The 144179-nt window shown below is 32.1% G+C and overlaps 1 protein-coding gene across 1 annotated transcript; it reads left to right on the top strand.

Moving 5' to 3' along the window:
- Nucleotides 1-67428: 67428 nt before the first annotated feature.
- Nucleotides 67429-132615, top strand: LOC128982864 (nephrin-like). The gene is made up of 17 exons (XM_054401911.1): nt 67429-67585; nt 87415-87547; nt 96172-96371; nt 97226-97339; nt 97719-97922; nt 99329-99483; nt 99911-100055; nt 100829-100959; nt 101968-102127; nt 118596-118895; nt 119432-119740; nt 124659-124898; nt 125651-125748; nt 126421-126559; nt 129196-129287; nt 131325-131394; nt 132506-132615. The coding sequence occupies exons 1-14, from the start codon at nt 67495-67497 to the stop codon at nt 126553-126555; spliced, it is 2415 nt and encodes an 804-aa protein (XP_054257886.1). The 5' UTR covers nt 67429-67494; the 3' UTR covers nt 126556-126559; nt 129196-129287; nt 131325-131394; nt 132506-132615.
- The last annotated feature ends 11564 nt before the right edge of the window (nt 132616-144179 follow it).

The raw sequence follows: 144179 nt of genomic DNA, 5'->3' as shown, positions 1-144179 counted from the left end.
GTTGAAGGGGGGGGGGGGAAGTGAGGGATAACAAATCATATAAGATTTTAGATCTATCAAATGATGACTCAGAGAATACAGCCATAACTGAGAATGATGTCATAGCTGAGAATGTATCAAATCTGGAAGAGGAGATGTATACAACAGATGATCATGAAGCAGGACCAGAGGTGAGAAGGTATCCACAAAGAACGCGGAAACCAAAGGACATTGGACCTTTTCAAGTGTATAATGTGGTTCATGATCGTACACCAATTCATTTGGATTTGTCAACTGCTTTTTTGAACAGACAGCGGAAAGAAGCCCTAAATATTCAACAGCCTGAAAACTTTGTTGTGTCAAGAAAACAAGACAAAAGGTGTTCCTGCCCCAATGCATCAAGAGATAGTGCAATTAATCGGACTGGATCAAGTTGATAAACATCAAGGGGTGGTGTTAGAGAAGTAAAATTTCTCATCTTGTCTTTACATCATCACCTGATCAAATATTAATTGTCTTGTTTACCTTTTGTATGTTTAGGTTTGGTTTTGGTGTAATTGTTAAAAAAGATGTATCAATAATTTGTTCAGTATAAAAACGTTTTCCATTATATTTCTGGGCTATTTATTTCATTAACTATTAGTCCCAAGCTTGATGTAGAATGAGCTATTTATTACCATGTAGCATATTAGGCAAACATGATCTATTTAAAATTTTTTTTTTCTTGAGATGTAAAGATTTAAGTAAAAAGCAGGTAAAGATAATATTCTCTTGAAAATGATTAAACAACACATTTATTTTAAATCTTCATTTTTACCATAGTATCATTTAACTTTAATACACCTAAATTCTTAAAAATAAGCTCTGCTTATTTAGATTAATATTTTTCAATCTTTATAAATTGCTTCTTCATAATAGGCCTACTGTACAATATATTTTAAAATACTTCACTTTCTTTTAAGATTATAAATTCCGTTCTCAATCATGAGACCTAAAAAAATAAAAATACATTAGAATACTTTGTGAACAATATATTATAAAAATCTGGAAATGAAGCCCTCTACGGTATTTGTAATGTGCTATTTTGTATAATTCGTTGACTAATCTATGTTGTTACACTTGTTTACATGTTCATTGTTATCTTGTAAATAATGTCATGGCGACCAATTAATCCATAAGGCCTATGTTAAATTTCTAAACTTTTAAATTCCCGTAGGAAAAAGCCCTGTGGTCCGATTTGTACGATTTCAGATTTATACTTTCCCACGGTTGGTTCTATGACTGTGCTATAAAGTTTTTGCATATCGCTTCAGCCGTTCAGGAGGAGTATTTGTAAAACAATAGCGGGAGTGTAGTATAAGAGCTTTGCTTTACTTCACTCAAAAAGCACTTAAAACCGAGGTAAGCTCCAAAAAAATTATAAACTATTTACAATAAATGTAGATTATACGGTACAAAGCTTTTTTTTAAACAAGTGAGAGTAATTCCATTGATTGCATAACTTAAGTAGAATTAACTCATACAAAATTATCATGAGAGTCATTTGTTTGAAGAAAACTCCTGTAAAACTTGGAAAATGCTTGATTTATTATAAACAGTTTCATATTTAATCTTTAATGGTACCAAATTATACTGTGGTCAATTAGCGCAGGATACAAATTCGTAAACTCATTCTTTGAAATACAGTTCCGGTAATATGCAATACAGTCATAAAGATGTTATTTATATTATATTACAGCAGATTTTATGTCAAAAAGTGTTAACTCATCGAAGTTAAGTTTGTATTCTCTGACGAAGTTTAATTTCTTAGACAAGCATTTGTAGAGTCTAACACTGCTAACGTAAGGAATAGTTCAAGCTAGTGATTTAGTTGGTAATGAATTCAAGATAAACATTTATCCATGCCAACACGTTTCGACATTAGTAGTTTTAGATATGATTATTAACTATTTATTCAATGAGCAAGTTTTTTCACTCTTAGACGTTGTAGTTAGTTATTTACTTACGATTTAAAATAGCATTACTGGTTGGGAAGTTTAATTTAAGTATATAATATTTTTTACCCATTTAAGGTTTGCTATATATTACCTGATTTATATAAAAATTGTCTATATGGATTGAGTAGTTATTAGATTTAATTTTTCATTTTGATGTCACTAGAGACTGAAACCTATTTATTAAAATTGGTATATTTATCGTATTGTTTGTGTCATAGCCCATGTTATTCTTAAGGGTAAAAAGTAATATGAATTTGTTTTCTTGTTTAAAGATAGGTCTATATTTTTTATCAAATTGGTAAGAATGTTTTGCAATTGGATACTTTTGAATTTTGTTATGGCAAACTAAATTGGGAATTAATCCGTCAAGGAGTTAATTCAGGATAAACCCAATCAGACAAAATAGAAATTCGCTTAGCTAGCAGGCATTTTAAATTGAATTTGTATTCTCCCAGCCTGATAACTTCACATAGATTAATGATACAATTATCAAACCATTCACATTAATGTAGCCATAAACGTAAAATCTATAATTAATCCATCAACACGAAATGTGTCCTTTGAACTCCTTCGCCGTTTCTTAACCAATTTTGACTGTGTACGTCTCATTGTAAAGAATGTGTCACGTAGATTTGCAAACTGACTTCATTTTTTGAGCCCCTTAGGCTCCACCCCAGTGGCTTTTAAAGTTACCTTGTTCTCCTTTTGAAGAACATATTTATTTACATTATAATAAGCTAGATAGTTTAATTGCTGTTAATAATTATCTTGCAATTCAAGGAAACGCAGTTTTAAACATTTACTAATTTTGGTTGAAATTAAATATTAAATATTTCAATTTGGGTTTGCTTACATATTACAATGAAAAAGTCAAGAAAACCTGAAAAATTTGATATATTTCACATACAAAAAAATTTTTGACATCGTACCGTATTTATTGAGCAATCATTGAAAGAACCGATTTGTAAAATATAGAATCATAGTAAAGTCTTAGAAGGCCACCAAGTAGAAAAAAAGAGCTAATGTTTTTTTTTATAATTTACTATAATCATTAGCCCACAAAATGAAGAACACCTTCAACATGAAGATTCCTACAAATTAATGAGGATGTTAGCCTGAGTCCTGCCATTTTTGTAAGAATCATGGACTTTTAAAACTCGGCAAGGACCATTGCAGAGGAAACCCCTCTCTGGCGAAATAAAACTGGCACGTCAAGAATCTCACTACATCAAAAAAATCCTTACTAAAACATTCCTTGAAGGATATAATTATCACCATTCACAGCAGGAAACAAAACAAACACCTGAACATCATCAGGATTTTTAACTCTGCATTTTCTCAGTTTAATATATAATTGACGGTATCACAACAACTAACCAAAAGAATTCCAATTGAAGAAAATGAAATTGTTACAGACAGGTTATGCGGAAAAATCAGGTAGTTCGTAAGTAAAGTGAACAAATTTTATTTCTATCAAAAAATGTTAAAATACTGCTGACAATGGTGGTACCATTCTACATTATTAATGACAAAGATAAACATCGATAACCTAATGCGGATATGAAAGGGAAACATTTGTAGAAAACACAAAAACCAAGGTTAGATTTTGAAAATAAAAAAAGTTACCAGAAATGTTGATTATATCGAACTCTTATGTACATCGTGAGTTACATAATCTTTGAGTTGACTTTATTAAACTCAAGATATGACTCTTATTCGTTCTTAAATAACTAACTCCTGTAATACTTTGAAATTGCTCGATTTCGAGCAACATGTGCGCTATTATCAATTCTAATATGCGTGTATGCACGTTATGTAAGCAGAGTTTAAAATAATTAGTATTCTTAAATTTACATAATTCAAAGTTTCATCGTCCTAATTATGTAATATATAAGTAATAGTTTTTTCTCAAAAATAACCCCAAACGAGTTTGATACAAATTTAGTATGGTGTAACCCTATACATTCTGAACAAAATAGTAAAACTCCCATTTCTGTAAACATTACGTTTCAAAAGTTATTGTAAATTATGTTATTTTCCCATAAAAACCTATAAAAAAGAGAAAATCTTTTTTTTACTGGTTTTGGTTCAAATTAGTATGTGATAATCGTTATAATTCTTAACAACATGGTGCAGCCCTCAATTGCTGTAAAAATCATGGTTCAAAAGTTATTGTAGATTATGTTATTTTCCCATAATAACCCATAAATACCCCCGCCGCAGCAAACCTGCAGACTAAGCGAATTTCCATTTGACTGATTGGATTTACACTAAAATGTGTCCTTAAAAATATCACATTTATTCCCCATTTTAATAACATTAGTTTAACGAGTACTAAGGTTTGCTACAACAGGGAGGGTAAAAAGTAGTTTTTTGTAAAATGTTAGTAGTTTAGTATGAGGTGAATGCATTTTCCAAATTTGATCAAAATATGATCATAAACAAACAAACTACAAAAGTTTACTTCTTCTCCATAAGAATAATAGGGGAATTTTAAATTTACAGTTTTTTTTGGGGAATTTTCTCCGTAACCATTAGGCGCATAATTACGCTTAAATATACTAACCCGGGCCCAGGTCTTACCATGAGTACTACGGTAGTAGCTTATTACCTATATGGGAAATTCGCTAAAACGGAAAAAAGGTAAATACAAAATATATATTTAAATTCGTCTGTTATGGTCCTTATAATTCTAAAGAAAATTGTGCAAATCCCCATTCCTGTACAAATTACGGTTAAAAAGCTAATGAATTGAAACTATTGTGATTTTACCCCTTAAATATCATAGTTAGTTACTCCCATTGCTTACCCATGATAACGCTTGTTGACAAGTGGAAAGAAGAAAGTATGTGTCAGATTGCTGATAGCGTTTATTACATTACTTTCAACAACATTAGTGCATTCTATACAAAAAAAAAAAAAAATAACACTCACTGTATAGTCCTTTGTTTCAATGGTAAAATACATGTTTTATCAAATGTTCTAAGCCTTAAACGGTTAACCTGTTGTTTACAACAACAGATCAATCATATTGACCTAATGTTGCTCTTCAATAAAATAAATATTATTTAATTTTGCATTATTTGATGGACTACGTTCTTGCTCCGATGTCGTATAAGTAATTGTTGCATAATCATCGCTCGTAACTAATTATTTCAATCACTTATTTAACAACAACATATACAGAAATATGATTTTATTTTCTCTCAAAAGGGCAACACTGATTGAATGTTACATCGCGATTTGTGAATATGGTAATTTTCAAACCTGTTAGGTTTAAGGTTTAACCTACTTGTGTTATTGGATAGATAAAATGTAATAGAAGCTTTTATCTGATATTAGAAGAAAATCTGCATGCGACAGAGCCGGGGAGACAAAGCCGACGCAGTGCGGCCCTGATAATAGCATAGTGACAATAAACCCAAGTATTATTAAACAACTTGCTACCTACCACGATGGGCTGGTAGTTCAAAGGAATGAAATTATACTTAATTAAATCTGCTAAGATTAAATGGAAATAATTAGCAGAAATGGAAATAATTATATGTATAAAAAGCTATTGGTTTTCAAATGATAATTAAAAATTCGTAATTTTAAAATGTACTGTTATTATTTAAAAACATACTATTAACACATATCACGTGTGTTTATCTTATTACGTATTATTTGTTATGCTCCGCGAGTCATGTGTTTTACATCAAAAGTATTAATGTATTTGTGAGTATGTAATTATTAAAAGGATATATTGAGTTTTTGTATTCAACAAATCGAACCCTGAATATTTATTTTTATAGGCATATTGGGTATCATATTAATGCTCGTATTCTCTAGATGTGCCTTTTGCGGGTTTATCCCGTTATATAATAGGCCCTTCGTCCCATAGAATTTTCAAACTTCAGAGTGTGTACTAAATTCCGTTGTCAATTATCTAAGCTTTTTCAAGTTAAAATTTGGTAACCAATTTTTAAAGAAATCTTCGAGATGTGACACCCTCCTCACCCTCCTCCTTTCACCCCCTGCCATCGCCTTTCGGTCGGTACTCCTCAATGCTTCACCCCCTACGGTAACAGAGTCGATTTATTCTCAATACTCTTTCCCATTATAAGTTATAATGTTACTGTTTTATCATAAACAAAACGGGGCTTTAGAATCACGATTCGATAGTTTTGTATCGCTATTGTATGTTTTTACGGGGGTAAGTGGTGTAAAATATGTATTTTTACCATCAGATTAGTTTTTGTAGATGGTACAATTTATATTCAATCTCAGATAAAGATTACATTAAAGTATCGCTAATTGGCGAAGAAGTGATTCCTGCACATCAGTTTGGTATCAGACGGAAACACAGTACCGTCAGGTTCATAAAGGTTCACCGAGTTGTTGACGTAATACGTCAATGTATGGAAAATAAAAAGTTTTGCTCAGTTGACTTCTTGGATGTTAGCCAGGCATTCTATAAGGTGTGGCATGTTGGCTTGTTATATAAAGTAAAAATGTTTTTACCCCATTCGATTTACACCATTTTACAATCCTACCTTCAAAACAGGACTTTCCAAATTAAATATCAAGATGGAAAACACACATTTGGAAAAACGGCAACAACTAAATTTAAAATCTAATCAGTTAAATTGGCTCATCGGAAGAAAATCAAAACTTAGTCTAGAAAATAAATTATTGCTGTGTAAAACTATATTGAAACCAATATGGACATATGGAGTGCAACTATGGGGCTCGGCGAGTACTTCTGATATAGAAATTATCCAAAGATATCAATCGACAATGCTGAGGAAGATAACAAATGCACCTTGGTATGTCAGCAATAGAACACTACATCAAGACCTTAAGATGCCTACAGTTAAGGAAGAAATCACGGCCTTAAGTGAACGATATATTACGAAATTGGAATATCATCAAAATCATTCTAGCATAAAACTTATTAAACAACACGGATACAATTTACAGACTTAAGAGGCCATCAGTTCTGGACCTGCCCATCAGATTTTTGTAAAGTTTTTTTATTGAATAATTTGTTATTGACAGTGCTTAACAGCTATTTTTAATGCCCAAAAGTTAACTTTGTATTACATAGCATTTACTTATTGTTCAATATATTATAGAACAGATTGCAAAGTAAAAAAAAAAAACAAAAACAAATTTGGTAACATCAACACAGATGATCAATATACAATTTAGTTTACATCCAGATTACCGTTACAATTGCAGATGGTTTAGTGAGTTCAAGTAAAATATTGTAATTTTATTTGTATAAAATGTAAATAAGAAAATGACCAACGATAGATTTTGTGTTTTGATAAGATTTGCAATAGAAAATTGTAAACTCATTAAAATATATCATACATTTTTAAGTCACGTTACAACTTCAGCAGAAGGTATAGCTGGCTGCTAGTTTTATTTTAATTACGTATGGACTGTGCATGTGCGAATTTAAAATTTATAGGGAACAAAAAATTGATTATTTATGCATGATGTAGTTAATAATTGTCAATATTTAACTGACATTTAGTAGACCGGTCGAGAAAGAATGCAAAATAATTCATCCAGATCAAAACACACCTTGTTTTTTATTCGGTAAACTAAACTAATTAAACATCAGCCTCATTATAATTATTAATGTAATTGTTAAAAACCTGATGTTGTAAGATAAAGGGTACAACGTCAACAACATACGAAAGAAAGGGTCAATGACAGTTACAGCCATTATTTTTACTGATCTTAATTATACCGTTTTTACTTTTGATATCTGTAGTTGTTTAGTATTTAAAATTGCCTAATTGTTAATTGTTACCAAATATATAAATCAACATTTGGCCTAACTAAAACTTCATAAACATTTAAACTAGCGTATTGTTTGTCATTGCTCTATGGCGGTTTGAGCAGCCAACTTGCTTAGCGTTACCACGTCGTATTAATCATCATTTATAAATTGATTAATACTTCTAACCATTTAAAAGTTATTAAAATCAACATTTAGAACTTTAGTAAATAATGGCAACAGAAAATTGTGGCAGCTGCGACGAGAAATTGCCAAAAACTGGAGACTTTGCTGCTTGCTCGGTTTGCTCAAAGGGCTTTCACCTCGACTCCTGCAGCATTAAGAAGAGGAGCTGGAATTCTCTCGGAAATGGGCAAGCAACCTGGGTTTGCGCTGGTTGTAGAAAGGCTAAAAGAGCTCATCTAAAGCTGATTCGGAAGATGAAAGAGAAACTGCAAGCAACCCGGACAATGATTTTGAGGTTAGTAACCTAGGTGTACAAAAGGCTATTCTGTCAAAAGTAACATCGCTGTAAATATGAAAGGAAAACTTGATAGCATAGAAACATCTATGAAGTTCCTGGCCGAAAAATATGACAAACTTTTGGAAGAGGTCGTAGGCCTCCGGAATGAAAATAAGAGCCTTAAGTCAGAGCTACAAGTATTGAAGGGCAAAGAGGATGCGTCTAGAGAGACGATTAATTAATTAATTAATGGAAACTAAAAAAAAATTAAATGGAAACTGATTTAGCTGAACTGGATCAGTACGGTAGAAGATTTAACCTTGAGATACACGGCTTGCCACAACGAGGTAATGAAGAAATGGACGAACTGATGAACCATGTGGCCAGGCAGAGCCTCATCATCATGCCAGGCAGGATGGCAAACCCCCGACAGTCTTGGTCCAGTTCTTCTCTAAGACAACTAGGGACTTATGGCTGAAGAGTGGAAGAAAGGCTAAGCTTAACAACATCAATTTCTTCGAGAACATGAGCCCCGCACTACAGAGGACTGCTTAAACAGGCGAAAACGAGAGCTACAACCCATAAGTATGAGTTTGTCTGGTTTAGTGGCGGGCGGGTTCTGGTAAGGAAGAAGGAGAATGATTATATCGTAGTTATTAGGTCTAAGGACGACCTGAGAACGATAAAATAATTTCAGCGCAAACTGTCAGTAAAATCTCAATCGTCAAAGATAAATTGTTTTACAAGCCTTCTCTTATCAGCACTGATAACCCTTGTTCCTTGCCTGAAATACAAGTTAATAAATGTTATCAGTTTATCCAAAGTCTATATATATATATATATTTATATTAATTATTTATTATCGAAAGCCTATTTATTGTTATAAAGTACTAAGTTTTAGCTTGGTGTTCGTTAACTCTCAGGAGACTATTTATCGTCTGTTTGTTGCTTTGTTTATATTGTTGTTTATGCAAATTTTTACGTCTTGTTATTTATTTTTAACGAGAGGTCGTCCAGTGGTCGAAACTCGACCAAAAATATGTAATGTACTCACTTCTCTATTTTCACCCCACACTGTAAATAAAACATGTGATTGGAGTTTCCTCCATTTGTTTTGATTTTCTGTTTATATTTCGTTGTTATTTCGTAACCAGCATAGCAACGCATAAGATCCATGTTAATTTTTTCAAATTTTTAAACTCATTTTTTGTGCTTATCTTTGAGCCTATTTAAATTTATAAAGGGATTCTGCACACCTACAGGAAAATAGCTTTCCAACGGTATGCGTAGATTTTCCCTACGATTCACACGAGCTGAGAAAAAAGGTTTTAAAGAAACATGCTTGCCTATTAATATATAGATAGATGGTCTATTTACTGTTTTCTTTTTAAAGTTTTCTGTCCAGAGTCTTATTACTGTTATTTATTGCCTAGATTATATTTTTTTCGTACAATTTCTTTTTCTTTATCTATATTGTGTTAGGCCTACTTAGTCTAGTATTAATGTTAGAACAGCAAATGAGGTTATGATAGACAATTTACAGTTTTCAGATGAACGCCTGGATTTTAATAACTTGTTTTTGTAAATGCACAAAAACTAATTTTCACACCAATCACAACACACACTATAACCTATGAAAACATAACGGGTGAATTAGGGCTGCTTGGGTCGAAAGATCAAACAGAATGCCTCATTCATGCGGTATACAGACCCCCTTCCTCCTGTAGGGGCTTTCCCCTCCCACAAGCGATCAAAGAGTTTGATACAAATCAGTAACTAGCTGTTCTAACATTGCTTTGCAACGGGGAGAGGACCCAAAATAGAAACATTTTAATCTTTACATCTGTTGCGTATAATAGTTACTCATCCGCCAACGCTTTTAGAAACAAAATTCAACTTTAATGGCCTTAATAGAAACGTTTAAGTTATGACTTTTAAATCTGGTAAGTAGTGGAGACCACCATTCTGGTTTTGATTAATTTTAAATCTTGTGTAGGCTGATATGAGAAAAACTGACCAAATCTTCGAATATAACTTTCACATACGATTTACCTTCATCTCCCTTAGTTACATATCTTTTTATTTGTAATTGACATTTTCAATTTCAATTTTGGAGCTGCAAAAATACTAATTATTAAATTTAAATGGACTTTTTTTAATTTTCACTCTTCTTCATAATAAATCACAAATCCTCCCATCTTCAGTTTCTTTACTCACACTAAATCATTTAAGCAAAACTAAGTCAGCTGTTATAAACTTTAGAAATATTGTTGTGCCTTATCAATACAGTCTTTTGAAATATTAAAGAAACTATGTCTATACAAAAAAAAATTAAACAAATAATTTTGCATTAAAGACAGCAGACAAAACTAATATGATTATCAAAGCATCGAGGACTAAAAAATGTAATAGCAAATACAGTATATGTTTCATTGCATCTCTGATTCTACTCTACAAAAATATCATTAAACAACTTAATATACAAACCAGTTCTTTTAATCAGTTCCATCATTCATAGCCTTTAAATTTTCACACTTACCATTAAGTAAACATAGTAACAGATATTTCATTGATTTTAGAAATAAAAAAAAACACTGTGTACTGCTTCGTTTTATGATATTTTCCTTGGTTTAATTTAATCAGTGGTGTGGCAAAACACAAATAATAAATTTATCAAATAAAGTAAATGTGAACTGAAAGCTATGTTAAGATAAAATAAGAGTATTTTGTATTACCATTATTTGATAATTAAATATAGTTACACATATACAACAGATTTTAGAACACAAAAATCAATGACGTACAATTTAGTTATTGATGATATTCTTTAGTTTAATTTAAGCATAGGTCTAGCAAAACACAATAACTAAATTTACCTAAATATACATATAAAAACAATGTGGTGTCCAAGTTATGCACATCACATTATGGGTTTTCTGGTGTGTGGTTGTTAATCTAACCCATGTTAAGCGGTTCGAATTTATTTAAAGTAGCCTCCAAATTCATACAAAACATCTATACATTGTAATTTTTATACTGTTTCCATGAAAACATATCAATAACATTATTTTCATAACTTAGACGCTTTAAAAAATCCAAAGCAGAGCCGGAGTTGATACAGCAATGGTTATAGAATCTGTTTTGTCTATGATCATTGACAGTTTTAGAATAAATAATCCATGATAAAACGTTAGATTAAAGTAAACCTACCTATAGTTATGGAAAATATTATATCTAACTTCTTTGTATCAGCTGTCTGAAATTGTGAAATATGTGATTTAGCAGTTCTTCTGGTTTACATTGAAATGTCAAAGCAAATGTAAACAAACATTATTAGTGTTCTAATCGCAGCCATGGAGACAAATCAATATTTATTTTTAAAATCCTCACCTCAGAACTTTTAAAGCCAAAGGGGCAAAGCCTACGGTCAGTATCGAAATGTGAATAGTCCTATAATGGTCCTTGGTATGGTAGCTATATTTTTGTAAAATTAAAGCCCAGTTGGTTTAGTAGATTTTGCACCTATTAGTAACACACATACAGACAGACAATATTATATTAGATTTTTATATAATAGTATAGATTATAATAACTAAAAGAATTTTATTTTACTTGGAGACGTTAACATAAATCCAAACGATAAAACCAATGCATATGTACAAGAATAATGCTGGTGTCATGGGGCCTAGATAGATGTATCTGGGAAAATACTAGAGACGAAATAAGGCTGAATGTATTAACACAATCATGCATAGACCATATATATTACAGATTTAAAAATCCCTTTGAGAAAATATACACAGGTGTGATAAAAACCAAAATTTCAGATCACAACCCAATAGTAGCAAAAATTTAATTCGCGGGAGGAGGAAAAAGAGACACGCAGGTAGAACAAACTAGTTTAAATGAGCCGCTTTTGGAAATAAAGATGAAGGAGGAAAATTGGACTATTAAAAACCACGATGATGCAAACAAAGGATTTGAAGAGTTGGTTTTAAAGTTTAAAAAGATTTACCAAGAATGTACAATTATTTTTTTCGCCTCAGGTGGGGGGCATACCGGGCAAAGAAGCGCTCACAAGAGAATCAAGCAAAAGGAATGGATGAACAAAAAGATTTTGGACTTGATTAAGGAGAGAGACTGAATGTTTAGGCTATGGAAAGGGACCCCTCAAACAATAGACACAGACAACTATACAAACCCCTTAGGAATCAGGTAGTCAACAAAATTAGAAATACAAAAAAAAATAACTACTATAAGAGATTGTTCGAAGATAACAGTAAAAGTACATAGAAGATATGGGAACATTTAAACGGGCTACTAAACAGAAAGAAAAAGACCAGTATTGATGACACAGTTAGAAATGCCATGGGAAGTATATTAAGTAAAACAGATGTTGTGAGTGGCTTTGCTCAGTATTTTATTGATGGAGTGGATAACATCAAACATGATTGTATTAATGGTAACAGACTCTTAGCACCACAGCCCGAGTTGGATATAGACTACAACCCCTACAAATCCTATATATACCACCCGCTACTACAGAAAAAGTCAAAGCAATAATTAAATGTATGAACTCAGATAAATCACCAGGTATCGATGGAATAAGAATGAAGGATATAAAGTTAGTAGCTGAAAACATATCAGAACCACTATCAAAACTTATTAACCTATCAATTTCACAAGGAACTTTTCCAGATTGCTTAAAACATCAGTAATTAGGCCTATCTACAAGAGTAAAAGTAAGAAAGAATTCCGGAACTACCGTCCAATAGCAATTTAACCATCCTTTGAAAAAATACTGGAGAAATATATCTTGAATTACCTCTACAGTTACATAGAAAGCAATAACTTTTTGAGCAGAAAACAATTTGGCTTCAGAAAGAACCTCAGTACAGAACATGCCCTAACAGAATTTGCAAATACCGCGAACAATATTTTGAATAATACTTGTCATAGATTAGGTATATTCATAGATTTTTCTAAAGCTTTCGATACAATAGAACACTCAAAAGTAGTCTCAGCTCTTGAAAAACTAGGTTTGAGGGGCCCCTACTTGAGATTATTTGACAGTTATCTCAAAAACAGAAAAATTGTAGTGAAAGTAATGAATGAAATTAGCGATGAAAAGGATATTACATATGGTGTGCCTCAAGGGAGCCAAATTGGACCAATACTATTCATTATATACATAAATGACCTACTAAACAGAATTGCAAATTGTGATATATGGGCATACGCTGATGACATCCTCATTTTCCCCGGTCACAAAAATTACAAAAAATGCAGTTGAAAATTTACAGGAGGATTTTAATATACTCAATAAATGGACACATGATAATGGTCTAATAATTATTAACGAACAAAAAACTTGTATCTTGCATTTTCACCCCAAAAATATCAAACTAGAAGGGAGTTTAATTATAAAGTACCATGATTGCAACTGTTTAAAGGGCTTAAAAGAGTGTAACTGTGCTTACATAAAGGTGACAGATAAAACAAATTATTTGGGCCTTACAGTAGATAATAAATTAACTTGGAAAGATCATGTTTCTACGCTAAATAGAAAACTAGGCGCATGTACTGCATTGATGTACAATTTAGGATATAAAATTACACCAGAGGTTAAGATAGTTGTCTACAAATCTTTGTTTGAGTCTGTAATGAGGTATGGCATTAATGTGTGGGGAACTGCTGCAAATAGCCATTTAAAAATTGTAAATAGCCTGCTGAAAAGATGTTTAAGGGCATTAGGCCTAAGGGGAGAGCATAATAGCCAAGATGATACTAAATATAGTATAAACAAACTGCTAACTCCAAAAGGAATCTTTGTATACAATGTTTTAATCCAGAACCATGGAAACAGTTTGTATAAAACCAACTTACATATGGCAATACATACAAGGAATGTTATAAAATACAGAACGCCAATACCCAACACTACGTATGGTCAGAGACTGGCAGAGTATTTGGTGCCATACCTGTTTAATAGACTACCAACAAGGATAAAAAATATACAGAACCTAAAGGCCTACAAAACAGCAGTCTCCGAATGGCTATCAAGCTGCGACCTAAAACCTTAAATTACCTTAGAAATGACCTTAGAAATTAGATCCCCTGGCCCAAATGATCTGATTCAGGCAAAAATGACTAGGCCTAGGTGGCATCTAACAATACACTGACAGAACATCACACTAACATAGACACTTTTACAAATACTAAATAGTATTCCGTACACAAACACAGAGAAAAACCAGGATTTCAATTAGGCTAAGGCTTTGTTAGGAAACAATCATAATACTATGAAGCACATTAACAAACACATATCAAACCCACTATGTTAAGGACACAACACAATAAAACATTTTATAGGGAAGAAATACAAGTTCTGACGCTTTATAATTGTTATTATTATTATTATTCTCTACTTTGTGAGAATGCATGAATGCATGGGCGTTTCACAGTGAGTGAGAGGTTATGTTCGTTCAAACCAAATGACTGAAGTTTCAGGTTTTTTTCTTTTTTTCTTTTTTTAGTCAGCTCAGCTCGGCCGGCGCTGCCAGTCTGCTGTGCAAACAAACAAACAGTTCAAACATGGTCTACGAACTATGAAAAACAAAGAGGACCAAATATGAGCAATCCAAAAAGAATTCCGTAGATTATAAAGCAATATTTATGTCATTACATTTTAGATTTTTCAGTGTGCTGCCAACTACTTTGTTTTTAAGTTAAAGTGCCTGCCACAAACCGCCGTAGAAATATAGTATATTAAGAAAACTTTGTTCAAAAAAATGAAAAAAAGAAAAAAATAAACTATTTGTTTGTTAGCCTTATATTGTATCAATTGGACCTCACCAACAAGTTTTTTTTTTAACTTGGTGAGACCAAGCTGTTGTAATTTCCATAATAAATATATTTAAATTTGAATTTGATAAAGAAACTAATCTTAAGTGGTGTGGGTATAATGTTGAGCATCGAGACCGTTTTATCAGCTTATAACTCTCCAAACAACATTTAACATGCGCCATTTTTTCAGCTCAGAGGAATGTTTCCAGCTGATAAGGGCAACGCCTCTGGTAGTTTATGTCTACATTAAAATGAACTTGGATCCTTAACTTGTACTGAGATTTGCCTCTTACCGTATGATTTATTTTTTTATACAGCTTGAATGTGTTATGTAAACTTTATGTACATATAAATGTTCTTTGTAATGTTTTAGTATAGTCTAAATAAACATTTTAGTATATCATATGCTTAAAACATATAATATTTTGCTATGCTTACAAGAGTTTCCAAAACAATTTTTGAAGAATGAAATACGTAACAAGACTATTCATTGAACAATAATTTGTATATTATTTGATCTGTACCCAATAAGCTTAAGTCATTATGTTAGAATTTGTTGCGCATATATTTAAGTCACAAAATTCACTCTCTATAACGTTAACCATTTTTGTCCTGACCTTGGACAAATAAATATACAATATTATTTTTTCAGTAAGTATATGTTACCGGACAAACCCGATTTTAGGACAAACTAATTTGAACTAGTATGATATAGGTTTCGCTCTAGTATAAACAAATTTGGCCTTATAGATTACAGAGGGTGGCGTTAGGAGGATAAACCAGATTTGCCTGCCTCAGACCAGCCCAAACTATTGTGTTCGAACTATTATTATGGTAACATAAAAAGTTTAAGTATGAATAATTAACATCTCGATATTCTGAGGAATAAAACTAAACGTATTTATTGTTAGGTTATTTTAAGACGACAAAATCGAATGGCATTTATAATTACACAGTACATTTTTATTAGTTAAGAGAATGATTTAAGCTCAGTCATCGTTATTCTTTAATAATCGCTTAATATAATCTATATACTGTATATAAAATCCAATGTATGTTTGTTTGTTTGTTTGTTTGTCCTTTATTGACTCCAAAACCACTCCACAGATTCTAATTAAACTTTCAGGCACTATTAAGCATTATTCAAGGATGGTTTGTGTGAAGATTGGTACAGATCCGTCAAAAGGGCTCCGCCCCAGTAGCTCTGGAGTCTCCCATGTTAACCTTATGAGTATTCATATTTAGATGGAACTAGCTGGGCCGACAGACGTCGTCCTGTCCGAATGTGGTTTTATGTAAATTCTCGTTCATTTTCAAGATGAGCTCAATAGCATTAAAAAGTTAATATGTTTACCAACAGGGTTGCAGCACTATTATTTTTTTATATTTACGACAACAGCCAATTTGCAGCCAAAAGGTGAGTGAGCGTAGCGAACGAACTTCACCCTGGAGGCGAGTTAGCGTAGCGAACGAGGTAACCTGAAGGCAAGTGAGCGCAGCGAACGAGCTCCAACCTAAAGGTGAGTGAGCGTAGCGAACGAACTTCAAACAGGACGTGATTGAGCCATGCGAACGAGCTCATCTTTAAAAATTAACGAGCATTTGACATAAAACCACATTAGAACAGGACGACGACTGTTGGGCCAGCTAGTATTGTTAATAAATACATGTAGGCCTGCCAGCAATAGAGTGCTTTAAGAATTCCTTGTTTCGTTCCAATTTTTTACAGCCCCTCGTCAGTGAAATAAATGGGTATCACGACGTCATCTTCTATAATGTTTGGTGGATGTGACTTATCACTGTGTGTCTTAGTTTTTATTTATTTGCTTTCTTGGGCATCAGCAACTGTATGGCCTGACCTTCAACCCAGCTAAACTAGTTTATCCTAACGCTATTAGGCCCAACTCGTTCAGCCTGGGAAAAAGAAGGCCAAACTAGTTCATCCTGGGGTGATCAGAAAAAAAAACTAGATCATCCTAGTCCAAACTAGTTTGTCTTAAAATCGCGTTTGTCCGGTAACATATGCATCATGATAAGAAAGAGTTCAGCTAATAACTTTCATTTGTAATAGTAAAGGAAAAATAACACAACCGGAGAGGTCCGATGCACTCATTGCTAATGCATAGATGGCACCACGTGGCTACCACTAGGCATAGTTTTCCACAGCTTGGTTGTATCTTGGCTGGAATAAATATTTAATAAGTATAAGCATGACTAGGCAATCTATACAATTCCTGAAGCTTAGGTAAAGTATGAAATATAATAATAACAATAGGATTTTATACACTTTGTCTAGGCATTGTGGATGATGCCTAGGCATTCTATAGAATGTCCATAGGTGTGTCAGGCATAGTATAACATACAAATATTTGTTTAAAAAACCATTTATTGAACAGGTTTGATTTTGTTTGTGTACGTTTTAGGTTAAGTTGATTAATTTTAGATTATTTTACATTAGAATGACTAATGCCAAAAATTAATACATAGTCTAAAAATCCTTTAGAATAATGAAATATTGTATACATAATTTAGGTTAAGTTTCGTTGATTTTAGAATGTATAAATTAATGTAAAACAAGGGTAAACTTGTAAAAAGGTCATAAAACTGCGTATTTGATACTTTTCCTACAGTGCCAACAGGCATGCTATAGAATGACTAGGCAAAGTATGAGCTCTGTTCCATCCTGAGCCTTTATAATTTTAGGCATTGTAAAGAATGTCTGATTATATAATTTGCCTGTATCATAAAAATACACTTTTTTAGTTCTATTGAATGAATAATTTTCAAAAAGGAAATATTCCAGCTTCACAATAATTATTCATAAATATCATCATAAGTATATTGATATTTGTGTTTAAAATGTTTGTGCTTTGCTGTATTCATACATACATATAAATCGTGTTAATCTATCATTTGAAAACAAGTAATAATTATTATTACCTTATTTTGTATATAGTCATAGTATGCAAAAACTAAAAGTCTATAACAAACTGTAACTCGCAGTATAAGTAAAAGGGACCAAGTTATTTTACAGAACAAAATAATGCCATGCTATGAAGATACACAACTAAGAAAACTTTTGGAAGAATGGGAATTGGTAATGTTTAAAATTGGTAATCTTTGTCTAAAATAATCCTCGGTTAACCAGTCTGGTTCGATCTTCTAAGGGTTTTAAAACTTTTAAGAAATCAGTAGTTTTGTTTGAGTTCCAATTGGCTTGAGGCATTCTTTGTTGAAATATTGTTAGATCTCATTCCTTCTACTCTTTTATTTGGCATGTGCACATTGTTTTATAAGTAGATAAAAAAGTTAGTAACTGCCCATCTACTCAAATCATTTTACAGGTAATCGAGATATTGCTGTATTAAGTTTAAAAACATGGTTATTTTTAAAAACTTAAAATAATTCTTTGGAAAGCTAATTTTTAGACTTGGAACCTCTTATATGCATCACCCTACTTCATTTTATTTGTACTTACACCAACAGATTTTTGATACATTAAGTACCAATCACCCTGTATAATCAAACTAGCCGCCATACCCGTGCTTCGCAACGGGAATAGAACGCTCCAGAGAACAATAATTATTTTGTATAGTTATGCTTTTTAGAAAATTAATAACTCATAAATAAATGTCAACTATTTTTACCTGGTTTACATAAATTTGGCAACCTAATATTGAGTGTATTCATAAGAGTAGCATAAAAACTTTGAAAGCCGTTGGGCAGAGCCTTAGAAAAGTGTTAAAATAAAATAATAATACGATGTCCTTTAGGCTTGTGGTATATTTCCTCTATTAGTTTACATGTGATTGGACATGGTGACCTGCTCTAAACTTTCACATCTATAGTCTTCCATCCAAGTCTTTGACCTGTTCAGTAATGTACTGAGTACACACTAACACTCCACCCTGTTTCCCAGACATCATTCTGAGTGAAAACAAAGATAATACATTTTATAAAAACTTTGAATAAAAAAAGTTAATTAGTTGATGAATTAAGCACACAAAAAATCTAAACATTCTATTTGCACCATATAAAAAATTATTAATGAAATTAAAAACATAAATAACTGCAATCAATCGCACTTTGAAGTTTTCCTTTTCTATTACAGCTTTTCACTGTTTAGTTCAAACATCCCGTCGTCATATGAATTCCAACAAAAATATTAATAGTGCTGCAATCTTTTCTTAAACCTTGTAGCTTTTAAATGCTATTGGGCATCATAAAACTAAAGAGATTTCAATATTCTTTTTCTTTTTCTTATACATTAGTATTACATATCCATAGTATAATGTACACTTACACCATCGTCAAAATTGAAAACAAGTTGGACGTCGTTTTGAGAGGTCATCATTACATGAAAACTATTTTCGTTTTGTTACTTGGTTGGCTTAAATATTTGGGAAATTTAACGAGAGATAGGCTATAGTTCATCAACTGGGCAAAATGTGTCTGTTCAGTCCTCCCTCATGCTTTAACCTATAGTGTATTACGATAAAAACATCGATAGTAAAAAATACATTAATTAGTTCTATTTGCAAAATTAACATTTAATTTAATAACTGATCAATATAACTTGTTTTATGTGGTCCAAACCATGAAAAACCAAAATATTTTACATCCGAAAATCGAAAATTATTTAATTTTCTGTAAAGGTGAATATTGTAAGGGACGCATACGTTAAAATTCCGCTTTTACAGGTTTATTACGATAGGAGGGAACATTCAACAATTTGTTTCCAAAATTTAGATAGCTAATAAGACACAATCAACTAGCTATTAACTGAGCTATTAAGCTCAGTATAAACAATGTGTATTAATGGCAATATTAATGTTCACAAAATGCTTAATCATTGGCGAATTATGCTAATATACGTCACAAGCTAGGCCAAAATTCATTGATATATTGCTATTGCAAAACTTTAATTCCAAAGTTTTCTTGGAAAACTGCCTGCGGCAATCGTCTGTCTTAAACCATCAACAACTAAAAGTATAATTAAAAATTGATATTTTTACTTTTTATGATTTGTATTTGTATTATTATACATATTTATTATTACATACCATTTTCATGTCTTTGTCATCCTAAAACAGTGCGTGCACAGTTTAATAATCTTTGTTAAACAACTATAGGTATACATTTAAATTTTTAAGCTGAAAGTGAATTGTTGAATGATTAATTTTTTATTTATTTATTGTTTTTTTTAGAGATGTCGAGTGATATGTTTCTTGTTATTGTAAATATATATTTTTACGTTTATATGTGACGGTTAACATCAGAGACCATAGGTTAAATATTTAGTATATATATATATATATATAATTTTTTGTTTGTATTAATTAACTTCCATAATTTCAGCATGAGGGGGTCTGTAGTTTCAAAGTCAACCTGAGAGCTTTACGATTAATCTACGTATGACAGTTGTGGGGTATTCTCCAATGACTTGTCAGCGAAACTCGAAAACCGACTATGTTAATTACATGCTGTCCCTGGGGAGTCATATACCTGATCATGCATCAGATACGATCTGCAAGAGTGGTTCCATTCTTCAACTATGAGCAATGAATTACACGAGTTGAGAAAAGATATTATTAATCTATGTATTTAATTTAGTTAGATGATACCTTACGTCAAAGCTGCGCGTTCATGGACAGTAATTGTTGTAGAAAGAGGGAAGGTCTCAAATTTTTTTTACAAATATGAATTATTTAAAAAAATATTAACACAAATTAAGATATAACGTAAAATTGTCTCGTTGTAAGTCACTGATTTGTTTACTTTATATAATTGATCGCACTATTATTTCAAGCCAGTTCTTAATATTAATATGGGTTAGTTATTTGAAAATTAACTCTACAATGTATACTATTGTTCTGTACTCTTGAGTATTACAGCCACACAGTGTTTGTTACGACGACCCGCTTATACAACTGTTATTTCTTAACTTTATCAATTGTGACTGGGCCTATTATGACTCAATAGTAGTTATGAATTTAAAGTTATAATAGCGTTTGTTTGGGGTTTTAAGGATAGAAAGCATTATATACAAAATTCAGCATGCATATAAAAAACTGTTTTTAGACATCTAAAATTTACATCATATCCCAGAGTAGACATACTAAATAATTACCATTATATATTTAGTAGGTTTTCTTTATGTTGCATGTCAAAGATATTATATCACAGTCTGTTATCTATTTACGTCATCGTGTAGCATGATTCACGTTTGCAGAATATGACCACGATGTTTCTGTGACCATGCTTATACAAATGACTTGCATAGTGTCTGAACCATATAATAGAGAAGATAAAATTACTAAATTTAAATCGTTATATAAATGCAATATCTGTCAACACAGCGTTACCGAATTTAATTGATTATGAATATCTTTCTCTCTTTGGGTCGTTATTTTAATTATATTAGATATCAGTATTTACATTTAGCGACAAACTTCAAGTGGTTATATTGTTTATAATGGATAACCATGTTGGCTCAGAGTGTGAGCACAGATTATCTATAGAAAGAAAAGAGGATAGAGACAGTGTCAAGCCCATTAAGTCTTGTTGAGACGGTCGTTAAAGCGAGACTTCGGGCCTTTTAGAGAAGCCACACAACGTTGCTTTGACTTAAACAGCGCTTAACTAAACGACCATGTGACCGTGTATTTTCAAAAAAGTGTTTTATGGACATACTAAATAGTGTTATGCTCGTTCGAATCCAAGCTGACCGTTTTAAAGAGTGAAGTGAACAAAGTTCCTTTAACAAAGCTCCCATTACGATTACAGTAATGCTTACTGAGAATTAATAAGTGTTGGTTTTCTTTTGTAGATTGAGTTTAACTAAAATATCTATATTTGATTTAAAGTTGTTTTTTACTGGGATTTATGGATAGCTATTTTGTAAGTGTAACTATACTATGTAGTCGTTATTGGTTAAGTTTTGTACTCATATACCTAAATAACTTTATTGAATCGTATCAGTAGGAATCCAAAGATCACGTCACAAAACACAACTTTAATTTTTTATTAAAACACTGGACGTATGAATAAGGTCTGCAGGATTACGTGGGGTGAATATTTAGCATCCTCCATCTCTACTTACCGGTAGCTCAAACATGGACAACTAACTCAAATTTGTATGGATTCATTTTCTTAGAAAATAGGTTATTTGGGGATGATACGCAAGGATTGAAAGTCTTTTTGCAATTGTATTAGTTTTTTTTTGTTCAATTAAGACGTAACTTATCACACAGAATACTATCTCAATATCCACGCCTTCTATATTTGTTCTTAATTTAATATGATGCAATGCAAACGTGATTATAAACATTCCTATATAATAGCGAATCAATGAGTTTAAGAAACTAAAAAAATATTTAAGAAATATCAAACGTTCCCGTATGAACTCTAATAACTTTAACATTATACCGATCATTTAATTTTTTATGCAATTTTATTTCTAATTACAAGGGATAGCTGACGTCATGTGATTGGTCTACCAATATTAAATAATTAGTATGGTATATATTTTTTATTTGTGTGCGATTGTCAAATATAAATATGATTTGGCTACCTCGACGATGTTGTAACACCGAATATTAAATAGTTTATACAAACAAGTTGGATTAAATGACGCGGTCATATTAAAATTGTAACTCTCCAAAAATTTCAGACACTTAAATAGTAAAAGAAACTCGTCCTACTCATGTTATTGTTTGTAGAAACAAGGTAAGAACAAATTAAATTAATCATAGGCTTACTTGAGGTAATTAATTATTAAATAGGCTATTAATTTATTTAAAAATATCTTGTATTAAAGTTTAATACCAATATTAAGTGGCCGTTGACCAATTCTTTGACCAAGGCCTACTTATGCAAATAGAACTTGGCCTGCTTTCAATTTTTTTCTAAAGATAATATTTTGGTTTCCAAAGTTTTTCCCCTTATGTTATAATACCAAAGTAATGTAAAATCCCTATGGCACGAAGCAGGTCAACCAACAATTATAATACTTACTTACTTATCGCGAATGGCCTATGCATTCTGATGTAATTCCTTCTTCACACACTTCTTTCATCCTTTCTTCATGACAACAAATAGACAACAATCTAACACATATTCTCTTTATCTTAGCAATAACCCTTATCATGGGTAAGCGGTGGGCGTAACGGTGATATCTTTTGGGGGTAATCACAGTAGTTTCGATCACTTTTGAACCGTAATTTTTACAGCAGTGGGGATGTACCATTTAGTTTGAATTTATAAGGACCATAAAAAATTAATGTTATTGGTTAGAGAGGTTTTTGTAATAATCGTTTAGCGAATTTCCCTATAGGGAAGTAGCTATACCGTAGGTGGCATGGTAGGACCTAGGCCTGGGACCGATTTACTTTTTCATTTTGATGTGTGAGACGGGATAAACTTGAATGAGTTCGCGAACCAGCATGATTGGACCATGGGAACGGGGTTTTACGGGGTAAAAATTGGTATTTCTCATTTTTGACTCTCAAAACACAAAATTTCCCAATTTCTCTCTAGACTTTTTAAAGAGCTTAAAAAAACATATAATTTAGTATATCAAGGTGTTTGTATACGGATATTGGTAACGGAGAAAATTCAAAAAATTTTAAATTTAAAATTCCCATTATATTCTTAAGGAGAATATTGTAAATTGTTGTAGTTTACTTGTTTATGGATACATTTTGATCAAATTTGGCAAATTCATTTATTTTATACTAAGCTATTAATATTTTACCAAAATCACACTTTATTAGTTTCCTTGTTGCAGCGAACCTAGGTACTCGTTAAACCTAATGTTATTTAAATAGATTTAATTTAAAATCAATTCAGACAAATGGAAATTTGCTTAGTTGCGAAGTTTGCTGTGGTGGGTGTATTTCTTGATTTTATGTGGTTCGGGAAAATGCAATGAGTTACAGTGGTTTTGGAACGGTAATTATTATAGCAATGCGAGTTTACAGTTTGTTTGGAGTTAAAACGACTATAACATACTATCGTCTGAACCATTTTTTATGAATAATTTTCTTTCGTCACAGTATATTACGTATTTTTATGAGGGAATCACTATTAAAATCAAAACTGTAAGTCCATTATAAAATGCCTAGATAAACCATGGATTATGACCCACACACAAAATTTCATCAAAATCGGACCAGAGGTGGAGTCTGAATCTTTGTACCCCCCCCCCCCCCAATTCACAAAAATAACTTCGAACACCACTTTTTTGGGTCCAATGGGACTTAAATGAATATTTAAGTATTTATTTGCATACATTAAGGAATATTTATATGAATGATTAACTCAAAACTAAAATTCGAAAATTTTGACGAAAGCAATACTTTTTCCATATAGCCTACAATGTTTAAGGAATGAAAATAAAAAGGAAGATCATGCTAAAAACTTTTGCCTCTTTGTCACTTTAATGAACTATTATTATAATACAATACTAATCAATCTATCAAGTTATATTTGGCTTCACTAAATAACGCCCTTGAGTATATGTGGCTCGTATAAATATCCACAAATCCCTCGGTTCGATTTTATCGCACAATATTGCAGCCCCAAACAAATGTTCAATCTGCAAGATTTAAACGTATGTGCCCTACGACATTTTATTTACGTACAATGATAATAAATATGTAAACTTTTTTCAAGTACTCTTAGTTCACTTGGAGTGTTTATTTAAAATCACAATATGCATAAAACTTTTAGAGAAATGTTAAATGTATTTTTTAAACTTTTACACGATATATTTTTTTACATATTTAATCATTGATTGCCTGATAATATATCAATATATATGTATTTACACAATAAAAGAAACATTTATAAACTTGACTACCTTAAGTATATAATGACAAAACATTTATTTCATTGTTTACTGAGAAAATTGTTGAATGATTATTTAATCATACATGATGGTTCTAACCGTTAGGCATATAGAAATAAAAATTTAGAGTAGGCACTAGGCAGTGAGATAAATGTAGTTTTACACATCTATGTTTTTCCATCCTAACTCAATTACCTAACATAATTTGATTCATGAAAGAACATGATGAATCCCTTAACTGAAACTAAAACTGTGGATTATATCACTAATTTTCTATAAATCCCAGTTCGTTCTTTGGCTAACATCTGAAATCTGAATACAAAATTATACAGAAACGAATTATAAAGCTAAACATGTATACAGGGTGGTAAAAAAGTCCCTGGACAGTAAAATATTTTAAAAAATAATGAAGACAGAGCTACAATACTTGGTACAAAGTTACAGGGCACAAAACTCTATTTTAACACATATTCAGTGATCCAATAACTCTTCAGGGGGACGGCCCACAAGGAGTCGGAAGAAAATCTTAAAAGGAAGCATAGGTCAATATGCACATCACATTAAAGGTCTTTTTTAGTAGAATACAATGCCGCAAACCGCACTTCAAAAGGTTGATCCAGCGCAAAATGGCAGATGTTCAAAGATTTCTTGAATCCGCCATTTTGAATCTTTGAACGACTGCCATTTTTTACTCAGGCATTTTTTTGAGCTTGAATTTACGGCATCGTAATCTACAAGTGAAGACCTTTAAATTGATGTGCATATCGACCTATTTTTACGTTAACAATTTTCTTCCGATTCCTAGGCCTGTGCCCCCTGAGGAGAAAGCGTATAATAGCAATGTTAATTAAATGAATCTTTGAACAACTGTCATTTTGCGCAGGATCAACCTTTTGAAGTGCGGTTTGCGGCATTGTATTCTACTAAGAAAGATCTTTAATTTGATGTGCATATTGACCTATGCTTCCTTTAAGATTTTCTTCCGACTCCTTGTGGGCCGTCCCCCTGAAGAGTTATTGGATCACTGAATATGTGTTAAAATAGAGTTTTATGCCCTGTAACTTTGTACCAAGTATTGTAGCTCTATCTTCATTATTTTTTAAAATATTTTACTGTCCAGGGACTTTTTTACCACCCTGTATATAAAGCTAGGGTGGATTTAAACTTATAATAAAACCTTAAGAAACATAATATTTAATGATATTGTGTGTTTATATTGTGTAGTTTATTCCTACAATTTATAATATTTGGGAAGTTGGCTTGATATTCATTTCTTAACCAAGTACGGCCGGAAAGTTGGGGTTAATTGGAAATTAACTTCCTGATTCGTTTTCACAAAAAATAACTTTTTAATAAATCTAGGTCAATCAAAGGGTCTCCAATAATATTAAGTTTCAATGTTATGTAGTTTCCATTTGAAAATAATAGCCCACAATTGGGAGGAAAACGTCTTTTGTTTGATCATTAATTGGCAAACAACAATGTTAAAAGTTGGTATATCATTTTACTCTTTGTTTTCTACTCCAATAACTTTCTTAAAATTAAATACAATCTTTTATGAACGAGCTATAAAGTGGGATATATCTGTGTAAACACTTTGTTAATAGAATCATAAACGTATAATACCTAATTTTACAGCCTTAAAATTGTAAAAGAAATAATACTGGTAATTAAACCAATATTACATTGTATATAATTTCTGATTAGTGGTTACAGCCAATAATCGGAATAAGGGTTATATACATTTTATCGTTGTGAATTAGGTAAGTTTACTCGTATTTAATTAAAGTTATTATTTAAATGTTTTATCAAATGTTTTTGGTAATGGTTGAACTGAAATCCATTCCCTTAACTTCTTTTTTCGTGGTATCTTGATGTTACAAAACATCAAAATAATTATTTGAATGAATTGCACAAATGACTAGAAGACGGCCTCAACAATGTCCTTCAAATATGTTGTATAATTATATATGGCCTAAAAACGTGATTGACGACCACCACTAACTTATGAAAATTCTTATTTTGCTACACAACTCATTAAAAAATTTAAAGATCTAACTTGAGCCTTATGGGTGGCCAAATAACGATATTGGTTGAACCAAATAACAAAGAAAAAATAAACAAAAAACTTGTAACAAATGTTTATAACAAGCCGTACACAGTATAATAGCAAATTACAATATACAGCACAATGGGAAACACATTAGTTGTTACTAATGAGCAAAGATAATATTGAAAATTAGTTAATATAACGGTATATAGGTCTGATCAAACACTGATTATTTTACTTGGCTAACTCCTACCAAAACCTAATCCCCGAAATACTGAGACAATTTTACAACAAACTTTGGTTTAACAGTGAAATAAATATTTAATAATATTATATTTATTTTTTGTAAAGTGGAATTTAAACAAAAACGTTCAATAAGCTGTTTTAATTTAAACTAACTGTCAAAACAATGTATTATGCAAGTAGATGGCTAGTAAAAACTAGTCATTTTTACTGTACCATCGAATTTAAAGAGATTAATGTGTTGTCAATTTCCAGGTAAAAATTAATTTAATTAAAATCATAATAGATCGAAATTTCACTAAAACTTCAATAATAAATCCAAAATTGTAAGTAAAAAGTGAGTTTAATTTATATTGTTTTTAAAATCGAAATAAACTATACCGAACCATGTGTTGGTCCCCCGGTACTTGCTACTAAAAAGAATATGGTTTTCGATAGCTTTAGGTGATGATTTTGGAAAAATATTATAAATTATCGGCAAATTGTATACGTTTTATGTTTATAAGGAAGGCCCATATGAGGTAAATACTAAATGCCCCAAAAATAACGGGTAAAATATACAGCTTAATACAGTATACGTGTTACCAAGGGTCGTAGAAAAGTCAACTATGGCTAATTTTAAAGCTGGCGTCTTTAAGTTTTTTTAGAACCCTTCAACAGTAATCACCTGTTTTATTGGTTGTTAGCATGTTTCAATTATCAAAACATAAAGCTGCAATATGAAGGTGCAGGTTAAGGAAACTCTGTATTGAATGGTATATAGAGGAGCAATGTGTGGTGTGATTTTTTTCTGGGGGTTTGTGAAAAATCAATTGTATCCATCACTTGCCCATCTCAAACATATATGAACTTAAAGCAATGATAAGGGAAGCCTTAAAACAAAAATGTTTAGTGAAATGCTAAAAAAAATTGTGACCAGAACTGGAACACCGAATGGACTTTCTTCCAGTAAATAACGGAGAACATGTAGAGGTTGGGCGGTGTAACCATGATAGGAAAAGCTTAGGAAGTTAAGGAAAAAATAGTTATATCTAGTTAACTTTTTATCGTTAATAATAAAGTGCTAACGCCAGATAAGTTTTGATTTATTTTTTTGGGACACCCTGTACATAAATACTAAAATATTCGACCTTTTTTATCAGATTGCATTTCTAATTTAACTGCTAAAAGGATCCATACAGTAATTCGCAAACAAACAAAAATGTTGTAGAATTAAAATAATTTGTTCTAAGTAATGGAGAGTGATAGCTATGCGAATTGTGGTACATTAAATCGCCTGAAAACTTTCTGTTTTGTGTAAAAAGTGTCTACGGAATACGTATTTGAATTAATTCACTTTACACATCTTAATAAGTTAATATTTTGGATGTTAACAAATTTAGAACCTATAACAAGGTCGAATTTAGTTATTCAAAGTAATTTCAAGTGTCGGACTAAGTAGAAGCTCTTACAAAGTTAAGTTCTGAGTAGAAAGTTGGAGGAGCCACTATCCTAGTCAAGCACAGTTGACATTAGAGCACAGCTGATTGTGTTCTACCAAGCATGATGTAATTGATTGAGCAAGTTATTGCAAAGCGTTGTGGCTTACTGTGCTTTGACTAACGTGTAGCTGTTAAACTTTGATCAGAGTATCTTCAATATGTCCACAACAAACTTCTTTGTGCGGCATGGTACGAATTATGTACAACATAAGACCGTTTGTTTGCAATACAAATTCATCACATTTTTTGTCTTCGATGTCTAGAAAAAATTATATTGGAAACTATGTTGAAAAGGCTAGGTACACATAAAAGGTTAGACTGCACATTAGTAAAAAATATAGACTTTTTTCGAAATAGGCAATACTTTCATAAGCGTTTTTAGTTGTGTGTTTAATACTTTTAAAATTCTAGAATTTTAATTTTATGACAAAAAAGCCTATCTATTCAAAATTAAGTTTGCAAAATGAGGCAGTAATTAGGTGTATAATTAGGTGTATAGGTGCTCAAAGTTAGATATAAGTTGGCCAAACAGTGGATATTTAATAGGCATGCACTGTGGATGTGGCAATTTCTAGTGTGTATTAAATTCCGCACTAGTGAATACTAAGACGATCCACAGTACTATCCTGGTAAGTAGACCAATTAGTTCATTACAAGGCACAAATGTGGTTCAGATACCACTATAAACTGTAGGTCCCTAATAGTTACCATTGGTTGTGCTATTAATTAACAACTGTGTCTAAGGAACATGTCGGCCTTATACTAACAAGACTACAAGATCGCGCCACTCATCCTGCACTCATCTCCATTCATGCTTCGCTTAAAATACCTACATTCGCATGGTCACAATTTCATAATAAAGTATTGAATTACTGACGTAAGGGTTATTTGTGGGTAGTGAATTAGTGTGTAAGACAACCAGATTCTCCAAGCCAACAAGATGCGCCATCGGTACTCCTAGATAATTGTTTTACCAATGCATAAGCAATCAAACCTTAGCCCACATCATTCTTTAGTAAAGATCTATCATATTAAGAACTTGTCTAAGCTATGTTTGTCACAATAGTGCCATATTGATATAACTCTTTTATTTGTCTCCGTTTACAGTTACAGTTGAGGATGAAGGTCATTTACAGAGACCACCATTTGCATCAAAACCATGTAGGCCTACGTATAATGATAACATTTCCCAAATTAATCTTAGTTAATCATTTCAAACAGCTAAACAGATTTTTAGAGATAAATAGGTTTTAACATATTTTATAAATTGATATTGCCATCAAATTGGACTATCGATTTTAATGTGGATGAACACACTCTATGTAAGCAAGGTTCATAATATTTTGTACACTTGATTTACATAGGAAATTGTTCATTGACTATTTATTCGTCAGAATTAATTACCTAAATGCAGAGAAAGAGACGAAGTTAACTAAGTTTAGAGCGATCGAGAGTCGTGAAGAGTGCGGTACGACGAACAATGGAGACATCACACATCCCTTTCCTTGAATATGTTAATAAAAATGTGATTTCGGTTTCTTATCACATACCGGATTTTCTTAGCCGAATAGGATTCAGCGAAGTATTCACTACTTTTATACTGCAGACAAATAACTTGTCTCTATGTTTCAAAACTTACATTCATCGTACGTTTATCCTATAATGCAGGATATTATGTAACATGTCACGGTTAATATGGCATTATTTATTTTATTTAATCAATGGTGGTAAAGAAAGGTCACTTTAGTGAGTGAGAGCACACTGAAAAGCGTATTGTAACTCTGAATAGATTCTACAATTAATAGAAGGAATGGTATCAATGTATATTGGAATACGTTTACGCAGTATGTTCTCTGTTCACATATTATATACCCTGAACCCTGCAGTAACAGACACCTAATTCACTGTTATACTTATTATATTACTCCGGAAGTCGTATTAAACAACATAATCATCACTGGTGAATGAATAATTATTCCAAACGCTTCAATTATGTATATCAAAGTAATATTATTCATTTAGCTGCCAAGCGGTAGACACTAATAATTAGTCTAAATATTTATGTTGCGACTAGTGTACAACTGCACATGGTGCTTGAATTCGAGCGATTGCAAAATATTACAGAAGTTATTTCGAAACTAATAACAGTCGTATTTACAATGAGTTTAAAAGAGTCAACTCAAAGATTGACGGTGTGTACATTTGGATTGTGTTATATATTTTGCTTCTGTACTTTTTATAAATTATCCATGTGTTAATTATTTACAATTTTCATATCATAATATTTACTATTCAGTTATGAATAAATAATTATACAAGTTACAAGTGCTTGTATTTATTAATTGGCGACGAGGATAAAAAAAAAACAAAAAAACTACACTTTATTACCTTCAATTTTTTACATTTTATTATTTAATTACCTATTTTAATTGTTCATATCTGCACTAGTCAGCTACATAATGGAAATATTACATAACATTGATTCAATAACAGATTTGAAGAAAGTACGGGCTATTGTAAAAGGCCAGATTACAAAGGCAGACAGACTTTTAGATGATGTATCCACCATACCAACAGAAGTCTTACAAAACAGAATGGAGTTATTAGAAGAAAACTGGAAAAGATTTGAGGTGGTTCAACTGAAGATAGAATTGAAGTCAAAGGAAGAAGATGTTGATGAAGAAGTTAGATACAGAGTTGACATGGAAGAACGATATTACAAAGTAAAAGATCAGTTACAAATTAGAAAAACACATGGATAATTTATAAAAAGTACAGAAGCAAAATATATAACAATACTGTTCACATGATTGGAAACAAAAAATCTAACTATATACCTAAGAAATCTCAGCCTTCACCCCTTGACAAACTGAAAGGAAGGTGCTACCGCTGTGGTTCACGGGACCATAGAGCCAACAACTGCAAGTTTGCTTCTGAAACGTGTCACAAATGCAAAAAGCAGGGTCACATTGCCAGTGTCTGTATGCAAGCAAAGCAAACAAAAGTTCACCAGACTGAAGAAGATGGAAACGATAGTTGTCAAGAAGAAACTCATGAAATTTACAAATTGAACAATAGCAGTAGTGATAAAATACTTATTGATATTTTGCTAGAAGGGAATCCAGTCCAGATGGAGCTTGATACAGGTTCAGCCATCAGCGCGTTACCATATAATATGTTCAAGAAACTTAATACAAACAGAAGACTTTTCAATACACAGCTACGACTTAAAACGTATACAGGTGAATTATTCAAGCCCAAAGGCGTTGTGTTTGTTCAATGTTCATACAAAAGCCAGAGTTTTATGGGTAAACTCTATATTGTAGACGGTCACTTGGATCCTATTTTCGGTCGAGACTGGCTACGGGAAGTTGAGTTGGACTGGAAAGAAGTAAAAGCAATCAAACAAGAAACTGGAGGACGTTTAGATGAACTTCTAAACAAATACAAGGATGTTTTCGAGCCAGATATAGGCCAAATACCTGATCAACTTGGCCACTTACAACTGGCACCTGACGCTCGACCAATATTTATGAAAGCAAGGCCAATACCTTCTTCTTTGAAACAAAAAGTAGAAGATGAACTAGAGTGCTTTAGAAACTTCAGGAATAATAACAAAGACGGACAATTCTGAATGGGGAACACCCATAGTACCAGTAATGAAACCCAATGGCGAAATTAGAATATGTGCTGATTATAAGGTTACGGTGAACAGACAAATTCAAGATGAACACTATCCAATACCGAGAATTGAAGATATTTTTGCAAATATGAGCGGTGGCAAGATTTTCTGTACTCTGGACTTAAAAAAAAGCTTACTTACACCTACAAATGGATGAAGCAAGTGCTGACATACAAACCTTAAGTACACATAAGGGACGGTTCAGAGTTAATGTATATGTTCGGCGTTAAAGTAGCTCCTGGAATTTGGCAAAGAATCATGGACAAGGTCTTGATGGGTATAGAAGGCACTCAATGTTTCTTCGATGACATAATCATCCAAGAAAAATCAGAAGAAGAGTTGCTCACTCGGTTGGAAATGGTACTTCAGAGAATAAAAATGAACGGACTAAGAGTAAATAGAGATAAATGCAAGTTTCTACACAAACAAATTGAGTACTTAGGTCACACTATAGATGCCCACGGAATCCACAAATCAGAAGATAAAGTTAAGGCTATCAGGCAAGCAAGAAGACCCCAGAATGTTAGTGAACTAAGAACCTTCTTAGGTCTTGTCAACTATTATAACATTGATCAAATGTTGCGTACGAAAGTTTAAGGGGAGGCCATTGTTAGGGGGAGACCACTGTTATATATTTTGTTTCTGTACTTTTTATAAATTATTCATGTGTTAATTATTTGCAATTTTCATATCATAATATTTACTATTCAGTTATGAATAAATAATTATACAAGTTACAAGTGCTTGTATTTATTAGATTGTTTTAGCTAGAAGCGGCCAAGGTGGAATATCATTGAAGATGAAACTTTTTGGCAGTATCATGTGTTCAGACCTGTCAAATTTTGAGATTAAATCAAAACAAACAAACTGGCATATATTCTTGGAATTGACAATAGTTAAAGATACTGTAAACTTCCTCTTGCCTACTTTTATAAAAGTACTTGGCCATTTAGAGAATATTTACTGTGAAATAGAGACGTGATTCCTAATTCCAAATCAACTAATGAATAAGTTGTTACTTAATTATTGTTTCCAAACTATAGGTGATGGTTGCTTTGAAAATCTATATATTAATTTGAAACTGTTTTTCTTTGTCACAGCTATTTTGAGAGAACGGCTGGGCGTAGAAACTCGGTAGAGGTGTCTAAAGAAAGGTCTTGGTCTGTAGATGAGCCATCAAAAGAGAAACATGGTAAATTCCCTTGGGGCTCTGCCCCCGTGGCCTTTAAATTCCCATACCATGTTATTCTTATGGAGGAAAACGGGGTTTTTGTCACAGCTAATTTGAGAGAACGGCTGGGCGTAGAAACTTGGTCGGGGTCTCTAAAGAAAGGTCTTGGTCTGTAGATAAGCCATCAAAAGAGGAAAGAGGTAAATTCCCTTGGGGCTCTGCCCCAGAAGCCTTTAAAGTTGCCTCTTCAGATTTGTTTACATTACGACTATCTATCTATATATTAATAGGCAAGCATGTTTCTTTAAAACCTTTTTTCTCAGCTTGTGTGCATCGTGGGGTAAATCTGCGCATACCATTAGAAAGCAATTTTCCTGTAGGTGTGCAGAATCCCTTTATAAATTTAAATAGGCTCAAAGATAAGCGCAAAAAATGAGTTTAAAAATTTGAAAAAATTAACATGGATCTTATGCGTTGTCATGCTGGTGACGAAATAACAACGAAATATAAACAGAAAATCAAAACAAATTGAAGAAACTCCAATCACATGTTTTATTTACAGTATGGGGTGAAAATAGAGAAGTCTGTACATTACAAATCTTTGGTCGAGTTTCGACCACTGGACGACCTCTAGTATGCATCATTATACACTACTTTTTAATGCAACAGCTGTTAATATTTAAATTGTGATTTATTGAATTTGTCAAAATGAAGTACAGTATTTGCAATGGATTTTTCTGATTTTAAAATTGATTTTCTTCTGCATCGTGTCATGTTTTGCAATATAATGTTGTATTACCAAATCAGTGGAAAATCCTAATATCACAGTAACTTTTAAAATTATTTCTTATGGAGTTAACTTATATCTATTGTACGGCTTGGTTTCTGCCTTTTTTACCACTTCATGGAGATTGTACGTAGGTGATATTCTTGGTATTTACTCAGGGGAGGTATAGAAGAGGCTACGATGACAGCTGTGGGCTTCTTATTAGCTGAGGGAACGCCATTATCGTAACAAAACGGTCGGTAGCCATCGGCCTCGGTGGTCTAATGGTTAGCGTGCCGGGCTGATATTCTGTAGGTCCCGGGTTCGAATCCTGCAGGTAGCATTTACTTTTTGTCCAAGATTTTTTTATTATCAGCAAGTTTGGTTGGTTTGGTTCGGTTATTACAGTTTAATTTTATTATTAAGTCATTACAAAATTTTAATTGAGCAAATTCTAGTTTTATTTAATAAACAGAATTATTTTTCCGATTACTAAACTTTTGTTACAGTATATTATTTCTTTATCAGCAAGTTTGGTTAGTTCGGTTAGGTTATGATAGTTTAATTTTATAATTAAAAATAATAAAATTGAATTTGAGACATTTATAATTTTATTTTATGAACAGAACTATTTTTGCGATTAGTAAACCTTCATTGCCAAAGTGCTCTCTACTACAGCGCTGTTCACGGAGGAATTTTGAACTAAATGCCTCATTCGTACCTCCCCTAAGTCAGACCCGATATTCTTTGGCTTATTGCATCTGTAGACGAAACTTGGGTTAATGTAATTATTACAATAGAAAATACCGAGAAATCCTGGAAAATTTGATATATAATATAAAATTGATATAAAATTTGATTATATTATTAGAATATATTGGCTGCTGTGACTGGGATACACATAAAAGAACTGTTGGGACAGTAATGATGATTTACGTTTAGTTTTGAAATCTCTTAACATATAAATGTAGACCCGCCTTTTGGGTTTCAAGTTAGGCACCAGAATTAAATACTTTTGAGATGTCGAAATAACCTCTTATAGACTAACGTTTTGACCCATTTAAATTATAATTAACAGCTAATTTTATTGCTGATAATTCTATAATGCAATCACTAATCAGATAAGTTCACCTCGTACTAACAGGCTAACATTATACGATAGGCCAAGGAAGCAAGATTCGAGTTTGGTTTATAAAATCCAGAAGCCTAAATACTGAATAAGAAAAAAATATACAATGAAATATACTAAATCATGTCATTTGATCTTAAAAGGGCATTCTTAAGTAAATAATACAACACGGCCCCTAAATGCCTAATTATTGATTGACAACATGCCAGTTTGTTTGTTTTGATTTAAACTCAAAATTTGACAAATATAAATACATGATCACACTACAGCCAAATAGGTTCATCTTCAAAGATATTCCACCACACCTTAACCCCTTCTAGCAAAAAATACAACTGTAACTCATGGAAATACTCACGTTATACTCGTATATAACAGTTTGATATAATCAACATTTCCTCTAAATATTTTATCATATTTCATAATCTGATACTGTTTTATTAGGGTTTTAAACAAACATTTCCTGACTTATAGCCGCATGAGGTTCTCCATGCTTATCTTCGTTATTGATAATGTAGCATGGTAACACCTTTGTCGCCAGCAGTTAGTATATTTAGCCTTCGAGGGCACTTAGAGGCTTTAGAGTAAGTTTATTTAGCCTCTGCAGTTATCACAAAGTTAAGTCCATGTTTCCTACTAAAAATTGTAGCACTTCGGCTAACATCCTTCTTCATCGTTTGTAGGAATCTTCATCTTGTAGGTGTTCTTCTCTATAGGCTAATAACGATAATATATTCTTATACAAACATAATCTCTATTTCTTCTACTTTTTTGCGTTCTATGAATTTTTATGTTTCCATTGTTTGCAAATCGGTTCTTTCACCGATTGTCTTAAGAAATACAGTACTGTTTCAATTCAATGTACTTATTTGAATAATATATCAAACTGTCCAGGTTTTCTCCCTTTTTTTTATTGTAATACGTATGCAAATCCAAATTCAAAGAGTAACTATATTCAATTTCAACCAGGTCAGTAAAATTTAATTTTTTAGAATCCTTGAATTGTTGCTTAATTATTAACAGCAATTAAATTATCAAGCTGATGATAATGTACTCGCGATTTTTCACCATACTATACACAACACACACACATACTGATACACTGATATTGAACATACTGATAGTCAACACAGCTACAACTTTCAGGTTATGTGAAGAAGTAATTTGAGGAATCAGCCAAAATAATAATAAATAGTTGCTAGGCAGCGGTGACAACAAAATAATTCTATTGCAATGCTATGGATACTTATTTTGTATTTAATATGCATTCATGTTTTAAGTGAGTAAGCGGGCAGCTGATTTTGCGGCCCTAGGGATGTAAAACCTGCTCCGTCCCCAAATGACGATGACAGCTGGGCATGGCCAGCGAAACTTAACTTTCAGCCACCAATTAACGTATGTAAAACATCATAGTGTGGTGAAAACAAAATTATGTTCTTCATAAGGATAACTTGGGACAATTAAAAGCCACTGAGGCAGAGACCAAAAAACGTAAGGTCAGTTTGTAAATCTACGTGTCACGTTCTTTCCAGTGAGACATAATTGGTCAAAATCGGTTAGGAAATGGCAAAGTAGGTCTAAAGACAAATTTCGTGTTGGCGTATTGATTATATGGATATGTAAATATCTATCTTGCGGTGATTTATACCTGATTTATTTAATTTCTAAAACTATGTAATAGGATCAAGTTTACATATTTTAGCTTTCATCAGATATTAGAGTTTATCCTGTATGCGACAGAGCCGGGTACAAAGCCGACGCAGTGCGGTCTTGATAACAGCATAGTGACAATAAACCTAAGCATAATTAAACAATTCACTACCCACCATGAGGGTTGAAAGGCTTAAATGTGTAATGTTACTAGTTTTATGAAATGATCCATATTGTAGTTGCTAATATATTTGAAGCAATTAGTTGTTTTAGTGAATAACAACCTTTAGTAAAAAGAACCACTTTTAAATAGGAGAATACTTGAAATAAAGTCTAGAGGTTTCCACTAAATATCATTGTTTTAATTTAACCTATTTTTAAAAGTAATTAACAATTAATTGTTTAGTGCAAATAAAAATGAACCACTTTTGTTGGAAAAGCCTAAAAGAATGTCTCTTTGTTTATTTTCCTCTTCATAGCAACCAAAATTCAATAAAACTATTTAAAACATCTGTTAGCTGATAAGTCTGTCAGCTCACTACGAAGACTGGAAGTCCATGGAGTTTCGGGAGGGTTCCGAAAAGTCACAAAAAAATAAAATAAAATAGAGAGTGTAATAATTATCGTTTAAATTGATCGACCTACATTGTAAACTCTATTTGATCTTTCGATCTTCAGAAACTAACAACATAGACAGTAACTTGCTGTTTGACAGATTCCAAGCTCTGTGGCTTCTTCGCCCTACTGATGAGTTCCGAAAAAAACGAAAGCAGAAACCCGCTATCTGGGTCAGAAAAGCATCCCAATCGCTTCGACATCCGACGCCTTTGGATAAAGGCATTGATACCAAAGAAGTCCGTTACTCAAATGGTCGGTTACCTAAACATCGAGATCCGTTACTAAAAAGAGTTGGCTGCTCGTAGGTGCCTTTAACAAGTGCTTTTGGGAAAATCTGTGACCGTTAGGTATTGCTATTTTTGCGTTGTTTTTCTTTCGGTCTCAATTCGCCTATTCTACGAAGGAAGTTTGCCAGGCGAGAACAGATTTCAGCTGTCCCAAGATTACGTTAGGACAGGTGTAGGGAGTTTAATAATCACGGTTTAGATGTAGGGAGTGACTCCATAGCCGCGGTATATAGACAATATGTGCATGAAAAAATAAGAAAAACCATGCCTCAAAAATTGGAAAGGCAATTTATTGTAGTATTCTTAAAAGGGAAATCACTCTATTGAGTTTAAGAGAGCCAGTAGATTGTATGGTAGCCATTTAGATTAAAAGTATTTAAACATTAAAAGTATTAAACAGTCTGTGTGGTCACTCCATACAATCACACAGTCCATAAGTTGAAGTCGGGGAACATTCTAGGAACATTGCTGGCAACATGTTTTAGGGCCAATTCATTTTCGGCCAGCCCTACGGATGCTTCATTGAACAATGTGTCTACACAATCTATAGCTGTAATTGGGTCGAGTCAAGGATTTAGCAAACACGGTCATATCACCCGCGTACAGGAACACATATTTAGAAACATTTTGATAAAGGTAATTAATTTTGGCAGACAAAATTCCAAGAATGAAGCCCTGTGCGACTCCATGCTGAGACTGAACTACCAGAGATGTTGTTCTCCCACCCGCCTGACACTACTTAACATTACTTGAGTCCTATTATCAATATAGTACTTGATCATTCAGTCATACGAGCACTAACTTCATACTTTAGAATCTCCTTGAGCAATAAATCGTTTAAAAACCAATCGAAAGCACATGACAAGTCCCAAAAGACAACAATCCCTAACTATTTTACTTAAAATGCCTTCAGAATTACATGACAGAATGGAGCCTACTGCCGAGAACGTTGACTAACCACTCGAAAGCCATCCTGAGCGAGGACCAGGAGCACTTGCACTTAAAAATGATCACACAGTGTTCAACAATCCTCCTCAACACAGGTATCAAGGAAACAGGCTATAGCATGGATAAACATTTTTCGGGCCATTTGTGCACAAAGATACAGTTCTGTCCGTTTTCAACAAATTAGAAAAAATAGCCTCCAAAAGGCAACAGCTATACAAGTGGGCTAACAGAGGAAAGCTTATGTAGGCAACCCTTTTGGGGAACAGTCGCTAGTAGAACGCACAATTCATTAAACCATTAGTTTTACTGGTCTGAAATATCGTCAGAAAAGGATTTTAATACTGTTCAAATTTTGTTGGCCCAATAAATAGGGCTAAAGACTGCATATGTAAGCTAAACAATGAAGTATCGGTTTAGAGTTTAGGTTAATTAGGTCTTTTGGTGGTGTACAAAATGTTTAATTTTATAAATTTTCACATGCGGTCTAGGATTTGATAGTTACTAAACTACATCCTGATAGTTCCATGATTTGTGATGAATGAGTCGAGGGATAAATTGTTTCTAGTTTGTATAAGTACACTGCTATAAAAACCCAAAATCCGAAGCAAGTTGAAGAAATCGAACTAACTTACCTTTTTACTTCAACAGATCAACATTGTGGTCAGTACAAATAATTACTGCCTGGCCTAAAGAAATTTATGATGTAAACCAAAGACCCAATAAGGCAAAAAGCCTTTTGCCATTTAGAGAGCGATGCATGCCAACCATTATTAGATTAAAATTGTACAAAAAGTACAGCGGAAAACTCACTTACAAATTGTTCAAAGACGTCGTTTCTACAATAGTAGGAGGAAAGCTCAAGACCACCGACTTTATTGCAGTACACAGCTTCTTCTGGAACTAGCCAGTGTTTGGACACAAAGACATCACAGTTATTCTTGTCACAAAAATATTGAGCTCAGCCTCTTTGTTAGGCAGGCACTGCACATAAATTGAACTGAGGTTTAAATATGCATTCGGCAATGGTTATAGGCTCAACGGTGAGTCTGAATCTGATTCATCAAAGGTTTAAAAAAAAGGTATAATAATTTATGAAGGTTGATTTGCGGGTCTGTGATAGTCTGGCTTTCTTTAAAAAGATTGTAAAAAGAATGTCTTGTGTACATTATGTCAGCCAAAAACACAGATTTGGTTACTTTAATGTATTGAAAGTACTATTTTGAGCAATAGAAACGTGTTGCAACTCCACTAGCCAACATAGTCTTGCAATTAAATTGGATTTTTGCTGAGTGTAACAAAATATTAGATAGCCTACATTGATTGCTTCATCACGTTCGATGGTTTGGTTGTGGTATGGAATGTGTTGTTAAATTGTTCTGTTTATAAAAGGTGCCATCGTTCCTTGTGACGTGTAGGACCAGGACCTTCAAATTGAGAGACGTGGGAGCCAGCCATAAAAAAATAAATCGTAGTCGGACTAATGGACAACAGAAAAATACGAATAGAGCCTATCAGTCGAGGCACTGACCAATACTCAAAAATATTCGTTAACTACTTACAATTCAAGGTTATTCGTATGAATTTAAAATATATATATATATTTTTTTTTTATCTAGTACACTGATTAAACCTTAGTTTCCCCATTTACTTATTTAGTGACCTGTTAATGACGTAATGCTGCTAAAAAAGAAAGCGTAAAGAAGATTTACCACAGTTTTTGCCTAATGTATTTTTTTATATTTTTATTTGGATATCTGATGTACAGTATGAGATATTTTATAGAAACCAATACCCCTGTCACAGCAAACCTGCATTATAAGCGAACTTCCATTTGCCTGATTAAATTTTCAATTGAATCTATTGAAATAACCTTAGGTTTAACAAGTACCCAGGTTCGCTGCTACAAAGGGGGTATAATGTGTGTTTTTAGTACAATGTAGCTGAGTAGGCCCTATAAAATGAATAAATTTGCCAATTTTCAACAAAATATATCCATTGACATGTCGAGATGTAGCATTGGTACTGTCATAGACTTCGTACCAAACACTGCAAGGCGAATTTCCCGCTGGTGATCGCGCTAAATGTCTACAGAAATTAATTCTCGGACTTTTTTTGCTAAATAATAAAAAATAAGCCATATATTTTAGCAGATAAATATTTTTTTTATTTATGAATGAAGAATTTTACCACATATATGACAGAACTTTTACAAATTATTGAAGATATACAATCTTACATACTCATATAAACTTACCTTTAATACTATTTTTCATTACGAGAGTTGAAAAGACACTTTTTGCCCGGTATATTTTTGCACATTTGCAAACAAAGTAAAAAAACTGAAAACATTACTTTTCACGTAAAGATAACCTCTCAAAACGACTTTAATCTTGTTTTCAATTTTGTTAATTAAAACCAGCAGCTATTTAGTATGTGTATCAACTAACTGACTTTTACTTCCAAGGGACTGAAAGGCTTTTTACTCCCTAGGGAGTAAAATAGCTACTTTTTACCCGCAACGTATGTTTTAAAATGACTGTTTTTGCTCCAGTTTGAAGAATAATAATTACGATTATACTCATATAAAATACGCTGTTGACATCAAACCAGTCAAAGTATTAGTAATAACGGAAATATTAATAGGATGTTTCAATGTGGCGTTTAAAAGTTTTACCATAGTCGTATTAGACAATCTTTCCTTGCAATATATTTGTGCACTTATGATATTTATTATGCATTGTCTACTAATTATTAAAATATCTTTTGTCAAGGATTTTGAGTTGAGTCATTGTAGAAAGCCTCAAACTTATCTGTTCCATAGTAGGTCAACAAAGTTACAGGTACAGCTTACAGCAGACCACGCCAAGTGACCGCGGCCGCTACTGTAGAGGCTCGTCACACACTGCGTCCGGTCCGGTTAATTCGCCGGATCCGGCAAATTTCCACACACTGCATCAGGCGTTCCAGTTACGGTGACCAGTCTATGCGAGGACAGCGGTACTGTGAGTTGAAGAAGTGTAACAAAAATGTGTGTTTTTTTAAGTTTAGCCTTCAATAAACTATTTAACCTAAGCTTATTGCTTACCTGGTTCATTTAATTGATCGCTTCTTACTTCCCAAATATTTTCTTTCATAACTAAGTTGTATTAGTCCTTTTGCGCAGGTCGTATAGCACAGGGCCTGCACTAGCACAATAAGTTTTTCTAATGACATTTTGTAACAAAAGGTAAAGAGTAAACAATCGCCACAAAACCACGTCTGCTGCACTGTCAGTGCCTACTCCTACTGTCACTGTCACGCGGTGAGTAGAAGTCGTCTGCGCATGCGCGAGCTCTCCGGTACCGGAAGCTTGCCTCAAGCCTATCGCTCCTTATCCGAAATAATTTTACCTGACCGCACCTGACGCACTAGACCGGATGTAGTGTGGGGACTTCCATTTGAATTAATGGTTTTCGAATTTATCTGATCCGGCATGCCTGATCCGATTTTACCGGACCGGACGCAATGTGGGACGATCCTTATACAGTATACATTTGCAAAGTGTGTCGAATCTAACCGTTGTGTTTTATGTCCACTCAGTATCTATATAATTAATACGCTACATGAAACTTTGTCGGTTGAACTCCTCCGCCATTTCTTTACCGATTTTATCCATTGACGTCTCATTGGAAAGAGCGTGTTGCGTAAATTTGCAAACTGGCCTTACATTCTTGAAAACGACCCTTGGGCTCTGCCCCAGTGGCTTTGAAAGTTCTCATGTTATCCTTATGAAGAACATAATTGTTTACATTTTGATCAGCTGTATAATTTAATTGCTGTTATTATTTTTCAATTCAATGAAATGCATTGAGTACACATCTTAAATTTGTGTATTATTGTTGTTTTGTGTCGCTATGACGGATCGTGTTAGCATGATTGTAACTTAAATTTGTGCATTTATCGTTGTTTTGTGTAGTTATAATTTGTTTATTTGTTGTTTTTTTCTTTTAAATGCCTCCGACATGACGACAACGAAATATAGACAGGAGGCGTAATCGTGATAACGACCGCACTGGACAATATCAACTATTAGGTTACAAATGCGCCCTAACACTACCCCAAAACGAAATTAATGACCTGTGTTGCCTGGAGAGCAGGGCATTTTGAGAAGGGAAAAACCGGCCGGAATGCTTTAGGTTTATCAATAACGAAGATAAACATGGTATGAGTTACACACCGGTAATCTTTTAGTTGACTCTTTTAAACTCATTGTAAATATGACTGTTATTCTTTATGAAATAAGTCCTGTAATACTTTGCAATTGCTCGAATTCGAGCAACATGTACACTAGTAAAGAATGAATATTTCACCAGTTCTATTGGATTTGTAGTCTTATCTTAAATCTCTTACAGGAATCTCTGTAAATGTACAGAACAAGTGTTACACTATTTAAATAAATGAATATCATTGAGAACTCGTGATAAAATATAAACCTCTTTTAAGCAACCGAAATGCTAAAACCTTCAACCTATGCTGAAACATTTCAAGGTGCAGTTATGTGAAATACATACATTTTGCCATACATATTCGAACTGTAAATGAAAAGTAAGTCTTCAGAAAAGATGCAGGTCTAAGTAAAAGGTAATGTGGTAAGTTCATGTATTGTAGACATAAACTACCAGAGGCGTTGCCGTTATCAGTTGGAAACATTCCTCTGAGCTGAAAAATGGCGTATGTTAAATGTTGGTGGGAGAGTTTTAAGCTGATTAAACGGTCCATATGCTCTTACAGTACATCCATTCCAGTTTCAGTATGTTTATTTATTTAACAACAGTCATATTTTAAGGTAAGATTATGATGTTTTATATGCTTTAATAGTATTTTGATAAAAAAATACATGAGTTTAAAAAGTATCTACTATCGAATTTCCCTATAGTAAGTAGCTATTACCGTTGGTGGCACGGTAAGACCTGGAGCGGGGACCGATATACCTTTGGATTTTAATGTCCCTAGAGGCCAACAGACAGTATTCGTTTAAATTTGTATATAGGTATAGTATATATACGTCCTTAAACGCAATAACTTCTGAGTAGTTTTTGTCGGATTATCATGCAAGTGTTATGTATGCTAAAAAAATACTGTTCTTTAATTTATTTAAATCAGATGATTTCATAAAAACAATGTTTGTTTACCTGTTACTTTTGTTATAAATGTTTGACAATTAAAGATTCTTAATTCATATATTTTATTCTATTTAAATATAACGTAACATAATGGCGCTGCACGGACATGAGGAATATGAGAATGACGACACATCATCTACATTAACAGTAGAACAACCTATTACACATAGTTTCACTCATTTCAAGTTCGGGAAGTTTGATGCTACCAAAGAAACATGGAAGTACCACTACCAAAGGTTTGAGTTGGAAATAATTGTTTGTGGGTTACATTACAACACAACCAAGAAGCTAAGAACATTTTACTTCTGAAATGGATTGGTGCTGAACATTATAGAATTATGGTTGATAACTTTTATCCAACACCTATTTTAACAGTAGATTACGAGGAAATTGTTGAGTTTATTTTAAATTTCTATAAACCAAAAACGCCCTAATTTGCCGAAAGACTAAAATTTGGAAAAATCGAGAAGAACAAAGATCAATCAAAACGCATATTTGTAAACAAATGAGAGCTGGTGCGACGGAATGTGAGTTTAAAGATACACTTGACGAAATACTGCGAGATCAGTTCTTATTAAGTTTAAATGATCCTAAAATGCAAGAAGAGCTCATCAGAAAACATACTGAGGAAAAAGCAAGACTTGTCGACATCTTTAAAGACGCCTACCTCATAGAAATGGCACATTCTCAACATCAACAAATAGAAACACTTGGGACATTTTCATGTGACGCACAGGTAAATAAGGTAGGGGCCACACGAACTACTAAGCCGTTATACAAAAGGGACAGTACTAGAATCAGCTTGAATCCTGAGTCACAGTGTTTAAAGGTGTGGTTTAGCAAAGCATAAAATAGGGGAGTATTGCAAGGCAATGAATATTCAATGTAGAGCATGTGGGAAAATGGGGCATTTTGAACGAGTTTGTCTGAAATCAAATAATCTGGTCATTGAGAAAAATATTTCAAGACGTTATGTCAAACAGACTGATAAGTTTGCTGGTATGAGTGATTTTAGTGACAATGTAAACTTTTCCCGTCATAATAATGACGGATGTCCTGACATATCCGATGAACTAGGAGTTAAGCCTCCCGGTTTGGTTAAAAACCTAAATATTAATAATGTAGATAAATGTTGTTACGTTGTTAATTTAACAATAAATATGGTTCCAATAACGATGGAATATGACACTGCTGCTTCAAGAACTATAATTAGTACGTGGAAACAAATTGGTGAACCGGCACTGACTCCCACGGAGGAGCTGGGTGCTTATCCGTCATTTAGAATACCTATGCTCGGCGAGACTAAGGTCGCTGTTTCGTTAGGTTCATATACTTTGCAATTAAGTGTTGCTGTCACTGTTTCAGGGTCACCTTTGCTTGGTAAAGATTGGATTGTAGCATTTAATCTAGATCCTAACTGTGAACATGTATGTAAGCAAAATTTTATAGTGTCGACCATATTAACAAGGACATTATTTAGAGAAAGAGGGGGAGAAACTTAAGATATATAAAGAGTTCAAAGACATAGTTACCAATAACCTGGGAACAGTGAACAATTTCAAAGCTAAGGTTACAGTAGCTAATGATGTACAATTGCCAATACACAAACCGAGACCTGTTCCGTTCGCATTACACAGTGCATCTAGCAAGGAACTAGATCGTTTAGTGTCCTCAGGGGTCTTAAAACCTGTGGATCCGGCTACTACTCCGATCGTTTGTGCTTAGTTGTTGTACTGAAGTCTAATGGTCAGGTACGATTATGTGCAGATTTCAAGGTATCAGTCAACCCTCATTTAATCGATGACGAATCCCTACGTTTGAAGAAACAGTACTTAAGTTGAATGGTTCAAAATTGTTTTCAGTTACGGTATTGATTTGAAGGATGCGTATCTACAGATTCCAGTGGACGAAGAATCCAAAAAATATCTAGTGGTAGCGACACATAATGGATATTTTACCTTAAATAGATTACCTTTTGGTATTAAGACTGCACCTAAAGTTTTTAAAAAAGCTGATGGACCAATTACTAGTTGGTACCGATGATTGTGCGTGGTATTTTGACGACATATGAGTAGGTGGTAGAAGTGGACCAGAACACATTGATAGGCTCAAAACAGTTTTAAATATATTGAGGAGAGCAGGACTATGCACGCGTGAAGATGAGGCTCGACAGTAAGGTTTTTAACCATTTTAATCCGTCACATCTATTTGCCTGAAGGTTTCCAGAATTAACATTACCATTACTTGAACATAGTAATAGCAAGTAGCAAGTAGTTTGCTAGCAGTAGTAGCAAATGCAAACAGCATATGTATATATGACTTAAAAAACTAATCTAAATTGTTTAATAAAACATATATTTTTATAAACAAAATTACGCTATGTAGATTGTAGACACTGCATACGTTTAAGATAAACTATTAGCTGACAGAAGTAAGAGTTCAGTTTTAAAAAAAAATCCATTATGAAAAGGTCTGGTCCATTCCTTATAGTTTTGCAAAGATTTTAAGACATCGTAGTTTTGTTAGTACTGTATTAGTTGTTTATCAATAGTTTTGTTTGAGTTACATTTTGGCTTGGAGCATTCTATGTTTGAATACTTTTGGATCAATTTTTCTTTTCTTTTACTTGGGATGGATACATTTAGGAAAGATCAATGAGTTCTTAAGCCCCCTTTACTGACCCACTAAAATGTTTAATATGCTGCTGTCAACACTGTAGCGCGTTGCGGCCGAAACTATTACCTATAGGATATGCAAAATATCTACTACACATAATGAATTCGTTCCTTTAAAATTTTCACCAGCTAAAAAAGTAATAAGACGTTTTAACGAGAGAATCTATGCTCAAATTGCACAGTTTAATGTAATCAAAAACTTTTCCGCAGGCAAAATAATCCAGTTAAAACCCCATTATACGAACAAGATAATGTTTGCTTTGGACATTAGGCTATTAGGATAATTAGGGTATTAGGGCTATTAGGTTAAACACTACTAATTTAGTTTAAATAGGTCTAGCTCAATCTGGACACATTCGTCAACAAGCTGTCTATTTCAATTCATTTTTATAAACTCTCTAGTTTACTCTTTAGTTTAGTCTCTAGTTTACAACCTGAATCTACACGTTCAAATGAAGGAACAGCGGGTTAATAACAATTTACATTTCAGCTGTTATAAAGCAAGTAAGTCAGCATAACTGGATTTTTTAAATGGACTCTAGAAATAAATTAAACGTGAGGAGGGCAAGGTCCTGAAGGAAATTACTTTTTTAATTTTGTTATAAGAAGTTTGTGATATTGATGAGATTTTCTTCAATAAAAGAGAAAATATTCAAGTGATGGTTAAATTAACGTGGTTGAGAACGAACTGATTAAATGTTTGAAGTAATGAAATAAGATCATAACAATTATTAATGAAACATATGATTTATCTTCAGAGGACAGGCAGTAGATAGAAGACACAGAGTACTTCTAACATACTCGCCCCAAATGCAACCACTGAGCTATAATAATAACTGGAGTGGAGTAACCACTCTGTGTTTTAAAAACGTACCACTGTTTTTGCTGGTTTTGTTTCAGAGTTTCGTTTCGTTAGGTTGGCCGGGTGATCGGGTTGGTGGGACTTGTCAAATTAGAGGCAAAATCAAGATGGCGTCATCCTGTTTTGTTGATGATAGTAAACAAAAATCTGCCAACTCAACATTATGATTGCAATATAAGTTTATTTATTTATTTTACGAGCAAGAGCAGCCCATTTTAACAAGATCATAAACCGATGGTCGTCATTTAATCAAATGCCATAGGGCTATTGGCCTAAACCAATATCTCCAAAGCAGGAAACTTGACTAGCCTATTTTCACCACACAGCTTGAAAAGAGGTAAATAAGTTAGTATTTATTTACTATCAAACAAAAACAACTTATAATGTTTCAAAATAACTTTAAATACAGAGGTTTTAATGTGCAATAACTTAAATAAGTTTTTGATACAAGTCCTTGAAATAACGGATAACATAACCCCAAATAAATAGTATGGTTAGGTTCGAATGGATTGGAATTATTTGACAGCATCCCACCAACTGATCACACGGCCAACCTAACAACACGTAACACCAAAAACAAACCAGCCAAAACAGTGGCACGTTTTTCTCTAACGTTTAACCAGAGAGTAGTGACTCCAGTTATAATCTATATCTCAATGAATGCAACACGGAACTGGACAATCTTATGCTGTGACAGGAAGAGGGCTCTTTGGTGTTCCATTAGCTGTCTTCAGTGTTACCACACGAACAAGCCTATTTTTGAAAGACATGTTTTTAAGTGAGGTTTATTATACTGTATTGATTAGCTTGCGGGCTTCACTCACCTTAATTTGTTAATACAGTCCTGGATAACAAATTAAGGTGAGTGAAGCCCACAAGCTGATCAAAAAACCACATGAATAAGGTTGTCAAGGCCGGGATTTTTGGCAGACTCTTTTAGCGGGAGTTTTAACAAAAAATCTTCCTCTTTCAGTCCTAGAGTGCGTCGATTGAATGTGGTCTGCACAAGTTTGATTTTTAGCAGATTTTCCCTGAATTGGATCTTTAGCAAAATCCTCTTGTTCTCAAAACTTCTGAAGTATCTCATCTACTTTGTTTTCCAGCAAGCAATGATAAATTGATGAACTATGTCATTGATGATAAATCCAATTGGTCCAGATAACACCCAACCAAAGATGGTTGATTTGAGTAATAGAAGTGAGAGGTGGACCCTTGATATGTCCAGGAAGAATGATACTTCCATAAACATCAGCTTCAAGTATCAAATCCACAGACCCAGGAGTCATGAAATCATGCTCAGCTAATTGAAGCTTCTTGGTATGATGCCAATTAGATTTACCTAGTGTCATAATGGGTAGCTTAGCTGTGAGTTTTGGCAGAATATGAGCTGTTAACGGACTTTGTCATTAGATGGACTCTCTATGTTAAGGGACACTACTCCACGAGTAGTTGATGATTGATTTCCTCCGATACCGACAAGAGAGAGTAAGGATGAGGAGCGGCCGATATGAAGAGTGTGCACTAGATGCTCACTGATAAAGGAAATTTTGGATCATTGGTCGATTAGAGCTCTACAAACAATGTTGTTGCCTTTTCGGCCGACGACTCTTACTTTAGCAGTAGTTACAATCAGGTATACTAAGATATGATCTCATTAATTGATCGACGAGCAAAGAGATTTAAGTGAACCCAAACTGTCATTTACAGTTGATACCAGATGATTCATACCTTAGGTAGATTTTTGTTTTAAAGGTTGAAGATTGAAAATGTCATTAAGATGTTTGTTAATCAAAGCCCGTTTGTTTTTATGCCTAGCTAATAGTTTTCCCAATGTGGAATGAAGTTTTCCCCAGTGAATTGAAAACTAGATATGTATCAACTGTGCAGCCTAGATGGTTAAAATCAACCATCTTTGGTTGGGTGTTATCTGGACCAATTGGATTTATCATCAATGACAGTAGATCATCAGTTATTCATGTCAAGAGAACTAAAAGATTTCTTAAACACTAAAGGTGTAGCGACAAGCCGAACCACGCCATATAACCCACAAGGAAATGGTCAAATCGAGCGGTATAATGGTACAATTTGGAAAGCAATTACACTATTGTTAAAAAGTCGCAATCTTTCAGTACATAATTGGGAACTTGTATTAAATGATTCCCTGCACGCTATTCGTTCGCTTCTATGCACTGCCACAAACCAGACTCCACATGAACGGATGTTTATTCATTCGAGAAAATCCTCCAACGGTCAGTCATTACCAACTTGGCTTCTTGAATCCCAAAAAGTATTATTGAAAAAGTATACTAGCTATTTTTGAGGTAATGTAATCTTGTTACATCAGTTCATTCTGGATTAGAAATTACCAAAGAGTTGAAACGATCATTAAATGGTTTCAGGAGTGATAAGCTCTAGCAAACTGTAGCAAAGATATTTAAAGCAATTTTGATCTAAGAGTTGGATTTATTACTTTCTGTAATACTTGCCTTTTTGAGAATAAGTCAAGAAGGTCCAGAATTTCTGATTTGCTGACGAGGTAAGCTACTTTTCCGTGGCTGTAGTGATCTTCGTTAAGATATTCACTATTTTGCAGCATTTCGGCCTTTTATTTAGAGATCCTCTCATGATCCTTGTCAAACTGTTTCCAATCTGCTTCCAACACTTCAAATCTTCTTTTTAGTTGAACATTAGTTATTGTAGATATTTCTTTGTTTTTGAAAAAGGCTGGAGCATTTTCTAAGTGTTGTAGTCTTGATTTTTGGAGTTTGAGTTTTAATTCCAGAGATGCTATGATGACTAGTAATGTTCAAATTTAGGCAGACATAAATAAAATTATAAATAAAATCTAAGTGATATAGGTCCAAGCATAGGTGATATAGGCTCTATTTTAATTGCTGTTGTTCCGGCTTGATTTAGGACCAATAATTTTAGTAGTAGTTTTTTATATTAATGAGATTTTAGATTAATGAGATTTTAGTCAATATAAGAGATAAAATTCAAGTGATGGCTTAATTAACATGGCTGAGAACTGATTGCTTAAATGTAAACAAGTAATGAAAATAGATCATAGCAATCAATAAAACCTATGATTTTATCATTAGATGGCAGGCAGTAGATAGTAGACATAGAGTACAGTACTTCTAAAAAATTTCCATTCGCAGGTGCACTTGATCACATGCTTTAAAAAAACACCTAAATCGTAAAAATCTGTTAACTAGGACTACTGGAAAAGGGAAGTAGTGGGGAAAATCCCTATTGTACTTGTATTGTACACACCAAAATTGGACTGCCTTGGGAAAAGGATTTTAAAATCTTATATCGCCTGTGACTTGAAACCCTTGACGTTTGAACAATTCTTAAATCCAGGTTCAAATATTTAATTTTTCTTTATTATTTTTCTGCACCCTTAAAATGTGCCAAATCAGCTGTAAAAGTCGTTATTTATTGTTGTTACTACTATCAACTTCTTAATAAGATGGGCACAAGTAGAGGTCCAACTAGATTATGAATATTATCCATTAATAAAGATTTTCTTTAACATATGTTAAATACACCTCGGTAAATTGGAAAAGATAGCAACGTAAATAAATGCAATATATATATATATATATATATATATATATATTCAGACAAATAAAAAAAAGTATTAAATATTTTCAAAATTGTGAACACAATATAACCATTTTACAAATCAACAGTAAATTCAGCATTGCGGCTTTAAAAGTAGAGCATTCCAGTCGTAAATAAAAGAAGAAGCTTAAACTGTCACAACCACCCCCAGCAATATCATAGTTCTGTATTTGATTTTGGTTAAATCTTAACAACACAGTGTGTGAGGATCGGTAGTAAGTTAGATTTTAGTGTTCTGAAAATGTTATAAATGATAACCTATTTAAAAGATGTTGCCATTTTGTTCTAATAACTATATACATATTTAAATATCTTTGTGAAGTAATAATCAAGTTGTATAGTCATAGAAATGGGTTACATTGTGCAGTATAGGAAATTACCGTTAATAAGACGGGGATTATCATTTAATAATATGACATAATTTAATTAAAATATGGTACAATTTAATTGAAATAAGAAATTTTAGATTTTAAATAATAAACACTTTGATGAAATATGAGCAGCAAAACTGTGGATAAAGTAAAGTATATAGTTACAGTAAGAGCATAGGTAGAAGGTAAATTACACATTTTGAACGCCCACCTAAACCAACATTTCTCATCCCTAATTAACTCGTGTATTAATTTGGTTTCAAATAGACCTTTGAAATACATTTAGGTTTTACAGTTACATTATATTGCTCTATTTGGGTTGTACCATCATTTATGATCTCAATACATATCCAATTATTTAATTAAAAATCCAGCGGTAATCATTCTCTGTATAGAAGACTAAAATGTCAAAGGCATATATAACAATATTTTTAATGATAATCTTACATAAAAACGACTACCTTAGTAAAGTAAGTTTTGATGATGAAAATATAATTTTCAACGTAACATTTATTAGGGATCGAATAAACAAAAATATGAGTAATATAAAATAATCGCGTTATTCATCACCTAACTATTTTTTTAATAATCAATACAGTATAAAGTAGAGCACAATCATCTCATGTACTTCATAGATGGGTTAACAAAAGAGAGTTTAATTTCAAATATATTACAATATAAATTTGTTTAGTTGGTTTAATAATAATAAAAAGTCTGGAGACCCCCTGTCAATTTTTTATGGCTCATACTAGAAAAACTTAAATCTGCACACCTTTATGGTATGTTATGAAGTACCTTTAGGGCATAACCGCCACTTCGTGTGCATCCCAACATGAGAGATTTCGGGAGAAAATATAAAATTTCAAATGGTAAGACCAATTGAGTGACACCACATTGGGAAGGTCCTGATAAATGAAAACCAACAACGCAAACTAGGGGTCTCTATATCAACTCGGTAAAAAAATTCCAGCCAATTGAAATTCTCAGAAGTGAAATTTAACTTACAGCTTTCCAAGTCTGGAGAACCTCTGTAAATTCTGTAAAGGCTCACACTATAAAAACGAAATTCTGTACACCTGTATGGCATGCTATGAAGTACTTTTTGAGTCTAATTGCTACTTGGTTCGCAAACCCTAAATGGGTGATTTTGAGGGAGACTCAAAAATTTAAAACGTTAAGCCCATCGAGTCACCCCTCATTTTGAAGGTAAAGAAAAGAAAACTAACAACGCACACTAGAGGTCTCAATCTTAACAAAAAAAATTTAAATATGACAGTCAGTTGAGATTCTTAGAAGTCTAAATTCTGATTTCTAAAAAGTTGGTTCTAAAGGGTTTCTAAAGATAGCACGTTAAGATTGCCAAAAAAAACATTATTTAGACAGGGTGAATATCTGAATTCCATCGTGCTTTGAACCACTTAAACTATATCCTTGGTGAGGTGTTTATGTTGTTTGTAGTTTCCACATACGTCTTGGATAAGTTTTATCATAAATAAACGAGAGAAAATGGCAAGTGGGAAACAAGCCAAACCACTTATACTACGCTGCGTAAATCATTGTAACACCAACATTCCTGTTACATTGGCAAGTTTTGTAGCACAGGGTAACAGTGTACAATGTATTATGTAGTACATAGGACATATGAACTGTAAACATTTTAAGCTACTAGGAGAAACCTGTCAAAATCAACGGTTAGGGGCCTCTTCGTTTATATGGGCGTGTGGCTTCATTGGCAACAAACAATGCAAATGACATAGCAAAGTGGCATTTCCAAAAAACAACAAATACTGTAAATTGGCGGTTACGTAATTATTGACGTTTAAATGCATTGTTAATCAACGTGTCTTATAAAGGATGATGTGATCTAGTTTAAAAGGAATATGACCTCTCAGTCATGACAGTAGCTGCTTAAATATAATTTACTCTTTGTGCCAATTTTATAGCCAAAATGTCATGTTATTTTCAATTATGTTACCAACCTAGTGGGCCACGGTCCATAATATAGGCCACTGCAAATAATTTGTAAGATAGGTACCGGTACCATTCTAGGCAAGATTTCTGTGTTTGGATGTTATTAGACACGATAAGAGCTCCATGAACTTCTTCTACAGATAATTAATCTGTTGGGGAAATATAAACCGAATTATAAATGCGAGTTTGGGCATTTTGTAACTGTATAAGTAAGTTACATAGTATTTTTAGGCTGCTGCTCAGTCCACTTAAGAATATATTTTTTAGAGATAAATTAAATGGTTTTTGTTGCTGAGTAGCGATAGTTAACATGCAGAACCCTCTTCGTTAGTCTAATAACATTCAAAGGCTCTCAAAAAGTTGAAGTTCTTATTTGTATACATACCCTTATAATGTTTTTACTAAGCGGAATGAATACATCGAAGTAACCTCTCTGAAAAGTTTGCAGTAAACTGCAGTTTTCCAGTTTAATGACTTTTTAAATCATGCACATATTTCTACATAAATATTGTAAAATGTTTTATACAGTTGCTGTACACTAATATTAATTTAACAAAATATGGACACGGCTCATATGGACAACGTGCCCTTCTGCACTTGGATTATTTTGTATTGTATTACACAATCAAAGACTTTTCCAATGATTGAAAACATATAGAAAACATATATGACAATAATCTCATGAACCTATGATGATCTGTCTAGAATAATATGATAAAATATAGGCAAAAGTGGTAATAAAGGCAGCCACCAATAGATATCAGATATAGTTCAATAAGAAATAATTAATTGTAAGAGTTACTATAAAATGATTGTCAACTGATTTCGTAATGGAACGTTATATTGCAAAACATGGCATGATACAGAAGAAAATAAATTTTAAAATCAGTAAATAACATTGCAAATACTTCTTTTGGACAAGTCAATAACTCGTTTAAAATACAATTTAAGAATTAACAGCTGTTTAATTCAAAGTATTATCCACATGATGAAAATGCAAACGAATCTGTGGAGGGATCTTTAAGCGCTTCTGGGGCAGAGCCCTAACGGGATTCACTTCGTTTTTCTTTTAGTAACTCATCTAGAGACCGAGACCTTTCTTTGGACACCTCTACCAAGTTGCTACGCCCAGCCGTTCTCTCAAACTAGTCTCCACTAGTTTGAGAGAACGGCTGGGCGTAGCAACTTGGTTTCCAATTAAATATTTAGATTACCCCATGTTAATCTAATGGGAGAAAACCCAAATTTGATGGAAGATCCTGCCCAAACTAATAAGATTTCAAAAAATGAAAAAGACTTTGCAAAACTACAGATCAGAGCCATTCTTTTGACACTTTAATCGTCAAAATCGGTCCAAAAATGAGGGAGGAGTTCTGTTTACAAAAATCGGCTAAGCGTATTATATATATAGATAGATAACCTACCGTTAAGATCGAGTGTCAATGTGCTACGTAAACGCTAAGAAACAAAACTGCTGTAGTTTCCTTAGTTTCTAAACAAAAACATCGTACGAGGCCTACAGACTAAGTAGTGTTGAACTTAGTGTTGAACACTATGTTAGTTGAATAATTTGATTTTTATTTACACTAGCTGCTGGGTGCTACGGACGGGGATTGAGCAGTCAGTTGAAACTGTATTTAGATTAGAGATTATTTTTGTTTCAAGCTTCGTGTAGTGGCTTCGTAGACAAAACATACTTGCAAAGGCAAGTTATGTCAGTATTAGTAAAAAAAAACTCACCTCGTAAACGAATGCTTAGTCACCTCTGGCCAATGACCATATGTTTGTTAATCCGATTATATACAGTATGCATTTTTAATCTACGTTATATGAATGAATTTACGTTATAATATATTTTATCATAATGATATTACTAAAGGAAGATGAAATGGCAAATTAAAGTTACCTTAAATAGCAGTGATAAGATTTTATTATCTCTCAAGTGATATTAGGTGACATAAAATTGAGAGTAACGTCCTTGAGCTTACGTGGCTTGTATAACTCAAAACCTAAAACAACTTGTTGTTGTATAAATATCCACAAAACCCACAGTGCGAGTTTATGCTACAATATTGCAGTCCCAAACAAATTTTCTATCTGCAAGATTAAAATATGTGTTCCCTACTACATTTTATACACAGTTTTCATTAATTTGTGAAAATGCCACCAAGTAAAGTTTGTTATTTGCATAAAAGACTTAAGGGTATGCGTATAATAGTTCTTGATCAACATTCGCGTACTTCTTTTACTTCCTTTAATGTGCATTAGACTACTAAATGATTTAAACCTTTTACAATAAACTGGGTATTTAAAGACATATTGATGATTTGCACGCAATTTTTGAATACAATGAAACCTATTAAAAAAATGTGTTACATTATGAGTTAAAATGTAAAACTAACATGAAACTTAATTTGTACGAGTGTTTTAGTAAAGATATTGCGTTTAAAACAGTACGTGCTTAGGCACAAACGAGTATAAGGTTTAAAATAAGACTTACAGGAAGTTAAAAGATTGTGTAAGAGGCTTTATAATTTTAGTAAAAGTAACTTTTGATAAGCTTACTCCCCACTATTACTTTATGAAGCTCAGTTTAAAAAGAGTCTTTGATATTCAGTTTGACGCTAGTAATTTCATATTAAAACGTATAGGCCTATATAGTAAGTTTACTTTTGCTACTAGGTTATGGATTCATAAACATTCACATAAAATATGAGCAGCAAAACTGAGAATAAAGTGTATAATTAGAGTAAGAGCATCGGTGAAAGGTAAATTACACATTTTGAACACTCACTTAAACCAACATTTCTCGTCCTTAATTAACTTTTGTAATAACTTGGATTCAAATAGACTTTTAAAATACATTTTTGGGTATGTCGTAACACTACATTGGTTTAATTTGGACTCGTTGATTATCTGTTATAAGATATAACAATAACTTAAATCGAAATAACTAAAATAACTAAGCGGTAAATAACCTTAGTTAACTGGATTTTAACTATAAATAAATATGTTTTAATTAACATTTAATATGAATTGAATTAAGACAAATCCACATATTATATTAAGTATAGGCTATTATCCTGAAAAACACAATACTTTGGTTTGAAAACTGATAGGAGCTGATTTTAGATTGTCACTTTAATATTTGTAACAATTCAATATTTCCACTTATATTTTTCATAGATAATTTAACTTTCACCATATGTTTTCTTTGTATCAATATGTCAATTTATCAAACCTTGTATAATATATGACCAAACAGACCAATAGGTAATTGATTCGAAACAATATAATATAGAAATTTTCAAATAACCTAATTTCATGTAGATATACAATAGCCTATAATTTTTGTAACAAAATTGCTTCAAATTCAATATAATTTTATTTAAATAACTTTTCAAAATTCAAATATAGCTCTATAGCAAATGAAATTTGTTATAATATATGTGTGATCAGTGGCCTACAATTCTCTGTGATTAAGCCAGCATTGACATATGTGAGTGCAACAATGCATCAAACCTTCATGACTTTCAAGAGTGTTGAGCTAGTATGAAGATGTAAATTGGATACTACATATTTTAATATCAAAATTTATAAAAAAAGTGCCTATATTTGAACCTAAATTATTTAAATTCGATTAAAGAAGAACCGTCCTTGTTAAGAACATTTATAATTATTACATCAAGAAATTTACAGTGAAGAAGACATCAATTTTTGGTGAGATCACTCCAATAGACATTTTCTATCCTTGGAAGCCATTAAAACATTTTAGGCCTAACTTTTGAACATTTGTACCAGAATTTAAAAGTCAAGAAACACTAATCAATTCATTAAATATACCAATCAGAAAATAATTTGAACCTATTTTATATTTCAAAACAAAATTTTAATTAGGCTATATAAAATCACAAGATTAAATTCAAATGCCGCTCGATCACTCCACCTGAGATAAAGATCTATGCAATAAATTATAACACCTGAACCTTTAGAACTATTGTAATAGGCTTAGCCTAAAGCTTTCATTATTAAATTCATTCCCCACTGATTGTAAACTTTATTGTGAACCCTTTATTTTCTTTTACTATCAATTTTGTATTTTAATTAAATAAATTTAAGTTTCGATATTGTACATGGAGTTTCCATTGTATTCTTAACTTTAAGGTTGATTACATATTAGCATTGAATATTTGAATCTACATTCAATGATAATAGTTGCAGTAATAAAAATATATTTAAATTTAAGAAACATATTTACAAGATAATTCTAAGTTACAAAAGATTAAAATTAAATTATCTACCTTATAATACTGAAATCTTGGTTATGGACAGTATTATTAGTCTTATAAACTATTCGATTCAGTTAGGAATCAAACGAAAACAATTATGTTTGAATATATTACTCTTTTAATAACTCATAATAAAAAATTAAAGAATAAAATATAACAATAAATATAAAAATATAAAAATAATAACCATTCATATGTCAAAAGTATCATTTACGTGTGTCTATCAAAAGATATCAAATCCTATACTAATTCAAAATAACTTCTATAAGTTGTAGTGCTGACAAATAATTGTTTTATAAAACAAATCTAAATTTAAAATAAAAAATAACTAAGCAAATTGTGAAATTGTTGTAAAAAATTACATTTTAAAACCCAGTTTGGTTTTAATCTTCTAAAAATATGTCATACCTTAACTGAAGCATCCTTATTTAATAATGCATTATAATAATGTTTGAAACATAGTACGATAAGATTTAACATTTCCTAGATTTAGATAGAATACTGTAATTCATAGAAGCACTCTTTATAAGATCTTTAACAACCAGATTTAAACATATTTCAGCAATGATGTGTAATATTTTGTGTATTATTCTTTATCATACTCCAATAGCTAGGCCAATATTCATTGATATATTGCGAGTGCCAAACTTTAACAAAGTTTCCTTGGAAAAACTGCCTGCGGCATATTATCAGCCTTAAATTATCAACAAAAACAAAAAGTTTAATTGAAAATCGGTATTTGAACTTAGTTGGATCTTTCCTCACCATTTTTTTTTTCATTATAATTTAATCCCACCTACTAACTTGTTAAATTTTATAGCGATGCTTCCAACTTTAATATGCATTGTCTAGTTACTAAAGTTCTATGGTATAAAATAATTTTAAAAATTCTATATTCTTCCAAACATAAGTTTTCCGGTTTAAGAAGCATTATCTCTTATAAAAAACCACTTCAAAGACAACTTCAATTCTTTCGTTATTGTAATAGTATATTTCATCACTAGTGACTACAGTGAATTTTTTCGACCAGTGATCAAGTTTTACGATCGAGGTTGGAGAATGAGCAAGGGGATAAAAAGACACTTTTTGCCAGAGTGATAAACTATATTTTTCGTCATATTGCATAATTTTAAAACAGATACGAAACGAATATGCTTTTCCAAAGATAACCTCTCAAAACGATTTCTAAGGAGTTTTCTATTCTACTTATGTAAACAAGCTGCTGTTTAGTAAGTGATGATTCAATAATTTCATCTAATACGCTTGTGTTACTGTACATCATACAATCGATATGTCAAACTACTAACAAAAATGCAACGATAAGATAAACCCTTACTTATAAATCAATCGATGAATAATTTATTTTAATGCCAAATTGCTACAATAGGAATTTACAACTGTTTACAACAAGACAGATATAAGATACATACCTGTTTACAACGGCAAATTTGTATTCCCCAGAAACTAAAAAGGCCTTATCCTACAGTCACCTGACAAAGTGGGCTTCCTTACACTGATTATAGTGCAGAAAGTTACTAATTAAGTCATAATACTATGTGAACACAAAAATAACCTTACTTTGCAACTAAAAGTAGAGCTCTCGTATGTAATACAAACATTATTTTGTAAAAAAATAAAAATAAACATCAGCATCATTTTGAAAAGCAGCAATTAGCAACTTTATGTACTATAATCAGCCCACTTAAATATACTACGACTAAGATCATCTGGTGCAGTTATTTCCCATTTCGTTTAAAGCTTGGATGTAACCTAACCTAAAATGTGTTGTTAATGGTTTTCAGGCTTTATACTATTATATATTGTTATAATTATTTATGTGCTTTATAGTAACTGTAGGAAAAATATAATGTAACATGAGTGCAAAGTTCACTTGCACTTCGCACACTAGTTTATACACGAATACTCATTTACTCCTTAAAGAGTAAAAATGCTACTTTAGACCTGCCGTTAATAGCGTTGATTAATAAGAAACTGCCGTTTTTTGCTGCAGTATGAAGAAATAGTATATTTTGCATCTAGACCCGAAAATGGGGGTTTTCCGGCTCGAGATAGTTTTTAAGTTCTCGACAAAACGATCGAGAGCTGCAAAACCATTTTGGTCCGTGTTAAAAATGCTATTTTTCGCCATACTATACCCTATTACCACTACAGTATTCACCAAAATAATAATGCACACAGATAGTGAACACAAATACAACTTTGAGTTGATGGGAAGAAATAATATGAGGAATCAACAAAAATAATAAAATAATGGTTGCTAGGCAGCGGTGACAATAAAATAAGTCTATTACAATGCTATAGATAATAATTGTGTATTTAATATGCATTAATGTCCTAAGAAAGTAAGCAAACGGCTGATTTTTGGTCCTTGGGATTTAAAAACCTGTTCGGTCCCCAATAGATGACCGCTGGCATGGACAGCAATGCGTAGCTTTCAGCCCTCAATTAACGTTTGTAAAACGGCTTAAAATATCGCAATTTGGAGAAAATGTATATAGTTGGTGTTAAGATTCAAACGGGTACAATTCATTGACTAATATTCATTGATACAATAACTTGAATCGATCTATACAAATTTAAAAGATAACAAATAGTATTCCGTCAATAAGACTTAACGCCCGTGCCATTAGAGTCTTTGGTTGAAATGCAGTTTGTAGTGCAGTATTAGAATCGTACATCAATATCCATGATTAAATTTGATCTGTAAATGTGCTAAGTATTTTCCCTCATACAAGGCAACGAGTGTGCCTGACGATTAATCTAGGTATGATTGTTGTAGGTTATTCCCCAACGACTTGTCAGTGAAACTCAAATACCGACTTCGTTAATTACATATTGTCCCTGGCGAGCCATATACCCGATCATATATCAGATATGATGTTATATAATCTGCAAGAGCTGTTCCATTCTATAACTACGGGTAATAGCTTACACAAGTTGTTTAAGAAAATTGTTCATTTATTATAATGAGAGAAAAGATTTAAAATGATTCTATGTCTTTCGATGAACATTCTAGATGAAAACAGATTAGAATGAAATTAAAACCATTGTTGCAATTAGGTAAAAAATGAACATATAACATTTGTTTGATACAATAAGAGGAGCTTCAATAATGTTAAGTAGATGTTAAGTTGACTTTTAACTAACTTGCAATCCTCTGCTATGACCACTTTGAACATAATTAGTAGACTATAGAATACTATTTTAATATTTAAAAACTAGAACATTATGTGATTTTTTGTATAGTAACTAAATGTATTGTTCACTACTCGTCACGAAAGATTCATTCGATAATTGCTCTGGCTTAGTGGTAAACCACTATCTTACCCCGAAAATAACTCTTAAATATATGGTAGAAGTAAAGACCGGTAGAAATTATGAAATTAATATTTCCTATTAGGAGCCTAGTAATAGTAGGTATTCCTAGTAATAGTTAAGTATAAAATGCTAAATACGGTATGTTAACGTTCTGTTTTCCAATGCAAATACATTGTTTAATTAACATGGTTTGCCCATGGTGAGACTAATCTTCCGATGAATTCAGTTGTCATATCCTATTTTGAATATTTTATGTAATACAAGTATTAGTTATATGATTTATTAGTTTTTTTTTTAAATATATTTTTATTATTTTTGCAATTTACTCAGACTGTTGGATTATAAAAACGTTGCTTAAATTTCGGCACGATTTTTCATATATTTTCGTTTGCTTTACAAGTGCTAAAAACAGCTCGACATTTTACAAACCATACTAAGTTATTTTAGTGGCCTCAGCTATTTGACGAAAATAAGATGTGTCTATGATGAAAGTTACTTTTAATAAGAATTAATATCAACGGCAAAATACGTAAATCTCCAAGATCCTACATAATATAAATCTATTAACATAAATAGTATGCAAATTCCTGTACCGTATCAACCAAGATTTAGTCTCGGTATATAATAAGTGAAGTGCTGGCTCAATAGGTGAGTTACCAGGGTGTAGTTTATAGAAACCGTATATCCATGTTTAATATATTAAAACATATTGTTAAGGTTGCCTACAAACATTATTTAGGGAGGTATGAAAATCTGAGTTCTATCTTGCTGTGAACCACTCGTGTGAGACACTGACACTATATCCTTGGTGAGGTGTTTATATGTTGTTTGTAGTTTCCACATACGTCTTAGATAAGTTTTATCATAAATAAACGAGAGAAAATGGCAAGTGGGAAACAAGCCAAACCACTTATACTACGCTGTGTAAATCATTGTAACACCAACATTCCTGTTACATTGGCAAGTTTTGTAGCACAGGGTAACAGTGTACAATGTATTATGTAGTACAGGAAACATGTGAAAAACGCATAGATATTAAACTAAACTGTTTCAAATGTTATTCCAATGCGTCAAGTATCGTTAAGTGTTTAATGTTAATGCACACTAGCTAATATGTTGTATTGCAAAAAGTCTGTAGACTAGGATCCTTTCAGTGCTGATAATGATTTTTACGGAGTAATAAATATAATTCATAAAATATTCACGTTATATAATTCACACAAAAATAAATAGCATGACAAATACATACTTATATTATATTAGAGGGGATTTTATGGAAATAATATCAATAATACGGATTTAGTCTTTATAATATTTTTAATACTTTGTTACTTAACAATTTGTTGTTATAATATAACATTGTTATTTGTACGTAATTAAGTGGCGTATGGTTGATTTCGGGTTACTATAATGTCCTTTACACATTTGGCGTAATTATTATTTAACATCAATAATATGATAAAACATCAGACAAAAAAGTACAAGCTTTCAAAATCATAGAAAGCTAAATATGTTAGAGGAAAAATGTAAGTAAAAGTCCACTATTAAACTAATTACCTTAAAGTAAATGTTATTACTGATTAATTATGCCATTTGCTCTCACCTAGTGAATGTTTCCGGTAACCGTTTTCATTCTAAGATGATCTCATTATCTTGGTCAAAACGATTCTATCTTAACAGTGATCCGTGATTAGTCCCTCTAGGATAGTAAAACTTTGGTATGAACTTTGGTCATTTGAATGCATCCCTTGCGAGTAGTTAACTTATCCCAACATTAATAATTCGTTAAATGATTTGAATGTGTATTGAATTGATTACACCATAAGTGGTATAATTGTGACAATGCAATCTATCCACTTAAAATATTATTTACTTTATTATAATTTTTTTTACTGCCACAAATAATCCGCAAAAGTAAAGCAACCCAATATTGTCTTAACAGGTAACTTTTACCGGTTCGTCCAACACATATAATCATTTTAACTATTTAGCTAAGTTTAAAAATCAAAATTATACTAAATCGAATATATATTTAAAAGCAAAGGAAACCTAACAGCAAGATCACATAGCCTATATTTAAACGCAAAGAATATATTATGCATGCTGTAGGAATATGAATAGTATTGGAGTTGAGACAAATCATTAAATTATTAAAACAATATACTAAAAAGTTAGGATAAACTACTCAAAAACTTAGTTTTGTTTTAACAATATTAAAATATCGAAAATATAAGTACATATGTGAAAAGTCAGTAAACCTAATGCAATAACAGCCTATTTGCCCTTTTTGAAACGTGCCAGCGTTTATCCGTACTGCCTTATTTTGAAATGAAAAGCGTGTTTGGTTGTTAGTGGTTTGACCCCAGATTGTTACTGCATCTGAGATATACGGAAATGCATCTCTCTATTTGTAAAATGGCGATACAGTTGATCTCAGGTTATACGATTTAAAAAAAGTGTAATATTGCCAATATAAATACTTAGACAGTAAACAACCAGCGTACTCAATGCCAACCAAAGCCTGTGATCCTTAACTGTGTATTCATTGTGGTGAGGGTCATATAAATCAAGGCAATAGGGTAATGTAGCTCAGGCAATAATAACTACTTTTGTATCCTAGCCAAATGTTGACATAGATTACGTGAGAAATGTTGGACAGTAATCTTTATCTTAAGTCTTTTGTACAATAATTGTTTGATTACCCAAGTTTATGCTCAACTAGATTCTAATTCTAGATCTAAATTTATTGATCAAGTAGAATTCTTCAGTACATTATTCCCATCACATGGAAAATGTTTATCATGTCTCCCATCATACGGAGTGGGGTTGTGCACGAGTCTAGGCGTTACAGGATTGTTACATCCTGTCTAGCATGCTAGCGTTGCTGGCAATGGATATGTCCTGTTCAATATAACCAATGGTAACTTAATTGCTGCTTTGTTTGGCCTGCAAAACATGACCGTTGCCAAGTATAGTTTAGGGTTGCTTGAATGCTGCTGAGCCGTAATGCACTGCTTGCTACTTTTAAGTAATTAATGTACAGAGAAACAATATATTTAACCACTTCTCTGGATGTTCACCAAGCTCTGAGGGTTCAGTCTTCGGTTATCCTGTAAGGTTGGTTTGATTGGTTTATTATGAAATGTAACAATAACAAGGAAACGTGAATATTTCATTGCAGCTATACATCCATCGTCCTAGCTTTATCTATTACCATTTTTATGAAAAATTTGATAATCTTATCCTATAATCTAATACGAGGCAGTTTGTCTGTCTCTCTGTCTGTAATATATCTTGAAATCTAGCCTAACGATTTTGACTACATTTTGGAATTAAGAATTGAAATACTTAAAAAGTGATTGACGACATCCACTACCTCAGAAAAATTCATATTTTGCAATACAGCTCATTTGAAAATGATTAAAATGTATCACTGGCCTTATGGGTTTCCAAGTAACTATTTCGGTTGATCAAAATAACAAGTAAAAAGTTGGAAAAATACTTTTTACGCGTGTTCATAACAAGCCATCCACAGTATATTGGCAAAGTATTAAAAGCAGTACAAAGTGATGAACATTAGTTGTAACTATTGAGCAAAGATTGCACTGAATATTAATCGATTTAAGGGAAAATAGAGCAAGTCAGTGTTGATGAGGGATTAGTGTTTCGTGTTGTTGCCGTTTGAGTGCACTGGCGTCAACTAATAATGTTTCACTCTTAAGGGTAGATTTTACAATTTGTATGTACTCTTTTTAAAGTTTATATAATTTGGACAGCGGGGTACTGAGTTCATAATAAATTAAAATTACACTGGATATAAAATAGTAAAGCCAAGATTAGTTGTTAAAACGTGAGTTTCCTTTATATTGCTTTTACAATCGAAATAAACTGTACTAAACCATGGCTCGGTCCCCAGGTACTAATTATATAGCTACACTTTTGGCCATGGCATTAACTACAAACTTCGTCAAAAGTGGTCCATTGAATATTTTATGGTTAACTAGGATAAAGCATTTTTGCATCAGCATTATCAAGGATTTTAGTTGCTCTTCAGCCATGTTTACAGTCAGTCTGACCTCTTGACGGTCTGCAGTGTTGACATTTCGGGAAATGCTCATGTTCTAAATATTGTATCCACCTCATGTTGTAGAAACAGTAAGAGTCAGTTCGGTTGATGAGTACCACGAATTAATATTTATGTTTACTTACAACCATTCTATAAATCATATTTTACGTTCATCGTGTCAATGGTTGTATGTATTACAATATATCACCAAAAGTAAATGTAAATTGTTTTAGGATATGAGTCTGTATTAATTTGATAGTAAATAATAATTTTGGAAGTATATATGATAGTTAATGGTGACATACAAAATTCTATGTTTACTATACGTTTTTCAAACAGTTAGTGTGAAAAAAATTACAATTTGTTAAATTATTAAACCATGTTGGCTCCATTGAATTCAATTTTCTTTTATTGTTAGCTAGTCAAAAATCACAATAAACTATCTTTTAGAAAATAGTCTTTCATTAGTCAATTAATAAGCATTCATGAATCACCCATGTTTTAAAGAACAACCCCGTTTAACTTTTATCTGGTTTTTGCGTGTCACTAATTGGTTATAATCCAGAATGATTCTAAATTTTAACTGCCATCGGTTATTTGCCTTCAGATCTTTGACTATACCCTTTAACTAATAATTACCCATAATAACACGCCTTAAAACAGGATTGTATTTTGGTGGTAAAAAATGATAATTATTATATTTTTCTGACTTTAGTTTATATACAGGCAGAATTCTATAATGTAGTTCAGATCATTGCTAATAGCGTCTGCGTGGTTAATGTACATGTAAAATCCCCAGCTCCCTATAATTGCTGTTATTTGTTATATCTGTTCATTTAATTGTGAATCACTTTTAGTTCGCCATTTTGTTATTAGTTGTTTGGTTGTTATATTTAAGTTTCATACAGACCTGTACAATAATAATAAAGTCAACTATTCTTCTCTTTTGGTAATTTGGAGCCACACCCCTACCTAAACTACTACTAAGGGTAAAGTTTTAAAAATGAACCATCATTATAGTAGTAGCCCCCACGAATACCTTAACAGAACCGGTATGGATCATAAACATAAACAAATTACGTTGCTGGCCCGAATTTTTATAGCATTATGAGTCAGCCGGATCGCCGGCCACCTTGGAGTTTCTGTCCATAACGGCAATTTTAGTGATTGAACGGCATTGTTACGGCATTTTTTATTGAGATAAAAAGTTCCAAAATATCTCTTTTATAGCTATTGAAACCAGGGATGTGATTTAAGTCAACTTTTTGATTGTAATTGTTATTATTTTGTCAAACAATATAAATATATTGACTTAAACTGTGATTTTACTGTCATTTTTTTCTACTTCTAAAACAAAAGTTTTCAAAATACGATAGGCCTAAGCAATTCAAACGGAAAATATATTTAAGAATCACATATAACTTTCTGTTTGGTAATCAAGCTTTGGGTGCATGATTAATATGCTTCAACGTAAACGCATGTTTTTGATGATCAGTGCTAGGACAGCCATTTTTTAGCCTGGCATCTGACGGTCAACAACAATGTAAAACTATTGACTCATGCCGACTCTTAACATATGATTTAGACAGTTTCATTTAAGCAATGTTAATTAAAGTTAACTTTCGGGCCAGTAACATAGTTTGTTTATGTTTATGATCCATACCGGGTCCGTTCTAGTATCCCTGGTAGCCCCTCACATCCAAGAAGGTGGCTATAAACCGATTTCAAATATCTCAAATAGTAAAAAGGTTAAGGGGTGGCAAGTAACTTTCAGCCACCGTATATAATCGTCATACAAAAAAAAAAACTAATACTCAACGGGTAATTTACTTCGTCAGTAACAGTTCTAAATCAAATATTTTTAATATGATCCACTCCCATATCTCAGTTATAGCACTGTAACTCAGTCCGGTGTGAGGAGTTTGACGAGACAGCTCGGGGATGTCCGGCAATCCTCGGTCTCCCTGCCGAGTGTGAGCTGCCACCCTCAGTACGCGGTCAGCCGCAGCCCGCCACGGTTCTACCTTCCCACTACACGACGTCACCGCATCCGGTAACCTTGAATGCCTACGTGATAAACTATCATCAAATAAAACTGTGTGATTTTTTTATTTATAATTTATGTAACTGCATTACATTTCAAATGTGCTAAACGATACTTTGAAAGAGTTTTCTAGAATTCATAAGTGTACTTAAAATATGGTTGTACTATTTATACTGATCGCTGCAGCACTGACCAACACACTTGCTTCAGATGACGAGGACTTGGATATTGTTACGGAAGCACCGAGTGAGTACAAGATAATTTAATACCAGTGTTAATTCAAATATCATGTGTTTCTAGACATTACAGTGTATTGCAGTATTGTTGTGATAAATACCATGAACTTAACCCTTTTTACAAAGCAGGCAGTATGATACCTTAACCTAATGTTGTAAGAAACAATAATGCTATCGTTTCACAATATGTTAAATGTTTTTTTTTTCTTTTTATTAAGATGTAATTTTTTCATATAACAGTATATACTGTATAATGCCACGCACTAATAAACCTACAAATATATGCAACGTACAACATGTGTGGGGTATACCTCGCTGCGCTGAACTAGTCTTTCATAATCATTGTATTGGACAATAGCATTGAATTGTTGAGATCATGGTGTGATAAAGTATAACTGTAAACTATATTTAGTTAAACGTTATGTATAAGTGGTAACAGCTCAGCGTTAAAAACAACAACGCCATTATAATATTTAAAATGATGATGAGTCACATTGATAATTAAACAAAGAGTTTGTTTTCAAATATGTTACACTACTAAAATGCAATACGAATTTAACGGACATATCCCACAATTTCAATAATTAAGAACATTATAAGTATAGTTTTTACTTTTTAACTCCATTATGTGCAAACTGGAAAGAAAAGATATTTCATTGATACATCCATGTATGTATGTATTTTACATATCAATTTTTTTACCTATCTTCGTAATATAGGAGAATGAAATATCTTCCAGTTTTATATTTCCAATCCTATGATGTAAACCTTAACCTGGCTAAGACATTGAAACAAATATTTATTATTTTTGTTTAGTTTAAAGAAACGTGAAAACAGTAATTATATAGTTGGTTGGCTAGCTACAGTGAGATTGGTTCTAACTATTTATATAGTAAAAGATAATTTAACTTGAATGCTTTTATTCAACGCGCATTCATATTAAATACATACTATTGTCCCTGTTGCTCGAAATCGAACAATTGCTAAGTATTACAGGCGTTATTTTAAACGAATAACAGCCATAATTTTCTATGACTTTAAAAACGATTCGACTCAAAGATAATGGAATACTCAAGATGTACATAACAGTTCGATATTATCAACATTTCTTGTAAATATCTTATCATTTTTCAAAAGCTGATCTGGTTTTTAGTGTTTTCTACAAATAGCCTTACTCATAGCCGCTTTAGGTTGTCCATAATAACGATTATAAATATAAAAAAACACATTATTTATTTTTCTTCTCCTTGGTGGTGTTCTATGACTTTCTTATGTTTCCATGGTTTGCAAATCGGCTCTTTCAATAATTACTAAGAAATGCAGCATAGTGTTAATTCAGTTTTCTTTTTAGTATATAAATTTATCCAGGCTCCCTTGTTGTTTTCCATTGCAATATTTACGCAAACCCAAATGCAAATCTATATAATTAATACGCTACATGAAACTTTGTCGGTTGAACTCCTCCGCCATTTCTTAACCGATTTTATCCATTGACGTCTCATTGGAAAGAGCGTGTCAAGTAGATTTGCAAACTGACCTTACATTTTTTTTAAAGTCCCTTGGGCTCTGCTCCAGTGGCTGTTAAAGTTCCCATGTTATCCTTATGAAGAACATGATTGTTTACATTTTGATCAGCTGTATAATTTAATTGCTGTTATTTATTTGTCAATTAAAAGTCTTTTTAACTCATCGGAAATTATGATTACTTTTATTTGTTTTTAAATAACTACTTTACTTCTTCGCAATTGCTCGATTTCGAGCAACGTGTTTACTAGTAGTAACTATTTCATTTCAACCAAGTAAGTAAATTTTTGTAGCTAACTAACGGTTAAATTAGCAAATTTATTAACTGTTTACAATTACCATATTTTCTTCTTCTAACTTTTAATTTCTGACAACAGCTGGAGTTTCAAAACAGTTTTTGTTTCCCATGTTAATCTTATGGAGAAATATGAACTTTTAAAGGGCCCCAGTGCCTCACCCTCTAATTATTTCCAAAAAAAAGGTTTCCTGCACAACTTCACGTTAAGCTCTTTCCAATGACACCAAGAACATGTAAATCGGTTCAGTAGTTTTGGAGGAGTAATTGTCACAAAAAAACCTGCTTGCGTATTAAATAAGTAAATAGACTTTTTTACTCTTTGAAAAGATGTGGATTACATTTTAAAACAATAAAAATAACACATGATATCCTCTCATACATGTTAGTTATAGAGGAGCTTCACCAATATCCTCAGTATTGTAGATTCATTGTTTACTAAATATTATCATATGATTTCTGTTCTGTGATTTGCAACCTTCATTATCAAATTGTTTGATGACATCAATTTTAAGCCTCTGTCAGATATGATTGCGGTTTGATAGAAACTGAATCCCGTGTCATCCATTAAAATGACGAATAAAAGGAGCGACGGAAACGCATGTGCATCGTTTAATAACTTGACTACAAAGTTTTGTATGATATAAGACATTATAATAATGCGTAATTTATTTCCTCGTTCATCCTTGCAACAAAAGATTAAAACGCCTTAACTTTAGCCAGTATATGGAGCAGAAGCCTTTCAAATTAATTCGTCCAATGTGTAAAAAATAATTTGTAATTTATTCAAGTACGTAAAATTATACTTGTTTCTTTGATGTCTTTACTTAAATACTGATTGAGGATTAAAATATCTACTCGTAAATATATTTTTTAAAGCATCAAATGAGGAATTATTCAAATGACAAATGTAAGCTTATTTTGTATTTAATTTTTTTTACAATTGATTTCCTATAATTATTCAAGTATTAGTTTTCCAAAAACATTTGTTCACCACTTTTTAAAAGCAAATTAACAGGGAAACCTAATTTATCAAAATAAAATCAAGGCAATGTGGCAGACATTTCACGGTACGAGAGGTTAAGTTCGATCCCAATTTATCTGTAAAGTTTAATGGGTTTTGACTGAAATTTAATGGGTTTTGAATAAATCTTGATATCTTGCATTTGAGAAATCTGCTTAAAATTGTGTCACTGTTGTGGAAAAAGCAAATATTGACTTACTAAAAGAATCCACTGCAAAATAAACGTACAATACAATTTAAGGCACAATTGACCCATGTGTGTATTAAGAAAAAATATATTAATCTTCTTCCGAATCAATAAATTCATTTAAACTTTAAATGTATGAAAAGGTACTCACAAAAATATCTGCTAAAATAGTTAAAGAATATTTGTCACCATTATTTATCATTTTAGTTTAATGTTATTTTTCCAATATAATCGAAAAGCTAGTATTGAATTCAAGCAAAAAGTAAAAACCCATGACACCCTATGTCAACATATGATTTCCGAAGGGACGATATTATATTTGCATTCATTTCCCAGTTGTGTAGTATAGAGTATAGAATACAAATATAATACACAGTTGAAGTGTAAATTTATTTTTGATATACTCAGGAAATCGATTCGATTTAAAATATTTTTTCACATACACGTCCACAAATTAATCGCACGGCTTACTGAAAAACTATATTTTCTATTGATGCCATCAAATCACAACTCTTTTATCATGGTTTTAATAACAACTTTATTTTTCTAATCGTTAACAATGAAATAAAACAATCTGTCTTAATTTAAATTTAAATAATTAATAAATTCGTACGTTTATGTTAGTTCGGAAGCTTATAAAATGCTAAAAAAAATAATTAACATACTGTTATCTACGCTTAGTTAAAAATGTAAAAACGGTATGAAAATAAGTTTTCAAAAAGGAAACTTTGTTCTTATTAAGCTAGTAACGTCATCTTTTTGGGTTAGTGAAAAAATGAAAATACATAAGAATATAACTTTTATTTATTTTGAACATTGTATATACTTGCTATTAAAATTAATAACTTTGTTCATTCACTTTGAATGGGCCACATATTATTTATCGAAATGTCCAAATTGTTAACAATTAGTTAAGGTACTTTTTAAGTAAGTTAAATTTGAAAAGTCTTCGAATGGAAATACTTCTTTATAACATCAGATTTTATATATTTATTCTGTGAATCTGGACATGGAATAAAATAGGACATCATTCAATGGATACTCTTAAATGTACTTAAATGTAAAAAATAAATCGGACTTAACTAATTAAAGCTAATTAATACGGATCCTCTAACTGCGCAGTAGCAAACAGATCACTTGATATAGAATATATTTAAACAAAGATTTTACTAACTAAATGATAACGAAACTGAAAACCTTTTTTCTTACTTTGATACCAATATTGTGCAAAACCACTTCTTAACGTTAAATTCCTGCATTTTTAAAAGTTAAAGAGTAAACAATGATACTTATGGTTGATTTTACAAATCACGGCTACTTTACTCTACCTGATAATAATCTACGGAACATTTCATTCACTTTAAGGCAAAATACCCACTAATTATATGCTTATACTATGGATTTCATGTTATAAAATAATGGTAATATGTTTTAAAAGAAAATGTAAACTTTAAAGCTGTTTCTGATTGGTTTGTATTTGTCCAATAAAAGCATTGAATTGAATTGCCACCCACTCGCACACACACCTTTCAATCTGCACCACTCAAAATAATAGGCTTATTCGATCATCCTTTTTTAATCCACTTGTGCACAGGAAATCAATAAGACTGACTTAAACCTCTTATAAAAGTAAAAACTGTCCTCAAAGGTCTCAAACAAGTTTGAAGTAAAATTCGTTTAATAAAACTTCGAACACTTAAAATCAAGGGGATTGAAAGCAATATAAGTATTATTGGTTTTATTTCGTTAGAACTGTTGTATATCTTATTATATAAAATTATAATTTTATACATATACATTAACAACCAAGAAATGGTTTATAATAATAGTTTTAATATTATATATAAAACTTTCTTATATCAACTATTCCAAATTTTGTAATACAAATTTAAAAAGTTCTATTTTACTTTATTTTATTATATTGTCTGCATTACAAATTAATAATTTTTCACTATAGCAAACTTTTGAGAAGAACCACAAAATTATTTGTTTATTTATATTTTTATGTGTCCTTCATAACGATAATTTGTAATCCAGTAAACATAATAAACTGTTGGTGAATTTGGGCACAAACCTGTAAACCTACACTTATTTACACTAATTCACGACCCAGCATAATCGTACTATGGGAAACATGGTTTTATAGTGTAAAAAAGTAGTTTTCTCTTCAATTCCCCCCGCCAAAAATAAAATGTATAAATTTATTCCCAAACCATTTTATAGAACTCTAAAAAGCAAATAATTGAGTATTATAAATCGTAGTTATACGATTAGGCCTAGTGGTTATGATAAAATTACAAAAACTGTAAATTTATATCTTCCTTTAATCTTATAGAGAATAAATAAACGGTTGTAGTTTGCTTACTTAGGGAAATATTTTGATCAAATAAATCAAATTAGTTTTGTTCACACTAATCTGTAAACATTTCAATAAAAACACACCTAACTGCGTTACCTGTAGCAGCAAAGCTTAGCATTCATTAAAACAATAGTATTTATACTGTAAAGTAAATAAATATACAGAGAAGACAAGACAGTGAAAGTCCAACTATTTCAATATAAAATTCAATTATTCTGTAAGTTTTCTATGTCTAGGGTCTTATCAAGTTGTATAAAGACCGAAATATGCTAAATATTTCTCAGAAGTAATTGTTTTGAAACGGTTTTAATTATTTCTTCTATCCCCCATGTTATACGTTTTGTTGTAGCTACACAGACGACAAAGCATATTTTGTAAAGGAAGAAATGTAAGAGGAGACACTGGGTTACTTGTTTTCGACATTTACATTACCCATTTGATATTAAAAAGCTTATACGATGTTCAAAAACTTTCTATGGAGACCAATTTACATCTCAGTTACTCAAATTAATTCTCAGAAGTGATTTCATATTAAATAAACAGGCATTAAATATAACTCTACCAGGCCTTAAATGATATTTAAAATATATAAATCGATTAACCTCTATTTACCTGTGTTTATATAGCGTACGGTAAAATTTTATTTAAAATTATGTATATGGTATGTTATAAACCATTTGGTGATCAACTTTATTTTTATTAACAATATTTACTGTTTAAATTTTAAGACAGGAGGAAAACATAGGCCTACAGGGTGAGTTTTAAATGAGTTCCCCCCACCTTTTTCTACATTTCTTAAGATATCAACTCCGAACTACGTCAGATCATTGTAGAGTATTAAGTACTTCATTTTTACTGAATTTACATTTTTGGCCACCATCTTGGATCCGCCATATTGGATACAAAGTTATTTTTTTAAATATAAAGGTAGGGTTGTGACCCACCGTTTCAAACTATATTTTTACGCTGAATATGATGCTGCAATCCGTTTTTAAAAATATTGATCTATTCTAAAGTTATGAGAATTTTTTATAGCTTTATTTTTAGCCCATTATAACATTGTGCATTTACAAACTAAGGCCATAATCTTTAAAATAGTAATAAGAATAAGAATAAGAATATTTATTTTCTCCCAGTAATACAAGAATTACAATGATCAAAATTACAACGCACAACACAATAAAAAGAAATTGATATAATATTCTATTAAAACTAAATGTCCCACGTGTCAGACTGACTAAGAAGAAAAAACACTGGCTTATTCACAACAATATTAATATAATAAAAAAACTTAAGAATTATACCTACATGGTTTTAATTTAATTCTCTTTTTTGTGCAATTTATTGGGAGAAAATGTAGGGCCCCCGAGGCAAAGCCTGTTTGGGGGTTCCTTCATTATAAAATAACCAAAAAAATAAATGAAAGATTAATGATAAATGATTAATTAATAGATAAAGATAAGTGGACACCACCTTTCATTGTTGACCTATTTTCACTTGGTTATGACAGGTGTATTTTTTCAGCCGCCATCTTGGATCCGACATTTTGAAATGTGATAAACTATTTTAAATATTAAGGTGGTCTTGTGAACCATCATTTTGAACTACTTTTTATGCTGAGTTCAATGCCGCAATCTGTTTTTCATTGTCATATTTGGTTTTTGAAATATTGACATTTTAAATAAAATAATTGTAATATTTTATCAAGAAAGCTTGATAACAAAAAACGGATTGCGGCATTAAGTTAAGCAAAAAAAATAGTTCAAAATGATGGTTAACATCACTTTCATATTTAAAATAATTTATCACATTTCAAAATGGCGGATCCAAGATGGCGGCTGAAAAAAATACACCTGTCATAACCAAGTGAAAATAGGTCAAATATGAAAGGTGGTGTCCACTTATCTTTATCTAGCGCTATTTTGAGATTATGACCTTAGTTTGTAAATGAACAATATTAAAATGGGCTAAAAATAAAGTTATAAAAAGTTCTCATAACTTTAGAATGGATCAATATTTTTAAAAACGGATTACAGCATCGTATTCAGCGTAAAGATCTAGTTTGACACGGTGGGTCACAACCCTACCTTTACATTTGAAAAAATAATTTGTATCCAATATGGCGGATCCAAGATGGCGGCCAAAAATTTACACCCAGTCGAAATGAAGTACTTACTACTCTACAATGATCTGACATGGTTCGGAGTTGATATAATAAGAAATGTAGAAAAAAGTAGGGGGGGGACTCATTTTAAACTCACCTTGTATAATAGCATAACTTGTTTGGCCAAAAATCACATCTCTTGAAGACAAAGTACGCAAAATATTAACCTTAGCATTGATTAGTTTTGGCAGTTTGTTTTTACTTGCATAAGAAACTATTGTTCTAATTTAACAAATAAGTAATTTCAAAGTTTCAATTGAAACTGGACTTATTGACTCGGGACGGTTCACGCAAAACCGTTTCCATCCCAAGTAAAGCCTCTTTTAGAAATTAATCCTTTTTAAAAACATATTCTTTGTCAAAATGCCTTGTAGTTTCAAAGGACCTTACTTGAAAATATGTCTTATGCCAAATCTGCATAGTGTCAAAACAATAAAAACGAATCTATAAATTGATGACACTAAATTTTTTTGTTAGAATAAGATAAAAGTAATTCTGAATCGAACACAATTGTTTTAACAGGAAAAGACTTATGTGACCCAAAAATAGTTTATATTATTTTATATTTTGTCAGGTTTTGGTCGGAGATAAGTTATCGGTTTTGGTATCAGCTATCCATTTAGGGAAAATCTACAATTTTTACAAGATTTAGTTGTTCAGAACGAAGATTTATAAAAGGGATTCAATCCAGCAATAAATCTCAATTGTGCTTTTTCTCTCATCCATTCTGTATTTTCCAAAAAAAACTTTTATTAACTTTTATTTAACAATGTACAATAACTGCAACAATGCATAACTATAAAAGTAGCACTTCCTTGTAACCAATTGTTCAAAACTATGTTTATTATTCCACCTATTTCGAATATTTCTTTACCGGTAGGGATAAAGTTCCTATATAATTAGTTTACAAAAATTAATTGGTTTGAGTCAAAGTTTTTCTGGGTCTTCCTAACTATTTATTTGCTTAATATATTCTGTTACGCTTTTGCTTTTAGGCGAGGTGTTATTCATTTATGAAGATGGATTTTGGGCTTCACTCACCCTCATTTTGTTTATTATGTCCAGGACTCGTCAAAACACACACGTGTGTGTCAAAAGTCCCACCCACCTCTGTTATTGTTTATTAATAGAGATAAAGTTATAATATTCAGGGAATGTTTATATGATGAAAAAAGAAAGTTTTGTTATGTAAATCTTCTCCCCCTCCCCCCAGGGGGTAGTTTGGGGGTAAGTCGAAGTTTAAAAATATAAACCCGTATCAAGTTATACATAATTGTAAAAGTTGTAATAAAAATAAACGGTATCAGCAATCTGACACATACGTTCTCCCATTAGATTGTCAACGACCTTCGTCATGGGTAAGCGATGAGAGCAAGTACTGGTATTTAATAGGTAAAATCATAAAAGTTGCATTGACTTTTGAAACATAGTTTTTATAAGAACTAAAAAATATTTTTTAAACTAACTAGAACTAGAGGGTGCACTATTTTGTTTAGAATTATTTGGCCAACAACAGAAGAATTTCAATCCGAACCCGTTTTTTTATATTATTTAGATTTTCATAGGTTTTTATGGGATAATAAAATTAGTTAAAATAAATTTTGAACCGTATTTTACAGCAATGAGGGGTTGCATTATGTTGTTAGAAATCAGAAGGGTCATTATTCCACTAATTTTAAGGACCACTCATTTAAATCTAAGCCGGTATTTTCAAAAATCAGACTTTTTCTTTTATGGAAAAATGACATAAGTTAGAATGAATTTTGAACCGTAATTTTTACAGGAATAGGAGTCCCACCATTTTGTTTAAAATTTAAAGGGATACAACATAATAATTTTTTATCAACATCATGAGGGCCATATTCGGAAATTTGACGAAAGCAATTACTGTCTTGTTCTTAGGAGAAAGTAAAATGAATGGCGCAAATAAGAGGTCTCAATGCCAATCCTATCAAAAGTTATGGCAGTTTAAGTTTAAATTCCCCTACCTTTTTTTTAACCAACACGTTTTTGTAACGGCTAAAGCTCGAGAACGGCTAAGGATAGCAAAGATTTGAAATAATTTCCTTAGTCAAAAAAGCTCCCTACTTCTAAAGTGTGTAAAATTTCACAGTTTTTTTTGTGTTTTTAATTAAATGACGAGCTATACCCGTTTAAAAACTTGTTATCTCAAAAAAGGGGAAAAATTAAAACTTGAGCTGCCATTACTTTTAATAGAATTGACTTAGAGACCTCTAGTTTGCCAGAATCTTTTTATTTTATCATGTATGAACTTAACATATTAGGTATTTGATATGAGTTTACATTTGAAAATTTCGACTTGCCGCTGAAATATCCCTTTTGTGGGGAGGGGATGAACACTTTTACACAACAAAAACCTTATTTTTTGATCATATACACATTCTCTGAATATTATAATTTTACCTCCATTAATAAACACGCGGTATATACAAAACAAAAAATCGTCCATGGCATCAAAGTCAAATGTTTTGCGGTACTCACAATAAAACGTCCCGCTTCCTCAGAGATGGACAAACCGATTTTTTTTCCCGCAAGCGGGTCAAACGCCTGACTACGACTGCCGGATCAGCTGAACTTGGAAGTGGACGGGTGAGGGTGAGTAAGTGCATTATCCATGTTGTTAAAGACATTCACGCTCCTTGCCATTTCTCGTAGCTGCTCTAGTTAGTCATCTTTGAAATACACCGCGCTGATGCACCGAGGGTCCTCAAAGTGGCTCGTCTTCGATCGCCGGAGAGCGACTCCGATGTATTTCGTTTCCTCATATCAGACTCAAATCTTAATTAGGAGTTTTATAATGTTATAAATGTTATAATTTTTCAACTATCTACGTAAAACCATAAGATATATCCTACATTTCGATCTTTACCAACTCTTATCTAATTTCCATAAGTCTTAAATATGTAGCCTATTGTCTGGCGAAATCGGTTGGAGGCTAACCGATATTTTATTTAACGTCTTTTTAAAAGTAACATTTGAAATATAACAAATCCAATGATCTATAATTGTTAACATCTAACATCCATTTGCATAGATAGTAGTTATACACGTTTTTGTCGATTATAATTACCAATCATTATATACCCAAACTTCAAACATCAAAATTGTTCTTAAAGTCTTAACATGTTAGAAAGATTCCTAATCCGTGGATAGTGACACTTTTCCTCTACCAAACTGATAGTTGAGAAATTTTAAGTCGAAAAATACATATATTGGTAAATTAAGCAATTCAGTCCTTTATGTGTATGTGTGTAAGTCTCCCAAACACAGAAGAAAAATTGTTCACCAGTTCTTTAGCTCGTCGATAGTGGTTTACTCAGAAACATAGGCTATTTTTATGTACATTGCCTAACCTCAGCTGTCGTGCTTTAGTTTCAAAGGTCAGTGTCACGTGGATGGGATATAAATTGCTACCCTTAAAACCACCTAAATGTTGTGAACAGAAAATAATTAAGTGTATGCTTGTTACTTTTTTTGGTGTTTACAAGAACACATTTCCTATTTTATTTAGTATTAATATTTACTATTAGTATTTAACTGTAGATGTATATTATTCACAATAAATGCTAGGCCTAATGGAGATGCTATTATAATCCACGTACTAAGAAACCAATTGTCTAATTATTATCTTAGATCACAAAAAAAACACAAGCAAACAATTGTGTTTTACAAAACACATTTTTTCATCTTGTCTGATGTATGTAAAATTTGTAAAACTGATATTTATGTTTGTTCCTGCATTTTTGTCAATATTGATATTTATTGTAAAATAACTTCACACTCTTCTTTGATCTCACTCATGCACTACTTGTTGCCATCCAACTTTCTATTTATAAATTGTAAATATTTGTATTGTTAATATTTTTGTTACTATTGATATTGTTACTACTATTGTTACTGTTCACTATTTGTACAACTTTTACTGTTTTGTTTCCTGCAATTTCAAGTTGTGAATGTTTTTTCATTGTAAAGTTCCGTTGGGAAATAAAATAAAAAATAAAATTGAATAACTGGTTTGCAATCAAGCGTTCGGACAAAACGAAATTAAATAAAAGTTTACAACTGTTTAACAACTCCGTTGGAACTGCTCATTTTTCACTATGTCTCAATGACTAAAGACTCACGTAAATGCAGGGAACTATATTCTGTTCTGCTGATATATGAATCAAGTGACTGGATAGCTGTGTGGATTCTTCTTTTTATGTGTCTTAACCATGTCTTGAATATGATCGTAGCATTTAAAAATGCAAATTAAAAAAAAGTACAAGAATAAGTCAGAACATAATTATATAATGAGAAATATTATGGATAATTTACTAATCCATGTTATTTAGATGTGTGATTTGTTCAGTATGTATTGAAACAAATAAATCACTGTGTAAAACCATGTGTGTCTAGTAACCCCCCCCCCCCACCAAATAGTAGTCCCCATACCAAATTGACCATATTTCCGCCCTTGACAGTGTTCAAGTTCGTCTAGCCAGGCTGATTGGATTGAAGCTAGGGTATCCCTATCTTCAGACTCCGGTTTCAACGTTGAAGACTCTATTTGATCTGCAACCTCTCAAACATGGACGTAAAGTGTTGGATCTCACCTTCCTTTTCAAGCTATTGAATGGTTACATTGACAGCCCCCGGCTCTGCTAGAGAAGATTGATCTCAAGGTGCCCTTATGAACTCAATCCAGGTCAGCTCTCAGAAGAAAATACTTGCCTGTGTACTATGCCTACAGCAGTGGGATATCCATACTTCTTCGGATTGGCGGGGACCCAGCAACACAAGTAAATTTCTTCGGAACATCTGTCTCTAAATTCAGAAGAGAAATAGAACAAATGGAAATCCCGTAATAGGCCATTTTTTTTTCTTGCTCTCTGTATTCATTTAATTATTTTGCCTATCTTCATTTTCATTCATTCTCACGCCCTGATATTGCATTATTTGTTCAAATGTTTGTTTGTAACCCTTTGTTTGTATAGTTGCATATTTGATTTTATATCCATTATTGTCTCATTTAAAGTAGTAGCATGTTAACTTCTTGATTGGAACTCATTATTGTTTCATGAATTTGTTGTGTCTGAATTACTGTATCTATCAAGAGCATTTTCATTATCTTTCGGCATTATTGCACTTGCATGTAACCTTATAATATTATTATTAAACTGCAAAGTCTTTATTGTAAATAGATTGTAGTTGTAATTTTGTTAATAATTGGTTGTATGTATAGTTCGTTATTTAGGTCATTTGAAATCTAGCTGTCTTGATTGTTATTATTAACTAACATTGTAAAAATGGCGGAACCGTTGACAATAAATAAATAAATAAATAAATAACCTATTGAATGTTTATGGGACCATTAATGAAAAATAATTGTTTTATTTGGAATACACTAACTTTTAACTAGCTCTTTAAATAAATTACTTATAGACTCATCGTGCGTTTTAATAGCCTACGTTTAACCCATTAAAAATATAATATATTTTATGGATCAGTTTATTACAAAGTGGTATTAATGATAAATAAATACATGGTGAATTAATAGTGTTTTTTATAAAGATTGGTCTATTATAGTTGATAATTGTCAGAAAAATGTAAAATATAAAAAGGTAAATATTCGTTGATATATGTGGGGAAATGATATAAATATGTAAATGTGACAAGAAAATTATAATACAGTGTGACAAAAAAGTCTGGAAGCGGATTAATATCTTTTGAACTAAATCCGTTTGAAAATTCCAACCTTTTACATAAACTTATAATGTATGAAAACTACTTTTTGCAAACATTAACATGTTTTGACCTCTACCTGGGGACGACCCATGAGGGGTAGGTACATAATCTTTAATGTAAGCATACGGTGATATGCTCATCAATTTAAAGGGTTAGTCAAGTAGAGTTCATTGCCGGTAACCGCGTCTCAAAAGGTTCATCCGTTACAAAATGGCGGCAGTCCAAAGTTCTTGCGGAATATACCTGCACAGGCCTTAGTATTGGTACTCCGCAGTACCTACTTATTCTAGGCCTAGTCAACATTAGCTTGAGAGCTAAAACTGACTCCTTATGGTCTGTCCCCCCATCGCAAATTGAAATTCAAATTGCTCATAGACTAATATTATTTAATATAAAAAAAAAATTAATCGGTTTTCAGATCTCTAGCTAATGTTGACTACGAGTATTACTAAGGCTTGTGCAGGTATATTCCGCAAGAACTTTGGACTGCCACCATTTTGTAACAGATGAACCTTTTGAGACGCGGTTTCCAGCAATGAACTCCACTTCACAAGCCCTTTAAAACTATGTACATATGCTTACATAAAAGATTACGTACGTACTCCTCATGGGTCGTCCTCTGGTGGAGGTCAAAAAATGTCAATGAAGGCAAAAATAAGTTTTCATACATATAAGTTGATGTGAAAGGTTTAAATTTTCTAACGGATTTAGTTAAAAATATATTAAGCCGTTTCCAGACTTGTTGTCGCCCTGTATAATACGTCAATGCCTTGTTTCTGACAAAGATATGTATATGAGCTGGTTATCAGGTCCAAAACATTTATTAAAATCCTAGCGATTAAGGAGAGTAGGCTAAGAAAATAGGGATGAAACCTTCTTAAAAACTGATCTAAGCTGGCCACAAAATCAAATAATTGAATTTTACTTTTTTAATATCACTATAGTTGAACAATATGAGATTTGTCAACCAAATAAATGAATACAAATATTTTGATTTCAGCCCCAAAACTTGACAAACTACGACCCTATTGATGCACAAATACGGCTATTTCCTTTTGTCCGGCTGTATCAGAAAAATAGATCTTTTAAAGTTGTATTACAATCTTAAATAGCTTTCTAAGATATTTATTGAAATACCAAATACGTAGTATCGTTATACTGCATCCTTTTTCCAGCAAGCAGCTTAGCGTTACACACTGCCAAAAAAATAATTAATTGCAACAATATATAGATCTTATTAACAATGTTATAATTTTAGCTAGCACACATTTACAGTATAAAAATCTGGTTATTTAATTGTTAAGAACTTAAAAAGAAATATGATTTCTACTATTCAAAGATGATATTTTTATTAGAATGTTAGTAAACATTTATCAGATATTTAAAAATAATTTCTAATTCATATTCGCGGCTTCGTTATTACTAAGTAATAAATATAATCGCCTTGCAATATACTAAAATATAACAGTAATATAGGCCTATTTTCAAAATTCCTAATTTCTTTTCGTCGCACTTTTAAAAGCATACATTGCCTACTATAACATACATGAACGCTAAAAATGTTCATTGTTTTTGTCATAAAGTGACCTAAACATGTGTCTATGATGTTGGCTTGTAGTATTGACAAGTACAACTTTGACAAAGTAAGTATCAAAGAAACACGGTTCCCCTCACTGACGAAATTACTTGCCGGATTCGCAAACTGTCAGCCGCAGCCTGCGCATATTGCCATCATCTATCTTAACGTGTAAAATATGTTATTTGCTTCAATAATATTAATTACTCATTGACCCTAACATTCATGAAAGGTGTCATTACGTGTTAAACATCATTTACGTATTAAAAAATATAATCATACATTTGGAAATGCCTGTAGGGCTAGACAAAGCATTATCACTTAAGAACAAAACTCTAACTTCGATACATTAACCTTCATTATATACAAATAACAGCATAATAAAATCTCATAAAACTACCTTTGTTGAAACTCTACAAAATCAATTTGTAAGGTAAAATGCAAAATTGCTTGTAGTTATGGACCAATAATCCAACGATCAGTTATGAGATTACTTTATTGTTAGGGTATATATTAATATTCATGTGCAGTGTACTGTCTCCTCACTAACACTGTCATGCAAGTATTCAATAATGAAATACGCTATGTGCTAACGCGCCAAATGTAGTTAAGCTGACGATGTAGTGATTCTCCTTTTAAAATGTTTTTATCTTTTCTTTGTCGTACTATAATTACTATCAGGTAGTGAGATCTTATTGCTCCGTACTTTATTATTATTTAGTATTTAGATTGTCCAGCTCGTTGCGATTCGTTATTAATTTAGAAACTAGATAAATAATTAAATAATTTTAATAAGTGGATATATGTTTTATGACGATGGTTTGCTTACACTAACCTTTTGTGTACCCACAACAAAATGACTAAGGATTGGAAAACACCAGGAGATAAGGGTTTTTTATTTCAACCTTGTATTTACCATTTTTATTTTTATGAGTAAGAGATGGAAAAGTAAAAGTTTAGCTAGCCTATGAGACAAAAAGACTGATTAAAACGTTTCGACGTAGAAACCTAGGTTGTTACTCTAAAATAAATTGGATAGTAAGGCAAGCCTTAGATTTAACTATGTTCAATAACGATCCAGAGGCATATCCAAATTGTATTTTAATTCACCGTACTGATATAAAAAAAAAACTTTATCGATCTTGTAGATTCATTCATGCTGTACATTAGATGATTTATGTCTAATAAATATCATACTTTTCTTTAATATCCTTCCTTTGTTGACCAACTTTTAGTTACATATTCATTAAAAGGAATTTTGTCATACAAGCATAAATTATATTAATAAAATATACAGTTAATGCATTAAATTTAAATATATAGAATTAAGCAAATATTCAAAGGTTAATAACGGTAATAATAAAGGTAAAAGTGTTTACATTATATTCCTAGGATTACTTCTAATCAACTGACAGCATTGTGAGCATGGTCAATTATTAATTCTTAAATAGATAAATGAGGCTTAAATATGTTAAGATTATTCATCAGCCAACACATGTTACACATGGTTATTTAAATTATCCCCTTGACTGTATAAGGATTTCCTTTGTTATTCCAATGTATGAATATGTCACATGTGAGTTCTGTTGTTGGTTGTAATGTTCTTTTACTCACTAAATTATGTCCTGTTGATTAAATACGTGGTATTCCACTGCTTCGTTAATTATAAAGACTAAAATAATAAAAAATAATAGTTTTGAAAAACACCATTTCCTAACACAGGTTGTAGAATACCGTTTTCAAGCAAGGTTGTTATATGCAGTTCACCAACGCAGCAATGACAAGTTTATTGATGTTTAAAATAATAGATTATTTATGAATGACATTCACGTGTAACAAAATATTCTGATACCTGAGGGATTTATTGGTGTTCATATTTATAGTTCCAGGCTAGTCATGCCTAATTTAATTAACTAACAAATACCACTGAGAAATAACAAAAAGACAAAATGAAGTAATCAAACATAGGTACTTGCTGAGCTGCCTGTAGATGAAAGCAGTAAAACTCATTTCAACTTAACCTTTATCTAAACGAAAGTCGATGATACGTTGGCCATTAAGTTCGCTTTAGTCTTGACTTGGCTCCGTTTACTTTTAGCCTATTATCGATTCATAGCGACTGCTTACAATTTTAATCCATATCATAAAAGTCATCTTTTTCGATGAATATATAACGTAATACAAATTTTCTTATATATTATTAAGCGATAAAGTATATTATGTATCACTACCTATATTCGTTGTGCCCCATTAAAACAAGGCTTGAGACATAATTTTACTTTTGTTCTCATTGTGTATTGCCATAAAAAAGTATAAGCAAAAAAATCTGTCTTGAATGTAATATCAATATTATATTTTTCTATTATGAAACATTTTTTCGAAACATTGGTGGTTGTAATAAACCAATGCTATTTTCTATTAACAAACATGTTCTTCCCCATGTAAAGTGTGTAAAGAACAATTTATTTATTCAAAAATTGTTTGATATTAAAATTGTAGGCAGTACATTATTCTTTAATTGTGTGAATTTTGGAGACTACGCCATTTTCGGGCTGTAACAAAGTCAATATTTGGTCACGCACGAGTCTACGTCTATCGTGTGACACGAACACTGTTCCACTTGGACAAGTCTCATGTTTACATTGACAATAAATTTACAACCAAATTGTCAATTAATTTTCAAAGCACTAATGTAAAATTATTTTGGTAAGTTCCATTGCAGTTATCGGTATGGTGCAAATTTACTCATTGTAAACTATTAAACGTTTGGGTTACCGAACGGCCTCCTTTTTGCGTTAACGTTCCGCAGTTTTCTCCTTGTGAATTATGTTGTAATTAAGCCAAGCTACCATGTTTGGTAATTTTTTTTTACATAGTGAGGATCCACGTTCATATTTCCACATTACATGTCAAACTTTTTCTATTGAATTAATATTTAAATCATATTAATAAGAGGTTGAACTACCTATCTGTCAGAGCAATCCTAGATTCGTGTTATGGTGACCGGTTTTGTCGTTATCAAGCAGGGAAGAAGTGCGTTGTCTTACGACAAAAATCTCAATCGTTGACACATTTGACACAAATTGAAATTGCTGTATTAAAACATTGAACATTGAAACCGTAATTAGATATACGAAGATGTTGTACCTTGACATGATTTGAATCGAGAGGTGTATTTATGTGAAAGGATATATGCATCTGGGAAAGGAATAATAACCGATCTTGATTAAAAACACAGCTAATTAGATTTTCTCTAATCATACTAAGCTTACAAAATACATGTAAAGATGATTGATTTTGAAAAAAAATGCATCGACCTTTTTATTGTACATAAGATACTGTGTATAAAATACAAGTTTTTGCAACGTAGGTCTGAAGTACATTGTTTGATTAAAACGAAAATCCCTCTCTAAATTTTCGCCCCATTAGCTTTAAAACTACTCATGTTAACTTGAAGGAGCTATCAATCCATCAGATTACAAACTGATCAATCTTTTCAACGATTTATCTAGAAAAGTCAATATAAACTTTTATTTTCTAAAATTTAATTACGTAATTAAAATACATATCTCTTTGTCTTACTAAACGTCTATTATGTGTTATTTTATTTTGTGAAAATTGGAATGATGACAATATTTATTATTATAATTATTAAAATATTTGCTATACAATCTATCTGGCCTTGGAAAGTAATGGGCCTACAATCACAGTTATGAAAGACTATGTTTTTTATTAGATAGTATTTCTTAACTATTTGTATGTACTACATTATTGCTAGTCATAATTTCAGCTTTACAAATATGTATGACGTATGTATATCATTGCATATTCTCTAATTTAGAGAACAAAATGTCTGAAATAATGTAGGTATTAAGCTCGGCGTTATTTGAAAAAAGAGTCAATGTGTTTTGTTGGCATAGTTTTATAATTGTGTGGACACTTTTGAATGAGTCTTATTGATCAAAGCAACCCCTACAGCTTTCCTGGAAACCGAACATGCAAAGGTTGAAAAATATTACAATAAATAGCTTCCATAGGATATCATCAGAAGTGGGTGGATATTTATCCTCTTTACCTTGCACGAGGAAATTCGTAAAATATTATTAATTGACATCGTTATAATATTAATACATTTTCATAGCTTCAACTACCTCTGAAGAAACGCAATAGTGGCCCAGTGAGCCCGCAGTGTAGAAGGATTACAAGGGTCACTGTTTGTATTTCTTGCCTCTCAGAAACCCTCTCAACATGTTTAGCTACTTGCATTAATTATTGTTTTACGTACAGTTTTGAAACGTAAGGACATTTTTAACATTTAGGTTCCACTGATAGGAAATAAATATACACTTAAATTTTGAGTTAAATTAACAGTTTTGTTATTTATGTGTTTATAAAATACAGTACCGATAGTAAAATAAAAGATTTAATATTTTGACCAATGTTTTTATTTTCTATTAGGACGGTCCTTTCTAGTATTTATCCATTTTAGCTGTTTAGTGTTAAACAAAATCGAACAAATCTTTAGGTTCTTTCAAATGTCGTTATATACCCTCGCAAGCTGCTTTTTAAGTATCTCTAAGACTTGTTGTTTGTTTTGCATTGCCCTTAAAATTGTCATTTTGTGGATTTAAGGCAAAACACCAGTTCATTTCTTCTATATCAAAATCATGTACTGAGTAGCTCTAAAAAATAAACTGATTCTTACTTTTAAAAACTGTGTAGTACATTTAGTATGGGGTACATGGGGTATATTTACTGGGGTAAATTTATGGGAATGCAAATGTAATACCTTGTATCGTATGTACACTATTGTATGTGCTCATGGCGATTCAATATAGTTGACGATCAGTTGGCGACGAACCCACTGAGGCTGTACTCTCTAGGAGGTTGGGAGCTTTGATAGGCGCTAAGCTTGTAGGTGGCTTGCTGCAGGCTGATTCCTCCCTCCCTTGTGTGTTCCAGTCCCGGTGACGGAGGTTGAGGCAGTGCTGGGAGCAACAGTCAAGCTGCCGTGTGATCTCTCCCTCCCAACCGACAACGACAGGCTGTCACTCATCATCTGGTACAAGAACGGCGCCAAGACTCCAATTTACAGGTGCCACTAATATTGTATACGAGTCAATGGTGTTTCAAGACAGGTCATGAGTAGACATATGCTGATAGACCACTACAAGAAGTAGGCTATGAAGTTGCGTTGGTTAGAAAGTTGACAAAAACTAAGTTTAGGTAACTTATGGATTTTAAATTCACTGCTAAACAAAATGAAGTAATATTTGTTTGATCAGTTGTAACAAAGGGCTTTTAATTTGCCTGTAAAGATTACATGGAATGACAACTGCTTTATGAACAATTGCAATTTGAAATACAGAATACATAATGATTGTTTAATTGATTATTGGAGTTTGGGTAAAAGATTTTATTGAACCCGTGAACCACACATATATACAACAATGTGTAAAAGTGGAAAGCAGAGGATATGAAAATTTTCTGTAAGGACATCGGCCGAAATATAATCTTAACCAGGCGCGGAACCACCCCGCAGGCCGCAGACGTAGCGTTGTAAGTTATGTGCAGTGATCGGTTGAAGCGTAAACGTCGTGTCGAGTTGGTAGTCATAGTCAACAACCAATGTATAAAGGGTGTCCCGTAACTCTCTGGACACATGTTTATCGTGATTGCCTAGGCCAGTACAAACACATTTCACCAAAGGAACATGGGTCTGTGATGCCTAATTTTCCGCCTGTCTGTATTTATGCGTTTTTAGCAAATATTCAATAACTCCTAAACAGTTTGAAATACAGCGTTGGGTTTGTAATAAATGTTTATCTTATTAAGACATATTTTTACCTAAAATCATACTAAAAAATCATCAACCGTTTTGAAATGGCGGCCATGTAAAATATTTGATGCCAAATTTCACGAAAACCGTTAACTTTACAACAAATTTACACGAGACAAAAACGTTAGTAAATATTATGTAGTTTTCAATGATACCTTAGGAGTTAAGATTGAATAAATAATAACGGAGAAAGGTGATGTTTTCGTAACGCATGGCCACTTTTCTCCATTTTATCTAAACAATGCTAGTACTCCTTTTACATTGTCTAATTATACCTTAACGATCATTTGTTTTATGTAAATCAGGAGTTTTAAAACATTACAGCTGATTTATTTATTTGTTTTTGTTATTTATCAGTATAAGTTGTTGTTTAACATTAATCTTTAAAAAAAAAACAATATTGATAACTAGCTGTTGTACCCGTGCTTTGCAACGGGAAGAGGACACAAAATAGAAACATTTGAATCTTTACATCTGTTGCAAATAATAGTTAGGCTACACATCCGCCAACGCTTTTAGAAACAAAATTCAACTTTTATAGCCTTAGTAACGTTTAAGTTATGACTTTTAAATCTGGTAAGTAGTGGATACCACCTTTTTGGTTTTGATTAATTTTAAATCTTGTATATGCTAATATGGGCAAACTGACCAAATCTTTGAAAAAAAACTTTGACATACATGATTTACCTTCATCTCCCTTGATTACATATCTTTTAATTTATTATTGACATTTTCAATTTCAATTTTGAAGTTTAATAAGCAAAAATACTGATTATTAAATTTAAATAAACATTTTTTTCACTCTTATTTATATTAAATCACAAATCCTTCCATCTTCAGTTTCTTCACTCACAATAAATCATTAGCAAAACTAAGTCAGCTGTTATAAATATTGCTGTGAATACAGTCTTTTGAAATATTTAAAGAAACTATATCTATAGGTACTATACAAATTTTTAAACAAATAATTTAGCATTAAAGACAGCAAACAAAACTAATGTGATTATCAAAGCATCAAGGGCTAAAAAATGTAATAGAAAATACAGTATATGTTTCATTGCATCTCTGATTCTACTCTACAAAAATATCATTAAACAACTTAATATACAAACCAGTTATTTTAATCAGTTCCATCCCATTGCCTTTACATTTTCACACTTACCAATAATTAAACATAGTAACAGATATTTAATTGATTATAGAAACAAAAGAACACTGTGTACTGCTTAGTTTTATGATATTTCCCTTGGTTTAATTTAATCAGTGGTGTGGCAAAACACGAATAATAAATGTATCAAATAAAGTAAATGTGAACTGAAAGCTATGTTAAGATAAAATAAGAGTATTTTGTATTACCATTTAATAATTAAATATAGTTACACATATACAACAGATTTTAGATACAAAAATCAACGACCTACAATTTAGTTATTGATGATATTCTTTAGTTTAATTGAAGCATAGGTTTAGCAAAACACAATAACTTAATTTTACCTAAATATAAATTATAAAAAACAATGTGATGTGCAAGTTATGTTAAGTTAATCTAACACATGTTAAGCAGTTAGAATTTATTTAAAGCAGCCTCCAAATTCATACAAAACATCTATATATTGTAATTTTCATACTTTGTCCATGAAAACATATCAATAACATTATTTTCATAACTTAGTCGCTTTAAAAAATCCAAAACAGAGCCGGAGTTGATACAACAACGGTTACAGAATCTTTTTTTTCTATAAACATTGACATAGTTTTAGAATAAATATTCCATGATAAAAGGTTAGATTAAAATAAACCTACCTCATAGTTATGGAAAATATTATATTTAATTTCTTTGTATCAGCTGTCTGAAATTGTGAAATATGCAGTTAAGCAGTTCTTCTTGTTTACATTTAAATGTCAAAGCAAATGTAAACAAACATTGTTAGTGTTCTCATTGCAGCCATGGAGACCAATCAATATTTACTTTTAAAATGTTCACCTCAGAACTTTTGTAGCCAAAGGGGCAAAGCCTACGGTCAGTATCGAAATGTGGATAGTCCTATAATGGTCCTTGGTATGGTAACTATATGTTTGTAAAGTTTAAGCCCAGTTGGTGCAGTAGTTTTTGAGCCTATTAGTAACACACATACAGACAGACACAATTAGATTTTTATATAATAATGTAGATGTAAACATTTATTTGCAATTTATCTATACTTCTATACTATTATATAAAAATCTAATGGTGTCTGTCTGTATGTGTATTACTAATAGGTGCAAAAACTACCGAACCAACTGGGCTTAAATTTTACAAAAATATAGCTACCATACCAAGGACCATTATAGGACTAATCACACCACGATACTGACCGTGGGCTTTGCCCCTTTGGCTTTAAAGTTTCTGAGGTGAGGATTTTCAAAGTAAATATTGATTGGTACCCATGGCTGCAATGAGAATACTCACAATGTTTACATTTGCTTTGACATTTCAATGTAAACAAGAAGAACTGCCAAATTGCATATTTCATAATTGAAGACAGCTGATCCAACGAAATTAAATATAATATTTGCCATAACTATGATGTAGATTTATTTTAACCAAACCTTTTATCATGGATTATTTATTGTAAAACTATGTCAATGATTATAGAAATAAAAAAATAATTTCTAAAAGTGTTGCTGTATCAACTCAGGGTCTGCTTTATATTTTTTAAGTGTCTTAAGGGTTATGAAAATAATGTTATTGATATATTTTCATGGAAACAGTAGGAAAATTGCAATCTATAGATGGTTTGTATGAATTTGGAGGCTAATTGAAATAAATTCGAACTGCTTAACATGTCTTAGATTAACTTAACATAACTTGCACATCATATTGTTTTTTTTTTACATGTATATTTAGGTAAATTTAGTAATTGTGTTTCGCTAAACCTATGCTTAAATTAAACTAAAGAATATCATCAATAAATAAATTGTGCATCGATTTTTGTGTTCTAAAACCTGTTGCATATGTGTAACCACATTTAATTATCAAATGGTAATACAAACTACTCTTATTTTATCTTAACATAGCTTTCAGTTCATATTTACTTTATTTGATAAATTTATATTTTTTGTTTTGCCACACCACTGATTAAATTAAACCAAGGAAAATATCATAAAAATAAGCAGTATACAGTGTTTTTTTTTTGTTTCTATAATCAATGAAATATCTGTTACTATGTTTACTTAATGGTAAGTTGTGAAACTGTAAAGTTAATGGAAGATGGAACTTATTAAAAGAACTGCTGGTTTTGTATATTAAGTTGTGGGTTGATATTATTGTAGAGTAGATTTAGAGATGCAATGAAACATATACTGTATTTGTTATTATATTATTTAGTCCTTGATGCTTTAATAATCATATTAGTTTCGTCTGCTGTCTAATGCTTAATTATTTGTTTAACATTTTTTTATAGTATAGATATAGTTTCTTTACAATTTCAAAATACTATTGAAAAGGCACACCAATATTTCTAAAGATTATAACAGCTGATATTTTTTGCTTATGATTTATTGTGAGTGAAGAAACCACAAGATGGAAGAAATTGTGATCTAATATGAAAAAGAGTAAATTAAAAAAACGGTTCATTTAAATTTAATAATTAGTATTTTTGCGACATCAAAATTGAAATTTAAAATGTCAAAAATTGAGAAAAAAGATATGTAATTAAGGGAGATGAAGGTAAATCATGTATGTGAAAGTTTTTTTCGAAGATTTGGTAAGTTTATCTCATATCAGCCTACACAAGATTTAAAATTAATCAAAACCAAAATGGTGGTATCCACTACTTATCAGATTTAAAAGTTATAACTTAAACGTTTCTATTAAGGCCATAAAAGTTGAATTTTGTTTCTAAAAGCTTGGCGGATGTGTAACTATTATATGCAACAGAAGTAAAGATTATTTATTTTTAGCGAATTTCCCTATAGGGAAGTAGCTATTACCGTAGGTGGCACGGTAAGACCTAGACCCGGGACCGATTTACTTTTTCATTTTGATGTCCCCAGAGGCCAAAAACACCATTCGTTCAAATTTTTATATATGTATATATATATAGACTTATATATATATATATATATAGATATATATATATATACGTCCGTGAACGCGATAACTTGAGTAATTTTTGTCCGATTTTGATTAAATTTGGTTTAAAGGTGTAAAGCGGGATAAACTTGAATGAGTTCGCGAACCAGCACGATCGGACCATGGGAACGGGGCTTTACGGGGGGTTTTATGGGGTAAAAATTGGTTTTTCTCACTTTTGACCCTCAAAACACAAAATTTCCCGATTTCTCTTTTGACCTTTTTAAAGAGCTTAAAAAAACAAATTTTTTAGTATATAAAAGTATTTTTGTTCGATTATTAGTAACGGAGAAAATTAAAAAAATTGTAAATTTAAAATTCCCATGTTATTCTTATGGAGAATATAGTCAAATGTTGTAGTTTGCTTGTTTATGGATTTATTTTGATCAAACTTGGCAAATTTATTTATTTTGTACTAAGCTATCAATATTTTACTCAAATACACACTTTATTAGTTTCCTTGTAGCAGCAAACCTATAGGTACTCGTTAAACCTAATGTTATTAAAATATATTTAACTGAAAATCAATTCAGACAAATGGAAATTCGCTTAGTCGGCAGGTTTGCTGCGGCGGGGGTATTTTTAATATAATATAAATACCTCGTCACATCTCTGAAGTTTCTGTCTATTGGTAAAGATTAAAATGTTTCTATTTTGTGTCCTCTTCCCGTTGCAAAACACGGGTACAGCTAGTAAAATATAATTGGACAATACCTTATTTCTTTACTTACAACAACTGTAAAAAATGACAACTGTTGCTTATAAATGACAAAACAAATGAATAAATCAAATTATTGATATGATATTTAGAATTGTTTAAATGGAGAAAAGTGGCAATTTCATATTCTTTTAAATTAATAATTAATTGATAATTAATAAAATTATAAAAATAAAAAAATAATAATAACAATTGTTATATACATACAGTTTTGAGATTTTTGGATCATCTATCACACACCAGTTCTAACAAACTGACGTGTGATTTTTTAAATTAAAATGTTTGTAATAAATGGATCTGATAGAAGAATATAATAATATTGGAGAATGTAAATTAAAAGAATATATACCATTAAAATGTTTATAATTGAATACAAAATATAAGATTGAGAAATTTGAAAAAGTTAAAGATAAATATGGACGCACAATTATTGGTGAATTAGAAAAATGTAAAGTTCATTTGCCTTATAGATTTATTAACATTTTTGATGAAAAAACAATTATAGAATTAAATAAAAAAGATTTAAACTTAATTATTACCGAAATAAAAACATTTAAAGATAAAAACTGTTGTGGTTAGATTTTAATAATTGAATAAAATATTGGAATTTTTACTTGTTTTAAAAATCATTTTATTTTGTAGACAAGTTTATGGAAATAAAAGCATAAATTATAAAGATTTCATCAATATTTGAGGTTTTTTCTGATAATGTTGAAAATTTGCCTAAAAGAGGCAAAATTTTATCATATTAGTGTCGAAAAACAGGAAATTTTATTAAATTATTTAAGTCTTCCTTTTTTGCGCTTGGAGTGACATAACATTACTTAATTTATATATATTATTTGTGGTTTAAAACACGTTGAAATTCATAAGGAATTTGCATTTACAGCTCAGAGAATAATTAAAAATATGAATTCTTTCTTTAGTCTGTTTTATTTATACACTCGTGAAAGTGGTTACCTGCATATCCAAACAGATTGATATGCCGCTGGCGTCTAAATGGTTCAATCGATTGACCCTTTTGGAGCTCCAAGGGCTTATCTAAACGATAAAAACAACCGATAACTGATCGAACCTTATGTTCATACTCAATGACCAAGGGTGTTTGATTATGTAATGCGTTAGGCAAAATAGTGCTGCACCCAGACAGTGGCAGACACTGACTATAGAAAATTAAGTTAATAACATGGCATTTAGACTGTTATGGATGGATAAGTCCTGAGGGATAGGTTAAACTAGCCAAGGCAATAAAATTATAATCAATCCTTAAGAGCAACACGTATACCACGTAAACACAAAGAACAGGTTGAGGCCACATTGTTTGAAAAATATTGATAAAATTGATAAAAAATGGTTTAAGCAATATACATAATGTAACATACACAATAATATTAACTGGCGATTACGAAAAATATACTTTCATGGACAAATTTAGGTACACAAAACGTTAGCAAAATAAAACATAAACCCTACATACGAGTAAAAATAATTATTAACATTTATGTATGTGTGTATATGAAAAATACCCCCCGCAGCAAACCTGCAGACTAAGCGAATTTTTGATTGCCTGATTGGATTTACACTAAAATGTCTCCTTAAAAATATCGAATTTATTTTTTATTTTAATAGAATTAGTTTAACGAGTACTTAGGTTTGCTGCAACAAGGAGGGTAAAAGTGTATTTTCGTTAAATGTTAATAGTCTACGAAGAAATAATAATGCATTTTCCAAATTTTATAAAATATTTTAATAAACAAGAAAGCTACAACAGTTTACTTATTCTCCATAAGAATAACATGGGAATCTTTTATTTTTTTTTCCCATAGCCATTAGGCGCATAACAACGCTTCAATATACTAAATTATTTGTTTTTTAATCTCTAAAAACAGATTTGCAAAGAAATTGGTAAATGTTTGCTAGTTCGCGAAATCGTCCGAATAAATGTAGGTTTACTCGTATATACCGAATCATCAAAATATGATCATTTTTGCTCGAGTTATCGTGCTAACGGACATTAAATATAAATTTTAAAATATATTAATTAAATTTGTTAAAATATTAATTAATTAAATATGAATTTGAACAGATGGTGTTTTTGGCCTCTAGGGACCTCAAAACGAAAAAGTAAATCGGTCCCGGTTCCAGGTCTTATCATAAGTACTACGGTAATAGCTTATTCCCTATATGAGAAATTCGCTTAAAGTTATAACCGTCCAATATAAAAATAACATAAATTAAACAATTTTTTTTATTATTACGTATTCAGTTATCAACTCAATTTAAGTAGGTCCACCACGAGTTATCCTTGTATAACGATTTGATACAAGATTAAGTGGCGTATATTTATCATGTTAAGGACATTAGGGACCAGAGGCCAGAGAATATAGGCCCAACTCAATGTCGCATTTCCCGACAGAGGAAGTATTAAACAGGCTTAGGAAATCATAGAGATTTAAAAACAAACAGAACCCTAAATTAGTAATCATCATCAATCTGAATCGTTTTGTATTTAAAGTTATTGATTGCATTATCGTGTATAGCATCGTGAATATAAGAATCGATAGCTTAGATTTATTTTGCATAATTAATGCAAGTGCAGATGCACTTTTGCTTTTTACTGAAATCAATTATGTAAAGGTTCCAAAGACAAAGTTTTGCTTTTTAAAATATTAAACTTTAATGTGGGTAATAGTTTCACAGCAAAAAAAACGAGAAGATCCTCAAAAAAATGTTCCTCCTACCAGAAATATTGGTGGTGGTGTTTTATGAATAAGAACCCAGCCATCCTTGGTTATTGGGAATTGGGATTATCACCTAGTCGTAGTTAGTAGTGATTCTGTTACAGCAATCGTTCAAACATGTTATCTTGCAATTGTACTCTACATATATTACCCTTCAACTAATTGTCTTACGATGTGTATACAACACAGAATATATCTATCCATCTATCTACAACTGCCATAGAACTAACAAAGTCAATGTATACGTGTTCTTATGTTTATCAGCTAAGGGAGTCAAAAGGGAATAATTTGAAGTTGCTCTGTTCAGTTTGGACGTACGGGAGCGTGGGCTGGGCCAGGGTAAGGAGATCAAGCAGACGGAGGGTGCGATGTCATACTCCACCAACTTTCCTGAGAGTGTTCTGATGTTAGAGGGTGTACGGGACCAGGACCGCGGCCTATACAAGTGTCGCGTCGACTTCAAACACTCTCCTACCAGAAACGCACATGTAAACCTCAGCATCATCGGTGAGTAGAGTTAAAGTCACCAACTACCTCAAACCCTAAATAGACACTAAAGAAGAATATGCTTAAAATATTTATGTGTTGGAGATAGGCTATTCCAAATGACAGAATAATGAAACGGCATACAATTTACGTTTCGGCTCTTGTACAACGAGACGTTCAAAGTAGTACAACATTTTTGTGCCACACCTATATTAAGTTCGTATTAGGCTCGTTCAGTATTTGTTTTACATAACTTCCTAACAAGACAATTAATCAATTTATTCACCCATCGATAGTCAAAGTACAACAGTGTAATGTTTAAGTGGTGCTTGAAGTGCTTTACAATCCATTTGCCTCTCATCTTCTTAGCTTATCTAGAGGCAGCGGCAGCCTTGCCTGTCCAAGAAGACTATATTAATTAAACTACTTTCCCAAGTAAATCTGACTTAAGTTTAAAACGTAGATTTAAATACGTTGGTTAAAGAACATAACTACTTAACATTTATTTTTGGCTGACATGTAAATACATCTTCAATTATATAAATGTTAAACCTTCTGTTCAAACGTTTACTTACCATATTTAGCCTTGGTATACCAGTATTTTTAGAGAATGCAAATATTTGCTTTTATACCAGACAAATTGGCACTAATGGTACAGGCATTATCATGGTCAGTGTTTAAAATATAACATTTTATGTTTCGCATGATGTGTGAAATGCCATAATTTCAGAGGCGTTTCGTGTCGTACATAGTGGATAGTATAGGATATACTTAGTAAGTAATTATTAACATTACTTTGGTTTCTAGAAACTAATAGTTCTTGTAATATATGGTCTGGATAAGATTCTCATACAGTATGTCTTTGTTTCACACAGTTCCTCCGACGAGAGTGACCCTAGCAGACTATTCAGGGCACACCCTGCCTCAGTCCACCGTAGGGCCCGTGGCTGAGGGCGTCGCTCTGGAAGTCGTATGCATCGCTCATGGAGGTAGCCATTTTCATATTTACTAAGATTGGTACACACCATAATATCCCTAATAGAGCATCAGAAGTTAGATGACGTGCAACTCTAAAATTCATTTACTACTTAACAAAGTGAAATTTATCTTTGACATTTATACTACTTATTGAAAGGCATTTTAAGTTACGAAACATTTATGCATATTCATTTTAATTTCCTCTAAAATTTGTGTTTTTGAAAATTCTTTACCTCGTAAATATATGTATATGGAGTGTGTGAATTCTAGTCATCATAATAAAAGGAAAACTGTCAAAACTGTTAAATCGTGATACAGATCGAGTGCAATATATAAAACTACATTTTCTTTTACATTGTGATTAGTATCCCGTAATTCCCTATTTTTCAGGTTGGCCGAGTCCACGACTGACGTGGTGGCAAGACAACGACATGATAGACGACTCCATGGACCAGCCACAGGAAGGTCGAGTCAGCAACACTCTCACCATCAACCCAGTGACTCGGGGACACTTGGACTCCAAGCTAGAGTGTCGGGCCAACAACAGCCCCCTGCTGGACCCCATCGTCGTCTTGCTCACTCTCGATATACTATGTGAGTATATCAACAATTACAACATAATACGATTTTACTAATATTTCATTAGCGATTTTACAATTTTATGATGCCGTCACAGATTGATTTATAAGTATACAAACTTTCCTTGTAAACAATATTTAATTTCTACATGCATGTGTTTCGATTGCACTCAAACATTTCAAATAATAAAGACGATATTTTGTGAGACGCACTCACTACTGTATTTTCATACAGTAGTGAGTGCGTAATGAGTGCGAGACGAATAAGTCCTTAATTTCTTAAGGACTTATTCGTCTGGCAGAAGCATACATGTTTATAAACAACCTCAGAATATATAGTAGTGAGAAAATACTGAGTTAGAAATAATTTTGTCTAACTTTATACAACTAAATCTACAGTACTACAGGATTGATTTTGGAAGTTATGGTCGTTGGAAAGTTTGATTTATTACAGATTTATGGTGAAGAATTTATAAGAAAAAAATTGAAAACGGCTTTTTAAATGTTTTATTTGTAGGCTGCCTTTATTGAGTATTTTTAAGTAATTATATGAAAGTTTTATTGTTCTAATATTTATGAATAGTATGAATAGTAATGGGTTAGCCGTTATGAACAATATGGTCATACGGAATATGTGTTATTTAACAGCTGATTGTTGTATTGTTATTTCCTTTGATTTTCTTTGTTTACATATTCTTGTTTACAATATGCATTTGTTGTTAAAGTTCGTCCTTTATGTTATGTGTGTGTTTCTAATGTGCATAATATGAACCAATAATAGAGGGTGTTTCAAAAATTAGTTTTCCGAGTAAGTGTATTTGTTTGAAGCAAATAATAAATCCATTTCATTTATATTATAATTTATTGAAACTGAATTTACATACATAATTTACATAATTACATAATTTACATAATTTAATTTGTGAATTTACACTGCACATAGGTTGTAAACTTAAAATAATTGTTCGAAATGCTTTCCACTAACTTCAGTACATTTTCACGGCGTTTTTTACACTCGCAACAATCTTTTTCCACAGATTTTCATCGTTGTTAAATTCTTCAAATTCTCTTGTGAATTGATTGGTTCCCAAAGTCCTGCGATCTTAACGACGTTAAACTTTTCTGTTTGGGGGATCATTAAAAATAAAACAGTTGCCGAACGGCCCCTGGGTGTTCTGCAATTGAGAGCAGCCATCGCAAGATAATTTGAAGCCTTAAATAAATATAAAAATCCATGCAAAAAGATTGTTACGAGTATAAAGAATGCTGTGAAAATGCATTGAAGTAAGTCTAAACCATTTTAAACAATTCTTTTAAGGATAAAAAATATTAAGTGTAAATTCAGTTATAAATTTATAATATAAATAAATTTGATTTCTTATTTATTATGTTTTTAGAAATAATGGGGATTTTGTTTTTCAGTGATCCCAGTTGAGGTGCGGCTCGTAGTAGTCAATATGCCTCTGAGTGCAGGCTCCACTTACGAGGTGGCATGTCGTAGTGTTGGCTCCAAGCCACCTCCTAGCATTACGTGGTGGCGCTCTGGCAAACAACTACAGGCTCCTACAAGGGTCGTGGTAAGTATAAGAACAACTTAAGAAAAAATACCAAGTCTAAAATATTATGAAGGGTTTTTATCACGTCACAACATTTACATTTTAAAAATCGAGTAAATATAACTGTGTCGTTATAATGAGCTTTATTTGTCAATACTACAGTATATGTTTACTTTATGCTGTTTATTCAAATTATTGGTCAAACAATTGCGGTTATTTTGTGTTACGTGTTCTAGTGATCTATGTAGTACATTGTTTAAAGAAGATTTTTTTATTGTATGAAGGCAAATATAATGTTGTCACCACAGGATACCTATACTTCTGAGCACTGAGAAGGAAGACAACTCCGGCTATTGCTCCGCTGTGATTAACCCCCTTAGGGCACTTCAAGACTTATGTTCTCTAAACACATGCACATCAGCTGACTAGTGACACATGTTTGTTGCAGACTAGTGAGGATGGTAACGTAACGACAAGTACTATTTCACTAACAGTAAGCATGGAAGACCACGGCCACACTCTGTCTTGCCGTGCAGTAAATCCACACATCCCTTCTAGCGCACTGGAGGACTCCTGGACCCTCAACACACACTGTAAGCAGCTTCAAACATAAAAAAAGTAAATGAAGTGTTAGACATAATGCTATTTTTTCTAAATACCCTTAGTAAAGTATAACAGCTTATATAATTCCCAATAAATACTTTTGGACATAATATGTTGAAATTTATATTTAATACACTGCAATGATAAGATATTGTCTATTGGGCATTTACACCAATTATATTTCTAGTCGTATAGTATTTTTTTTACATAGTATTAATAAGATAGCTTTTATGTTTGACGAGCTTATAAAATATAAGTATCTCAAAAAATCTTTTTTTTACGAATACAAATTCCTCATCATGTTTTTGATTGCGGAATGTGAAGTATATAGAATAGGACCGACTCAAATTTCATTATGAAATCCCAGACGATAAAGCTAACGGAAGGTTGGCTGTAGTAAATTTTATGGTTTTAGTTGTCTCATAATATAAAGAAAAACATTACAAAAGTAGAGAGAAATCTTGTATAATATACTGAAGAATTCTATCCACTTAACACGTCTGAAAATTTTGCTATAAACAAAACTCACTAGACTGTGTTAAAAAAACAAGTTTTACTATCCAAAATACTACAAAATATAATTTAATCTATACCAAAACTACACATTGGCTGATGTACAGCTCAAATCTTAAATTCAGGTTTGAAGCCATCGGAAAATACCCTTTAGCTATTTCAAACTATATTTCTTAGCCCTCAACATAGTAGCAGTAGGTAAAATTAGCCAATATTGAAGGATGGAGACTATAATGTTTCTGCCGTATAGACAGGCCCGTGGCGAGGGTGGAAGTAGGCAGCAGTCTCAACACTAGCACTCTCCGTGAAGGTATGGACGTTTACCTGGAGTGTAATGTGGACGCTAACCCTCAGCCGTCCAAGATACAGTGGATCCACGACGTGAGTACATCACACTATCATCTGCTGTATAAGTTTGGTCTAGTAACGATACGTAGGATCAGTTTTATAATTTGCATACAGCAAAGCCTTAGTGGGTGAAACCATAGACTAAGGAAACAAAAGTAATAACAATAGTCCCCCTTATGTTTCCTTAGTCTATGGTTAAACTAAGTAACTTCAAACATAAGCAGGCCTATTGCATTATTAATGTATAAAACATACATAGCAAGTTAAAACTGTTTTCGTGTTTTCGTCAAAACAGCGTGTTTCCCAGAGTGTCGTTGATAGAGAAGGTTAAATTGATTTTCCACTACTACAATGTATTTGGAGTGGAACTAAATTGGAAAGACTTCTGCCGAAATAACACTAAAACTAGTTTTCCAATAATACAATAATTTTCCACGCTATTTTATACAATTTAAAAACGGATAAACTTATCAATATTATTAGTAGTAACAATTTCAAATCACAAAATAATGTACAGTAATATTTCCATACTCATACTTTGCGTATATATAAAGAGATCACTTGTTTTATACAAAACACCATTGATGAACTGTTAATTGTAAGGTAATCAAGCCGTTATGTTTCTTATATTATCATCAATTTTGTACGGATAAGGTAAAAACTAAAACTACGAATTCACTGGGAACTACACATATATAGGGTATTAGCTTATTAAATAAGTAATTAAAGCTACGATTACGTTCCTGTCCAGCTTTGTTAGTTAGAATATCCGTAATGATTTGTTATTGAACCAATAATTATGGCAAGTAAACACTCCTCAAAGTATAATTATTAGGATATGCTTTGATGAGTATTAACTTGTGCTCGACGTTATTCACGGTCGCAATGTGACTTCTTAAAATACATTCCTAATTGCCACTACGAATCAACAAGTTAACAATGTTGAACTGGAATATTTTTTAATGGTATTGGATTATATTTCTAGTACAAACTGATTTAAAATGGTAGAATTTATTTGATATTGGTATTGTTCGATTACAGGGTAAACCAGTGACGAACAACGCCAGTGCAGGGCTACTTATCACCAACCACACATTAGTTCTACAGGCAGTTAGAAGAGAGGGTTCCGGGGTGTACGAATGTTCGGCTACCAACATCGAGGGTGAAACCAAGAGTCCACCGTACAACCTCAATATTAAGTGTAAGTGAAATTTGTATAACTCACAATGTTAATTGTGTAAGCTTAAATTAAGCTTAAATCCTACATAATTGTAATAGCTTAAATTACAATATATTGGCCGATAAAAAAAATACGGAAAACTTTGTTTTGCATGACAAAATTCCAATAAAAAACTCCATGTTCCTAAAGATCAAAATGTTAAATAGTTGATAAATGACGATTTTTAGTTATGCAGGTCAGGCAAAACATTATAAGACTAAGCAAATAGTGATCGATTTGTTCCGCACCAAAAAATTGTGATTTCTAAGTTATGTTTCTCAAAGAAACATAATAGTTTTGTTTTTCGGACATTGGCTGAAGCGAAATGCTCAGACCGTGCTTTGGGTAAACTGATTTACTAAATGGCCGAAGTCAAACCCTTCATCAGCGATTGAGCAAATCCAAAATACCCGTGTGAGCAAAAGTGATTGCCCACGTATTGATTAAACACGGGAAAACTGTGTAACTTCCTAAAACATTTAGAGAGAAAAAATGAACATGGAAAGAAAATTAACCCCTGTTTCAGTTGGAGACTATGTTGGTCAGTAATTCTGAGGATTTGATCGGGGACGAGTAGCTGCTAGAACTGAAATAGCAGTTGTTGTTTATTAGAACAATGACTCCTACACCCTTGGTACAAAACTTGGGAACGTGCGGTTTACTTTTGCTCAAATCTCGTTGTGGGCATTTTGGATAGGCTCAATCGCAGAAGAAGGTTTCGACTTTGGAATTCGAGTAAATCAGTTAACCCTAAACGTGGTCCGAGCATTTCATTTTGGCCAATGACTGAACTAAATGCTCACTCCATGACGTCTTTCACACTTTCCACTTCGTGAAAGTGGTAAAATATTCGGACATAGTCTGCATTTGGAGTGTGAGCGTAACATATATTATAAAGAATCTAGAAAATGTATCTTCGTTGTTTTAAGATGTCAAAAATAAATTGGCTAAACTAAACGAATGTAAATATACAAAGACTGTTTTAATCGGTTGACATCGCCGAATTGGTAATTTAATTATGCTATTGACTAAACAACGAGAGAATCCAGAGATGCTCTCTAGTCTTTCATTATTTAGTTCTTTCAACACAAAGCTTAGAGAGGGTTCAGTTTGCTCAGTGGAGGTTAAGTCAACACTTCTCCCTCATCGCTCACAACTGTCGTCGAGTTTATTCTCTTCAGATATTTGATTTTAAGATATATATTTTTCTATAAAAGAAAAGTCATTAGTTTTTCAGTAGGTAGCTTAAAACGCTGTAATAACATATATTGAGGTTTAAAATCAGTATTAAAATTTGCCGTGAACTGGTTAAGGTAGAAACATTATTTGTATTAGCTATTATTTTGTTGTTGTTAACTAATATCATAAAACTACTTTTTTATTTATGTTTATTTTTAAACAAAATTACATGTGCTAAAAGAAGTATGTTGTTAATATTTTGACAATAGTATTTATATGACTAGTTGTTGTAAAGGTAAGATATATGAAAAAAAATACTGAAGATTCAAACAGAATATTAATTACTGTATATTTGAATGTAAAACAACAACAAAACAATCAACTGTAAACGAAAATATTTTTGTCATTCTGCAAGAAAACAGCCGCTGTCTATTCATTCTAGGTAAAAAGTTGCATTTTAGTCCCTGTAGTAAAAAGTATTTTTTGTCCCTAGGGAGTAAAAATCAACTGTTGTAAACTGCTGTAATCGGATGGATCGAAATTATTTATAGATTGATTAATTAGGTATAGGTTTAGTTTATTGTTAAGTGCTTGTCAATATCAGTAGGTTGACATATCGATGGTATAATGTACAGTAATCGTAATGGAAATCATTGAATAACCTACTAAACAGCTACTTATTTACATTAGCAGAATTAAAAACAAGCTAGAAGTCGTTATGAGAGGTTACTTTACATGAAAGGTATTATCGTTTTTGCTGAATTTCTCAACTAATTATGCAATATGACGATAAATATAACTCATGACACGGACAACAAGTGTATATTCAACCCACGCTCGTTTTCCATCCTCAGCTTCGCCTCGATCGTAAAACTTGAGCTCGGGTCGAAACAAGGCACTTTACCCTATAGTGATGAATTACACTGTTATCGTAAATTAAACAACATAAATAAAAAAAAATATGAATGGGTCCAGTAAATATGCACCAATACTCCCATTTTAGTTGACAAGAAAACATCTTTTTGACATGTCTTCTCCAGATGGAGCCATCATCAATTCGTAGAACATATACTTCACTTTCCTTCTTTAGGGGCAAATTTTCTAAAACTTCTAAATTCCATTTTTACCCTTTTCATTGCAGCATAAAGCATAAATTAGTTCTCCAAAGTTAATAAGTGGTAGGCAATCCTACTTATATGACCTAAAGATTTGCTTTGACATCAGGAATTTCCCCAACCTTGAAAATGTCTTCATATTCTTTTAGTAAGGATGTCAGCTGAGTTCCTTTAGTTTCATCAACAGCCATTATGTCTGTCAAATAACTTTAACATATTCTTCTATTCACGACCAACTACAGCATCAAATCGGTTATCTATTTCATGTAGCTTCCCAATACATCGTTGTCCTTTGTTTTTGCAATTCTAAGTCTACTTGCAGTATCAAAAGTCAATAATCTCTATAAAAAACCCCTCAGAAATTTTTTTTAGAAATTAAAATAGTAAAAAATAATATTTATATCTTGAGCCTCGAAATTTAAACGACTTTAGTAACTAACGTCGTACTAAAGTAACTGTTACTTTAGTACGACGTTACTAAGAAAATGTCAAGAAGATATATTATGTGAACATTTATGATCCGCAGTTTCCATAATTGTTAGTTACTCAGTGGGATTTGAAAAGGATACGGTGCGAAGGACTTGCACGGGCCGGCTAGTTTAACAATTAAATGATTTTTATTTTATAACAATTAACTGTGTATAGACATATTGTTTTAAATAATAATCTGCTAAAGATTCTCTCGTTGAAATTAATTTTAGTAAAGCCTCGTTTTTCAAATAATTTGTATTAATATATATTTTGTTTTAATGACTAAAGTATTATGGTCTTTTTTGGAAGATATCTAATCTATGAAAACTTGTGTTCATGGATTCAGAAGGATAAAAATTTAAATGAGGAATTAATTAGTATAATGTTTTTGTTGTTTATAAATAATCTTAAATTTTCAAAATTTAATGTATCTTTCCCTTCAAAGATTACGCTCTTTAAAACATAATTCAGGCTTTTCATGATTCTGTACACGGAATTGTAAAAATACAGTATTTGTTAATACATTTTCAGAGTTGTTTATTTAGTGTTTTAATAATATGCTTTATGTATTATTTAATTCCCTAAGCGAATCGGTCCCCACGAAAACATCTACAGCTAAGAAAAATGTAGCATGGCTGTTAAGATTAATTTTAAAGAATAAGGTCCAAGGACGGCAGGTAAAATATCAGAAGTGTAACAAATTATCCCTGTGCTGCACCACAGGCCACCAAAGATCCAGTCATTTTCTAAAGGAAGTACTGCTACGGTGTTTCTATAAGCTGTTTTAAATATACCAGCTGATGTAAACATTGCGTATTTGTTTGTTTATTGATTTTAGTGATCTTTTTTAAGTTAGAATGGTAATGCAGTGTTGAAATGTATCGTGTTAGGGGAAGACCGCGACTACGAAGTAGAGTATTTAGGAATGGTGCGCAGCATAGAGAATGGCCACATTACAACGGAGGGGAAGGACAGCAATTGCTGCTATGGGTCCCTATTTATTTAAATTAATTATTTTCGTGGATGAATATACTCAATGAAAATACGAGGCCACTAGGAGGGAATGCAAATGCATAGCCTACAAGAACCGTTTTTGACTATTTTACCTAACCCACCATGTTAAACTTCCCTATCCCAAGCGTGATGTATACAACTTCTTTACTTCTCGAGTGATGTAAAGTTAAAAAAAACTCACTCGGTGAGGTAATGAACCCCATTTAAATAACATTGAGTGCTTAACTTAAAAAATATACCTCTATGGAGCCAACGACGTTCAACGCTAGAAATCAGCTGTGCGCTTGAATTTTATTGTTATGTTTTGAAGAATTTTCCTAACCTAGCTTTTGTTTGTAAATGAACGTAACTGTTAAAAGATGAGTGAAATAGATAATGACAAATATTGTTCTTAACCTCCTGTATATTGTCGGGTCAGGTAAAATCTTGTACGTTACACGTTGTGCAAGAGCGTGTTTACATCACTTAGGTAAATTATGCAACTCGCTTCCGCTCGTTGTACAGCATTCACCTTGGTGATGTAAAAATGCTCTTACTACACTTGTAAGGTAAATTACATTATTATTGATTATTGAACAGCTATTACCCTGTTCAGTTTGAAAATAGTTAATATAATTAATTTGTTAACTAAATCTAGTCGATCGTATTTAGGAAATACCTTTATAAATAATAACAGTTATTGATTTTCACAGATAATATTGACAATCAAAAGTTTAACCAACTGGTTACTTAGAAGTAAAACATTTGTATTATTTATAAAATAAGTGCCTTATGGGTTTTCCGATATTTACCAACCATCATGAAAAAAGTGTTATTTATATTTCTATGTTAAACAAAGAATTCAATTGCAGATTCCAAAATGTAATCACTTTTTGTTCCGAGAGGCAAGGAGATCGCATTGAATAATGTAAAGCCTCGTAATACATCTGTAATTCGGCAGCCCGCAGAGACATTCTTTACAAGGGTTCTTGTGCCTCTGTAATAAGTTACTTTAACAGTTTGCACTTCTTATTAATATTTATTTGTGAAAATATAGTTTTAGTTCTATTAACGAGAGGTATATTTTGTTATGACTAAAAGTTTAGATGATGTTAAAGAAATATATATATATATATATTTAGCGAATTTTCCATAGGGAATAAGCTATTACCGTAGGTCCCTAGAGACTAAAAACACCATCCGTTCAAATTTATCTAATATATAAATATATAATTATTTATTTATATATGTGTCCGTTAGCGCGATAACTCAAGCAAAAATGATCCGATTTTGATGAAACTTAGTACAAACGTGTAAACATACGTTTATTCGAACGAGTTCGCGAACCAGCATGATTGGACTATGGGAACGGGGGTTTATGGGGGGTTTTATGTGGCAAAATTGGTTTTTTCCATTTTTCACGCTAAAAACAAGGGCAGTCCGACCCCCATAAGAGCGTAATGTTAACTTAAGTACCTATATCTCAGAAATGGTAATAGATAGAGTCCTGATTTTTGTGTGGGTTATTTAATAGATTATAAACTAGTTCCCTACATGGCATTTTTAAATTTTAGAAAAAATTAAAAAAGTTACGACGTTTTAAAAAAAAACTGTTTTTTAACTATGGTTTTTAAGTTTAATTTTTTTATTTTGCCTCATAACTTAAAGATATGTATAAATACCCATGTGAGGAACTAGAAAATAGTATGTAAAATATTGTGTAAAAGTTTGACTGAGGTAGGCCAAGTAGTTTTTGAGTTATGGGTACTCAAAGTTCAAAAAATGCAAGTTTCGGAAAATCGAGGAAAAGCGATAAGATTGCATGTTTTTGTCTCATACCTTGAGTTAATGATGGCCTGCACTGTAGGAAGGGTTGTCTGGATCCTCTGCCTCCTGATAGAGATCCTCCAGCTTCCTTTTGGCCAATGTCCTTGACTGCCTGATTTTCTTTTCTAGGTCGGTAGCCGCTTTATCCGCTTTTCGGATCCGCTGAGCATCGAGGCGTTTTAGAGCTAGCCGCATGTTCAGACCTGGTTTTAGCCCCATATTCTCTAAAACTTTCACTTTAGAGCTGTAGCCATCATTGAATGATAGGACTGCTTCATATACACCTAGCCTAAGAGCACCTAGGGTAACAAAAGTGCGTTTAGGGAGTCGAGACCAAATTACATTATTCATCGACTCATTCGGATTTTGTGATTTCCCCTTGAGGCATTTACTCAGCAGCTCTGTCTTGCATAAAGCCTTGAAAATAGGTTTGATTGCTGTCATAAGACAAGTAGGGAGGTGGAAGTGCTTCTTGTGATCATATTCTGTTTTTTCTTTCTTAGCTTTGTTGTACTTGCACCACGTGTCGTCAGAGTCGGGGCACAATATGTGAAGAGGGCGTTCATTACTAGACCCCACGTGGCAGTATAAAGCCCAAACTGCTCGTCTCATTGCTTCTACACTATGTGTATTTCTACGAATGGCTAGGCCGTAGTATATTTGGATTTTTTGTATGGCCTTTCCTGTCAGCCTACCTTTCCCAGAAAGCGATTTGCCGTCGGCGAGCTTCATGCCTTTGTTACTTTTTATAAAATCACGAATCCTGGTCCCCATCCTCTTCTGCACGTGGCCGACACACTCCAGCTTCTGAATGGAAACATCAGGTCCATATGGTGCCTTAGCCACAACTGCCGCATAGCCGTTGGAGTCGCCATCCCCAAGGTACTCCAGATAGCGGACACCGTACTTTGTCTCAGACCGTGAGAACATTGTGATAGCCGCTTCAGCCTCCATCCCTCCGCTGCTACCTATGTAATTGGCCTTACATTGTGCATGGTGTTCATTTTCTGTTCTCTTGGGGCAGTCACAGTATTTTGACATTGAATGAATATCTAATACTTTGCCAGTATCGACCGAAGTTAGGGTCACGACACCATTTAGCGAGGTGTGACCTCGCTTTTGCCAACTCCCGTCGACTGCAACACATAGGTCTTTAGAATTCCCATTTTCAATTATAGCCTCTTCTACTGCTCTCTTCATTGATTCTTCACTAATAAGTTCTACGTGCCTGGATAAAAACTGTTCTTGCTGATTAAACTTTGTAGGCGGTGCGGGTAAATTCATCATACCGCAAAGAGTTTGCGCAGCAGTGTAGCCCTTCCCTATTACTCGCAAGCCATATACTAATCGCAGGTTCAAATCATAGTAATATGGTGTTTTACTTAGTTCCTGACTAGGCCTAGTGTCTGTAAGTTTGGTACAGTTGTCGAAACTTTTGGCCATGCCGCAGTTACAAGTGATAGAAATTTGTACAGCGAGCCCGGCTAAAGGTTTTCGGGAGAATGATAGGTTGCCATGACAAACCCTACACACTGCAACATCTGATAAAACTGATTCCAACTGCTCAATGTTTACTATATCATACAGTAGAGTATCATTAGAATCTTCATAGCAGGCTAGGTTAGGGCTCAATTTCACATTAGAGGTAGAAACAACTTTAGGATTGGTTGTAGGCCTAGGCCTAGCCTGTTCATTACCTGGAGTCACAACTGGTTTCTTGTCACGAATAACAGTCCTCTTCTTATAACACAGTTTTTTAGTCCCCACTCTCTTCTTATTACCCATTTTAAACTATATTTACACTGGAATACACTACTTTCCACTACAAAGCAACAGGAAAACTTTCACAACACTGTTTCAACACTTTATAATAACCTCCAACACAAAACAACAAGTGACAGCTGACCAGATATATTGCTAACAGTCTGTAACGTCAGTAAAGACAGTCTCAAAGGAAATCATTATTACCAACAGCTAAAACAAAATACTATTAGTTTTATGTAGCCTATTTACTATACAAAGTGACATTCACTGCTGCCCTAAGGGCCAAAAAGCCAATGCAAGCTTTTTTTCATAATTTATTTATACGAGGTTAATATTAGATAGGTGGCATGTGTTATATATCATTTTAAAGGGAAAAGAATAAAGATTAATAATACATAAAAAAATTAAAATGCAAAAAAAAAAAAAATTTTCAAGTCAGACTGCCCTTTTAACATTTAGCATTTTCTTTCCAAACTATTTTGCAGAGCTTAAGAAAACAAATAATTTAGTATATTGAAGCGTTATTATGCGCCGAATGGTTACGGAGAAAATTCCAAAAAACTGTAAATTTAAAATTCCCATGTTATTCTTATGGAGAATAAGTAAACTGTTGTAGTTTGCTTGTTTATGATCATATTTTGATCAAATTTGGAAAATGCATTCATTTCATACTAAACTATTAACATTTTACAAAAAAAAAACCAAAAAAAAAACACCTATTTACTATCCCTGTCGCAGCAAACCTAAGTACTCGTTTAACTAACGTTATTTAAATAGGGAATAAATGTGATATTTTAAGGAGACATTTTAGAGTTAATCTAATCAGGCAAATGGAAATTCGCTTAGTATGCAGGTTTGCTGCAGCGGGGGTATTTTAATTTGTTTTTACTATTCAAACATTTTTAGAGTGCAAGGCCATTTTTAGGGTGAACTGGAGTGATGGCTTTGCACTTTCCCTAGTAGCACAAATATGTATTTTATAAATATTTTATATATTCCAAGTTGTATTTCATAGAACCTCGAATAAAATATATAAATAATATATCTTTAATAATAGCTTGATATATTCAAATATATATTTAAAATATTACCAAAAAGCAATACAAAATATCAATTAAATATAAGTTTTGAATATATAAAATAGATTCATAATGTATATCAATAAAATAAGTATAGAATCTATAATATACATATTTTATATGTATATTTTAATATTAAATATATAAAAAAAATTTGTTGAGAATAATTTAAATATAATATATAAAAAATATTTTTGAAACTATATTATATATTTAAAGTATTTATAAATATAATATATTTGTAGGATATATATAATCTATTATAATTGTCAAATACATAATTTGCATCTTTTTATTTTTCATGGTGTTTATCAATTAATACATGCATTTTTTGTATGATTAATTGCTATTGTGAAAGTGTTAAAATTAAGTAAATAATAATATATACTCTGGAACACTATACTCTGAATGGTGTCACTTTATCATGCACCTAAAGAAAAAATTACGCATATAGTTAAGAGGCAGTACACATGTTCAACAGCTACATGTGGGTCAAACGAAAAAAGTGTTGATGCCTTTTATTTTTTAATTGCAATATGTGACAATGAATGTGATCGTAGAAATCTCGAATGATTGGCTAGAAAAGGGTGCTAGTGACTGGCGACCTTTTAAGAAACTAATTCCGGTTGTATATGACGTTCTAAAAATAATTATATGATTTACTTATGTCATAAATTACATATTATTACAATATTTACATGATATTGTATTTAAATTAATTTTTGTAGTTTACTGTATTTATATTCGTGGGACTACTCATTATTCACTACAGCACTATTCAACTCAACTACTTGATGCTAAAACATATGAACAGGATCATATTATACTGTAGTATCAAAAATATTTTAAGTATTTCAACCATTGCAACTGTCGGCTACTCTTCCACCATTTGAAAACTAAGTCTTACAACAGTTGCAAATAGCTCAGAGGTAAAGACAGTATGAGGCTCATACGTCGAAGGACCCAGGTTTGAGACCCGTCCGGGCCATAAGAATTTTATCTAGTTTTTTTTCAAACTTTGTTTTTATGAACTATTTTATCAATTTACTCAACTGATAATTATTGTGCTTTTCATACTAAATCTTTATTATTTTGTGTTTTTATGTTTAGGCCCCATGTGATGTTTGGAAGTGATATTAAATACATATTTTATTTAAATATTAATCACTAAAATATATTATTAGAACAATTTTTTTTAAATATTTAATAGATTCAAAAACATATGTTTTATATATTTAATATATTTTAAATATTATATAAAATTGACATTAATACACACTTGAGATATATAAAATATATTTTAAATATATTTATTCATATGTATTTAATATATATTTGTGCTACTAGGGTTACAGTAAGTTATCTCCCAGCACGCTCTTCCATACCACCTTACAAATGAGTAGTCGGTCTATCTCAAGTCAAGCCAGGAAATTCTACGGCCAGTTATATTATTACCAATCTGGCTATTTTTACATCTGACAAAGCTGACTCACAAGGGGTCAACGATGCCATCTCACTTATAACCCTTTTGGAATTTTTCACCGTTAAATCTTATGAGGGATGTTACGACCAATATATTAAAGGGGCTTGTTAAAGGATCAAAAAATATTTCAGCTAGTACCATTATTTATTTAATTTCCTATATAGTAAGCTGTATTTGAATCCAGGGGTTTAAAGTGACAGGCTCATTTTCTGGCTATTTTACAAATAAATAAGCTAAAACCCGAACTCAAAATAAATTGCACGACTCATACACCGGTTTATACACCCAAAAAAATACAAGGGCCAATATAAAACTATTACTGCTTATTCGCCAGTTTCGGTAAATAAAACACCATAACAAACTTAAACAAAATGTCGAATGTCAGGCACTTCTCCGGTCTTCATAAAATAAAATCAATATCTGAGACCAGAGAGGATAAATTATATAAACAACTATACCACTGCTATACTGGGTCAACTGCTCTGGATCGGTTGACAGCTCTTGTTTTATTCCTTGCAGAAGTAATGCGCTTGACGGGTGGTTCTTTGAACTGCTTTCGGATACAGCGGTCTTGTAGGGCTGACCTTTGTCCCCGCTGCCTATCATTGTCCGTGTCGCTAACATCTGTATTGATAACAGTTTTAAACATAAGAAGTCGGTCAATATGTACAGCCATTATACAGAGGTGCTCATAGGGGGGATGGACTAGGACGCAGACTGGGTTCAGAGTGACTAAGTTGATTGAAACAGTGTCCAACGTGATGACAATCAAAATATATTACAAAGTCCCCAGATAGAAAGTTAATTAGTTAATGAAAATAGATTACAGCTTGCTATTATTACATGTTTGAATTTGTATGAGCCGAAATAGCTATGTTTAGGATTCGTGCATAAAGTTATTATCCAACCTTAGCGGGACGTCAGATCTAAGAGGGAGGGCGCGGAATCGTGCCACTACAGTGATAGAATAACGCGTGGCACAGACACAAGCTACACCGTGACTCAGCACATTTGTTGGCATAGACCTCGCCAAAAACAATTAAGTACCATAGGCCACAATACCTAACACCATAGTAGAGTAGAATCTCGATTACCTGGGGTAATAGCGGCAGTGAGACTGTAGATAATGATAACTAAGTAAGATATGACAATCTCATAAAAACGCTGTAATATTGTGTAAACACCTATTAAAGTCACGATTTTTTAAAATTTTTATCAATTAAATGCAATATTGCACAATCATTAGTATTGCGCAATGATGTCATTACACACCATTTACTAGTTCAGTTGTGGAGACTGCTACGTTTAAAATTACAGCTCGCTCAACTTCAACTAAAAACCAACCAAACGCTATACAGCGATGAATAGTGTAAATAATTAAACTGTAGAAGCTCGTGATACACCAATAGATATATCTCAACTATAGAGGAATGTTAGAAGTCATAAAAACCTGTAAATTATATTTAAAGATAATAAAACACTCTTAAAAAGATAACGATGTCGTTATTTTATTCTTTCTCTTTGTTATTCTGTCCTTTAGGTTTCTCTTCATGCACAAATTCAAAATGTAGCCATAGTTACTCACTGCCCAATAACAGCCTACTAATGCTCCTATGGTTACTAATCATTCAATCACAATTTACTGAGCATTATATGACTTAATAATTCCCCAGCTAATGAAATCAGTTTTGACATAGCGCACAGGCGACAGTAGTTTAGAGCAAGCGTTGACGTCATTTTTTGGCCGGGCGCACACCTGATGCGGCACGGCACGGCACGGAGCGACATTTTGCCTTAAGGCACCTTATGCGACTAGATTTCTATTATTTCAAATGGGGGTGCCGCACACATCATCAGGCACGGCAAGGCAAGGCAAAACAGCACCGTACGGTGCTTTGTTCTGCCTTTTCAATTTTCGTCTTTCGGGCAAAAGGCTTGAGGCAAAACGATGTGCGCATGCGCGATGATCGACACCACGTTCAGCGCAGTGACAGCCCCTGTCAAAATCAGTGTTCACTTCCAACGATTAGTAATTATGATTTTTTCCGGATCTGCTCCTAATTCTGCAATGAATGGTTTCAAGTTCCTTTTTTGGTTGATGGGATGCACCCACGATTCTCTGTTAGGGAGATCATCCATTACATTCATTAGGTACCATCATTGACTATATAAACACACCAGTCAATGGTACCATATAGCAGCGATAGCAGCAGCGTCTTCTTCATCCATTCTCACAAAATGTGTAGTACAAAGTGTCACAAAATGTACAAACAACCTCATAACACACAGTATCTCACTTTACTGAAACCATGGGATCGACCATGTGGGTGCTCAAGTCGCCTTGCCGTGCCGTGCCGTATGCATATCAAATCTCCATCGGGCATGGCAAGGCGAGGCAAAGACGTCTCGCCTCACCGTGCTATGCTGTATCAGCTGTGCGGCCGGCCTTTCATTACATTTTCACCAAAGGAACTGTGATGTTTCCAAAATGATAATAGGGGAGGGGGTCGTTATATCGAGGGAAAGACGCTGACAATTCGTTAAAGCAGAGGTTACGCACGCTATTTACAGTAGATGTTTTGGCAATAATATATTCCTTATATCGAGGTGACTTAAACGTGTTCATGACAAATCTTTATCTCAGGGTTGTTGATATGGTTTGTTTGTAATGTAGAGGTGAAATATACACAGTCTCTAATGGAGGGTTTAAAGAATTTAAAAAGATTCGTCATATCAAGGAATTTGTTATATTAAGGTTCGTTGAGGATCGAATGTATTTAATTTTTATTGGACCATTAGTAATAATATTAGATTGTTTAAAAACCGATTACTGTAGCGTTCATATTCTTAATTCAGCAAATAGGTTTATTCAGCAGAAGTTCATAAAATCATTTCTTTGATAATTCTTTTTACCATAAACAATAATGTTATCCTTGTAAAGAATCTTTAGAAATATACATACATTGTATATATAATTATTTTCTTTTTGATGTTTGATTTTCTTTAAAATACCTTTACAAATCTTTTTTTTTTGTTTTAGAAATAATACGAGGGGGATTATACTTTCATATTTAGAGGGTGCCTAATTTATGGGGGGCTGGTGCTAAATTTGGGGGTGGGGTCCGTTATGTTCTCGGGGGGGGGGGGGAGGGGGGTGGGCACCCCTACATTACATAAGAAAAGGTGGTATCCGTGTTTGTATCTAAAAGCTCCCAAACCATGAACCCAGACAACATACAAACATTTCCACGCGCTTAACCGTCAAATATTGATATCTCCGTTCCAAAACAAAAAGTAATTTAATAAGATACATAACCAATTGAATAAATCTATAGATTATTATTTATTAAGTTAAGTCGAACAATTAAATTATTTTGCCAATACGATAACTTGTATTGGTATAAAAAAAATATCAAAATAAACCTCTAACTATTTAAGTCATGATCATTGGCTCAAGTAGATTTAAGTTACAATAAAAAGTAATGTTTAGATAAAGAATGTCTAAGGAAGAGTGATAACATTCATCCGAATTTTTGGCAAGCTGTTCTGCCAGCGAATAATAACGATCGTAGTCTCAAAAACAATAATGTATGCATTTATGGCAGTAATTGATCTTGTCATCATTGTATCTCGGTACACATAACAACAAACCTATATTATCTGTGCCACATATCCAATTATTATAGCTGATTATAAGCTGATCGTACTTCCGACATGTTTATACTAACAGTATCGATAGTTAATCTCAATAATATCCCCCAAGCTATTCTAAAATCCAAACAAGTAATGTTAATGTAACTGTTTTAACAGTCATCTATTTGTGAATAACGATTTCGCTTGTTAATTGTGTAATATTTAAAGCCCAAAAACAGGAAAAAGTTTTATTTAGTTTGTTATCAAACTTGGCATGAATTGCAAATGCATCGTATCTTGGACTAGTCAATGATTGTATAATGAATTATTTAAACACAAAATCATAAACTATAATAGTGGGATCGTATAGCTGCATATAGTGGCAGAATATTTCAGTTCTGGCAGACAGGCTGCAATTTTAGGTGGTCATAGTATATAAGTTTCTGAACCTAAAACCGCCCAGACCCCAATTTTTAATGACCTCGGTCGTCCGTAATGACGTCATCAAAATGGCGGCCGTAAGAGGATGCTGGGTCTCCATGAATTGGCTATAACGACCGAATGCCTGAACCGATTTTCATGAAATTTGGCACACAAGTGCTTAAATATATAATCTCGGCCTGGGTTGAAAATGGTCAAGTTTCATCAAGTCATTTCAAAATGGCGGCTATTCAAAACTTAAAAAAAATGAGGAAAATAATTGTGAATTGTTTTATACAGGGTGAGTTTTAAAAGAGTTCCCCCCCTACTTTTTTATACATTTCTTAAGATATCAACTTTGAACCATGTCAGATCATTTTGTATCATAGCAAGTACTTCATTTTGACTGGGTTTACATTTTTGGCCGCCATCTTGGATCCGCCATTTTGGATACAAAAATATTTTTTTCAAATATAAAGATATGCTTTTGACCCACCGTTTCAAACAAAACCTTTACGCTGAATACGATGCTGCAATCGGTTTAAAAAAATGTTGATCCATTCTAAAGTTATGAGAACTTTTTATAACTTTATTTTTAGTCCATTATAACATTGTGCATTTACAAACTAAGGCCATAATCTCAAAATAGTGCTAATTAAAGATAAGTGGACACCACCATTCATTGTTGACCTATTTTCACTCGGTTATGACGGGTGTATTTTTTTCAGCCGCCATCTTGGATCCGCCATTTTGAAATGTGATAAATTATTTTAAATATGAAGGGGGTGTTGTGACCCATCATTTTGAACTACTTTTTCATGTTCAATTCAATGCTGCAATCCGTTTTTCATTGTCATGTTTGGTTTTTGAAATATTGACATTTTAAATCAAAATAATTGTTATATTTTATCAAGAAAGCTTGATAACAAAAAACGGATAAAATAAAACTAGTAAATGAAGTAATCGCTACTCTACAATTATCTGACGTGGTTTGGAGTTGATATCTTAAGAAATGTATAAAAAAGTAGGGAGGGGAACTCATTTAAAACTCACCCTGTATAAAACAATTCACAATTATTTTCCCCAAAATTTTATTTAGTTTTGAATGGACGCCATTTTGAAATGACTTGATGAAACTTGACCATTTTCAACCCATGCCGAGATAATGTATTCAAGCACTTGTGTGCCAAATTTCATGAAAATCGGTTCAGGCATTCGGTCGTTATAGCCAATTCATGGGACTCAACATCCTCTTACGGCTGCCATTTTGATGACGTCATTACGGACGACCGAGGTCCTTAAAAATTGGGGTCTGGGCGGTTTTAGGTTCAGAAACTTGTGTACTATAACCACCTAAAATCGCAGCCTGTCTGCCAGAACTGAAATATTTTCCTGCTACCCAACCTGACTATAAATGGCAAATTGTTTAAGTGTCGTACGTAAAAAAATAGTTTTAACTAATTTCCCGTTTAAGAATAAGCTATTACTGTAGCTAGAAACGATGTGTATTGTTTTTTACCATCGTGATGGAAAATGTGCCCAATAAACCTTTGAACAACATATTACTGTAGGTCTCATGATAAGACCTAGACACGGGACTGATTTGCTTCGAGAGGCCAAAGATTATTTCAAATCATATACATAATTAAAAATATATCTTAGGCCTATATCCAGCATGATTGGAGTATATGAACAATTGTTGTATGGACAGTTTTATTTTGTACAAATTAGGTATTCAAATTTTAACCAGCAAAATATTAAGTCTTAAAAACCTTTCTAAACTATATTGCGGAGCTAAAGAAAACAAATAATTTTGCTGACTGAAGCGCTGCTGTATGCCTCCAGTCGGCATACAGAGAAAATAGATCCTTAGGCTACAAAGAAAAAACCGTTAATTTAAAATTTCCATCATTCTTAATGAAAATAAATAAACTGCTAAAATTAGCTTGTATATGAATATATTTGATCAAATATGGGAAATTTGTTTATTTACAATGCAATCAACATTTCAATAACAAAAACGCACCTTATTCGGTTTCCTACATTAGTAAACCCAAAACCTCATTGAAACTATGGTTGTTTTGATGTTACATCAATCTGGCTATTTTAGCGGAATAATATTTTAGTGGAAATCCAGCCAGGTAAATAAGAATTTGCTTATTCTATGGGTTTGCTGTGGCGTATTTAATTATAGTTTAGTAAAAATTAAAATCACCTAAAAATAAAATTGGTCTTAATTCCCACATATATACATAAGTATACACAGCAAAGCCTGTTTTAAATACATCTCGCTCAAAAAAAGCCTGACCGTAAAGCCGTAATCAGACAACAAATTAGCAGCATAAAAAATCTGTATTAAACATAGAAAACATAAATGGAAACATGGTTTAGTATGGATGGCTTCTTAATACACGCTTACTAAAATATTGTAGGTAAATAACTTGAGCAAAATTTACCAATGATCATAGAACGTATTTTATCCACAGTCGAGCCCAAGTGCAAAGAGAGCCAACAGAGGGTGTATGGCGCAGCTCGGCTGGAGGAGTTGGTAGTGTCGTGCGAGGTGGACGCCAACCCGTCAGCTGTGGAGTTCCACTGGCTGTTCAACAACTCAGTCATCCACGAGAAGCCTGTTGAGGGCTCGGTGTCCAGCGGAGGTGGTGGTGATCGCAGCGAAGCTCGCTACACCGCCTTCTCTGAGACCGACTTCGGCACGCTGCTCTGCTGGGCGCGTAATGACGTCGGCTCCCAAATAGTGCCTTGTGTCTTCCATATAGTACCAGCAGGTAAGTATCATGCTGCTTCCACGGTGTATTTCAGTGGTTTACTATAAATTATATACAATATTCTTAATATTTACCTGGAAATGACTGATCATATTACGACCTTACAATTACAGTGCTGAACAATGGTGAAAGGCACGCTTTTAAAACCTGTGATCATGTCTTAAAATACCTATTTTATACTTAAGAAACCATTAACTCTAGCTTAATATCGATTCCACGAGTATCCGACTAGGAGTGATAAAACACCATGACCAATCGCAGTCGTAACTTAGTGCACGTAAACTGCTGGCATAGCTTTTATGTAGGACTGCCGCAATAGTTGGTCACCATTTGTTGATAATCTTAGGTTGATAATTTAGCTAGCAATCGTCTTTCCAGGTAGTTCTTCCGGTTAACCATACAACCTAGGTGTTACCTATCGTGCCTTGGTCTATTTGGACATAAACAGATAGCTTTGGTATTATTCGCAATAGAGTGTCACCATTTGGAACAGGTTTGGGCACTTATATTAATTATTATAGCTTATGTTTTTCCAGGAGTACCTGACCCACCATACAACTGCAGTGTGGCCAATCGCAGCCAGAACTGGGTGCACGTGAACTGCTGGCCCGGGTTTGACGGTGGATTGCCACAACAGTTCACCGCCGAGCTGTGGCGGGCTGGCAAGGTGGTCAGCAACACCACTAGCAGGTCTCTGCCAGAGTTCACGTTGACCAGCCTGGAGCCCGGAGCCACGTACACTGTATTTGTGTACTCCAGCAATGTCAAGGGCCGCAGCAGTCACTCCGTCTCTGTTGAGACCTCCACTCTAGGACATACGCAGACTCATCGCAGAGTCACCCCAGGTAAATACAAAGCATATGTCATGCTGTGTAATGAATACACTACAGTACAACAGTGCAACAGGTTTTGTTTATGGGCATTATATTTTTTTGTAAAATTAGATTTATTTACAACACAACATTGTTGAAGTCCTTCTAATAAGATCACAAGCTGGGTCGTTTACGAATGATTTGACAGACGAGTTATTTGTACTGGTGTTCGTATAGTGCTTGTATTACTGGATACGAAATATGTTGATGATGTTGTTAGCTAGGTATTTGCAAGATCGGCTTAAAAAAGGCATAGGTAATTTCAAACATGATAGAAATTTTGTACACAACTAAAACAAAATTATTTATCTCTTGGTTACTCAAGGATTTAGCTCCAAAAGTGAATGCAATCCTTTGCCACAAAACAATGCGTACACAGAGTGATTTTATGTGACATTGTTTACGTGAGATAAGGAGACTTATTAGGGTTCTTATTTCTCCTTCAGCATGTTAGACAGTAATCGGATCATATAAATCTCTTGCCTTTACTAATAGCTTGACCAACATGCAAAATGTTATGCCTTAACGGAGAAAAAAGCTTAGGTTTTTATACCTGGATAATGTTATTTAAAATGTGGTTAAAATCATACATACAATTTGATGTACTATTTAACTTGGTAAGTTGACACATAAAGATTTAAAGTAGTGTAACATTAACAATGCCTATGAACTGGATAGGAACTATTGATGATTTAAGTACCTTCAGTAATCTAGTTCAAATAAAGTAGATTTTCTGTGAACTAGTTTTCAGCACATAGTTGTTTTATCATCAGGCTTCGCAAAATACAGGAAAATACGCATCAGGCCATTAGACGTCGTGGTTAAAGTTACGTGTATTTCACATGACACAAACAAGGGTACAAATTAATAAACATTTAATGATCGGTATTTCCAAAACAAAGACGCGCATATCTGAGTTCACCGGCTGCGACGGGTGGTATCTAAGCCACAACTACATGTAGCTAGAACGTTCATGTGGTCTACCTGCCCTTTGTCCTCGGTAGTGTCTAGATCCTCAGCTACTGTACTTGATTTCCGGTTATTTTATTTCAAATTAAATCGGAGTTTTGGTTGTTTTGATAGTTTAATACGTGGTCGGCGTCTTCTTTTAAAGATTTGAAGATGTAAACTCATTTATTACTAAAAAAATCAGTTTTTTTATTACTGATAATTTAAACATTGTCGTCCTAGTTTCCCATTCAATGTGATAATTTTTACTATCTCCTATAACATCCTATAACATCTCGTATACATGTAGAATTGTAGAAGGTATTGTTTTCGTCAACATTTTCGAGTTTGAGTTTTGAGTGGATGCATCCGTTTTGGGTTTCCCTGAACCCAAAAAAGTTGTTTTCGAAGTGATTTATGTGTGTATTTGTGGATGTTTACAGATCTACATACTACACCTGTTGTCAGATTTTTATGAAATTTTTTATGTAGAAACTAATCCATAGTATATTCAGGTGATTTAAAATTTTTTTTTATTTAATATTTTTTAGAAATTTTGATTTTTAATAAAATATCTGGTTTTACAATACCTTTATCAGTTCCAAAACCAGACGCGCATATCTGAGTTCGCCGGCTGCGACGGGTGGTATCTAAGCCACAACTACGTTCCAACTAGTTTTGGAACTGATAAAGGTATTGTAAAACCAGATATTGTATATATTACAGTTCCGGGGCTACAACAATGAATTTAAATGATTTTTAATGGTGATTTTTCCATAAAAGCCACAAAATAATGGAAAGTCTGATTATCTAAGAATTGGCCCGATCAATTTTGATAAAAATTTACTATGCTATACTCATTTAAATTTCGAACACAATGTTACAAATCCCATTTCCGTGAAATTTACTGTTCAAAAGTTATTGTAACTTATGTTATTTTCCCACAAAAACCCTCAAAATAACAAATAACCGGATAATTGGAAAAAAGTCGGTTTTGATAAAAATGTATGTGTTATGGTCCTTATAATTCTAAACAAAATAGTGCAACCCCCATTGCTTTAACACTAATTACTGTTCAAAGGTTATTACAACTTTTGTGATTTTTCCACAAAGTTATCGTTACTCCCACTTCTTACCCATGATAAAGGTTGTTGTCTGGCTAATGGGAAAAAGTATTTGCCAGATTGCCTATACACTTTATTAACTCTGTTTTGGGTTAAAGTATGTTTTTGTTGGGTAAAACGAGGGTTGGGTTTTGTGTTATTTTAATCGGGTTGCAAATGACCGACCGACCTGATTGGCTGATATAATGTTGATGATAACCACATACCAACTTGAACACGACAGTTTTTTTTTAGGTTCTAACTTTCATTAGAAGATTTTGATCACAATTAGTAGGTTTTCTAACTTATTTGAGGTTCTATGAGTGGGCAGTAAAATGTGTGGCTTTAAAGCAACCAACTGTTTCCTAATTGGTTTGTATAGACGGTGGTTTGTTCGGGATGTAAGGGTCGCAACTAGTTAGAAGGTCGTGCGTGTTTTTATTTAGATTTTTTTTTACTAGACCATCAACCGTTCTACTTTCATGCGCATTGGAGGGAGAATGCAGTGATCGTTTATGTCTATGTCTGTCTCATACCTTATTGATGATATCAAGGCTATTTTTTTGCTTATACTATTGTCAAACACATGGTGTAAATTTAGTTTGGGTTACAATGCTGTACCTGATTTGTAGCTAAGTGCAGTTATATAATTAATTAGATGTCTTATTGATGTTCATTTTTGTGGATTTTCTGAAGAGCTTTAAAAGTAGAGGCGTTTTGGTTCATTGTCTATATGAATTTAACTGAATCCCTGTCGAAAAAAACCTTGACTTTATTTAATTTATTTTCATAGAATCTTTGTTAATAGTTTTTCTCTTATTTGTTACGATGAAATCGTTAACTATGTTAGAGTAATGGTCCTTGGAATAATTATGATATGATTTCTTTTTACATTACTAGCTCTTACCCACGGGCTTCACCTCGTTTGACTTCATAAGTATTAATAAAACTACCGGTATTGATTTATAAGTTATAAATAAAATACTTATAATATTTATTGGTTATTTATTGAATTATTTATTGCATGTTAATATTTATATAATTATTTATTTACCTAGTTATTAGTAAAACTAATTTACCAACCTTGGTTTTTTTTGCATGTACATAAATTGTATTTTGGAAATGTATTTTTTTTTTTTTTGTACCCCTTGTGGGAAAAATCAATAAAGAATGATGATGATTTGTTAAGTTAAGGGTACTTACGTATTAAACGGAGGCCACATTTTGTCAGCGCGCTGCGGCGGTTATGTTAGGTTGGGTTATCATAATAGAAAGTATAACTCGTCTGGTATCGTTCGATTCATAACGAAGCGAGGAAAGTCCTACACACATAATATTTACGATAACCCAACCTAACATAACCGCCGCAGCGCGCTGACAAAATGTGGCCTCCGTTTAATACGTAAGTACCAAGTTAAGTTATAAACAATATATAAGAATAAACAAAGCGGAATACAGTAAAACAAACAAATAATCGCACCTGATTTTAATAAGGTAATAATTTGAAAGAATAACAAACAAATAAGTACAGCTGAGATATTTTTAACATTAGGTATATGGAAAATTCCCTTTAAAATTTAATTACGACCTTAAAGGGCAATATATGAAAGAATGGATAGTTTTGTGCATTGAGAAACGGCATTCCTTTGTATTTCAAATATAATATTGCCATGGAACTTTGTAAAGTAAACATTTAATGTTGAAAAATTACACATTCTGATTGAAGTGACAATTAGTTAAAGTAATTAAGCTCATAGAGAACATAGCCAGTGAATAATTTATCGCAAATCCATCTCCTGCACACTGTAATCTGCTATGCTTCATGTAAACAGCTTACGCTAATACCAACAATGAAACACTCAATTAGATCCTGAATGTTTTGAATTATTAAAGTGCTATCACAATAAACTCTTATTTACAACCTGCATGAGAAATAATATTACATGTTGTTTTGCCAGACACAAGAAATTGTGACACAACTTTATGGCTAACTCAAGTTTTCTTTTAACAGACTTTAAACAACTGCCTAAGGATACATAATATATTTATTTTGAGATTCTTTGATATGTAGAAATATAGGCAATCGACTAATAAAAGTAGCCTACTCTTTGTGTTTGATAAACCTGTTAAATGAAACTGAAAACTAACGTAATATGAACAGAAAATTTTAGTTTTAATTTCGAAGCTCTAGTTGTACTGAAAAAAATAACATTGATCAAGTATCGATATAATTTTACTTATAAAAGGTTTCAATTTGAACAATTATACCTAATAAAATGACTATTAAATAGAGATTTTACACCAATAAACATAATCTTTGTTGTAATTTAAAAAGGGATTTTTAGATAAATAAATGGTTATAATGATATTAAAGTTTCATTAAAGAGCAAAGTGATATTGTTCACTGATTACACGGTAGTTGTGACCAGCGGCTGCACGTAGGATTAGGTGTGATTCTGCATCGTCAGGTCTTCACAAATTAAAATCTTTTTGGTAATATAACTGTTTTGTAAAACTTGAGATATAAAACTCTCTGTTGTGGCTGTATTGCCTGAGAGGATCCATCCCGCATTGATAAAAGTACTGTACTGTGCATTTTAAGGATTCGATAATCCACACAGTAGTGTTTCCTGAAATTATGATAGGAAACAATTACATTCACAGCATTCACGCATTTGCTTCTCAGCAAGTGTCTGTATCCATTCAGTATTCATTTAAGTAACCATCTTATAAACAATGTGGAGAGGCCTTCAACCAGCAACAACAAACGCTCTCGCACCCTATAAAATTTGCTTCTGTCATCATTTTTATGAATCTATAATTTGTGATGGTGACTGCAGATTCCAGTCTGCCCACCATGAACCCACTGCTACTGGTCATCTCAGGCATAGTGATCGGCGTGTTGCTCATGGTCGGACTGGTCCTGGTGGCGATCGTTTGTGTCAAGCGACGGTCCATCCAGGGGTCACCAGAGGTCAGCTCGATACAGCTGGACAAGACCCACTCTCTCTTGTCCATCACCGTGCCTTCCACCACACACGAGGACGACTGCAACCCTGACGTCATACCTCACAAGACCGGTGATTGCCTCTTAAACTCGACCAACTAAACAATTACAATTAACCTCATATCAAGAACAGTATTTACTAAATTACAGGGCTAATATAATGCTAGTTACTAAGAAATCATTTAATGTTATAGTTTGATAACTAACAACAAAGGCAATAATATCTTCAATCTATAATAAGTAGGTTTGATAAAACTACTGCGTCCAACCACATCTAACCTTTATAATTACTAAAGGGTATTAACATTCTGTAAAAAAAATATATTTAACTTCTAAAAGTCGCAACGCTCCCTGCTTCTTTAGTAAGCTGAAAACGGCAGGGCTTAGGTCATTACTATCCAAAATGAGTATATATCGATTGTTACTGATCATTAAGTCAGTTTTTGGACTGTTTACTACTTTGGTAAAATGTATGCGAGATTTTAGTATATGGCATGGGAAAGAATTATTAAGTATTTGGAAAGTCCTACGATTTTATTATTGCTTAATAGTATTTTCGTATCTCGAATTTTTCCACGTACTAAAGTACGAGTTTTGTGTAGATTGAGTAGTGGTGCAGTAAAGGATAATGAAGAGTGTTAAAAGAGTAAATTGAACTATCGAATTACCTTATGTCATTATTTTTATCAATATGTGTGTTATGGTGACTGCAGATTTTAATCTTTCCACCATGAACCCAATTCTACTGGTCATCTCAGGAATAATGATCGGTGTCCTTTCATTGTGTAAGCGTACTCTCTCATCTTAATTGTGTGTTATATAAAGAAGGAGAGACAACCCTGCTGTCAGACACGGGTGAGGCCATTATTGAGGCCCAGTGGATCTCAGCCACCGGGATCAGTGCAACAGTAGCACTGCCTAAGGTAAATTTACATTTGTTTCAATACTATATTGTTTAAACTATTCTCTTCTCTCAAATAATTGAAGTCATGCGATAGTGTAACGACATTGTAACTTTCCTAAAATACACAGGACCTTCTTGATAGAGAATACTCTTCCTTTTGAAGAAACCTAATCTTGTAGCACAACAACCTTTACAATAATTTACACTTTGTAATATAAAATGCATTTAAATATACGTTTGTAGTTTACACAACTCATTTTTAAAGATAAATTGTTCTTAACTTAAACACCATTTTGAGTTTCCACGAGCAAAACCTCTTAACACTTTTCTTTCTAATCATTATGTATATTTGTTGTTAAATGATCAAGCTTACTTATTTTTTTGTAGGTTTTGTATTTAGATTCTATTTTGACTCTAATTCTTAACTTCTATTCACTGAGCTACTGTCAGACTATAATTCTGTATTAGCTAAGCAAACATAGTATCTGGGTCAATCATGTATATGACCAATGAATAATGAATGATGTCTTGGGATGTATTGGCGTTGTCAAATTCATTAATATCGCTAACTCGTATTACATTGGCTCAACCTCTTGTAAAATTTGTTGATCAGGCTTTGTTGATCCATTTGTCTGGCAAATTAAAGGTCAAATAAATGAAGCTTCCAGCGTTGATCCTAGTTTGTGTGTAGGAGGCGCTACTGCCGGATGCGTGGGGCGTCAGTGTGTGGCCGAGTGGTACACCTCTACAGAAGCTAGTAGTCCAAGGGCCTGTGCAGCGCAACGCCGGCACACAGACACTGGTACACAAGGAGAGCACCGTCTAGCAAGGTAAAACGATACTCTTTTTATACTGATTGAAAAGTTATTGATATTATAAAGAATAAAAGAATAGGCTAAATTTTCTAGATAACAGGCATTTTGATTTACTGCTAAGGCAGACATGCTTTCAGGAAGCGCTACCTAAATGATTGATGTATTTATTACGTGCTCATTTTTTGCCTTTATACACCAATATCGATTGCCTCAAAACAGGTGGATTTCGTTCATTCAATATTTTTTTATTTACTAAATTCAATAATTTAGTAACTAATATTACAATTAATTGACACACTTATCGCGCATTTTTTTTAGTGCACACCTCATGTACTTGTACAGGTTATTATAAACACTTACACACGAATGTCAGTAGTACCAGAGTAGGCCTACAGAATAGATTTTCCATGAAGTTAGCTTGCTTTGGCAGACATTTCTTTTAGCGTCCAGACGAAATTACTAATTTTAAACAACAACATCAGCAGAGCAGAAGAAACAGCAAATTGCGATTATCCTGATGATAATTTCATTATTTGACCTCAATTACTAAGACATCACCAGTAAAAGAAAATATGAAAAATGTTAGTAGATTGAAATTAAAAACTAGAATGATTACACAAAATCGGGGTAATCAACCATGGCGTAGATAGCTCTAGAAATCATTATTGTAACACAATAATAAGACGGTTATATAATATGCACTAGATTTATGTTCAGTCAATAATGTATATAAGACCAGCTATAGCTCAAACGAGGTTAATACTTTTGCTAAAGGCATTTTTTCTAGAATGATGCAGTACACCGGAAACATGCCATTTCTATCCTAATATAAAATTAAAATTCATCTTGTAAGCAAACATTGTTGTGTAAGTTAATAAATTCATTGCATTAAATTTAGGGTACTGTTTATCAAACATTGCTTAAAGAAGAAGTAAAGGTCAAAATCGTAAAAAAATCTAAAAAAAAATATTTACTAACAATATTGGAGTTACTAGGTGTATACAAAACTAATGTTGTTGTGGATTTGGTTCAAGAGTTTATTTGAAGTTTTTCTATAAAACCTTTCCTAACAAATCCTGAGATTTTATGTCAATATAATGAGGGTTAAATCATGTGACACAAAATAAACTAAATCACGTTGGTTGTGTAACAGAAGGGCTGTAGTTAAAAACATATCAGCTATAACAAGGATTAAACATTTATAATTTTAACAATGGACATTTATGGCGCTAGTAAATTAAATGAAACAACACTAATTGTTCACTCGGTTATAACCGCCTTGAAATGTATTGTTAAGTTTTGTAGCAGAGTTATTGCTGGTGTATTGCTTTATACATTTGTACCCTATATTTATACAGTATTCGGATTATCAAAAACCCTAAATTAATAAAGTGAATGGACATTTAATATAATATCTAGTTGATGTTATAAATAGTGAGAGAAACTGTACATTCCTTATTGTACTTTAACAACTATCTTTCCTCGTGGTCATTTACCCAAAAGGGCTTTAATGATAATCTGTATTGTAATAAATGAAAGTGTAATACTCAAAAAAAAATCATTACTTTATGTAAATAAGGTGTGTGGATAGTTTCATTTGCTAAAACCTAATCTTTCTCTAGGTACCAGTAATTCAAATATATTGAAGTCATGTTCATAGTTTAGATAAACGGAAATGTCAAGGTTTTACCTTTAGCTTATATCGTCTGCTAAATGTATCTAACTAACCCTTTCCACCAGAGAAATCACAGGAAAGATATGAAAAAGTATACATAAGGTTTACGGATTGGTACAAAGTACAAGTAACGAAGTATTTATTAATATATTTATCAGAGAAACCTAAAACCGTAATACCATACGATGTGAAGTAGATCTTCAATGAAAAAGCGTGGTCTAAAACTGTGAGAAACGTGGATGTTAAAAAACTCCAGAGAAATTAAAACGAAAGATAGATCGTCGCCAACAATGATAACTGCATAATGAAGATAACCTCAAACTTTTTATTTCTATGTTGTTATGTAGCTTTACTATGACAGATTATATTTTATTTTGATATTTTTTTTATATACATAAAAGTTTTAATATTACTGAGATCTGTTATTCCGTATGTGTATTTTTGAGTCCTGGTGATAAAGTATCGTTCATAACTCTACCGTAAGTAATTTTCCGGCACTTGCTCCATTATTCCCCTTGGTTCTATTAATGAAATATAATATCGAATCATTTGGATGACATGTTTACTACTAAATTAGGTATTGTGATACTTATGAATCAAGGTGGCTTGAAATTAAATCAATATTTTATCCTACTTTATTGGTTATTGGTAATATTCACAATGTTTTATTTAAATTTGGGTATTGTTTTTTTAAGAATTATTTTTTTGCTATTTTTACCTGTATTTCCAAATTAATTATGAGTTTCTGAATTATTGTATTGATAGAAAAGACTTCTTAGGTCAAATTACTTTATATGGTAACTCTGTAATGAGATTATATTTTAAAACACAAACTAAATCAATTTGACGTAGCTACGTAAATAACCTATAATGAATTTTAGTGGCAAGTGAATTTTACGTAAAACATTATTGTTCCAGAGAGTAAAAACTGAGCGTTCAAATTTATCTTATAAATAACTTTGACATGTTTTTATAGAGCTTCACGAGGCCTCTCAACGCACCACTTAGGTTGAGGACTCGTAATGAGTTAAAATGGTCTTTCCACGGACGGATACATGAGTTAGAAAGGTGAGGCAAAATAATATTTTCCAGCAAATAATTCAAAAATTATTCCTTTATTACCTTATACTAAACCTAGTTTACGTTTCATTAAAAGAAGATCTGTTTGACGAATTTTCTTATGGCTATTTATTTTGGAAATGCATGAGTAAAAAAGTGTAATGTTTTTAAATACTCTCTTAGTTTATAGTCATATAAATAAAGTTCTTACAAATACTACGATGAAAAAAGTTTTGTTGAGCTTCATTTGCCCAAAAGGCATTGTTTTTTATAAAACTTTATAAGGAAGAGAATAATTTTAATATAAAAATTAAACTAAATTAGAGAAAAGAAATACTAAATATATTGAAAACTTTAGATCTCAGCGGCAGACACTACGATATGGAGTACCCCAGGGATCGATCTTGGGGCCTCTTTTGTTCCTCTGTTACATTAAGGGGTTACCAGAGATGATCCCGGTCAGTGATGGATCTATGTGTCTGTATGCTGATGACTCTAATGTTTTGTTTTCAGGAAAATCCAATTTAACTATTGAAAAATCCTCAAACAGGAGTCTCCTCTCTATAAAAAAGTTTTTGGATGAAAGAAATCTGCTTATCAGCACAACAAAATCAAATCTAATATCCTTTTCAACTAAACAATCAATAACAGCATTTGAACCTAATATTTTTATAAAAACAGACAAAATTGACCAGGTAAACCAAAATAACAGCATTTGAACCTAATATTTTTATAAAAACAGACAAAATTGACCAGGTAAACCAAACAAAGTTTGTGGGACTGGTTATTGATGAAAATCTATCTTGGGATAATCACATAAACTATGTAGTAAATAAATTATCATCTGGCATTCATGCCTTGCGGCTGATGTCCAAGGTTTGCAACTTGGAAACTCTTAGGATAATCTATTATTCTCTAATTCATTCCCACATATCCTATGGAATCGCCATTTACGGAGCAACAACTAAGGCAAATTTGGATAAAATACTTATAAAACAAGAAAAAGCTATTAGAGTGATCATGAAATTAAAAAGAACAGATTCAGTTAAAAATATCTTTCCTGAATTGGGTGAATTAACAGTTTACAGTTTGTATATATATGAGACAATAATTTATGCAAAACAATTTCATTTATTATCCACTGCAAGTAAATATAACACACGCTTTCAAATTAACCTTCCTAGACATAATTTAGAATTCTATACCAAAAAACCTTCATATGCAGGCTTAAAATTTCTTCAAAAATTACCGATTTCACTTAAAAAAGAAAATAATACAAACCGATTCAAAAGCCTACTAAAAGACTTGTTGATAAGAAACCCATTTTATTCCATCAAAGAATTTTGAAATTGTAATCTCGAAACGACCATTTGAATTCCAGTTACTACCTAGTTTTACTCTAATGTAACCTTCTAAGATTTTGTGATTTTTTAAAGTTATAGCACTCATTTTTAGTTTTACTATATAAATCCTTTGTGAATGATTTTAATTATTTAGTTTATAATTTTTTGTTTATGTTAGTTTAATGACGCTATTCATGACATATTGTCTAAACTTTGTGAATAAAGAATATTTGATTGATTGATTGATTGATTGATTGAAGTAGATTATTTTATATTTTTAAATGAGTTTGGGTGAATTTGATACTCGAATGATATTTTTCAGGTATGAAATCAAATTATATTTAGTTAGTTTATATAAAATAAAATTTCTTGATTTACTTCCCGCGCATATCGATTTTATTGGTTTTTTTTATACTGGAAACAAACTTGGGCAGTGAAATATAAAAATAATTGTCCGCCTCTTATGCTTTAATATAATTAATTATTTAGTATTTATTTTTTGAAACCATTTACTCATTAGTAGAAAAATTATGACCAATTTTTTTAAACCAAATTTCCATCTAAGTTCGCATTAAGTGAAGGGGCTAATTGACATGTGTCAATAAATAGTTCATTAACTATTTATTGACACAGCTACATAATCATAATTCAATGGCTTAAACCTTATGCGAGCTGTGAAAACTACATTCTATGTTTGTTTTAGATGACATTCCTATTCAGCGAGACAGGGATAACTTGCCCAGTTCGTTGTAGAGTGGTTTTGCTAGGAAAAGGTAAGAAAATCACAATATCTTGTTAGGTTTTGTATGTTTTGTCATAGTTTGAGTTAAGAAACTATTGCAGTATAACATAGGCCAGCAGTAAACTCCTGTACATCTTAAAATAGAAGATGTACACCAAAACTAATATCGTACAATATTTGTTATGCAATGCATATACAAACATTGGAATGAAACACAGTAGATTGTCATGGCCTCTATGAATGGATGACACTCACAACAGTTTCCTTATAGAATAATAGTACAGAACTGACCTAGAACATGCGAATGCCCGTTTAAAACCCTATATAGAGAATATACAGCTGTATATGGGACATGTGTACTTTTGTAAAATTTGTAATTTTTTTAAATAGTGTGACCTTTTAAGTTACTAACGTGAAAATTAACATAAGTTTGAGTGATCGCATTCGACGCACTATAATTTTAAATTCAATAAATTTTATACACTTTTGAAGGCTTGTTTTGTTTATTCAAGTTAACCAACAGAAGGATAGTTGAACTAACGTAGTGTAACTTTTTACCCAGGTATATAATGTATATATATATATATATTTTTTTTTAACTAGGCTAATGGCTTTGCTCACCGGTAAGCTGCCAAATACCTCTTTGTGCCTTTCTTACTAACCATACCTTAAGTATTATCAGGATCAAATGAAAAAAATATTAAATATATTTTGATTTTATACCTTAACAATGTTATTCGTGTGCAAGTTTACCGATGTTATGCGATGAATATGACATTAAAACACTGATTATCTTACTAATATTATAAATGTGAAAGTTTGTTTAACAATATGGTTAGGTTTATTGGTACAATATTATCAAATCATATTACTGGTTTTAAGTCCCTATCGTAAATGTATCCATGATTTAATTTTAGTATAAAAATTATATTTTTGTTTATAAAAGTCTTTGTTTTGAGTTAAAAGATGTTCTTGCAGGATGCAGAAGTAAACTGCATAACATAGTAAACCTAGGATTTAAATTATAATTTACATAAACTAATTTATTCCTGATTCAGTGCCGTTTTCCCTTATTGTATTTAAGGTTGTTCTCAATGACTTGACATACAATATGTTTGAATGTGTTTTATTTTTATTTCTAGATAGTAAGGGGAAGCACTAGAGATGTGTCTACCCCCAGCAGCGCTGCAGAGTGCCGGTGATTTATGCTGTGATAGTTTTTACGTAACCACTTTATTTTATAGAAGAACACTAAAGTATTTTTTTAAGATTGTGATAAAATTATTACTAAATGATATGTAATAAAAACTAATCAATAAATAAATGTTTTTGGGTTTAAATAATAAAACTCTTTTATTGATAGCGTTTTATATTTTATAATAAAATATTAGTTTCATATAATTATCCTGTTCTGATTTTATTGGTCCTTATCACTTGTGGTTTATATAAAACTTCCAAACATATTATTCCGATGAAAAAATACCCCCGCTGCAGCAAACCTGCCGACTAAGCGAATTTCCATTTGTCTGAATTGATTTTCAGTTAAATATATTTTAATAACATTAGGTTTAACGAGTACCTAGGTTTGCTGCTACAAGGAAACTAATAAAGTGTGTTTTTGAGTAAAATATTGATAGCTTAGTACAAAATAAATAAATTTGCCAAGTTTGATCAAAATATATTCATAAACAAGCAAACTACAACATTTGACAATATTCTCCATAAGAATAACATGGGAATTTTAAATTTACAATTTTTTAATGTTCTCCGTTACTAATAATCGAACAAAAATACTTTTATATACTAAATTATTTGTTTTTTAAGCTCTTTAAAAGGGTCTAAAGAGAAATTGGAAAATTTTGTGTTTTGAGGGTCAAAAGTGAGAAAAACCAATTTTTACCCCATAAAACCCCCCGTAAAGCCCCGTTCCCATGGTCCGATCGTGCTGGTTCGCGAACTCATTCAAGTTTATCCCGCTTTACACCTTTAAACCAAATTTCATCAAAATCGGACAAAAATTACTCAAGTTATCGCGTTCACGGACGTATATATATATATATAAGTCTATATATATTTAAATATACATATGCAAAAATTTGAACGAATAGTGTTTTTGGCCTCTGGGGACATCAAAATGAAAAAGTAAATCGGTCCCGGGTCTAGGCCTTACCGTGCCACCTACGGTAATAGCTACTTCCCTATAGGGAAATTCGCTAAAACAGAAAATATAATTGACACTGAATTACCTTTATGTAGAAAAAAACAATAAGTATTATTGTAGTTAGTTTCTGTTGTAATAAAGCTTTTTGTAAGTAAAACTGAAAATCAATAACAGTTCTTAAAATAAATACATGGAATGTATTTACATGTATTTACAATACGTACCAGTAAATGTAAAAAATTAGCAATGTATTTTTAATTTGATATTTGTATTATAGAAATGAATGGCTCTTGATAGCTATGCAGAGACTATCTCCTCAAGCTTATGGCTTTATTTAATGACTAACAACGATCATTCACAGAAATTGTAGAAAATAAGAGACGGCAGACGAAATCTGCAGAACTATCTTGTTCCAAAGTCTCTTACACGACCAATCCATCTTTAAAGCATCTTGGTCTAGTTTACTTATCTGGAAAGCTGCCATGCTGCACTGAGTTGCGACTGTTTTAAATAATTGCTGACTTTGTATATCGTGAAGATTTAAACAAAATAATTTATTCTTATAATATAGGATAGCCTAGTTGTATCATAAATGGATGAAAGTACTTCACCTACCCTTCAAGGAGTTTGCAATTTAAGAATGCTATATAACTTATTAATAATACAGTATAACGTAAACACTACTTACCTCTTACACCTTTTTTAAGATGTGTCCTTCCTATTTTAACCGGCTTTTCCCTAATACTATCTAAACACAATGTATAAAAATTATAGTTATATATTATTATAATTTTTTCTTAACCTTTGTAATCCAAATGGTTTATTTTTAAAATGGTGGAATGACAATTATAACGATATTAAAATTACAAAATATGTACTCTCTCTACGCTCGTGAGAGGCAAAGAGGCAGAATATATTTGTATTTAGGTTTTGATCAACACTTAACTAATCTACTTGACTCCCTGTATTATTTTTTTTTCAAACATCCATATCAATTATTTAAGCACAATGAAAATTTATTTTGTGTATCAACAGCTAGTATAAAATTTCAGATAAAAAAATCAATAATTTAGTTTAAACACAAATTCTTGCTGGTTCCCCATTATACAGGTTCGTGAACTTGATCAATTAAATAAAGGATTCCACGTCTATACCAAAATGCCATCAGTAATATGAATTTGAACGGATTACGTAAATTATACTAATTATAAGATCTACAATAGACATATTTTAATTAGTAAATTAGTAATGATAGAAATGCTTCCCATTGTATTCCTGATTGGTTGGAACAAATGTTCCGATTATATTAAATCTCATATCATGGTTTCTTTTATTTTTTAATTTGATTTGGTAAATTATGGCAACCTTTGAAAGGCATATGGATACCTGTTGCATTATGCTTCGGAAACAAATTTTGAACCCTTTGATAATGAGCAATTTCATAAAAGTCCCCTCATTATACATATTAGAATGACCTAATAAAAAAACGAATTATTCATCTCAATTGCTTGAATACTATCATCTCACTGTAATTTAACCATGAAATCGTATAGGTCCTTAACTAAACAGAGTTTTAGCTGTTAAAATTTCAAATGAGCAGTAATACTTCAAAACAAACTGGTGTTAAAGTGTCAATTCTTATCTTAAATTTCCAATTACCATTGTATATGGGGCTTATGTATATCAGGTTTAATTTTAAAACCATGTACTAAAATTTCAAATGAGCAGTGTAATACTTTATTCAAAACAAACTAGAGTTAAAGTGTCAATCCTTTTTTTTTATTTCCAATTACCATTGTATATGGGGGCTTATGTATATCAGGTTTTAATTGTAAAACCATATACTTCTAAACATATTTCATTTGAGCCATGTTTTTTGCGGATTTTCTATTTAGCGAATGTGCTATCTCGTGGAAAGACTCAGACCAGTGACTGATTTACTTTTTTACATTTTAGCGAATTTCCCATTTATAGGGAATAAGCTATTATCGTAGTACTCATGGTAAGACCTGGACCCGGGACCGATTTTTTTTTTCGTTTTGAGGTCCCTAGAGGCCAAAAACACCATCCGTTCAAATTCATATATATATATATATATATATATATATATATATATATATTAATAATTGGAAACATTATAACAACATTAAGTACCCTTTCAAATTCATTTTAATTAAGAAACGACATGTTTCGACACTTAGGTCATAGTCATGTTTTTTTACAAATTAATACAATAACAGAATAATGAAAAGAATAAATATAGTCATATGTTAAGCTAACTTAAAACTTGGAGGATCTTGATCTATTCTTTGTTTAATTTTGCGTATATTATATAATATTTCTGTTTTATTGCAATTGTAGGATTTTTTCGAATATCGGATTTGTTTTGTCGATGTTCATGGTGTTCAGTAAATTTTGAGGAAATCTTTTGTAATTTGTGTATATATGAAAATCTTCCTTGACATTTAATTTTGTTTTATTTCTTTCATATTCTAAAATTTCTAAATTTTCATTTATATTTTTGTATTCATGTCGAGTTTCGATAAGGTGCTCTGCAAAATTTGATTTCATTGTCGTTTTGTTACCTGATTTTAACGCTTGTATATGTTCTTGGAACCTTTTTTTAAAGCTACGACTTGTTTGGCCAATGTAGGATTTATTACAGTCTGAAAATATAATTTGATAAATGCCTGATTTGTTTATATCTTTAACTTGGTTGTTATATGCTTCATTAGACATTTTGTTTTTTATCATCTGAAAGGCATTATTTTTAGTTCTGTAACTTATTTTCAAATTATAATTTTGGAAGGTTTTTCTTGTTGCTTTGTTTAAGGTTGTACTATGGGGTATGCAAATAAATTCTTTTCTATTGTTTTCTTCAATCGATCTTTGTGTTTCAAATTTCTTCTTAATTTTCTTTCGAATCATTTTTTCAATTATAGATTTGTACCCATTTTTCAAGGCTAAATATAGGATGATGTTTTTCTCTTTTTCAAAATCTTTGCTTGACATTGGTATATTTACTAATCGATGTGTCATTGAATGAAAAGTTGACAATTTGTGCTGCCACGGGTGATTTGAATTTGATGGTATGATTATGTCTATTGTAGATGGTTTTCGGTATATTTTAAACTTATGCATGTGTCTTTCTTTCGAAATTGTTATGTCTAGAAAGTTGATTTGTGAATTTTGTGTTTCTTTAGAGAATTTAATTTCCATTGAGATACTCGAACAACAATTAATCGACTATGGAACACTAACAAGACCTCAAATTAATGACGTAATCAAACTAACAAAGTTACACTAAACCAAAATTATTTTCAATACAACAATTCATTTTACATACAAGAAGACGGTTTACCCATGGGCTCTCCCCTCTCTGGACTTTTAGCAGATATTTACATGAACAATCTAGAAACAACCAAGATTTTAAACGAAACAAATCCTTACAAATCAAAAATATTGTACTGGTACCGATATGTTGATGACATTCTTTGCCTATTTGAAGGCACTCAAATTAAAGCAGAAGAACTACAAAACACATAAATTCTCTTTCATCGCAAATTAAATTCTCTAAAGAAATACAAAATTCTCAAATCAACTTTCTAGACATAACAATTTGGAAAGAAAGACACATGCATAAGTTTAAAATATACCGAAAACCATCTACAACAGACATAATCATACCATCAAATTCAAATCACCCGTGGCAGCACAAATTGTCAACTTTTCATTCAATGACACATCGATTAGTAAATATACCAATGTCAAGCAAAGATTTTGAAAAAGAGAAAAACATCATCCTATATTTAGCCTTGAAAAATGGGTACAAATCTTCTATAATTGAAAAAATGATTCGAAAGAAAATTAAGAAGAAATTTGAAACACAAAGATCGATTGAAGAAAACAATAGAAAAGAATTTATTTGCATACCCCATAGTACAACCTTAAACAAAGCAACAAGAAAAACCTTCCAAAATTATAATTTGAAAATAAGTTACAGAACTAAAAATAATGCCTTTCAGATGATAAAAAACAAAATGTCTAATGAAGCATATAACAACCAAGTTAAAGATATAAACAAATCAGGCATTTATCAAATTAAATGTTCAGACTGTAATAAATCCTACATTGGCCAAACAAGTCGTAGCTTTAAAAAAAGGTTCCAAGAACATATACAAGCGTTAAAATCAGGTAACAAAACGACAATGAAATCAAATTTTGCAGAGCACCTTATCGAAACTCAACATGAATACAAAAATATAAATGAAATTTTAGAATATGAAAGAAATAAAACAAAATTAAATGTCAAGGAAGATTTTCATATATACACAAATTACAAAAGATTTCCTCAAAATTTACTGAACACCATGAACATCAACAAAACAAATCCGATATTCAAAAAATCCTACAATTGCAATAAAACAGAAATATTATATAATATACGCAAAATTAAACAAAGAATAGATCAAGATCCTCTAAATTTTAAGTTAGCTTAACATATGACTATATTTATTCTTTTCATTATTCTGTTATTGTATTTGTAAAAAAAACATGACTATGACCTAAGTGTCGAAACATGTCGTTTCTTAATTAAAATGAATTTGAAAGGGTACTTAATGTTGTTATAATGTTTCAAATTATTAATATAATAGTAGCCCTAATCACAACCATAATTATATATATATATATATGTGTGTGTGTGTGTGTGTGTGTGTCCGTTAGCGCGATAACTCGAGCAAAAATGATCCGATTTTGATGAAATTTGGTACGAACGTGTAAACTTACGTTTTTTCGAACGAGTTTGCAAACCAGCATGATCGGACCATGGGAACGGGGATTTTTCCCATTTTTGACCAAAAAACATAAAATTTTCCAATTTCTTTCCAAACTGTCTTGTAGAGCTTAAAAAAAACAAATATTTTAGTATATTGAAGCGTTATAATGCGCCTAATGGTTACGGAGAAAATTCCAAAAAATTGTAAATTTAAAATTCCCATGTTATTCTTATGCAGAATAAGAAACTGTTGTAGTTTGCTTGTTTATTAACATATTTTGCCCAAATTTTGAAAATGTTTTTATTTCTTACTAACTATTAACATTTTACACAAAAAAAAAACACTTTTACCCTCCCTGTTGCAGCAAACCTAAGTATGTGTTAAACTGATTCTATTTAAATAGGGAATAAATGTGATATTTTTAAGGAGACATTTAAGTGTAAATCCAATCAGGCAAATGGAAATTCACTTAGTCTGCAGGTTTGCTGCGGCGGGGGTATTGATGAGCCTATAGTGTAATTTAAAACTCCTATGTTATTATTTTGGAGAAAATGAAAACTGTTGTAGTTTACTTGTTTATGGATATATATTGATAATACCCCCGCCGCAGCAAACCTGCAGACTAAGCGAATTTCCATTTTGCCTGATTTGATTTTCAATTAAATCTATTCAAATAACATTAGGTATAACGAACGAGCACCTAGGTTTACTGCCTACAGTGTAATAAAGTGTGTTTAAAAAAAACACATATTTTATAGTAAAATATTAATAGCTTAGTATAAAATAAATAGATTGGACAAGTTTGATCCAAATATATGCATAAACAAGCAAACTACAACAGTTTACTTATTCTCCATAAGAATAACATGGGAATTTTTAATTTAAAATTTTATCCGTAACCAATAACCATACAAAACCCCCGCCGCAGCAAACCTGCAGACTATATAATTTCCATTTGACTGGTTGGATTTACACTAAAATGTCTACTTAAAAAAATAACATTTATTCCCTATTTAAATAGAATTAGTTTAACAAGTACTTAGGTTTGCTGCATCAGGGAGGGTAAAACTGTTTTTTTTTTTTGTAAAATGTTAATAGTTAGTAAGAAATAAAAACATTTTCCAAATTTGATCAAAATATGTTCATAAACAAGCAAACTACAACAGTTTACTTATTCGCCATAAGAATAACATGGGAATTTTAAATTTACAATTTTTTGGAATTTTCTCCGTAACGATTAGGCGCATAATAACGCTTCAATATACTAAATTATTTGTTTTTTTAAGCTCTACAAAATGGTTTGGAAAGAAATTGCTAAATTTTATGTTTTTTTGGGGCAAAAATGGGAAAAACCTTTTTTTACCCCATAAAACCTCCCGTAAACCCCCGTTCCCATGGTCCGATCATGCTGGATCGCGAACTCGTTCGAATAAACGTAGGTTTACACGTTTGTACCAAATTTCATCAAAATCGGATCATTTTTGCTCGAGTTATCGTGCTGACGGACACACACACACACATATATATATATATATATATATATATATATGTGTGTGTGTGTCCGATATATATATGAATTTGAACGGATGGTGTTTTTGGCCTCTAGGGACCTCAAATCGAAAAAAAATCGGTCCCGCGTCCAGGTCTTACCATGAGTACTACGGTAATAGCTTATTCCCTATATGGGAAATTCGCTAAAATTTGGCAAATTTATTTATTTCATCCTTTACTATTGACGTAAGGTCAAAAAACATTTTTTACCTTCCCCGTAGCATCAAACTTAAGCACTCTTAAATCTAATGCTATTTAAATTTGGAATAAATGTGTCTTATTTATGGAAATATTTGAGTAAAAATGTAATCAGACAAGTTGAAATTCGCTTAGTCTGCTGGTTCGCTGTGGCGGGGGTATTTTTTATAGATGCAACTTTAAGACCAATTATTTATTCTTTGCATTTCCTCTCCAATCTTTACTGTTACTCGTTTAGGAGCTGCAGGATGCACAATGTATAGAGAGTAAGCCATTTGATCCAAAGTATAACACGTTTTCGCTCCTAAAACGAGTAGCTTTAAAGGAAAGATGTAACGAATAAAACGTTTTAAATTTTAATTCTAAAACCATCATAAGATACAAGGGTTTATAGAAAATCTAAAAGTAAGCCGTCATATTGGAAAATGACGGCCATTTTTGAAAAGGCGGAGTTCTAATTATTTATGTCAAAAGAAAGAAATTGACGTTTCCATTTGATGTTTTCACTAAATACCCACTATTTCCCAAAATTGCAATGAGTTCACTCTGTATATATACCGGGTGTCCCGTAAGTAAACAGCAAAACTCTGGCAAATAGTTTTACAAATAACATTTAACAAAAAGCAAGAATAACATATTTTACAATATGTACTCTTTAGCGAGATATATTCCATTTTGATTTTTATAATTTACAAATTTATATATCAAAACTATTTAAGATATTTATTCATAAAATTTGGTGTACGATTTATATCAGCAATGATAAACAACTATTTTCAGCAAATAATCATGAACAAAACTTTTTTTGTTTTAAAATGTTGGTCAATTTAATTTTTAAAAGTTAAATTACAAAAACAATTTAAATTTAGTTTATTCCAAACTAAGCTATCAATATTGCTTTAAGAAACACACCATTTCATAACCTTTCCTGTAGCAGCAAACCTAAGTTCTCAGTAACATTAATGTTATATAAATAGGGAATACAGGTGACTATTCTAGGGGAATAATTTTGTGAAAATCCAACTAGGTAAATAGAAATTTACTTAGACTGCAGGTGTGCTGAGGTGGTGGGGTTTATACGCCACAGAAAAAAACAATCACAGATATTTGAAGTGAGTAGGGTCCTGCTGAGGATATAATATTCAATATAGTATATTGCACATAATAGGGCAAGCTCTCATTCCTTCTTTAACGTTCGTTAAACATTTACCCAGACCACTCAACATAGGAGGGTTTGCATTACAGTACTAAATAGTTCATCAGCTTGTGTCACATTTTAAGGCAACCAGTATTGCACATATACCGGTATAAATTACCCATCACAGCATTAATCTTTAATACATACACACAGTTCTGTCACCTCTACGATAAAGAAATAACATATGATGGTTCATGAATACCAACTTTAAGCTCAAATGTGGCATACATAACACTCATAATGGCTATTATTTTGTGTACAAATTATTATGGTTACAATAGATAGTAAAAAAATATAAACTTATATATAGTGGTATGACATATTATTGTTATGCTGCACCTCCAAAGTACTATGATATTGGCTGATACTACAGTTGTTATATTTCAGGCAGCTATACATTAAACTTAGGAAATATGTTGTAACCATATATTCTTTGAAACATAAAAAAATCTGAATAGTTATACGACGCATTTGCTATTTAGAATTTTATTTTTGAAGTCATTGGGAACCACTTGAAGTTGTTAATAATAACGTTATATACCCTTTTGCATTTATGAACTAAATTGATGGCTAGAAGGGGTAATAAGAAAGGGGACCTTTAATGACGACAAGTACCTTAATTTAAGTTTTTGTCTCTCTGATTTAGATCAATATATAAATATTTTCTAATGTTCTTCCAATGAGATACCTACTGTTAAAAGATAAAATGTGATAATATGAGTCGACCTTCACATGACATACTTGTCTCATACTATTACAAATACAAATGAATAAACCTCTAAAAAATTATTGACGACGAACCCATTATCATTTTGGAATTATCATTTTCAGTTTTATAGATGGCCAAAGATTAGATACAGTACTGGTAAATGTAATGGGATCGTCTAGATTCAAAAACAAAAGATCAGAACCCAAGATTGTAGTTGGTGAACGGTGTAAAAATTGGAAGTATACGCGTAAATACATAAATATGGTGTAAAACACTATCTACGATCTGTAAACGTCCTCAGCTCATGAATATAGATTACAAAGAGAGTACTTGTATAATGTTTGTACATTATACAAACAAACTTTTATGGTTACATTTAACTGGTTACATCTTTAACTGTGTATTATGACCAGTTGATGTCACAACCCTATTTATAAGGTATCTAAAAGAAAACTAAAAAAAAAACCCACATATTTGACCTTAGTCAAATATTTTTTTATGAAATATTGATCGCAATCCATTAACTGTCCAAACTGTTTGCCATCATAATAGTCTCGATATACAACGCTCGTGGCCCGCCAGTAAAACAAACAGGCGGCCGCGACTCTTCAAACAATATTTTATGAAGTATTTTTGAGTTCTCAGATATCTCCACCGATTTAAAGATCTAATTTTATATATTCTTAATATTCTTGTTGTAGTGTTTTTTTTTATTTAAACTTTTTTTATTAACTTTTATTTCAATTCAATGAATATATTTAACTATTTCTTTGTACACATGTTGTAGAGATTCTTCATACTCAACGGATTTTGATCAATCAAAATATAGTATTTGATAAATCTTCCTGATATAGACCTAAACTCCTAAAGTGTGTTATTTTATTTTACAATTTTTTTGATTAAATAAAAAACACGTACGCAACAAATTTACTAATTTAATTTGCAACAAACTTTTAAGCTATTTAAGGACATAACTTCTTTTGATATTTATTTGAAAATAGTCTAATATAGATTCCCGTTTAAGTTGTATCAATTATATGATTAAGTTTATTCTAGGAGTCCATTTCAAAAACATCTTTTCTTGCCGTTTACGAAATACTAAGAAATATTTAGATAACAATATAAGTGATTTCTGGTAACTATTAAACATCATCATTTCGTAATTTACTTTATGATAAAGAGTTCTTTCTAATAAGCTCCTCCGCCTTTTTATGATGTTTGATCTTACCAATATTAATTTGCAATCATGATTAGACATTCGTAAGTTGCCTACTGGTCTTTTTTATACTAACCATTTCCTAATAAAGTTTCCTTTACAATAACTGCTATGAAAGTAGGGCACTAAACTGTAAACATACTAATGATTTGTGCTGCTTTGTCTTGGTAAGAGAAAGAAAAGCTTAGAATAATGTAGAACACTGGCAATGCATCTTTAATGAATCGCCTTCTTTCTCCTATGGGGATGCTTTATGTGTAAAGGGTTATTCGTATACAAAACATCTGATTGCTATTAATTTTTTATGAACAATTATCAATTATTTTAGCAACAATTATTTTTTATGAACTGTGACATTATGAGCAATTATCTAACGGCTTATGGTTCGTTATTTTCTTTGATTGGTTCAATGCTGATTCAAGACAAACTTGCCCATGAATGTAAACATTTTCCCTTTGTTTATTTACATTTGTTAATTGTCGGGGTTATTTATAGCGTACCTATAGAGTAGCCTGTGATGATGATTTTAAAGCAAACTAATTGTTAACATATTGTGTAGGCCCTACTGAAAGAATTAACACTATAAGTTGTCTCATTCTTTGATATATTTAATAAAATAAAGTAGAGTAGAATTAATAGGTCTTGCTATAAATTAATCGTAAGACAGATTAGACATTGACTGGAGATGTATTTACTTAAGTCTACTAGACTTGTAATTCTGACAAAGACTGCCTACTCCACTAGCCAGTACATTGACATTTTTCTATAATTAACCGTCATTCTTAAATACAAAACAATCCTTAAAATCATTAGTCCAACATAGAAGAAAATACAATAATAATCTAGGGGACTCGTGTGCCTGTTGCTAGAAATCGACTGTCACAACTGTCAAGTACCGGCATTATACAAGAGTTATTAAAAAATAACAGTCATCTTCTATGAGTGCTCAAAATCGATCAATTATACATGTGTTATTTAAAACTGCAGTAATAACAGTAATATTTT

The sequence above is a fragment of the Macrosteles quadrilineatus genome, unplaced genomic scaffold, assembly GCF_028750875.1.
Source record: "Macrosteles quadrilineatus isolate MER2022 unplaced genomic scaffold, UCM_ALF_1.0 Scaffold_1__1_contigs__length_201487025, whole genome shotgun sequence".
NCBI classification, from domain to species: Eukaryota; Metazoa; Arthropoda; class Insecta; order Hemiptera; family Cicadellidae; genus Macrosteles; species Macrosteles quadrilineatus.
This window is presented reverse-complemented; position numbering and strand designations above follow the sequence as displayed.

Bases quoted from the DNA above. Each gene is read 5' to 3' on its own strand.
- LOC128982864 (XM_054401911.1), top strand. From the start codon at position 67,495: ATGGTTGTACTATTTATACTGATCGCTGCAGCACTGACCAACACACTT. The intron at 97,340-97,718 runs GTAGCCATTTTC...CCTATTTTTCAG, and splicing joins CGTATGCATCGCTCATGGAG to GTTGGCCGAGTCCACGACTG. The intron at 97,923-99,328 runs GTGAGTATATCA...TTTGTTTTTCAG, and splicing joins GCTCACTCTCGATATACTAT to TGATCCCAGTTGAGGTGCGG.